At 51.5% G+C, this 142,338-nt stretch overlaps 1 protein-coding gene and 1 long non-coding RNA gene across 3 annotated transcripts; one reads left to right on the forward strand and one right to left on the reverse strand.

The window, feature by feature from the left end:
* Positions 1 to 14,344: 14,344 nt before the first annotated feature.
* DISP3 (dispatched RND transporter family member 3) lies at positions 14,345 to 65,043 on the reverse strand. 2 transcript variants are annotated; one of them, XM_037828524.1, is made up of 21 exons: positions 64,851 to 65,043; positions 45,709 to 46,789; positions 44,633 to 44,852; positions 37,019 to 37,155; positions 35,955 to 36,089; positions 35,298 to 35,458; positions 33,892 to 34,031; positions 32,054 to 32,202; positions 31,651 to 31,812; positions 30,683 to 30,844; positions 25,834 to 25,947; positions 24,961 to 25,097; positions 23,623 to 23,807; positions 21,831 to 21,961; positions 21,577 to 21,749; positions 20,477 to 20,603; positions 19,792 to 19,937; positions 18,109 to 18,268; positions 17,439 to 17,552; positions 16,935 to 17,101; positions 14,345 to 16,197 (listed from the first exon to the last, which is right to left on the reverse strand). In XM_037828524.1, exons 2-21 carry the CDS (start codon positions 46,784 to 46,786, stop codon positions 15,850 to 15,852), a joined length of 4,146 nt encoding a protein of 1,381 aa, XP_037684452.1. In that variant the 5' UTR covers positions 46,787 to 46,789; positions 64,851 to 65,043; the 3' UTR covers positions 14,345 to 15,849. The 2 variants fall into 2 exon arrangements, with proteins under 2 accessions (XP_037684452.1, XP_037684451.1); XM_037828523.1 differs by having other exon boundaries at positions 14,345 to 16,212.
* A 2,260-nt stretch (positions 65,044 to 67,303) lies between these two features.
* Positions 67,304 to 72,173, forward strand: LOC119521075. Its single transcript, XR_005214296.1, has 4 exons — positions 67,304 to 67,407; positions 68,337 to 68,437; positions 69,309 to 69,385; positions 71,925 to 72,173. It is a non-coding gene; the product is annotated as an uncharacterized LOC119521075 (long non-coding RNA).
* Positions 72,174 to 142,338: the final 70,165 nt, after the last annotated feature.

A 142,338-nucleotide genomic window follows, 5' to 3' on the forward strand; every position in this document is an offset into this window, starting at 1 on the left:
ATACTTGATTGTGAAAGCAAAAGGAACTTGGGGAATAGGTCCTGGGGCCATTCAGAGATTTATGGACTGCTTGATCTGGAGGATCATGGAGTTCAATCAGCCCCTTGTTTTACAGTTGAGAAGAACAAGACCCAGGGAGAGGTCTTTGGGTGAGTTAGTGAGTGAGATGGGACTGGGCTGAGGGCCCTGATGCTAAACCAAGTGATTTTTGTTTTTTTCCCTCATTTTTCAGGTTGTGACTTTCATGGCCCTCGTGTGAATTCCCAAGCACCTACAGATGGCAAGCCTGGTTGGGTAGAGCCACACTCTTGCCCACTGTGCACATGTGGACTTCCTGGTCCTCTGGCTGGTCTGGGAAGCCATACCCCTGTTGGATTAATGCTTACATATCACACATGTGATGCTTTTGTTCACTGTGTAGTTGATAGTGTATGGCCTCTCCCGCTGGCATCCCATCAGCATTAGCCCAAACTTCCCACTGCTGTGGTGAGATTTGTTTCTTGGATAATGAGGCATGAGGAGGTCCTTCTTTCCCAAGTGGTAGCCCATGACTTGAAACAGATTGAGAAGAACTGGCATAAAAGAAACAATAGAGTCTATTGTAGAGGAGTCAGATAGCACCACTGCCCCTTTCAGAAGTCCCCATCCATTCATTCATCAACAATAAATAACAAAGCCATGATATGTGACTCTGCACATGTTTTCTCATTAATATCCCACACATGAATGGCACTGGTCACTAGAAAGGCTGGAGGAAGAGAATGTGGGTGACTCAGTGATGTTTGCCCTTATTTTGGAGATAAAATTGCATGCGGTGGTGGTAGTGGTGGGGGAGCAAGGAGGGATTATTATCCCTATTGTCTCAGCAAACCATTGCAACAGCTTCACTTGGTCTCCCAGCATTCCCTTCCTCCTCCCCAGTCCACTTTCCATATAGAAGCTAAAAGAAACCAGATTGTTTTCAAGAATAAATCAGATCACACCACTCCTGTATTTAATATCCAAACTCCTTGTATGCATACAAGGCCCTACAGGATCAGATCCCCTCCTACTTCTCCAAATTTATTCCTTTCACAGTTCCCCTCATTTGCTATCCTTCATCCACACTGGCCTTCTTTCTATCCTTTGAACATGCCACATTTGTTTCTAGCCAAAGCATTCTCACCCAGTCACTGGACAGCCGGTTACTATGATTGTTTTCTCCATAGCTCTTACAATGAACAGAAACTGTCCTATTTATTCATATATTTATGTGTTTATTGTCTTTCCCTTCCCACTAGAATGTAAACCCCATGAGATCAGGGAATTTATTTGGCTCATCACTGTATCTCCAATGCTTAGTACAGAGTAGGCTTTCAATTAATATTAGTTGAGTGAATGAACTAATTGATGGTGGCTCATGTTTTAAAGGGAACATTTAAAAATAACCTCCCTTTTCGCCCTCAAAGAGACGAAGGTATGCTTGCATCTAGGTTTCAGAGGGAAAATAAGCTGGGTCCCAGGGGTTCTGTTCTTCTACCCGTGTATTCCACTGACAATTCTAAATATAAGAAACCCCGTTTACCTGGGCATTTCCTGAAGTGGTGCTCCCTTGGGGGAACACCTAGACTGTAGGAAGGAGGTAGTGGAGGAAGGGAGGTAATGCTGAGTGTTTTCCAAACCAATATTCTCATCACACATACATTTTTAATGCTGTCAGAATTTAATTTGTTATACAAAGCTGGAAGCAGTAGCGTTGTGTGTAAATAGCAAGCTGTGGGAAGATTGCTCTCCACAAATACCTTTTGCCAACCCAGTTCATTTTCATATCTATTTAATACGCAAGTCGCTGTCCGTGGTGCTGAAACAATAAGCTTAGTCCCGTCTCCCTCTTCTCGAGAAGGGAGGTGGGGGTGGGTGAGCTGTCTGAGGTGCTGAAACAGCCGCCTGATGCTGCTCGGCCGCTTGTGGTCACCGCGCCCCGCCACGGTTGGGGCACACTGCAAAGACAGCTGCTGGAAATCACAAGACTGCACCATAATTCAGTCTTCATTTGGCATCTCTTGAAATTCATCCAGGAGATGCTGCAGCAACTGCCCTTTCTGTTCTAGGGAGAGTGGCAGGTCTACAGATGAAGATCCCTTTGGGCAGCTCTTTGGGGCATGCCCAGCCTCAGGTGTGGTGAACCACCTAAAAAATGTCGTGAGAAATGGCAGAGGAGCTACAGATCTTGGTTTACAATCTCCACCCACCAAACCGCTTGCCAGCCAGCCTTGGACTGCCTGAGAAGCCCATGTCTCAATATCCCCACGTGCACGATGGGCATATATGTTCCCATTTTCCTCAATGTGGAAAATAAGGCACAATCTCTGTGAATATTGTGACCCCCAAGAAGTGATGAAGATGAATTAAATTTTGGAGTGATAGAGTGACCATTTAAGAATATTTATTGAAAATTTTGAAACATCATCTATATAAAGTATACAAATCTTAAGTGTACAGCTCAAAGAATGTGTGTGATTTCTGTGTGTGTGCATCCATGTAACCACCAACCAGATAAAAATACATAACATTTCTGGTACCCCAGAAAGGCCCCTCATGCCACCTCCTGTCAGCACCTTCCATCAAGTGTAACCACTTATCTGACATCTGTCATCAGAGATTAGATTTTCTTGTTCTTGAACTTAATATAAATGGAGGCATTCAGTATGTACTCTTCTGTGTCAGGCTTCTTTCATTCAACATTATGTCTTAAGATTCACTGACGTTGTATATCAGCAGCTCATTCATTTTTATTTTTGAATAATGCTCCTTTGTGTGAATACACCACCATTTATTTATCCATTAATGGGCATTTGGGTTATTTCCAGTTTGAAATATTATAAACAAAACTGTGAACATTCTTGTTCAATTTTTTTTATGGAAAAGACACTCAGTTCTGTTGGTTATATACCCAGGATGGGAATTGCTGAGCCATATTGTATACAAGTTCCCAAAGTGGTTGTACCAATTTATGGTCGTTAAAAAAAAAATTCGTCCTTCCTGATTTTGTCTTTCCTGTGTTCTCTTGATCAACAGAGAAGATGTTCTGGGGTCAGGTTCTGGTTAAATAATTGTGACTTTAGATTTTTTAGGGTATTTTATTGATCAGTATTGATTAGATGAGACTATTCCCTATTAACTCCTGCCTAGAAACCAGAGATGTCCCTCTTTTGGACATTTTTTTTCTCTTTGTTTACCACCATGATTGACTCCTGTCCTGGAATCTGAATGAGATGATGCAGGGCTTAGAATGCATAATCTCCCCTTCTTCCTCCGCACATCAGGCTGGAACATTCCCGAGAGAGGAACTTGGCTGAGAAGAGATCAGATGATGGTCTTCACTCCAGTTCCGTGGGGGAATTCTTGGAGCATCAGACACACAGGACATTTAAAATTCTGCAAGGAGCTTTATGCTCCAAAACTGGTGGGGAGATGGTGGGGAAAAGAGTAAGCTCCTTCTGTTCCATTCCTCCTCCTTGCCTTTCCCCAGATTATATGTGATTTGGGGCAATATATCTACTGCTAATATATACTGTTTAGGCATTTCTGGAGTTCAGACTGAGACTGTCTTGCAGACAGCTCAATAACCTCAAGGGCACACAGAGGGTATTTTGTAGGCTGCCCTAAATATTGATCCATTCATTAGAGGATCCAGAGCCCAGAGTTAACCTCACTTCTTGGCTGTCTTCTCTGACACTGAGGTCATGAGTTTTCCCATTATCACATTTAATCCTCTGTAAAATCTCTCCCTCTTTTTTTTTTTTTTTTTTTTTTTTTTTTTTTTTTTTTTTAACACTAGGCCACAGTCATTCTCCTCCTTCCTTTCCTCTGGACCTCTTTCTCCCTCTCTGCTTCTTCTCCTCCTTCCTCCTTTTGTTTGCCATACCATTTAGAAGAAAGATCTCTGGATCCAGAACAGCCAAAATGGGTGATGTTGAATAAAATGTGGCTCCTATGTTCTCTTGAGATAGAGCCAAAGGGTCTTATAGCCCCTTTGGAGGCAGCAATAGAGACGAGTGATGTTTTGTGCTTCGTGAACTGAGAGCAATCAAGGCTATGCCAACAGGAACCATAGACCTTCCACCCTGAGTTGGTGTCAGGGGTTGAGCTCTTGGCTGGGCTGAGAGCTAAAGGACTCAAAATTTAGGTTAAAGAGGGGAGGAAAGAACATATTTGTGGTATACCTTGGCTTGGGTTCCCTTGGCCTGGAGAGTTGGGGGTCAGGTAGGCATGGTGGGACAGGAGAGGGTGCAGTGTTCCCCCTGGGGCCCTGGGAATCCTGGAGGATCACACAGATCCTTGACCTACCTTTAGGGGTTCTGGGTACAACCTGCAGGACTCGGGTTGAGAGGTCTGCCTGTCTCAAGCTTATTTTACTTCCCCCATCAGCCTTCCTGCAGGCCTTACAGGAAGTGAGCTCCAAATCTGCCACAGCTGCAGGATTCTCCCCTTGCCCACCCCGCCCCTTTGGTCTAAGGAGAGTCACCATCAGCAGTTTCCCTGTCTGTGCAGATCAGTAAGGCCCTTGGATATGACCTCAAGTTCAATTACGGCTTCAATTATGGAATAAAGAGACCATTATCACACAACTACCTCTTATTTAAAACACTGCACTGGGGGCTGGCAGAGACTGAACCTGGGGGAAATCATCAGCCCACTAATTTGAAATCCATTTAAGGTGCATTTGCTTAATGGTATGAGCTTTGCGAGTTATCCATAAATTGTTAATTTAGTTGAATGTCACACCAGATTTTCATTTTATAAATTGTATTTTGGGGCTGGCAAATGTGAGTGTGTGCATATCCTGTGTCTCCCCTCCACACTTGCTTGCTTTCTTTCTAAAACAAAGTTTCAAAATCCTTTCTTTTGATCTAAGCCTATGATCCTTGGCTACTCACAAGCCTTCAGTGCTAGAAGCAATTAGGGCAGGAAAGGGAAGCTGCAAAGAGCTTGCACACAGAGGTCTCTAGAACCTGTGATCTCCCTGCACCAGTGACAATTTGGGGAGGAGGATGAAGCCAAGCAGCGGGCTTGGCAGAGCTGTCCTGTCTCTGCGCTAGCTCTGCCTGGCTCAGGGTGGGAAGTGGCCGTGCCCTCTTTTCTGTGGGCCACTGTCTCTGTCTGGACCTGAAGACAAGAGTGTGTGCTCGAGAAGCAGCTCTCCAGGATAAGGGAGCTCGGCGAGGCTCAGAGCATTTGTGTTTTCCGCAGCAACTGCCATGGGAATGAGGCTTTAGGAGGTGGCACTGGGTGGCCCTTGTGGGCAGGCAGGGACCCTCTATACCAAAACAGCTGGAATTCATTAGCCTCACCCCAAGCCAGTTCCATGCCAGGTGCTGTGCTGGGTGCTGGGCTCAAGCATGAACATGGGCCCTGCCCTCAGCATGTGTGTCAGTAAATCAGCACTTGCACTCATTGAGCCTTTACTTTCTGCCCTGCTCTGTGCTCTGAGTCCCCAGCTTGCAATACTGAGAGTTAGGTATCATCATTGGCCCCCTTCCGCCGTGGAAGTAACTGATGGTGGCAGATTGTGAAGATGGCTGTAATTATTCCCCTTTATGGTGTGCCTCTGCAGCAACTCTCATCAAGAGTGAGAGCCTATTTCCCACTATTTGTAATCAGCTGTCCTGTGGCTTATTTTGATGGTGGAATGCAGAAGTAGAGTTGTGCCAGCTCCGATCCTAGGCTTCAGGAAGCCTGAGCATCTCCACTCACTTTCCAGAACCCTTGCCACTGCCCTGCAAACAAGTCCAGGCTCGCCTGCTGGGGATGGGGAGACACAGGGGCAGTGACCCCGTCCCCCCAGCCCGACAGCCAGGCAAGCTTCCCCCTGAAGCAGAGCCAGCTGGCCAAACTTCAGCTGCCTGGAGACACACCAGGGGGCCCTGCCAGGGTCAGAAAAGCCACCCAGAGGAGCCCAGCTTAATTTATGACCCCACAGCATCATGAGTGAAATAAATGGTGGTTGTTTTAAGCCAATGATTATTTATTTTTACATTTTACAAAACTTCTTTTTTGAGGCATACCATACCCTTAGCCTCAGCCACTGGGTTTTGAGGTGGTTTGTTATATAGCAATAAATAACTGATAAACTGAGGCTCAGAGATGTTAAGTGGCTTGTACAAGGTCACACAGCTGTAGATGGGACTCAGGTGGCCTGATGGATGGCTTACCACAGCATGGATGTCTCCTAAGGGTATCAGGTTCTCTCAAGGCGTCCTGGGCCCCAGAAGCCCCTGGAGTTCAGTGATCCAGGAGACACAATGGGAGGAGACTTGCCTCAGTTTCACCACCTGCTGGGAGATCCTGGGAGAAGTCACTTTGCCAGGCTGAGCCTCGGTTTTCTCCCCTGCCTGGCAGGTTGTCGCGAGGAACTGGGGAGATCCTAAAAATGAGTGCCTTGTGCTGGAGACATTTTAGGGAGTCTCTTTCTTTATTGGAATAATAATAGCAGTGCTCTCTGTCCCCTTGGACACCAACTGCACCACTGAGGTGCTCCAGGGTCATTGCTCCCTGTGGGGGCAGTTACATATAGTGGAAACTGGCTCTGGAGTCAACCAAGCCTGGGTTCGAATCCCACCAGAAGGTGGGCAAGGTGTAAAATAGGGATACACCTCCCTTCCAGGGCGGGAGGTGGGGGTGAATTGAGCTCATGGGTGGGGAGGGCCCGGCGTGTGGGAGGGACTTAGTTACATTTCGCCTCCCTCCCTCCCTCCTTCCCTTCCTCCCTCCCCGCCTCCCTCCCTCCTTCTTCTGCCCCTGCTCCTGCTCCTGCCAGTTCTCACCAACAAGACAAGGTCCATCAGCCCTGAAGCCAGCTGGCAGGCCGGGGAGTGGAGTGACTGTTTGGGAAAGCCTTGGTGGAGGCTCTTCTCCCTTCCCCACGCAAGACAGATAAGTACAAGCAGCATCCGCGTCAGGTAGACTTGCACAAATGAAGACCCTGTTTATCTTCCACTGGCAATTGGCATTGACCACCTAGAGTTCCTAGAGGAGAGGCGGGGAGGAGGCTGGGAGGAGAGGAGGTAGTGAGTGGAAGGCACTTTGCTAACTCCTTCCCCTGCAGTCTGGCAAGGCCAAGGCATTGCTGGCTTCCCAGTTCCGATGAGATAATTCCCACTTTACAGATGGGCAGATTGAGGCTTGAAGGGGTAGAAAATTTATTCAGTCAACAAATATTTACAATGAAAATACTATATGCCGGGAACTGCGACAGCCGTTCTTTGCCTCATGGAGAGCAAGCAGCTAGTGGGGAGAGAGACAAAGAGCAGGTCATTGGAAATACAGCCCTTAAGAAGCACATGGCCTGGAGGGGAGCAGGAGCAGGACTGGAAGAAGCTTGGCTAGGTAGAGGCCTGTGGTGCAAAGTGGAGACCCAGGTAGGTGAAACTGGAAAGTTATCAGTGAGATCCTATAGGGCCTTGAAGGTTATTTGAAGAAGCTCCAACTTTATTCTGGAAATAATGGGCATGGTTTTAGCCAGCTATTACTGCAATAATGCTACAGAACTCAGTGGCTTAAAACAACCAGCTCTAGTTGGGGTCAGCTGGGAGTCAGCTGAGCTGAGCTAGGACAAGTGGGGCTTGGTCCCTGGTGAAGATTGGGTCAAGTCTGCGCCACATGTCCCTCAACCTCCTGGGTCCAGTGACCTCCTGCCCATTGCGACCTCCTGGGATCTCCTGGGAGCAGGTTCCAACCTTTGCTCACTTTCCTACTGTTGACATCCCAATGGCCAAAGTAAGTCCTGTGGCCATGGCCAGGCCCAACATCAGTGGGGCAGGGAAACAGTGGAAGAGGGAGGGGAGGGACTTGTTCCTATTTACGGAAGTGTTTTGCAATTCCGAACATGTAATGTTATCCTGAGTTGGAAGAAATAGCTTTTATGACAAGGATGACAGTAGTGATGATGGTTTGTTTAGCATGTGCCACTCCTGCCATACTCTCATTTAAAATGGAACAACCAGGCACAATGGGTATTATTATTCTGTTTAATGCTGAGCAAACAGGTTAAGAGAGGGTAAGTGTCTTGCCCTAATTCACACGGTGAATGGGTGCAGAATGAAGATGCCAACCCCAATTTCTAGGACTCCCAATCAGAGTGGCCGTGTAGCCCAGCTCCAGCCCTCTTTCCTTTACCCAGTGCCATCTCCTTCCAAGGGTTTGCTCTGCCTGCTCCACTACGAGGGGAAGGCAGAAGGAATGGCCTTGGGCAACATCACGTTCGGAATCACTCCAGAGGTTCTGGCTGGAACTCTCTGGCTGCAGAGCAGCTGACGGTCCTGAGTCCCGGCTCAGAGAAGGCGGGCGCAGAGGCTGGCGCTGGCTTGGATGCAGGTCACTTCAGCTGGAGTTTGTTGATGCCTTCTCTGGGCAGGGTGTGCACTCCACTCTCCCTCCTCATTGCTCTCCCTGCCTCCACTCTGCCCTCCTGCAGCCAGAGTGAGCTTTCTAAGGAGCAAATGAAAGCCATGCCTCCCCTCTGCTTAAAATAAAATCATCTAGATAATACTGCTGTAAAAAAATCTAAGTGTGTAAGAAGATTTCTAACAAAAATCTTCCTCCTGCAGCTGCCCACTGTCGGCCTAATCCCCCACCTCCAACGTAGGGGGCCACCATTTTAGTTTGTTTTAGTTTTTCAAGTTTTTCCTTTAGGATTTCTTTATGCTTATGGAAGCAAAAAACGAAAATATTTTCTGTCATCCACTCATTCTTTTACTTATAAAGGTAGCTTATCTTATAGTTTGTGATTTTTTTTTTCATTTAATATACCTTGGTGATTTTTCCATATTGACACACAGAAAGCTTCTTTGTTCTTTGTTTTCAGCTCTAAGGTATTCTGTTGTCTAAACGGACTGACCATCATTTATCTCATCAGTCCTCATACTGATAAGCATTTAGGGGCAGCAGTCCTTTGCTAGTCTAGACAAGGCTGCAAGTGAAAACTCCTACACTTTGTCAGTGTGAATTTATCTGCAGGAGAAAGTCCTATACGTGGGACTGCTGAATCAAAGGGACTGTGTGATTGTAACTTTGATGGTTACATCCAAATTACCTTCCATCACAGCTGCACCAGTTTACACTCCAACCAGCAATGTATAAGAGAGCCTGTTTGCCCTTAGTCTCACCAACAGAAAATCAAACTTTCAGATTTTTTTGATTGGAAAGGCATAAAATGATCTCCTTAGCTTTTGTGGGGCCCCCCACTCCCCACAGGACCAAGCCTAGATTCTCTGAGCAGACATGAAGGTGGGCATGGCCCTGCCCTTCCACAAGGGTCTACTGTCAGGTGGGGTGAACAGGGACACAGTTTGGGTGAGCCATAGTGGGACTCGATGCTTCTGCCGAGAGAAAGAAGAGGGAAGTCTGCATGGAGGAGGCAGCATCTGAGCTGAGCCTTGAAGTACAGGTCAGGCTGTGACAGGTGCCACTAGGGGAAAGGGGAGGGGGACATGTGGACATAGACCAGAATAGGGAAAGGGAGTGGATGGGGAATGTAAGGAGCCCAGAGTGGCTGGAGGACCAGGAAGGAGATGAGACTGGAGGGGGTCGGGGCCAGGTCACCAAGGGCCTTCATTGTTGTGAAAAAGAGTTGGGGCTTGTGCCAGTTTGAATGTATTCTGTCCCCCAGAAAAAGCCATTATCTTTGATGTAATCTTGTGTGGACAGATGTATTAGTGTTGATTAGACTGTAATTCTTTGTTTGAGTGTTTCCATGGAGATGTGACCCACCCAACTGTGGGTGATAAGTCTCATTGGATGATTTCCATGGAGGTGTGGCCCCGCCCAATCCGGATGGGCCTTGATTAGTTTACCAGAGCACTATATAAGCTCAGACAGAAGGGGCAAGCTTGCCACAGCCAAGAGGGACACTTTGAAGATCGCACAGGAGCTGAGAGAGGAGCTGCAGATGAGAGACAGTTTGAAGACAGCTGTTGAAAGCAGACTTTTGCTTTGGAGAAGCTAAGAGAGGACAAACACCCCAAGAGCAACTAAGAGTGACATTTTTGAGGAACTGTAGCCTAGAGAGGAATGTCCTGGGAGAAAGCCATTTTGAAACCAGAACTCTGGAGCAGATGCCAGCCACGTGCCTTCCCAGCTAACAGAGGTTTTTCGGATGCCATTGTCCATCCTCCAGTGAAGGTACCCGATTGCTGATGTGTTACCTTGGACACTTTATGGCCTTAAGACTGTGTGTAACCAAATAAACCCCCTTTATAAAAGCTGATCCATCTCTGGTATTTTGCATTCCGGCAGCATTAGCAAACTAGAACAGGGCTTTAACCTGTATGTGATGGGAAACAATGGAGCCTTTGGAGAAGGTGTGTGGAGTTGGGGGAGGGAGATGGTTTAGTTAGGACTGTTGATTCAAAGTGAAAGAAAACTTATTTAAACTTGCTTAAGGAAAAAGGGAATTTATTAGCAGGTATAAGTAAAAATCTCAGGGCAACAGATTCAGGCATGGCTGGATCCAGAGGCTTAGGTGATGTCATCAGAAAGCTGTCTTTCTCCCTTGGCTCTGCATTCCTCTGTTTTGGCCTTCTTCCCAGGCAGGCTCCAAGGTTTCCTCCTATAGTTTAGAGAGTGTATCTTTCCCAATAATTTCAGCAAAAAGTCCCCAGGAAGACACTCACTGGACTGACCTGGGTCAGGTGCCCCTCCCGGAACAACTGCTATGACTGGGAAGAGGACTGCAGTGACTGGCCAGGCCTGGGTCACGTGCCTACCCACCTGGGTGGGGGGAGGGTGCATGTGGGAGGCGGGGGAGGGGGAGCTGGCCACAGGACTGGGGAGGAGGGGGGTCCTCAAAGAAAAGTCAGGTTGTAGTGAGCAGAAGAAGGAGGAACAGGCTTGTATGGGGGGCATATTAAAGGGGGATGAAGCCAGAGGTAGGAAAACCAAATAGGAGCCGGGTTAAAGATGAGGGAAGAGCCAGCAAGGCCTTCCTGCCAGGGAACTAGAACAGGCTCCCTTTGAGCCCCTCCCCAGAAGGTGGGGCCTGAGGGCTCCCCATGGCTGGAAGTGTACTCCGTGTGCTGCATCCTGGTCCCATTGCTGTAGCTGGCACATCTGGGCAGCCTGGGAAGGCAAGGCTGGGCAGAGACCTCAGGCCCTGATGCCCACCCAGCACCTGGGGGCCCTGGCTGGTAGGCTCCTATTTTAAGTCCACTTTGACTGGCTCCCCGAGACTGGTATTTCGCAGGACTCCTCTGAGCCTTGAATGCCAAAGGCCATGGGTTTAGACCGCCAGGGTGGGAGTGAACATAGCTCTGAGCTCTGGATGCCCCAGAAAGGTTATGCCGTTCTTCCTTGGCTCTGAGGACACTTTGCACAAGAATGCCCCAGATGCTTTGCTCGGCCTTCTCCGGGTTCACCTGGTGGGGTGTATGTGCACGTGTCTGGGCCCTGGATGTAGGAGCACCAAGCTCCTGGGACAGCCAGATGTTTCTTCCTGATCCTGTTTGTCAGCCTCTTACCTGCCTGTTGCCCCAGGAAGGAAGTTTCCAGCCTTTGTCCCCTGTAACATGCAATGAATCCCTTGTTTAATGCTTTGAAGTCAGCCAATGGGGGACTGTCCTTTTGCTGCAAGAAAGCCTGTTCCTGGTGAGAATCAACCCCCAGAAGCAAGGGAGCTTTTCTTCATCCTTTAAATCTTAGTGCAAAAGCCACTTCCCTAGGGGGCCCTCTGCCAGCCCTGTTATATGGTTCTGTGTCCTGACCCCACACTGAGCTCCCCCACAGGCCATTGGTTGGTGCACTTAAGGTTAGTTTCCCACCTTGACTTAAGGTCTGTGAGGTTAGGGCTGGGGTCTGATTTTGTGTCCTCTTTATGCCTAAGACCTGGAACAGTGTCTGGCACAAAGAGGGGGCTCAATAAATAGTCGCTGAATGAATGAATGGACAGACCACAGCTCCAGAGACAATGGCTGGCTTGACAGGTGTGGATGATAGTGAGAATCAGAGATGCATGGGGCAGAGATGGCTCATGATGGTAGGCACAGGGGCACCCTGACTTCTGGAGACTCAAACCCTGGCAGCTCTGGATGTCATTTCTCCCCTGCCCCATCTTGCAGTTGATTAAGGTGAGATTCAGAGATGTGTGTTGACTGGCTCGAGGTCACCCAGCATGTGTGGGGAATCCTAGCTCTGCTACTCAAGCTGTGTGACTTCAGGCCAGTTAAATCATGTCTCTGGGTTTCGGCTTCCTTAGCAGTGAAACAGGACAAAATCCTCCCCCACTCTGAGGGTTGCTGCGGGATTCCTGAGAGTGCACCCAGAGGGCCTGGGATATAGTAGGAACTCCAGAAAAGCCAGCTCACACTGGCATGTCCCAGCCTCCAAGGCAAAAGGAGAGAGAAGCAGGCTCCAGGGATCTCTGCAGGTGACGGGGGCCACTCTCCCCTCGGCAATCCTTGTGCCCTCTGCCACCCTCCTTGCAATGCTCCACCATGCGGCCTGCCGAATGCCCACATCTCCTTGCAGACCCCAGGTTAACAGCTGTGCCCCATCTAAGGACGAGCATCTCATTAACGCTGGGTGGAAGCTCATTAAGGCTGTGAGATGTGCATCACAGCAAATGAAGGTCAAGGTTTGTTTCAAGGGAGGTAGTGTCTCTGGGACCCCATGGCACCAATACTCACAAACAAGATGAAGGAGGCCTTATTTGTAGGCAAGTTCTGTGTGGCCATAAGGTCCCTGGACTCCTGAATAGCCACCCACATCCTTCCCCAGCCTCGCCTAGAGTCCTCACCTGGCAGGGTACCCCATGATCTTCCTCCCCTCTCTGTGCCCCAGGGGGGCTTCTCTGCAAAACCAGAACCAATTCGCAGAAGAGAGACGAAGGCATGAGAATTGTACAGATGTCGGGGAGCCCCGGCCACCTCGGGGAGGACGACAGTGACCATCTCCTCCTCCACCCCCTGTATTCCCAGCTGTGGTCATGCCTAGGCCTGCCCAACACCCCACAACACTGAAAAAAAATGGAGGCCAGAGAGAAGGGAGAGAGGCTGCTTCTCAAAAGCAAGGACATGTGCATGCAAATCACAGGTAAATGTCTCACCTCCACATTAAAACTAGGTTATTGGGAAGGTCTCAGGTCCAGGCCTTGGAGGTGCCAGTCCAGTTCTGAAGCACCTTCTGGGGGGCATGTTAATTTGCCAGCTCTCCCCCCCACCCCAAACAGCTGCCTGGCCTTCAATAACCTTGCCCCTTTCCTTCGGAAGGGATGGTCACTTTGAAGCCCCTGGCAGAGGGTCAACCCTAAAGATGTGGCCTCCCAGACAGAAGGGCGGCCTGAAGCCTGGGTCAGAGATGGGCCTGGACCTCCCACCAGTGGCTTTGCAGTTGCAGGGCCCCAAGCACACCCCACCCTCAGCCCTCACCCTCCTTGCTGGGCCTCGGAGGGTGTCACAGAGGCTGATTGCAAAAGGTTTAAGTATGATGCGCTGAGCCAATACAAGGGTTTCAGTTCCAGATTTTCTAAAAACAGACCTCTTGGATTTGACCACTGATTCTCAAGTCCCCTGTAACTGTCATCACCCTAGTTAAAGAGTTGAAATGAGGGGCCACATCCCTTGATGGTTGACGCTGGCTGGGTTCAAAGCCTGGCTCCCCCACTTACCAGCTGCCTGGCCTGGGCAAGTTGCCTAATCTCTCTGAGCCTCAACTTACCCCAATGTAAAACAGGGACAACCTCTTCCTTAAGAAATGGGCTGATATGCAGTGGACTCTGTGAAGTTCTTCTTATCACCTGTGCCAGTTTGAATGTATTATGTCCCCCCAAATGCCATTATCTTTGATGCAATCTTATGTGGGCAGACATATTAGTGTTGATTAGATTGTAATTCCTTGATTGAGTGTTTCCATGGAGACGCAACCCACCCAACTGTAGGTGGTAACTTTGACTGGATAATTTCCATGGAGGTGTGACCCTGCCCATTAGCATGGGCCTTGATTAGTTTACTAGAGCACTATATAAGCTGAGACAGAAGGAGCGAGCTTGCTATAGCCAAGAGGGACACTTTGAAGAACGCACAGGAGCTGAGAGGAGCTGCAGCTTAGAGACATTTTGGAGACAGCTTTTGAAAGCAGAGTTTTGCTCCAGAGAAGCTAAGAGAAGACAAATGCCCCAAAAGGAAGTAAGAGTGACATTTTTGAGGAGTTGCAGCCTAGAGAGGAACATCCTGGGAGAAAGCCATTTCGAACCCAGAACTCTGGAGCAGATGCCAGCCACGTGGCTTCCCAGCTAACAGAGGTTTTCCAGATGCCAATCGGCCATCCCCCAGTGAGGGTACCCAGTTGTTGAGGCCTTACCTTGGACACTTTATGACCTTAAGACTGTAACTTTGTAACCAAATAAATCCCTTTATAAAAGTCAATCCATTTCTGGTATTTTGCGAAAAGGCAGCATTAGCAAACCGGAACATCACCTATCACTAATTGTTGGGTTAGGTCTGTTTTCTCCACAGATGGCTTAGTGAGTGCCTACTCTAAGCCAGGTGTGCCCTGGGAGGGGGACACAGAGGCACTACTCACAGGTGACCAGGTGAGCTGGCTGGGAGAACCCCCTTGACTTCTTCCCAGCCACCATGGTCCCAGCTCTGCTTGTGTCCAGTTCAATAAAGCCCAGGGGGTCGGATGTGTCCCAAAGAGTGAGTCAGTGCTCAGCACAAGGCCAGGCACACAGAAAGTAACAAGGGGCCCCAGCCTTGGAGCCAGGTGAGCCCCTCAAGAAAAAGAGCATCTATGGAGCTCTGCCTTCCACGGTGCTACCCCAGAGGGGGCCCTGACCTCACATGAGGTCTGTAGAGCCCCCCAGGTCCCTGTTCCCAGGAGGGCTGGGCACCTGCCACCCTATACCATCTTTCCAGGCCCCACCCCACCCTTTGTGCCAGGTTCTGGCTGGGTGGCTTCTGAGCACTTAGTTGTTTGGATTTTAAGGACGTGATGGAGCCAGCAATGCTTCAAAAGTTTTGTGCTAATGGTGGCGGGCTGCAGTCTCATGTCACTTTATAGGAACCATCTGCTGTGAGCAGGCGGCAGGCACAGACAGCACCTCCCTCAGGGCTGTCCCCCCACCCCGAAACCACGTCCAGAGTTGGGTAGGGCCGATGGCGGCTTTGATCTGTGAAAAGGTCTTTGAGGAGCCCTTGAGGCTGGGGCCAGGGGCAGGACATGGCAGACTCCAAGCTGGGCCCCTCCGTCCTCTCCGGCAGGACTCAAAGGACTGGGGAGGCGATGGGACCCGCCAGCAGGGGCTGCAGTAAAGCTGAAGGGGAGGGGAGGGCGGGGCGCGAAGGGGAGCCCCTGCGCTGAACCCACTGTGCTCTTCTTGCAAAGTCCCCGGGGAGTTGCCGGGCTTGGGAGGCAGCTTGTCCTCAGAAGCCCTGGCTCTGCCACTGCCCAGCTACAGGCCCCTCCTTGGTCTCCTGGTGCCTCACTTTCCCATCTGTGGAGTGGGTCCCCCATCACCCCGACACCAGAAGGCCGCCGTGAGCACTGAGGCAGTGTGAATGCTGCGCAAACAGGGAGGCGCTCTGCCATGTCCCCCGGTCCCTGTGGTGACAGGGGTGGAGGGCCGGCCTCCTCTGCGTCAGGGGAAAGGCCCAGTGTGGACGCGCAGCCTGGCTGGGTGGGGCAGCTGCTGGGGTCACCAACTGGCTCTGGGTCGGCGCTGTGAGGCAGGTTGCAGGGCGCCCCCCGGCCCAGGCCTGGGAACAGAACTATCCGGAGCCGGGCTGGACGACAGGGGGCCTCCGGGGCCAGGGGATGAGTTCCTCATCCCCACCTGCTGGAGCGAAGGTGTGCGAGAGTCCGGCCCAGGCGCCATGGCTATAGGGAGGTCCCGGTGGGCAGCGGGATCTTGTAGCCGCTCTGGAGGAGCACGAGGCAGGTGGCCAGCCCCAGGGCCACCACCAGGAGCACCGCGCCCAGGGCTTTGAGGAAGGAAGTCCTGGTCCGCGTGAAGGAGGCTGGCGCCATGATGCCGAGCAGGGCGGTGCTGACCGTGAGCGTGTAGAGGATGGAGATGCCCGTGTTGAGCGCCACGATCTTGCCGAATTTGGCGAATGGGGCGATGATGCAGAAGAAGAGGGGCACGGTGGCAATGACCGTGGTGAGGGCGCTGGAGACAATGGCCACACCCACGTGCCTCACGGCCTCCAGTGTCCGCCACTGGCGCTGCGAATGGGGGTCCTGGGTGTGGGGTGAGAGCGCGAGCTGGGGGCCCCGACACCCAACACGCCGGCAGGACCCCTCCCCAAGGTCAGTCCCGCCCCTGGAGCCCCCTGACCTCTCCTCCATGAATCACAGGGGCTGCCGGGAAGCAAAGAGGACGCCCCACCCAGGGCTTGGGCAAGGCCGGGAGGGCAAGGATGGTGGTGATTTACACACTACGTACTCAGGAGCGGGAGCCCCAATCTGAATGGATTTTTTCTTTTAGCCCAAACCAGTTAAACGTAGAACTGGTTTGAATTTTACACACCGATGAATATTTTCATATCAATATAATTCCAAATTTAGGGGGAACAGTCTTTACCAGACTCAGGGCTGATTTTGGCCCTGACTATGTGAGTGTGTCCAAGTCACTCAGGGAGGACAGTGGCCTCAGGGTCATGACCCAAACGGCCCACCCTGCTCCCCAGGCTGGAGAACGAGATGCAGACTCCGAACGGGACGCAGGAGGCAGGAAGGGCCCCAGGACATTGTCTGGTCCAACACCTTCATTGGCCACATGGGGAGACTGAGGCTGGGGGAGGGGTGGCACACAAGGTCCCCCCGTGTCCTGGCCGAGCTGGCCTTGGAGTTGGAGCCCCTGGGACTTGGAGACCAGCCCTGGGAAACCTCAGCTCCTATACCACGTCCTGGTTGGGGTTGGCTGCGGGGGGTGGTGTCTGGCTGGGGGGCAGGGTGCTCACCTCGGCCTGATGGGGGGGCAGGTTCTCTCCGGCCAGCAGGTAGCCCTCAACCAGATGGACGCAGTAGTCCACGGAGGAGCCGACGAGGATGGACAGGGAGATGGCTTCCACGGCCCCCATCTCCCAGCCGCTCCAGTACATGACGGTCACCACGAGGCAGACGATGCCTGCAGGGTGGCGGGAGGTGGAGGCCGGGGGTGAGTTCACAGGGCCCCTAGGGAAGTCAGGAGTAGAGTCCCTACCTCTGGTGACAGGAGGGGCCAAGCAGGGCCAGGGCTGGGGGTGTGAAGGCTGAAGGAGGGAGGGGTGGAGCAGCACCCCAGCAGCCAGCCGGAAGCTACCACTGGCTCTGTCTCTCCTTGGGGCGCACAGCTTGTGAAGACAGAGCAGCCCTGGGCAGAGGCCTTTTTGCCTGGGGGTGGTGGGAGGTGGTCAAGGAAGGCTTCCCAGAGGCGGCAGCCTGTTCCTTTCCCTGCCACCCTGATGCGCCCTCCCCCTACATACCCAAGATGCTCAGGAGCACGGGCAGCAGCAGCAGGATGTGGGTGGTGAACACAGCCACCGCAGCCACGCAGATGAGCAGGGAGAGGACCAGCCCGTAGAGGGCGCTCTGCACCCCTGGATGGTGAGAGAAGAGGGTCCTTAGCAAGGCTGCAGGGGTGTGGCTATACCTCCCTGGTGTCCCCCAGTTCTGGGCTGCACAGATGGGCCCTGCCCCAACTGGCTGTGGCACTCTGGATAAACTCCCCTGACCTCTCTGTAAATGGGGTAATAATTGCACCCGTTAGACCTCGTCTGGAGCTTAGAAGAGAATGCAGGTCAAGTCCTCGGCCCAGCGCCTGCCACCCAGAAAGCGCTCAAGAGCTGGCAGCTGCTCTAAGGAGCTCTATTAGAGCTTTCTGGGTGGCTGAATTCAAGATCTTGGCCAGAAGCCCTGGAGCAGGTGAGGACTCGCGCTGTGGCCTCCCGATCACGTGCCTGTGTCGTCCTGGTTTCTCTAGGGCCCTTGGCCAAGGTGAAGGTGACAAGAGTGTGGCTCAGACAAGCCACGCCATGCCGGCCCTGCCCTCTGCCCCCGTCTCCTCCCCGTTTCTCTGACAGACACTCTGCATGGCTGACCGCCTGCTCCACACTGGGACCCTGTGACCCCAGGGTGAGGGCTGGGGCCGCTCACCTATGATCTCCATGAAGATCTGCTTCCAGTGCTCGCAGGTCTGGAACCCGCGGCGCAGGGCTGAGCCCTTGGGGACCGTCTGCAGCTCCTGCTGCAGGAAGCTCTCCCAGCGCAGGTAGTCCGAGTAGGTCTGGAAGGAGGATTTGCCCTTGTATGTGGTCTGTGGGGGAATGTGAGCTGATAAGGCAGGCAGGGAGGGGGCCATGGCCCGTCCACCTTGCCCAGGGGATGGCTGGTCTGGGTGGGTCCAGCCAGCCTTTGGCCACCTGTAAATGGAGTGTGTGACACAGGAGTGGGTGTGACAGAAGATCTGACCCACAACCACCTCCCACCAGCCTTTGGGCCCAGTGTGTGATGCTGGTGGCAGCCAATCCAGATGCCCCAATGTCCCTGTTCCTGTCTGATGGAACCACACTCAGTTCCCAGACTCCCCAAGCTGTGCACCTGCTGTTCCCTCTGCCTGCACAGCTGACTCCTACACATCCTTCAGGGCTTGCTGGGGTGCCGCCTCCTCCAGGAAGCCCCCCTTGATGCCCAAGATGGGCCTCTCTGGGCTTTCTAAGCCCTTAGTTGCCCCTGCATCATAGCTCTTTTCATGCTGAATACGAACTGCCAGGTGCTGCCCATCTCCTCGCGGGACTGCAAGTCCACGAGGGGTGGGAGGCTGTCTCAATGCCCACCCCAGGGGGTGTCCAGCGAACAGTGAATGAAAGAAAGAGACACTTGCTCTGCTCTGGCACTTTTATACATGAAACCTCACTTACCCGGTTCTGCTCTGTGTGTCTGAGTAGGTCTAAGTGTTGTGGGGGTCAGCCTTGGAAGGGGCTCGCTGAAGGGTTCGGGGGGTTTCAGGGACCCTCCTGCCTGATGGCCGGTACTTTCGTTGCTTGTATGGTAAGTGGCACAGAGGATGGGAAGGAAGACAGGGCCGGGGCTCAGAGAGCAAGAGTCTCCCCTCACTCGGAACACCCTTTTTATTCTTGTTCCCAAATACTCTCACCGGCTGGCTCATTGTTTCTTCTCAAGGACTGCCAGAGGGAAGGCGGAAGCTTTTAACCCTATTTTACCGGCCAGGAACTCGAGGCCAGAGGGGATGCGTGATTTGTCAGACATAGCCCAGCAGGATGGGGGCCGGGCCGGGCACCCGGGTCTCTGCACGGAGGCAGCAGGGGCAGGCTGGCCACGCTCTCCAGGGCCAGGGCGGTGGGTGCTTCCTTTGGCAGAGCTCAGGGCATGTCCAGCGGTGACAGGGGCATCAGTGAGGTGTGTGGAGCTCTCCCTTCCTCTCCCCCAGCCAGTCTGGGGAGAGCTTGGCACTGGAGTCTTTGCATGAGAACCCAGGCTGCCCAGGGACCAGTGACAGTGTCCTGGGCTTTTACCAACCCCTAGGGGCCAGGGGCTGCAAAACAACCCAGACCCTGGGACCAGCAGGGGAGGGCGGTGGTGGCCCCAGCAGGCGGCCTGCGGGGCAGGGAGAGCCGTGCTCTGCAGGCAGGCCCACCTGGCTTAGCACCCGATGCCGATGCGCTCCAACCATGACCTTGGGCAAGCTGCTTCATCTCTCTGGGCCTTAGTGTCCCCTCTGAAAGGCAGGCCTCTGACTGGAAGTTAGGCTGGGGGTCTGAGGGGACAGGCATGGGCAAGCACGCTGCATGGCCCCCCACCCTGGCTGCCAAGGCTCACCGACTCGAAGGCCATGGACACCCACTGCACGCGGCCCTCCTTGACGCCCACCGTGCCGTGGGACAGCTGCCCTGGGAGCAGGTTGGGCTCGGGCAGCTCCTTGCACTCAGGGTGCAACATCTGCAGGAAGGAGGAGATGCTGTAGCCTGTGGGGAGAAGGCAAGAGGGAGGGTTGGGTGGGCCGAGGGGCAGGAGGGTGGTCCCATGTGGAGCCCCCCACAAGGCCTGGAAGAGCGGCCCGTCCCCCCCACTTCAGCCCTCTGCACATCTACTCCCTTGTCATGTGTGAGTGTGGGGAGCACACAGACCTCCCAGATGTCAAGTATTTGTGACACTACCAACATCACTGTGAAAAACCTACAACCCACATTTGTCTTCGAGGCGGAAAATGACATTTTGGGCCCTCTCAGGGAGTCCTGGCAGGTGTGACATGCGGGTGCCCACCCATGTGCGGCTCTGTGCCCACCCACATGCACACACAGCCTGTAGTCATACGGAAAACTTGTGAATATTTGCAACCCCACCCACCTGGACGCTGAAGCAGAGACACGTGTCTGTGAAGACACCCATGCACAGGCACCTGTGTCCTGCAGGCCTCCCTCCATGGCCTCCCAGCCCATCCTCCCTTCCTGAAGACCTGCTTCCCCTCCCTCTCCCAGGGGAGCGGGACCCAGGCCCACGGCACCTGAGGGCAGGCACTGGGCCCCGCCTGGCTTCACCAGCTCCGTGTTCCCTGCGATGGCCTTGCAGAGGCGACACAGGTGCCCAATTTCTTTGAAGAGGTCAAACCTGCTGTCGTAGATGACGCTGCCCTTTCCCAAGGAGACACAAGCCAGCCCAGGCCACTCGGTGAGTTGGGGGCTTAGTCCTGGGCCCAGCCCTGAGTCCACTTTTGCTCCCCAACCCCGGTGAAGAACCTGCAGTAGCTCACTGCTGCCAGCACTGCTACCAAGTTGGAACCCTCTGTGTGGCCACCTATGCTCCCCGCCCCACCCCACCCCTGCTGGCTTCCATTACTTCTGCTTCCATTACTGCCCACCCCTGCCCCGAGCTGTTCATTCTCCCCCCACCCCACCCTGCCCCTTGCTCTTTTCACATTCTGCCGCCTGGACTGCACGCTCTTCTCCTTCCCCTCCCAGCAGCCAAACCCTAACTGCCATCAGGGTCTGCCCTGCTGTCCCCAGGCCTCCTCTCCCCCTCCCAGGAAACCTCAGGCTCGTGCCCACAGCCTAGATGGACAGATGTCCTCCCTCCCTGACCCTACCTTGCCCCCAAATCACTGTGAGTCTGCAATGCCTCTATACCCAGCTAGATGGTGATGACTAAAGCAGGAATGAGTGGCTGTCTGTGTATCCAGCACGCCTTCCTACCAAATCCCAGGCACCCTTACGTGCCAGGCACCATCCTGTGTCGGGGACACAGCTCAATCAGCCCCTTGCCCTTCTAAACACCCCAAGTCCAGCGCAGGACCCAAACACGCAGAACAGGGAGGGAGGCCAGAGTGGAGAACACTGGAACCAAGGCATGGAGCACCCGGGAGGGGTCACATACCTGCAGTCCCCTCCTCTCTGTTCCAGCCCCCAGTGGTGAGGGGCAGACAGCCCGGGCCCAGAAATGCACCCAGATTCCTGGGTGAGTCTCAGAGGTCAAACCTGCTCAAGAGACATGGGGTCCCCGGGGGCCTGGGGTCCTGTCTGGGCTCGGGGAGCAGTCAAGGAGCCAAGAGGGGGTGTGGGACAAGGCAGGTCCTTGTTTGCAGGTCTTGCCCGAAGCAGGCCTCCGTACCGGGTCCCCAAGGACGTGGTTGTCCAGCTGGCGGGTGCGGTTGATGCCCACGATGCCAAAGACCACGAAGACCATGGCCCCCGTGTCCACCAGCGGCCGCACCGCTGGCTTCCCGCAGCCTGTGTTCACGCAGGGGTTGAAGCCGAAGGTGGCTGAGAGGCGGGCCTTGGGCACTGCAGAGAAGGAGCCAAAGCTATAAGGGAAGGTGAGGGTCCCGGTCCCGAGACCCCCACTGCAGTGCTCCCCACATGTACCTTTCTCACTGGGCACGTAGAAGAAGCCCTTGGTGGGCCCATCAGGGTTGGAGCTGAGCAGGCAGCCGGGAGGTGCCGCACACACGCGCCCGTGGAAGGGGGGCTTGTGGGACTGGGCAAAGTACAGTTTCCTGTGGAGGCAGGGAGGCGGGGGCTGAGGCTGGGAGGCCGGGCAGGGGAGGGCAGGTGAGGTGCCACGGCCACACCCAAGGGCCTGGGAGGGTACAGGGGACGGACGTGCCTCCCCATCCCCCAGGGATGTGGTCTCAGGTTGGGGCTGGATGAAGTGCCCAGGGCTGGAGTCTAGAGGCTGGTGCTAACCCCCTCTCTGGGTCTCGGCTTCCCATCTGTGGGAGGCCACAGTTTTCACTGTCCTCCAGAGAGTATAAGGGTTCATAGAGGGGTCCTGGGCCCGCCTTGGCGGGGGGGGGGGGGTCCCTGATCCGAGGCTCTCAGCCCTACCTTGGCCTGAACAGTTGGGGAGCCTCACGATTCTATTTGAAGAAAGGCTTCCGTGGTCAGACAGCTTGCTAACCACTGGACCTGACGGAACTCAAGGTTCTTTCTAGAATGTTCTAAAGCTCACCCAGGCAAGCCTGACCCCTGGTCCTTCTGGGTATTCCCCCAGAGCACTAGGTAACACCACTGCTGTTTACTTGTGAGCAGGAGCCCCAGCTGCTTCGTCCACTACTGTATCCCCAGCACTAGCACGGTGCCAGGGAAACAGTTGGTGCTCAATGTGTGTTAAGTGAATGAACAGATGAAAATGTATACACAGTCTTGACAGATAAATGAACACAGGGCCATGTTCGGAAAATGGGGGATGAAATCTGGAGAAAGATGCCCCTGGCTGGCGAGGAGACCCAGGAAGGTGCAGGTCAGCCACCCATTTATCAATATTTTGGGCGCACCTAGTTCACGTCAGACGTCAGGCAGGGACTGTGTCCAGTGGGTAAAAACAACAGATGCAGACCTTCCCCTTGTTGACTTTATAGCCGAAGGGAGGGGGGCATTAAGTAAATAATTTCAGGATTAATTATATAATTATAGTGTAGCTAAGGGCCTGGGACAGGAAGTGAAGCGAGTTCTCATTCATTCGTTCAGCAGGTATTTCCTGAGCACCTGTGATGTACCAGACGTGGTGCTAAGTGCTGGACTGATGGCACCAAACAAATCAGCCAAGTCCCCCCTGCAGGAGGCATCTGTGCTCCCGGGAGAAGGCGGACATGATTTCGGACATGATGGGGGCTAGAAAGAGAGCAGCAGGGGGAGCTGTGGGCAGAGACCGGGTGTGGTGATTTTAGATTGGGGAGGGGGTTCTGGGCAGGGACAGCCTCTCCGAGGAAGTGATGTTTGAGCAGAGACCTGAATATTGAGAAGTCAACCACAAGAGTGGCTGGGGCAGAGCGTTCTAGGCAGGGAGAAGGGCAAATGCCAAGGCCCTGAAATAGAAGAGGCTTGGGGGAGAGCAGGACGGCCACTGTGACTGCCGGGGAGCCATCAAGAGGAGAGTGGCAGGTGGCAGGTGGGGGAGCAGATTGAGGGCCTGTCACCTTCGCCAATGTCCCCCCCTCTCCAGCTCTGGGCAGAGAAATATCTGAACAGGTGTGTGGAAATGGACAGGGGTTTCTTAAAGGCACCTGCAGGCATCTCCCATGTGTGTGTGTGTTAGAGTGAGAGAGTGAGAGAGAGAGAGACAGAGAGAGAGGAGAGAGAGGAGAGACAGAGAGAGGACAGGGCCAACAAGTGGGCTGGGCTGGCGGAAACCGGCTCATCTGCAAGGCTCTGTTACCGGGTGTGCTGCTGCTCCTTGGCAGCCGCAAAGAAGCTGAAGTCGAACTTCCAGCCCCGCTTGGCGTCGCAGGCCAAGGCCGTCAGCATCCACTTGCGGAAGGGGCTCGCCGCCTGGAGCAGCCCTACTGTAGATATACAAGCGGTCAGCTTCCTGGTGAAGTTACCAAAAGGCGCTCTATACACCTAAGCAGTGGATTGACAGAGACAAGACACGTGACTCGGGGAGGCTGCCTCGGCCGAGCTGGCCTCAGGCTCTGTCCCCACCCTCCTTGTCGGGTCCCCACCCTGTCCCAGTCTCCAGGGTGGGGGACAGAGCCTCAGGCAGAGGCTCAGAAGGCTTGGGTTCAAGTTTGAACGTTGGGCAAATCCTTTCCTCTTTCTGAGCCTCATTCCTTCCTTCAACAAATGTTTCTCGAGCATCTCTTCTGGGGCAGACTCTGGGCTAGCTCTGAGGGTCCAGCGGTGAAAAGCTGAGCATGGAGCTGACAGCTGTGATGCTTCGGATTCTGGGAAGGGCAATGAATATCTTAACTAGGATGATAAGACAGATAGCTCAACAGGTGCGGGGAGAGGAGGGCAAACCTCTTCAATGGAAGGCATGGCAGGGCTCTAGGAAGAGGTGGCATTTATGACGAGATCTGAATGAGGATGAGGGGGTCAGCCAAGCGGCGAGCTGCAAGGAAAGCTTTCTAGGCAGTGGAACAGCAAATGCAAAGGCTCAGAGGCAGAGATCCCATCTTTCAGATGGAAAAACAAGCCCTGAACAAAGGAGTTGACAGGTATAACTGTACCCTGGAGGGTGTAACTCACTAAAGAGATGCAAGTGATCCCTATAAGGGATCCTATAACAGAAAAGCTGGAAGCCTGGGGTGGCCCGGGAAACTCTTCTCTGGGGAGATGGAGCAGCTGCCAGTTGCTACTGTCCACGTCCACTGAGCACTGCCTAAGTCCTGGATGTCATCCACTGAGCGGGCTCTACCTCACCTGCCTCCCAACAGCCCCGGCTAGTATTCTCCTATCCCCACTTTACAGATGAGGAGGCTGAGGCTCAGAGAGATGAAGTCATCTGCCCAAAGATACACAGCTTATAAGTGGCAGAGCCAGGACTGGAACCCAGCTCCACCTGACCCGGAAGTGCAGGCTCTTATCATGGTACAGGCAGGTCCCTGGGATGGGTCTGGCTGACGGGGTGGGGGTGGGGGTGTCTCACCTGCCTGCAGCAGCTCCATCCTCATAGACCCTGCCTCCCCCTCCCGATGTGGCCCAGAACCCACCCGTGCAGCACTGAGCCCCCCACCACCAGTAGTGGGGTTCATTTCACGACAGCCCAGCTCACCTGGAAGGAGGGCACCTCACCATCCCCAGGGGCCACGGTCTGCCAGGGGGCAGGCAGGCTGGCGTTGAGGGAGAACCTGTAGACAGCTGGACGGCCCTTACTCTTTACCTTGGAGACGTACACAGTGCTCAGGGAGTCTAGGGGACAAACGAGGGGTGGAGGTGGGGTGGACAGTCACCTTGACTGGCTTCCCCTGGCCCTGCAGCAGCCACCCTCAGGTCTGCAGACCGAGGAGCTGAGCCCTGACCTTGGGCTCATATTGGAGTGTGGGCATTGACACTCTCTACCAGACCCAGCAACTGGTGACGATGGTGCGGGACCTGGTGGCAGGCACCAGGATGGGGTGGCAGCATGGATGGAGGGGGTGACGGTGATGGCAGTCATGGTGAAGACGCACCATGATGGACCAGGGTGGTGGCAGTAATGCCAGTGATGGGGACAACAGTGTGAACGGTGAGGCTTGGGCCAGTAATGACAATTAGTCAGAACTGCTGCCCTTGCCCCTGCACCTCCTTGAGGGAGAGGCTGGCAGGAATAAGCCACTCTCCAGGGCTCAGGATGCCCCCATCCCAGGACACTCAGAATGGACTTGGCATGCAGAATGGGTTCACAGAACACTACAGGTAAGGCTGGGGTCGGGGGGAGCAGGGGGATCCCATTTTCTGGCTCAGCAGAGACACAGAAGGGCAGGCCAGGGTCCTGAGTTTACTCTGAACTCACTCCCCCATCTCCCCACCCACCCACCCAGAGGCTCCTGTCCTCTGAGGGGACCCATAAAATTTAAACTGCTCCCCTATTGAGCCCCCACACCCTAGCACTAAGGAGGATTTCCCGCCCACCCCCTGCCCCAGCCAGACCACATTCCCCACTGACCCTGCTGGGTGGCCTCAGGCCGGCTGGCCCAGAGCACCCCTGAGCCTCGCTTCTTCTTCTCCAGGGACGCCCGCATGTTGTTCTGCAGGTTGTGGGGCTTCTCCTGGAACAGACCTGCCCCCCATGCTGCATCAGGGGTGGCAGGGACTCCTGGGGGAGGGGTGTAGGTGGAGGGGCAGAGGCTGGGATCTGGGAGAGCCCCAGGAGAACAAAGCTGGGCACCGGTCCCAGGACCCTCCACTTGGGTCAGGGACTGGGCTCTGAAAGAAACTAGACAGAACTCAAGAAACATCAAATGCTGAGTATATAGGAATCTTGAGGCAAAAGAAAGGCACCTTCCACCCCGCCCAGAGAAAGGCGCTTTGAAGCTTCCCCCGCTCATCTTCTCCAGCCCACTGGCCTACTCTGTCAAATGGGGACCATCCCATCATGCATCTCCCAAACAAGGTATGTGAAGGGTTAAATGAGATGGACCATCTCCCAGGAAAACAAAGGGGAGCAATTTGAAATGGAACATTACCAACCAGCAGAAACGGCAGAAGACATTTCTGTTTCGTGTCAAGCATTGTGGATTAGGTGTTTTGGTTTTTGTTAGGCAAAACTCCCAACACAACATAACCCCGACATCGACCTCTTATCTTAGTCTGATCACTCCTGGCATCAACTCCTTATCCTACCCTAACGTCAACTCCTTATCCTATCCTGAGCAAACCAATCCCCTGATTCAACTCCTTACTTCTCTATATTACTCACCAACAATTATTCCCCCAACTCCTCTCCCAAAAAGCTATAAAACTGTACTCCCACCTTTGTTTGGGCTGTTGCCACTCAGGCTTCAACCAGCCTGTGCATGGCTACAATAAAACCTTCTCCAATTGAGCTTCGATCTCTTCTCTTCCTGGTCAAAAAACCTAACATACTGGTGCCGAAACCTGGGACTGAGAAAAGAAATGAAATCTCTATTGGAAGGGTCGGAACCCACTTGCCTAACTTCAGCACCGACTGTAGTAAATCACCTCTGGGTAAAGAGAAAGTGCCCCCTCTTTCCCTTCCAGCACTCTCTCTCCCTGTGTTGTCCAGGACAATAATCCTCACTGAAAAAAAGTTGCCTCTGCCAGGTCCGGAACCCCAGGAACTGAAGCTTCTCCTTACCCTATCTACCCTCATTCTACCACCTAGCCACAGTACAATTACCATTGGCACCTGGGCAAGGGGAGTAAAGTCCCATGTGATCAGGGTCTCTTCAGCCTGCACAAGCATCCCTCTCTCTCTGCCCCTCTCTCTGCCCAACTTGTGCCACTCATCAAATCCTTCTTTTCCATCCCCCTCTCCCAAAACAGCCAATCTCCAAACCCAGTGCTCCCTTTTCTCCTCTTCCCAACTCTTTCTTCAATCCTTCCAAAAACCTTCTCTTCAACTCTCCTCCTCAAGGTCCTCACCTAGCTCTAACTTCCAGCCTTTACTGTGTCTGATGCTGCTCTGGCCGGACCGCCACATTGCCTGCCACTGCTGTGCAATGCCCCAGCCCCGCCAGGGCCCAGCAGCTGCAATTCTCCTCCCCCTCCTCCTTACGCAGCCCCTAACATCCACCGATAACTTCAATTTTTGAAGTCTTTAACAATAAAAATGCAAAAAGCCCAGCAGGAAAAACAAACTTATCAGCTTCTTGCTGCAGCACTAAAAGAAACCTGAAACCCTACTAAGCCCAAAAGAAAAAAAACTCCTCCAGAAGCTGGCTCTAAATGCGGACAGCCTGGGCACTGGGCCGGACAATGCCCACATCCCCAACCCCCACAGGGCCGTGCCTGCTCTGCTAGCAGGAGGGTCACTGGAAGTTCGACTGCCCTCGGGCCCCTCAAGGCATGGGGACATCGGTTACCCACCCAGCTAAGACCCCCAGCTTTGACCTCCCAGAACTCCCGGAACTAGTGGCGGAGGACTGAAGGTGCCCGGGAACCACACAAGGCCCTGCAATGATCACCCACACCGAGCCTTGGGTAATTCTCAGTAGCAGGTAGACCAATTAAATATATATATATTTAAAACCCCCCTCACCTAAAACTCTTCTATCTACCAATAAAAACTCAGCTTATATATTGATAAACCACTCAGCCATCCAGTTTAATGCCTACAAATGCTGTTAATTCTTGTTAAAATTTGTGTATTACTGCCTCTATAATGCATTAACTAAAGTGTTTTAAATATTTAGCATTATTCTAACAAGTTTAATTTTAATGGTAATAGTATGTTGTGTAATCCTACGTTGTACAAAAGGCATAAAGAATGTTTTTCTAATTAAAAAGAAAAAGGAAAACGGCTTTGCCCGAAATAACTGGTTGTTTAAAGATGTGGGATGGAGCCTGAATGGATACAGAAAGTTGCAACAGGTTTGTGAAGGGGGGAGTTTATTTCTGTAGTCAAAATTAAGAAATAGATACAGAAAGTTGCAAAAAGTTTGTGGGAAAAAAAATGTTTCTGTGGTCAGTTAGAAAATGGTAAAAACTAGCGCTATCACTGCTTGACAATGGAAACTCACAATTTTAAAAAGTGGTTTTGCAAAACAGAATAGCATTAAATACTCTGCCACCCAAAGCAGTACTTGTGCTCTAATTATTAGTCAATGTTGTGTGTCTGTGCCCAACAATTCACAAAATGTACACATTCCTCACCCTACTGCAAAATCCTCACATTACTGTCTCCCACTGTTTTACGATCAACCCTGCCACTCTTCTTCTGCTTCTCCTATCCTACTTCTCATCTCCTCTACATTCATTCTGCAACCTTGTATCTTACAACTTCTAACCAAGTTTATTTGCAGAACTGTTCAAGCAGTAACAAACCAAGTAGTCAGCAATATGCTACCCTTCCAACGAAAACACCCTTGCCAGTCACTACCCCACAATGAAATGTAGAGACAATTCTCTGCCTCCCACCAGCCAGAAGCAGATACAGAAGAACAGATCTGCACCCCCTCAGCACCCCTGGAAAATAAGAGAAAAAGCCTGGAATGTTAGGCAAAACTCCCCACCCCCAACATAACCCCTTACCTCACCCTAAACACCCCTGATGTCAACTCCTTATCCTACCCTGAGCAAACCAATCCCCTGGCTCAACTCCTTAATTCTCTATCTTATCCACCAACAATTATTCCCCCAACCCTCCCTCCCAAAAAGCTCTAAAATTGTACCCCCAATTTTGTTTGGAGCTGTTGCCACTCTTAGGCTTTAGCCCGCCTGCGCACAGGCACAGTAAAACCTTCTCCAATTGAGCTTTGATCCCTTCTCTTCCCGGTCAAAAAACCTAACAGTTTTGAATGAGAGAAACTTTACCTCTTAAAAATTTTAATTCTCACCACAATCCTAGGAGGTTGTTATTTCAACTGCATTTGACAGAGGAGGAAACAGAGGTTCCAGGAGGTGATGTGACTAGCAGAAGGTGACATGGCTTGGAAGAGAGAGGCAGGATGACAGAGTCCAGTCTTGCCGGCCCTTAAAGCTGAAGCTCTTTCTGCTCCAACATGAAGGGTTCCCTTTAGGAGGTGCATCAGAGCACTAAGAGGTGTGAGGGTCTGGGAGCTGGGCCCCAGAGGGCCGGGGTCCTGGCTCTTCCCCAGACACTGCCCAGGCACTCCGGGACCATCCCCGAGTTTGTCCATCTGAGACGCAAGCAGATGCTGCTTATTGCCTCCAGGCCCTGAGGGATGGCGAGAGGCCTTGTAGCAACAGTGAAAATTGGGTGTAATTCCTTTGCCTGGAGAGTAGCTGGGGATGTGGCTGGGGCTGACCCCAATTTAGGAGGGGCTCTTGGGGCACCTCTCCGAGCTGCAGTCGATGATCACGCCTTTGGCTAATGCCTCTAAAAGGGGAAGGCCAGGTTAATGGGAACACGGCCCTAATTAAATGAAGGCAATTACAGTAGTCGGCGGATCGTCTCCATGAGCCAGGTGCACTCGCCCAAGCATCTTCTCATTTGGTTCCTAAATGCCGGGCAAAGCTGGGTGACCCTGGGTCAAATTCCCCAGCCCCAGCCCCGGCCTCAGGCTCCTGCTCTGTAAAACCAGAGCCTGGACCAGACTGCCTCCAAGACAAGGAGATGCTTTAATTCACCCCCTTACTCATCCCCGACACCCACCCCAGTATCAAGTCCTCTCGACTCCACGGCAAAGCCTGAACCCTGGCTCCAGCCCCCACCATCCCTGCCTGGACGGCTGTGAGCCTCCTACCTGGTCTCCCAGCCAGTCTCCACCCCGGGCCTCCGATCCACCTCCACCCAGACAACCCGACCACGGTCCTTCTCTGCCCAGAAATGTCCACTGGCTTCCAGTGACTTTAGTCCACCAGGTGCTGACCCAGCCCATCTGGCCAGTCTCACTTCCTGCAACCACCCCCTCAAACTCGGCCCACCACTGATGCTCCCCTGTGCTTCACCCCTTCCCTTTTCTCCCCTCTGCCTAACCCCTTCCTTCTCTCCCCTCTCAGTCTGCCTAACTCCTTCCCAGTCTTTGAATCTCAGCTTAGATGTTACCTCCTCCTGGAAGCCTTCCATGATGTGCTCCCAAGGCACCCTGTTCTTCCTCCACCAAAGCTCAGATCTCGTATTCCAAGGGCCTATCTCTCCTGCTGGAATGTGAACTTCTGAGCTCAGGAAGCCTGTCTCCCCTGTCCACTCTGGGCTCCCCAGAACCAGCACACAGTAAGCATTTGCTTAATAAAATGTGAAACACAAGGTTTGGAGGTTAAGTGATTTGCTGTTGGGTGACGGTGAACCCGGGTCATGCATCTCCCAGGCCAACAGTCCTTGAGCCTGGACTCCAAAGGGGGCAGGGGACACCCCAGCCAGAAACCCTCACCTGAACAGGTGATGCAGGAGATGCCCTCGGCGCTGAGGTTGTACTTGAGGTCCAGCAGCACCTGGATGTTGGTGTCCGGCCGGAAGAGCAGCGGGGCCCGGCTGGCGGGGCGGAGCCGGCTGGCGAACACCAGGGACAGGATGAGGGTGGAGACAAAGAGGCCTGCGAGAAAGGGGCACCGCAGTAGGCAGGGCTGGGGCCCGGGCGGCTCGGCCACAGCAGGACCTCTGGGAGCCCTGGGAAAGAAACACTCACTTCCTGGGGGGTAGGGACCAGAGCAGGGTGTCCCAAGGGTGTGGGCCAGCCTGTGGGTGGAGCTTGCTAGGGATAGACCCTCCAGGAACAAGGTGGTAGACTGTAAGCCATAAACTGACACTCTGAACAAGAACTAGCCACCATCTTGGAGGACTTTGCAAAGAGCCGGCACAGTCACTTGCTCCTTTTACAACTCCCTAAAATGCTGTGATAATGATGATGATAGCACTTACTGAGCACATACTGCATGCCAGGCACTGGGCTATCTATTCTTTGCATACATTAGCTTGCTGAATCCTTCCATCACTCTCATTATGGGTCCTATTATTATCCCTGATTTACAGAATAGGAAACTGAGGCTCAGAGTGATGTATAAAGCCAAGTCTCACAGCTAGTACGTGGCAGAACTGGGAAGCACATGCAGCCCAGCTGAGCCCAAGTATTAACCGCTCTGCTCAATGGCCACTGCCAGTGTGACGGGCACACAGTAAGTGCTCAGTAAGCAACATCTATTGCAGACCAGCTTCATTCCCATAGGGAGGAGAGGCCCAAAGAGAGGGGGCGACTCCACCCAGGTCTCTAACTTCTAGTTCATTTGCAGGAGGGGGTGGTTGCCTGGGCCTGCTTGTTCTTTGGGGGAGTCCGATCCCATTCCTCAGGCAGGGGGTAGAGATGTAGGGCAGAGGGGAAGGAGTGGGGAAGAGTCCACTTACCCACAATCACCCAGCGGCTCTTGATGGCCAACCACAGGACCCAGTGGTGCAGCAGCTCCTGCAGCTGAGCAATGAGCTGGCCCCGGCTGCCCCTGTCAGGGGCTGGCTGTAGGCTTCCAGGGGGCACAGACAGCAGGGACACATCTCCCAGCTCGAGTGACACTGCCAGGGCAGAGTGGCAGTCATCAGAGGCCTGGCCCAGACCCAAATCGAAACCCACCCTGGACTCTAGCCTCTCTAGGGAAGCCCAAACTCGTGATGAGGATCCCACTGGCCATCTCCCCTGGCCCCCTGCTGTGGGACCAGCCTGCCTTCAAACCACCTTGTCAAGGGTCACCTCCCCCAGCAGAGGCAGCCCTCGGTCTCGGTGGGGTTGGCAGGCCAGGGCTGGGCCAGCTCTCACCTGGCTCCTCCTCTACATTCAGCAAGGGGATGTCATCATCCAGGTAGGGGATGGGGCCCTGGGCAGGGCTGCCCCCGGCCGCCTCGGGAGCGGCAAACACATCCCCAGGGAAGTGCAGGGAGCTCTTGCGGCCGCACTTCTGGTGGCAGCTATGGAGAGTGGAGGGGGGTGAGATCAGAGGATCCTGGGTATCCAGGAGGGTAGAGCGAGGTCCTGGGCCAGGAACCCAGCTGCCCCATTTCACACAAGGCCTTCATCATGGCCCTCCAGCAGCCTGTCGCCTCATTTCTTCCAGGACCGTTCAGGCCGGGGCCCTTAGTGACATTCCTCCTCTGGGCAGACAAGTGGTGACAGTAGCCATGACTTGAACACTGGGTGACCGCAGCCGGGGAACCAGCCCTCTGCTGTCACGTGGCCCAGAGGCCCCAACACCACCTCACACTCTGGGAGCCAGCAAGAGGGGACACAGGGCTGGGCTGAGCGTGCAGCTGGGTGTGTGGGCAGCGTGGACCCGGCTGGCATGCACATGGGGGAGATACGGTTTGCCCAAGGGATTGAGGACAAGGATGACACACGTGGCTTCTGCTCAGTGGGTGCAGCGTGCCAGGCAACGCCTACATGCTCGATGCGGATCATCTCGTGTCATCCTCCCCGATTCCTAACCCTACACAGCAACTCTACCCATTTACAGAAAAGGAGAGTGACACAGAGAGGTCAAGTTAACCTGCCCACGGTCCCACAGCTACTAAGTGGAGAGGCTGAGCTCGGAGACCAAATCTGACTCTAAGACTGCCCTATCCACGGCCCCAATCTGGGGGTTGGGGCTTGGGCAGGGCTGATTTGGTGTCTTGGTAGAAATTAGAAAAAGGTGCCCCTTCCCCAAGACACTTTGCTTCTATGCCATAAACTGTCTTGGTAAATATTTAAATCTGCACATCCACGGTGTGACAGCAAGGGCACTCCTGGGCAGTGCTCAATCCACACCACCCCACAGGGCAGCCCTGAATGGGGAGAGATGAGGAGTCAGTCCTGGACCCACGTCTGGGCTCTTTGCTGGGCTCCTGCGTCTCTCCTGCACCTACTTGGCTCACTCTGGTCAGGTGGACAGCGTCACAGACCTCCAAACACTCCGAGGTTCCTGCCTTTGGGTGCCCTGCCCCAAGCCCATCATCCCTCAGTTCTCCCAACCCCAGGCAGCCACCAGGCCCGACCACCATCCAACAGGCCTTCCTGCCCTCCCCACCTTCTCTGACCACCCAGCCCATGTGGCCGCACCCCCTCGACCACCGGCAGCAACTTAGCACACGACTCACTACATCTAAAAATTGTGTCTCCACTAAAATGAGAACCTTGAGGACATTTAACACGGCAGCAAAGAGCATGGGATCCAGAGTCTCATGTCCGTGAGTTTAAATCCAGGCTCTGTGACCTACTAAATGGGTGATCTTAAAAAAGCTGCCCAACTTCCCTGAGCCCTTTCTTCTCATCTGTAAATGGGCACAATAAGAGGCCCCAGCTCCGGGTTCCTGGAGGGTTTAATGAGGTCTTGTGCGAACAGCTCTGCCCCCTTGCTGGCACACCGTGGCGATCACAGATGGCCCTTACCGGACAGCATGAGCCTCTCCTTCCTCTGTCCCCCTAAACATGCTCAGCCCAGGGCCTGGCGTACAGGAGATGCTCAAGGATGAATCCCAAAGGCACTTGGAAGAGAGCAGCGAGTGCTGAGCGGCCCCGAATGCCTGCTAGTGGTGGCACATTCCTCAGTGAGGGGAGGACCGGGCCCCTCCATTCCTCCTTCCTGCCCACGGTGTGACAGCAAGTGTCTCAGCTCAGCTCACCTGGCCCGGCAGGAGCTCTCCAGCGGCGCCATGTAAAGGCTCCATATACCCAGGGCCGCAGGCATGGTGAAGAGCACGGCCAGCCAGCAGCAGGACACGATGAGAGACATGAACAGGCCGAAGTCATGGACAGCCGGGATCTGGGGATGGGGAGGCCAAGGCGGAAGGCAAGGAGGCAGCTCAGGCCTGGAGTCCAAAGGCACTCACAGGGCCCCAGCCCAGCCCCAGGCCACAGGGAATGCCACGGGGAACCCCAGCCCTGGCCTGGATAGGGCACCAGGAGTCAAGGGCACAGCAGTGAGGAAGGGTCTCTGCCTCTAGGGTGGAGGCTGGGGTCCAGGCAGCAGCCCACGGCCCAGAACAGGGCCCGGCAGAATGTGCCCAATAACTGGCATGACATGAAGGAATGGGAGACAGATGAAGAAACCTCCCCATTTGACCAGACCATGTGTTAGTGAGGTGGCAGGGACAGAAGGCTGCCACATGGCCGGAAGCAGAGAGCCCAGGGCCCAGGAGCAATGGGGGGCATCCGGAGGCATCATAGGGACCTGCCACAGATGCACCAATAGGAAGAAAACTGTCATTAAGAAGCAGACCGACCCTTGCCAGTCTCATTTCATCACTGAATAAACCACACATGAGGAAATTGAGGGTTTAGGAGGTTACCAGACCTGCCTAAGGCCATACAGCCAGTAAGTGGCAGAGCTGGGATTTGAACCCAACTCTGCCTGTTCTCAAATCCTGGACTCCTTGTAGACCACCTGGAAGGCCTGGACAATCCCAAAGCATCTAGTGGTTTCTAGACAGGACACTCAGCCCAGGCCATGAAATCTCCTAAAGACTCGGCAGACTCACTGCCTGCCGGGTTCTGTCGGCACCAAGGACCTGGTCCAAACTCCCACCTCAGAGGCCGAAGGGGCAGTGGGGCCAGTGAGAGGAAAATGAGTGAGGGACACGACGCAGCAGGAAGTGGGAGGGTGGAAAGAGCTCTGGACCAGGCATCGGGAGACTTCGTCTGAGCCCAGGCTCACCACTTATCTGCTGCGTGACCTTAAGGAAGTCACTGACCTCTCTGGACCTGTCTCTGTGTTAGGAAAATAGGGATGGCCATTGTCCCTACATCATAGGTATGCCCTAAGGATTAAATGCAGAAGAACTTTGGAGACTGTCGAAGGCCCTTTCAGGTGGAGATTGTGTGACCCTTACTGAGCATTAAAAATAAATAGTTATTCAAATTAAATTATGGTAATGGATGATTAGTAACAAAAATGAACTCTTGGGAGCATGGCAAGTGCTCTGAGGCAAGGGGTGTGTGGCTGAAGAGAAGGGACAGGGTGGGCAGAGGCAGGGTTGGGTGGGAGGGACGGGGAAGGCCAGGGCAGGGATGGGGGCAGCGGGTCTCCCACCTGGGAGAAGATGTTAGCTGCGTAGGCAGCCGCTGTGGTCAGGGAGGTGAAGAAGGTGGCCTTGCCAGCCGTTTGGATAGTGTGGATCATCCGCAGCTGCGGGTCTTCCAGGTGGGTGGCCTGACGGTAGGTGTTGATGAACACAAAGACGTCGTCCACACCTGCAGGAGGGGGACCCAGGCCAGCAGGGGCAGGCTCAGGGGCAGGCCCATCTTGGGCCTCGACCAACCCTCAGTGGTCCCCTAGAGGCCAGTCCTGCCTCTCAGCTTGGAATTTGGAGCAACTCATCCCCTATTGCCCCACCCAGAGAGTCTAACTCCCACCCACTCTGTTTCTGGGTGCCACCCCCAGAACTAGGCCCCTTCTTCCAAATCTTAGCCTCCTCACCACCCTTTCATGATTTTCCCCACCATTCCTAGCATCATCCAGCATTCCTTTTTGCTCCTCCCACCCTTAGGGGCTCCATCCACCATATGGCAAGGATCCGCCCATCACTCATAAGCCAACGCCATACTCCAAGGCTTTGAGTTCTTAGAGGGGGTTTCTTGGAGCCTCCATGGAAGCCAGACTTTGCCTCCAGGGAAAAGGACCTCTTTGGGGGAAGGGACAGGGCTCCTAAGCGAGAAGTACATTGCCATGGCAACAGAGGCAACTCACCAATGCCCACTATCACGAAGGCAGCCACCCCATTGAGGATGCCCAAGTACTGGATACCAAAGACCACGTGGTAGAGGAAGAGTGCCACCAGGCAGCTGAGGCCAATGCTGGCAATCCCAAAGAAGGACAGGAACACTGGGCAGGGCAAGAAGCACAAAGGGATAAAATGGGGAGGACCCTAGTAGAATATAAGTCCCCTTTAATATCCCTGAACTCAGCTGGGTCTTTGCTCACCTCCCACCCCCAGAGCCACCCAGAGCCATCCTGTGTGTTCCCAGCAAAGGCGAAGGATCAATTCTCAGCTCTTCATGCCCAAAGAAGGGGCCAGGCAGGAGGTCCGAGTGGCAGATGAAGCCATCCATGGGCCCCGAGACTAGCCAAGCTGCCCACGTGACCTCTTCTTTGCAGAATTTACCTCAAGTGCTAATAGAGAATTATAAGCATTGTATGTTTACTGTCTTGTACTCCAGCAGACTAGAGGTGCTATGGGGGATAAAAACTGTTATGTTCACCACTGGATCCCTGGCACCTTACAGCATCTGGTACATAGTTGGCACCCAGTTAATATCCGTTGCAAAGATGAATTAATCTCTCTTTCATTTGGGAAGTTATTACCATCTCTTGTTCAGTTGGGCAATACGGAGTGACTACTGTATACAGCAGTAAGAAGCAGCTAATGTACATGGAGAATTGTGGTAGAAAAGTGAACTAGGGGACTTTTAAAAGGGCAGCTGACTTAGGATTGTAAAACAGGCTATAGAGTAATCCACAGAGGAGAGTCCAATACCCTAGAACCCCCAAACAAGATTATGAGCAGAAAAAAAGATAGTCAAAGGGCAAACGGTCAAGCTGTGTGAGGTGCTGGGGCCCCTGAGGTGTGACCCAACCTGCCTCTGGACTGCCACCTGCCTGGGGCTGGAGGAGTGATTTCTGAACCCCTTCCCTCCAATCCAGCTCTGATATGCTGCAGTCAAGACTATCTCTGGCATTCCTGTGAAGGAAGGCTTTGGCTAGATATGAGCACACTGGAAGGAGAGAAGGGGACTGGCTTCAGAGAAGCCCACCTGAGCAGGAGGTGAGGATGTAGACGAGGGCGGCGATGCAGCTGCTGCTGATGAAGGCCAGGAGCATGTCGTTGTTGAAGGTTCTGCGCACCTCATAATCAAAGAGGTCCGTCCCCCCATACAGAACCTGGACTTTGCTGGAGGGAAGGAAGACATGGAGAGAAAGGAAAGAAGGGAAGGGGATTAGAGATGGCTATTAACACTTGGAGGAGAACCAGGAGCTATGTGGTTCTCATCAGTGGTTCTTTACCTTGGCTGCAAATGAAAATTACCTGGGGCTTTCAAAAATCCTGATGTCCAGGCCATATGCCAAACCACACTATTCAGAATTTCTGGGGTAGGTCTGAATCATAAATGTTTTTAAAATCTCCAGGGTGATTCAAATATATGGCCAAGGTTGAGAACTACTGCTCTAACCTGATCATAGTCAATTAGAATCAGAGTCTATATCATCTGTCGATTCTCAAGTAGCTATAGCAAAATCCTAAATTCAAACCAGCTTCTACTTATTTGGTGTCACACCATTATTCAGTGTGCACTTAACCTAACTTATTTTTAATAAGAAAAATGAAGTCAGGCTGGACAAACTGGGGTTTAGAATACAAACAGGAATGACATCTGCTTCTTGCCAAGATGGAATAAGAGATTTACCCTCCCACCAGAAACAACCAAAAAATGCGAAAACATATGAAACAAGTCTCTAGACATCAGACAACAGAGGACAGTGATCCCCAAGAGATGGGAAACGAATTAAAGGGCTCTTTACCTCACCTTACTGCCTTAAGAGAGCTTCCAGGCAACAGTGCAGCCTTATATATGGGTTATTGGATGGCTGAAAGGAGGGGTTTACAGAAAAATATTTGAAGAACTATTGGCTGAAAATTTCCAAACTTGATGAAAATTATAAATCCATGGACCCAAGAAGCCCAAGCAATGAACACCAAGCACAAAGAAACACGAATAAAACTACAACAATTCCATCAAAAACAAATTGCTCAAAACCAGTGATTAAAAGAAAATCCTAAAAGCAGCCTGAGAAAATAGATATATTACATACAGAGGAACAAAGATAAGATGATAGCGGATTTCATGTCAGAAACAATGCAAGTGAGAGGACAGTGGAGCAACATCTTTAAAATACCGGGGGAAAAAACACAAAATCCAAAATTCTACATCCAGTCAAAATATATTTCAAAAACAAAGGCCAAATAAAGATTTACTCAGACATACAAAAGATAAAAGAATTTATCTTCAGCATACCTGCACTATAAGAGATATTAAAGGAAGTACTTCAGGCAGAAGGAAAATGGTAACAGATGGAAATATGGTTCTACACAGAGGAACAAAAAGCACTGGAAATGGTGATGAATGAATAAATATGTAAAATTTGTCTTTCTTTAATTTAAATACCTTTAAAAGATAAATGACTACTTAAGCAGAAATAATAACAATGTAGTATGGGGTTTATAAGATATATAAAAATAAAATGTATGACAACAACAGCGTAAAGGCTAGGAGGGGAGAAATAATAGAACAGTATTGTAAGGTTCTTATATTATACAGGAAGTGGTATAACATCATTTCAAGGTACACTGTGATAATTTTAAGATGTATATTTTAAACCCTAAAGCAACCACTAAAATAAAAACAACAGTTATGTTAAAAAGCCAACAAAGCAGATAAAATGGAATCATAAAAAATACTCATCCCAAAAGGAGGCAAAAAAGACCAGAAAACATGTAGGACAAATAGGAAGAAGAAAAAACAAACAAACAAGATTACAGACTGAAGCTTAGAACTTCATAATAATAACTGTATTAACTGTAAATGGTCTAAACACCCCAGTTAAAAGGCAGAGACTTTCAGATTAGATTAAAAAATCAAGACCCAGCTGCCTATAAAAAAAATCCATTTTAGATATGAAGACCCAAATTGGTTAAAAGCAAAAGCAAAATATATGGAAAAAGATACACCCTGCTAACACTAATCAAAAGAAACTGGAGTAGTTACATTAATAACTAAAAAAGTAAAATTTAGAGCAAAGAATATTACCAGAGATTAAAGAAGTTAATTTGAAAATGCTTAGGGGATCAATTCTTCAAAAGGATACACTAATCCTAAATGTTTTTTCACTTTAAAATACTGAAGCAAAAACTGATGGAACTGAGAGAAGAAACAGATAAACCCACAATTATAGTTGGATGTTTCAATAGCCCTGTCTCAATAATTGCTATAACAATTAGACAGAAAATCAGTAAGGCTACAAAGGACTTGAATAGCACAATCAATCAACTTTACATAATTGGCACTGATAGAGCAGAATACATGTTCTTTTCAAGTACACAGGAAACATTTATCAAGACATACCATATTCTGGACCATAAAACAAGACATGATAAATTTAAAAGGATGTAAATCAAACAAAATATGTTCTCTGACCACAACAGTATTAAATTAAAAACCAGCAAAAGAAAGATATATGGAAAATCCCCAAATACTTAAAAACTAAATAACACACTTCTAAATAACACAAGTTAAAAAATAAATCAAAAGAGGAAACGGAAAGTTATTTTCAACTGAGTGACCATGAAAACACAACAAAATTTGTGGGATGCTGTTAAAACAGTGCTTTGGGAAAATTATACCCCTAAACACCTACGTCAGAAAAGAGGAAAGGTTTCAAATCAATGACCTCAGCTTCCACCTTAAGAAAATAGAAAAAGAGAAAATTAAATGCAACATAAGCAGAAGAAAGGAAATAATAAAGATGAGAGCAGAAATCAATGAAATAGAAAACAGAAAAACAATAGAAAGAAAATCAATGAAACAAAAAACTTGTTATTTGAGATCAATAAAATTGATAAACTTCTAGCCAGGCTGATCATGAGAGAAAGCACACATGAAAGAGGTGACATCAATACAGATTCTATAAATATTAAAATATAACAAGGGCATATTATGAATAACTTTATGCCAACAAATCTGACAATTTAGATGAAATGGACAAACTCCGTGAAAGACAAAAATACTATGGCCCAAGCAAGAGGAAACAGATGACCTTAATAACACTATATCTATATTTTAAAAATTGAATTCGTAGTTAAAAACCTTTCTATAAAGAAAACTCCAGGTCCAGACAGATTCATTGGCAAATTCTACCAAATAGTTAAGGAAGAAATAATAGCAGTTCCATATAAACTCTCCAGAAAACTGAAGAGAATAAAATGCTTCCCAACTCATTCAATGAGGCCAGAATTGCCTTGCTACCAAATCAGACAAAGACATTACAGGAAAAGTACAGTCCAATATCCATCATGAACATATTGTGCCTATGAACATAGTAAACAAATAGAAACTAACACTATATTAAAAAGAATAAACCATTGGTACATGCAACATCATGAATACATCTCAGATTAATTAGCCTGAGTGAAAGAAGCCAATCAAAAGTATGCTTTATATATGGTATCATGTAAATAAAACTCTAGAAAATGAAAATCAATATATAGCAATAGAAAATAGATCAGTGATTGTCTGGGGTGGGTGTGGTGAGGCAAGGAGAGGCAAGATGGAGCGATTATCAAGGGGCCTGAGCAAACTTTTGGGGGCAATAGTCATGTACACTACCATAATTTTGGTGAAGGTTTCAAAGGTGTATACATACATCAAAACTAATCAAATTGTAAACTTGATGTGCAGTTTGTTGTATGTCAATTGTACTTCAGTAAAGCTGTTAAAAAATACAAACAGGATATTTGAAAGCCAGGTAGAAAAAAACTTTGTATTATCTACTTTGTTGGATTAAATAGGCTAATTGTCCTTTCATTAGAGCAGAAAATTGAAAGTTCAATCAATGGTTCATTCATTCATTCATTCATTCATTCCTACAGCATTTAGATAGTGCCTTCTAGGTACCAGATACTGTTCTAGTTGCTGGCTATAAAAAGTCACAGCCCCAAATGTTTACTCCCAAGTAAAAATAAACAGCTTGTGGTAGACCTGCTTTTACCTAGAAATACTAATAAGGTCAGATCAAATTCAGAAATTATCTGTTTGGAGACAGCAGAGAGTTGCTGAGGAAATGAGAACTACAGGGCTAAGACCTCAGAAAGGAAGAAAACCTAGGAAAGGTAAGCTGCCCTTCTATAGCCATGTTTTACCTTTGAGGCATTTGCAGATTCTGGATACAGGCAGAAGGCTTAAAATCTTGGCTGTGGGTCAGATAACCTAGTAGAGCTTTTGGCAGAAACTGGCAGACCAGCAACAATACAGCCAGTTTTCCCTTCAGTGCTTTTGCCAGATGCTGGGGCTGCATGGGACAAGAGGCTCGGAACCTAAGCAGAATGCCCCTGAAAAAGCAGAGTGGGATTTTCAGCAGTTCTGAGAGACAAAGATTAGAGTTTGGGACATGTCAGGGGAAGGGGATCTGCAGAATACCTAAGAGTCTCCGTTGAAAATCCTGGAGAACCAAGAGCAAACTGGAGGTAGACTGAGAATTTTCAGGGCTGCAAACCAGCCTCATCTCAGTGGCATTGCTGGCTGTTTAAGGAGATCATCCACAACTCAATTTGCCTAGTGGAGAGAAGGATAAACTCTCTCTGGGGGAAGATAATACCATCTGGACCTCTATGCTTGTTGTACACAATGTTCCTCATTCAATCAAAAATTTACAGGCATACCCACAGTCAGGACCACAGGATTAAAACCAGTGAAAGAACAGACCATACAAACAAATCCATAGGTGATCCATATACTTATATTAGCTGATAAGGACTTTAGAATAATTATGATTATTATGTTAAAGAAAAGAGAGAATAAGGACAAAACTTTTCACCAGTGATTTAGGTCTATAAAAAGAACCAAGTGGAAATTCTAGAACAGGAAAACATAGCATTTAAATTTAAAACTTAATAGACATTTAATGGCAGATTAGAAACAACAGAAGACAGGATTAGTGGACTGGAATATTTAAACCAAAGCTTAGAAAGAAAAAAATAGAAAAAAATCCCAGAAAAATACATTAAAAATACATGGGACTCAGTGAAAAGATCTAACATTTGTATAATTAGAGTCCTAAAAGGAGGGGGCTCATAGAATGAGGCAGAAGCAATATTTCAAGAGATAATAGACAATAAGTTCCTAAAACCGAGGAAAGTTTACAACCCACAGATTCAAGAAGCTTTGTGACCCCAAAGAGAACAAATGCAAAGAAAACCACAACTATACACATTGTAGTATTTTGGGGAAACCAAAGACAAAGGGAAATCCTAAAAGGAGTCATAGAAAAAAAGGCAATTCTTCAAAAGCACTACAGAAAGATTGACAGCTGACTTTTCAACACAAATGATGACAGTCTGAGGACAATGGGTCACCATCTTTAAAGTACTGAAAGTAACTGTCAATTCAGAATTCTATACTAGCAAAAATATACTTCAAAAACAAAAGCAAAATAAAGATATGTTCAGACAAACAAAACAGATTCATTTATCACCAGCAAGCCTGCACTAAAAGAAATACTAAAGAGAGTTCTTCTGACATAAGGAGAATGATTCCAGAGAGAAACATGAAATTGTAGAAAGTAACAAAGAACAAAAAAGGTAAATATTTGAGTGAATGTAAATGAATATCAAGTCTGCAAAACAATAATGTAATGTCTCACAGAGTTTAAGATGTATACACAATTAAAGTGCAAGCAAAAAATGTAAAAGGCTGAAGGGGAATAAACAGTGAATGTTTTGTAAGATTCTGTTTTATCAGGGAAGTGGTAAAAGTAATAATTTGTATTATTCTGTAAAGAGTCAGTGATGCCTGCTGCCATCTCTAGGGTAACCGATAATAGAGTAATAAAAAAAAAAAGATTAATCCAAAAGAAAGCACTAAAGCCAAGCCTACAGAGGCCCTGATTGTCACCACACCCATGAAGCTCTGGGGGGATGGGAAGGGGAGGAGAGGCTTTTTCACTCAGGGCGAGGGATAAGTCCTCAGCAGCTGGACATATTAGGCAGAGGTAATCATTGGTATCTAAAATCCTGAAGATCCTCCCCCAGCCAGCCCCTCCCAGCTTCCCAATCCAACCAAGCTTCTTTCCCCAGGGCACCACCATTCATCGATTCATTCATTTATTCACTTCCCAGCCAAATCCTTACTAATGAGTGCCTGGCACCATGGTGGGAGCTAGGCCTACAGAAATGAACCAGGCACGATCCCGGTCCTCAACAAACTCACAGTCCATCCAGACAGATGGCTAAACCAGATGGTTAAACTTTAACATGCAAACAAATAACCTGGAGATACTGTGGGCGATGCTGATGTGCTGATCTGAGGACTGCACTTTGAGTGACAAGGAATCAAACAACTAAAATTAGAGTGAGACAGGTGATGATGAAACTGTAGCCCAGAGAGGTGAACTAGCATGTTCAAACTCCCATGACTAGTAAGTGGACAAACGTCTGCTCTTTCCTGCTTCTCCAAGGGAGAAGAAAGGGGACTGTGAAAACAGGTAAGTTGTCCTTTAATCCATCCTCAGGAAAAAAGTCGTCCAAGTTGGTTCTTAATAGGTGTACAGGGGTTGCCTGTCAAAGACTGGGCACAGGCTTCCAGTGCAGCAACTGGCATAAAAATACAAAGGACGAAGGTTATGGATTAGAATCCCATTCCACCACTTAGGAGCTTTATAATTGTGGGCTGCTTACTCTTGCTGTACCTCATTTTCTCAACAGTAAAATGGAAATCATCACAATAGTCCCTGTCTACTTGGGGCAATGTGAGAATTAAATGAGATGGTATGTTTAAAGGGCTTCCAACAGTGTAGTGCTCAATAAATGTCAGCTCTAATTATTAGAGCAGTTGCTTAGTACAATGGATGCTAATGGGAGGCAGGAGGGTATTTCAGGCAGGGTGATGATGCCTTCTGTGCCTGGGACAGGCCTGCCAGGGCAGGAGACTGAAGGCACTGCAGTTATTGCCCCATGGGGCTGACAGATGAGCCATCTGCTGTCCTTTCCTGGAGGAGGGGGGTGCAGTTGTGTCCCTGAACTCACCATCCCAAGGATTAGATGACAACCAAAGCACCCATCGCCCTAGACATCTGCACATCTGTTAGCTCATTTTGTCCTGAGGACTTTGGGAGGGTTAACAGATGAATCCTGTATTCATCAGCCTCATTTTGCAAGCAGGGAAAAAACTGAGGCCCAGAGAAGTGAAGCGACGTGCCCCGTGTCTCCCTGGGTGTTACAGGCATAGAGGGACACCCTACACGGTGGCCAGTAATACTCTCTCCTGGAAGTCTTCTAGCACCGTCTCAGGAGAAAAATCAATATCCAAGGCCTCCAGGGCAAGAGTTCTGGGATTTCCCACCTCCCCCAAAGCTGTCATGTTCACTAACCATTAGCACTGATGAAGAAAAGGAGTCTTTCGCTTGTCAGAGTGACAGCGAGGGTGTTATCTGGCTCTGCCTTTGGTTTGGGAAGAAAGACTTCCTAGGGTAAAGGTTGCAGGGAAGGGGATCTGGGGTCACAAGTAAGACGCACCTGGAAACCAATGCCCCTGCAGGATGCAGCCCCTTCCCGGTGCCTACAAGGGCAGGCACACACTGGGGTGTGACTGGCCTCCTACCTAGTGGACTGCTTGGCCAGCATGGCCACATAGGTGACAACGAAGCTCTGAAACTTGGCCCGCTGCTCCTCCCAGCGGTCGTCCACCGAGTAGTAGTTGGGCAGGGGTGCCCCAAACAGGATCTCGCTGCGCAGGAGGGAGCTCTTGAGGTTGTCCGCAGAGAGACCCTCGTCCACATACCAGTAGAACTCGGGGTGGGTCATGGCCAACTCGAGGGAGCCTGCAGGAGCAGGGGTGGGAGCCCAATGAGCTCAGTGTCAGTTCCTACCACTCCTCCCTCAGGGTTGTCCTGCCTCCTCCTTACCTCACCTGGGCCCCAAGTCTAAGGAACTGGGAAACTTCCCCTCTTCACTGGGGTGCCTGGCCCTGGCCCTAATGGCTTAGAGAACCCCCAGTTGCAAAAGAGGAGTGCCCTCCCCCAGACCTGCTCAGATGGCCCCATCAAGCTTACATTTTTATTTCCGTTTGAATCTCACCTAATTCCAAGGCTCAATCTCTGCACAGCACCTATAGGTTTGCCTCCTCATTCCAGTCCCGCCCCCATAGTCTGGAGCCCCGCCCATGCCCACCCTTAAAGGCGCATCCAAGCAACTCTTCTGCCCCATCCCACCCTTCCAAGTCCCACCTCAAATTAACCCCACCTCGTCTTTCTTCCACCCCAGCCTCTCCCCTTGACCAGATCTCCAGTTCTCTATAACCACATACTGGCTTCCCTCTAACTAACTTCATGTCCGTGGCCTCACTTCAATTACAGGCCACGTCCAGCTCTCAGCTCCGGCCTGACTCCAGCTCATAGCCAAGTCCCACCCCATTCTCCTTCAGGCGTGATCCTACGGCCTAGTCTACTCCAAGCCCTTAATTAGAGTACTAAACCAAGACCCAAACCTTCTCTAGACCAGGCCCCTTGTAAGCCGGGACTCCAGCACCTTAGACCCAGCCCCGCCCAGTCCCCGCCCCCAATCCCGCAGCCCGGCCCGCTTCCAGCACCTTACACCAGGCGCCACCCAGGTCCCCCCTTCAGTCCCTCAGACCCTCCCCGCCCAGGCTCCGCCCCCAGCCCCACCGGGCCGTCTCACCCCGGATGTCGGCCAGATCCTGGCCCATGCCATCATAGTAGATCTTGCCTCCCCTCTCAGTGGGGAAGAAGTAGGTCATGAGCGAGCTAGGTGGGGAGCAATAGGAGTAGGAGCCGAGTGGCAGATCCTTGAGGACCTCGTGGGGCTTCCAGCAGAACTCCCGGAAGCCCGGGTGGTCCATGATCTTGCGCTCAATCTCGTGGATTGTGACCAGCCGCTCGCTGGTGAAAATGTTGCGATCCGGGTCACCGCGCGCCAGGAAGATGAGCTCGATGCGCCAGTGCGCGTGCGTCTGGGTGTTGGCGCTCACATACGCGCGCGAATAGTCCCAACGCGAGGTGCCCCGACGGGCACGACTCTGATTGGTCGCGGCCGCCTCGGGGGGCGGAGAGCTGGACTGGCACCGCCCATTCCTGGCCGCCGGGGCTTCACTCTGGTTGGCTGTCAGTTCCTCCAGGGGCGTGGTCTGGCGCCGAAGACGCCCGCTCCGATTGGCTGTTGGCTTTTGCCCCGCGAAATTGGCCCAAGGAAGGCCTGGGCCGCCCTGCGGGAGGGAGCCCGGAGCCCTGGAGGCCGGCCGCGAGTGGTTGCTGGGTTGCAGCTGCTGCAGCTGTTCTGAGATGAGGCGCTGAAGAGTCTCAGAGGTGAAGTCGGCCAAGTCGCGCCGGTTGCGCCCCCAGGACCCGAACTGGGACTTGAGCGCCAGGGCAAGGGCGTCAAAACGCTGCGAGGCCTCGTGGTTGCGGATCTCAAAGGCACTGTAGGAGATGTCAATGTCCAGCGCCGGGTAGTAGAGGAACATGAAGGCCGACAGGGCCATGGGGATGCTGCAGCCCAGGAAGAGCACCAGCCCGGCGCAGCACGGATTGGTGAAGGCCCAGCCCAGGGTGCTCCAGAAGCCCGAGGCTGGGGGCCGCGAGGGCAAGGCCCAGCGCCGCCAGCAACACTGTCCGCCTGCCCCTGGGCAGGGCCTCTGCTTCTTGGGCCCTCTGAAGGCCTCACCCATAGCTTCCTCTTCCTCCTCCTGCTCCTCTTCTAGCCACACATCCTGCAGCAAGGGGTCATCCTCTGAGTCCATAGCCTGCAGGGGAGGGAGAGGGTCAGCAGGCTAGAGAGGGGAAGGGGGTGGTGTCCTGTGGCAGCGTTCTCCCAGCCCCGGGCATTACCAGACCCATGGGTAACCAAGTACTAATACTGCAATGGGATCGCATCAAGCAGATCTATAATTCACTGGAATTCAACATGTGCACAGAAGAGAAAGGATAATCCTGTTATCTCCCGATCAATAGGGTGTGACTCCACTGCAACCCCTTTTATTTAATGAGCAACTGTAAAATAACGCTGGGAAGTATCAGGGTAGAGAGGAAAGAATGTGATCTTTGGAATCAGCAGACCATGGTTTGGGTCCTGGCAGTGCGATCATTGGCAGGACAGTGAACCTCCCTGAACCTCAGAGTGTTTCTCTATAAAATGGAGGTGGCCATTACTGCCTCACTGGAGTGTGGGGAAGGTCACAGGTGGAAGCACTTTGCAGTCAATGTAGAACTTTATTAGGTTTCTTTGCTCCCCTCTGGGGACTGTAATGTGCTCAGCCATTGCCCACAGGCTGTGTCAGGACTAGTGCCTGTCCCAGCTTCCTTCAAGACCCCTCAGCAACTCCCCACCCTTTCTTTGGGATGCTGCAGCTGCAGCCACTGTTTGTCAGGCTCAGACCATTTGATATGCAGCTCCAGCAACATCAGACCTTTGGGCATGGGCAAGGGCCAAGCATCTGCCTCCCTGAGACTTGGGTACAAGCAGCAGAAGGGCCTGGCAGGAGAGGGCAAGGCTGGGCAGCCTGAGGACTCCAGCAGGGTGGCCTGAAGGCAGGAGGAAGGGAGGAAGGCTTTCCCGCATTCCTGGCCTCACTGTCCTGCCTGCCCTCTGTTTGGACAAAGAGATACTCATTATCCAGTTAGATGCCAGGCAGCGAGGGGAGGATGCTAATTATGCTGGAGCTAACTAATTAATGCTGGTTTTCTTATTAACATTCTCTAGAGTGCTCCATTTCAATCTGACAGTCTGTCCGGGAAGAGAGGGGGCTGCTGCCACCCCAGAGAAAGTGAGCAAGAGAGGGTGAGGAGGAGGGAGTCAGAGACAGACAGATGGAAAGAGCAAGGGAGGGAGACAGATGCAAATAGGAAAAAGAAGGAAGAAAGTGTGCTTGGGGGTGACCAAGGTGAGGGGGAAAGGAGAGTTGCACAATGCAGATCTGAAAGGGAGAGAGGCCTGGGAGGGGAGGGGCCACTTCTGTGATCACAAGATTCCTATCGACAAACTGAAGAAAATTCCCGTTTGCCAGGAGCCTGCTGCTGGGCGCTAACTGTTCTGAGCCCGATTCATATTTGTAAGAAATTCCTGAGTGGGAACCAGAGGCAGCTCAGACTCACACCATCTCTTGGCACAGCCAAGTCTAGGCGAGGAAGTGGGGGTGTGGGAGCCTCCGCCCCATTCCCAGTCTCCAAAGGAGGGAGCTGATGGTAAAGGGGAGGAAAGGGCCAGGGTCCACTTTTGCATTTCTGGGGACTATGTTCATCACTGCACCCTTAGCCTCAGCCTACCTTGTAGGAATACAGTTTAAAATGTGTTGGAGTACGAGGGGGTTGAGGGTCAGGATTCCTGGGTCATAGCAACTTCCTTGGCAGTTTTGGGGCTCTCCTACCCCACTGCTACTCTACCAGGAATGCCACCCTCTTCTCCAGGTATCCAAATATAATTCTTATTGCTCACGTGTCATCTCTGGCAAGAAGCCTTCCCAGATCTGAACCCCACAGCTGCTTGTGGAAGCTTTTACATACTTTGCCTGGGGGTGAAAATTACTTAGGGACAGGGAGGGAGAGGCAGCGAAGCGGAGTGTTAAGAGCTCTGACTTTGGAGGCAGACAGACTTGGGCTCAAATCCCAGCTGTGTGATTAGGGCAGGCAGTGTAATTGCCTCAGTCTTCCCATCTGTAAAATGGAGATAACAATTCCCACCATAGAGGTTGTGGGAAGGATGATATATGCAGCAGCTGACCAGTGCCTGCAGGTGGTAGGTGCTGGGGAAACAACAGCTATGATCCTTTTATACTCTGCTTTCCATCAAAGACTGTGAGCTAAATGATTCCTAAAACACCATGTGGCAAATTCCATTTTCCAACGATGGCCACAGCAATATCTCCCAGCTCACATGCCCTTCTCATAATGTGACTTTGACAGTCCCCCATCAAGAGTTGGTCTGCACTCCTTCCGCCTTGAATCTGGGGTGGGGTGGGGGATGGGTTGTAGCTACAGCAGAAGTGATGCTATGTGATTTTGAGGCTAGGTTAGTGAAAGGGAGTGCAGCTTCTGTCTGGCTCTCTTGGGACATTTGTCCCTGGAATACAGTTGCCAAAGTAGCCCAGGTGGAGAGCCACATGGAAAGGCTCCTGGGAATGTCCCAGCAGACAGCCAGCACATGTAAGTGAAGATGATTCTGGGTGATTCCAGCTCCCCAGACATTGAGTAACCCCAGCCTTCAAGTCTTTCCAGATACTGTGGAAGACAGAGAAGCCTCCCTCTCTATGCCTTATCCAAATACCTGATCAACAGAGTCCAAAATCCATGAACATAATAAAATGGTTGCTATACATCACTAAGTTTTGGGATAGTTGGCTATGGAGCAATGGGAACTGGAGCGATTGTGAGGGCGTTCCATTCCCTAAGTGTGACTTCATGTCCTGCAGGTAGCATTTGCTGAATTGAAGTGAACAGAAAATCAGTCACGGCCATCCCGCTTCCCAGGGAGAGCCCCACAGATGGGTGGGCATGAGCTCCAGGAGAGCAAGGACTTGACTGTCATGTTCCCTGCTGGGTTCCCATGGCCTAAAATACACCTGGATGGGGTCAGTGCTCAGAAGATATTTGTTGGAAGAAGGAAGGAAAGGAAATCTCTGAAGAATTTGGGTTAGGTATTAGATAGAACTCTCTCCTGCATGGAGTGGACAGTCAGATAGCAAACAATGTGAGTGCATGGCAGAGACTAGGGTTACTTCTGCCTGGCGTGAGAGGGAGCTTGAAGAGTGTGCCATGGACAAGGGGGAAAGTGGACGTGCTGAGTTCTTTGTCTGTCACCCCCCCTTCTGCCTCCCCCCTGCCTTTCCAGTCCACCCCTGAAAAGAAGAGCTGCCACAGGGAAATTATGCCAGCCTGGTGGGCTGATGGATGTGGCTCCAGGCTGGCTCAACCACTAACTTTCTGTGTGACCCTGGGCAAGTCCTGACTTCTCTTGGGTCCCTGTCCCCTTCTGCCAGTGGGACAGTCAAGCCAAAGTCCCACCAGCTGTGACATCTCTGAGTCTCCGAGGAGCCCCAGACTCCTGCTTCCCAGGCTGCAGGCCAAGGAGGGTGGGGTGCCACCTGAGAGCCCACAAACCAAACCAAGGGAGGCCCAACAGGTGGGTGGGGGTCTGATGCCAGATGACTCAGCCGGCAGCCACCTCACCAGGTTCTCCACAGCAGGCGGGAAGGGCAGCAAATCACAAATTTGTTTTCCTTTCTCAAGTGACAGGAATTGATTAACTTAGCGAGGTGCCCCAGCTGCTCCGTGGAAAGTCACTAAGGGTAGCTCTGTGGTTTCCGTCACTGACTCATACAAAGGCCCCGAGTAGGATGGTGATCACCCTTTATGGCCTTCCATTAGGGGGGCCTTAGGGGTGCTCTGTCCCTGACCAAGGCCCCATCTCTTTGCCTCCCCCCACATGCCTGGTTAAAATTTAGATTCTGGGACCCATGAACCAAGGTGGGCACGGACACATCCAGAGATCCAGGGAACAAGTCTCCCTCCTCTTGGGAAAAGCAGTGGGGACAGCTGCCTTAAAAGGGAATAGCAGGCCCTGTGGGACCTGGAAAGCAAGAGCCTCACCTAGTTTCAAGGGCCAGGTTTGGGGCAACCCAGAGTCACATTTGCACATAATCCCAATTTTATAACAGAAAAAAACTCCTGCATATAAACACATTTAAATAAAACCCACTAACTCTGGTTATCTCTGCTTGGGAGGATTACAGGTGGTGTTTATTTTCTTCTTTATATCTGTCTATTGCCAATTTTTCTGCAGTGATCAGGTAAGCCTTTCTTTTAGAATCGGAAATAAATGTTATTTAAAAACAGAATGCGTGTATGGAAGGGATTTTGCTAGCAGCCTTCAACTCTTTGAGGAGATACTATAACAGGCAGGGAGGAGGGCTCTGTCCTGCAAGGAGAGACAGCAAGGGGAGTTGGCTTAAGTTGGAGCAGGAGAGATCCCAGTTAGAAAGAAGGATCTTGGGACAGGAAGTTGGCAAATGCCCAATGGGTAAATGAAAGGAGGGGGGTCCACTTTTCCCCTGAGATGGAGAGAGGGGTCTTTAAAAATGAACACAGCCCGTCGGACCCAGATGGGATCTCAGAACCTACTTAGTCCAACTCCTTCCCTTTACAGATGGGGAAACTGAGAGCCAGCAAGGGAAGGAACTTATTCCAGGTGAGATTAGTGAGAATCTTGGTTTGAAGGGGTGTTCGTTCTGCAACATCACCAGATTCTGGGGGTGGTTTTTGGCAGCCCCAATGGGACAACCAGGCCTGGAGAACATGACATGTGAATCCAAAGAGTCAAAACAGGGAAGCTATTTTTAAGGTCTCAGGAAGGAGGCACTCTTGAAACCACAAGCCAGATGGACTTCTCCATCTGGGCAGCATGGGACTGTAGTGGGAGGCAGTGTTGCCTTAAAGATATCCCCGCCCGGGCCACTCTCCTCTCCAGAGCAGCTCTGAGGGATGAGGGACACCCCCCAACCCCCCACGCCCACCCCTGTGCTTCCCGGCCGCCCTGTTGACAAATTCCCTCCTTCTGGCGAAGACTGAGAGAACCCTGCCTTCTTCATTCGCCTATCCCAGCCAGACTATTAAAATGTAATCAAAAAAATCACATTAGACATGCAGATTTGACTTAAAATACGTATATGTATACATAATTTAATGGCAATTAGGAGCTAATCAGCCTTTTCTTCCTGACTCAGGGTGTTTTGCTTCCCTGGTTCAGCTCTGGCCCTTGGAAATCTCTTGGGGTCTTTGATTCTTTTACCCTTAGGTTTGAGAAGAAGTTGAAAATGGACTATTTTGAGTTGAACAGCCCCATTTACCCCCGATATGCTGAAGTGGGGGCAATGTCTCCTTGTCTGCTTCCAGGTGATGGTCTGCCCCTTGGGTGAGGTCCGCTAACCTGGAGTGGAGAAGGGGGGAACGGAAAAGAGGAGGCCTTTGTCCCAATTAGGCATCACTGTCCCAAGTCCTGATTCTCCTCCTGAGAGTCTGCCACCCTCCAGAGACACTGCTGGGGCCACATGCCTGCCATCCACAGTCCCAAGCCCTTCTCCCAGCCCTGGAGACTGGAAAAGCACCAGAGACATCGTGGGTGAAATTGGGGCAGAGGCACACAGGTGGGGTGAAGCTAAAAGCCCAACTGGCTCAGTGCGGAAACCCTGACACCCCTAAGAGGCTTATAACATAATAATTAGCCATGAGCCTACCATGTGCCCAGCACTCTTCAACCGTCATCTTTTATCCTCATATCAGCCTTGCAAGAGAACCGTTATGAGCATCCCCATTTCACAGAATTTAAAAAACCAAATCCCTTGTGGCCACACAGCTACTGAGGGGCAGAACTAGAGTTTGAACCTTAGGTCCGCTGATTCCCAAGTCCAAGCTCTTTTCACCATACCTGGCGGCCCTTGAGTTCCTTGAGAGCTGAGACATCAACAATCACTGAAGAAACCCGCTGCCCTTTAACAAGGTTTGCACCTTCCCCATAAGACCCAAAGTCACTCTGCTCTCGGCAGTTCTGCTCCATGCTCAGCGCACAATGTAAGGAAGTGGACTCCACTGAGCTCGGGGCTTGGCCTTCCCTTCAATAGGAGCATGGCATGGAGCGCTCCAGAGGGAACGCGGGGGCGAAGCGGAGTGCCCGTCATAGTGGCTGGACCACGGGGCCCTCCCACAGTTTTCTCTCAAGAAGTCCCAAGTCTCACCCAGAATCTCAGATGAAAATGGTAACAGAGCCTGGGATGCCCTCCAAACCCACAGAGGACGGGGCATGGCTGGGTGACCTCCAGCACTTGCCTGAGCCCTTCCTCGAGTAAGAAATCCTAAATACACCCCCTAGCCCCCCACCCCAGTCTTCCCTGCCCCAGCTCCTCCTACACCCCAGGAAACCATCCTCATTGGCTAAATCTGCCAGCAGAGGGCAGAAAATGCAGAGGAATACACATGACCACTGGGGCCCTAAAAAGAAGGTGGAGCCCAGGTTGGGGGAGGGAGAGGGAAGGGAGATGGGTGGGAGCTCATTTCTCAGATGAGGAGGAGACCCAGAGAAGGGCAGGCTGCAGGGAAGGAGCAGAGGGAAGACGACTGGCCTCCCAGGGCTGGCAGCTGGTGAGGAAACTGTGGGTGCTGACTCGTAAACCCGACAGCTCAGTACCTAGCAGGCCAAGAAGCTTGGCTCTGTGCTAGATGACCGGCGGCGACATCCCGGCCAGCACGAGAGGGACCCAACAGCCACAGCTGCTTCCCCCAGCTCTGCATGATCCCTCTCTGGGAGGCTCAGTGGAACAGAGCTGGGCCCCTAACACTAAGAGGGACATGGGTGCTGAGAGCATCCAGGACCTACTTTTCCTGGAGGACAGAGATTGAAGCTGGGCAATGGGGATGGGTGGGGGGAGAAGGGAGGGAGGGGAGCCAAGCATGGATTTGGAGTCAGATAGACCTGACTGAACCTCTTGGAGCCTCAGTTTGCTCATCTGTGAAATGGGGATGGTGTTAACCCCTTGCTGAATCATAGCTGCTAGTGTGATTCCTGTGCACTTCTCAGATGGGAGGAGCCCCCTCAAATCTGGCCCCTTCTGGGGGTTGGCTAGAACAGCATCTTTAATTCTCTACCTCAGAGGGCCTCAGACTTTATGAGAATCACCTGGTGTGCTTGTTAAGATGCAAATTCCTGGGCCATACACCAGATCCTGCCAATCAGACTGTGGGTGCCCACGAATCTGTATTTAAACCAACTCCCGGGTGATCCTGTGGCAGATGGTCTAAGGACCATCCCTTGGAAGTCCCGGTTGCCCTGGTCACCCTTCCCAGTTCCCAGTGGCTTCCTGCAGCAGGTGACTTGGCCTCTGGCCTGCCCACTGGGCTCTGCGGATGGACTCCAGCTGCCTGGACCGCTGGGTAGGGCCCACTCCTCAGTGCGTCTCTTCCTCCAGCCACAGGAGGGGAGAAATGATGGCACTGGGGCCATGAACAGAACTTTGTTCCAGAAAGGGGAACACAAACAGGCCACCCTGATCTGCTGATCAGCTCTCCCTGGCAGGCCTAGGCGGAGAAGGAAAATAGAAGGCTAAGTGCTTCCTGTGTGCCAGGCCCTGGGCGAGAGGCTGGGGTGGGGAGTGAGAAGTGTCATGAATTAATCAATTGTGTTCTCTGTCCACTGAGCACCCCAGTGTTCCCGGCACATGCTGCGTGCTTTACCAGCTTACATCATCTCAGATCCAACCTCAGCTCTGCAAGGTAGCAAGCATTGGAGCCTCTGCTGGCCAGCTTCAGAGCTCATGCTTTTTAAACACTGTGCCCTTCTGCCAAAAGGAAATTCACTCTGGCGGACCCACTCTTGCCCCTCAAGGGAAGAAGTGGAAGTGGGACCTTTTCTGCCACCCCTCTCTGACAACCTCCTCTCTGGCTGCACAGTTCGGGCCTCACAGCCCAGCCCCATCAGCCCTGGCACGTGGCACCTGCTGGTGAAGCAGCCTCAGCATCTCAGAGGAAAAGGCAGAAAAAACATGATAAAACCAACACTTACAATATGGCCAGGGCCTCAGATGCCCCTTAGCTGAAGAGCCAGAAGTTTCCTGAGAACCCTCACTGTGTGCCTTGGCCAGCCCATCCAGGCCGCCCCCTCCTGCCACCCCTCTCCCGTCCCCAGCCCAAGTCCTGGATGCAGCCTGGAGCTTGGCGTGAGGCTGGAGATTCTGAGGCTGCCAAACCCAGAGGATACATTGGGCCCAGCAGCCAGTCCAGCTCCCCAGCCCTCAGATTGCTGGGTTAATAAAAAATAAAATAAAAAGGTCCCCACAATGTACAATGAATAACCATGACCATAAAAGCCAAATTGGATTCCTTTCTGGCTGATGAGTTTGGGGGTGCCCCCTTTCTCCCTGAGACCCAAATAACAAATAAGTAAAACAATTCCCTTCGCATCTCCAGCTCACGCCAGATCTTCCTGCAAGCTCAAGCTCTGAGCAGGGATGGGAGTGGGGAGGGGAGGTGGGAGGTAGAGTAAGGGAGCCTGGGGCAGAAGTGGCTCTGGGGGCTGAGAGGAGGGTCTTGATCAGGCACCACCTGTTGTGTGATCTTGGACAAGTCACTTAACATCTCTTGGTGGGCTGTTTCCCCACCTGTCAGATGATGGGATAGGAGGAGATGTTCTCTAAAGCCTGCCACCTTGGGTTCTTAGTTGCTGCAGGGGTGGGGAGAGGAGGCTGAGGAAGGGGACAGATGTGGGAGAGGGGCCCTCTCCATCCCTACGCAGAGGTTCCTGTATTATCCGAGGTGGGACATGTAGGGAGAGTCCTGCTGTAACTTCAGGCCAGGCGGTAGGAACGACTGTGTACTGGGTGTCATCAGCTTCTGGGGACACAGCAGGTGGCCACTTGCAAGTTCCCGGCTCTAGGGAAGGCCTTGGAGACCACCACCCCTCCTCCACTTCCACCCATGCAGACCACAATCTCTGGGTCCAGGGACATTGCAAAACTCTTCTCAGCCCCACACCATCCAAAGAGAAGATTTTGGACAAATTGCAAGCAACAAGAAAAAAAGGTACCTAATGCAACGTGCTTAAAATTGTCAAGTGACCATCAAGACCAGGTGGGGACCCCCCCACCCCAGTGTCACAACCCACTTTTGTTCATTAGAATGGAGCCCCAGAAGGGGGCTGTGTCCCCAGCTTCACTTCCTAGAAAAAAGTGGGAAACCTTGGGGCAAACCTTGGGGAACTGGGGGTGCCCCCTACCTCCTGCTGCCTGGGCTTGGAGAGGCCAAAGGACATCAGCACCAGATCAAAGGGGCAGGACAAGGAGATTCTGGAGGCTGCTTGGGCCCTGGAGTCCCCAAGCCAGAGCCGCTTCTCTCCCTGTCCTTGACCTTCTCATCCTGGGGGATTGAGGGACAGTCTTTCACATCGATGCAGCTATTTACAGCTTGCAGATAATTTTCATATAGTTTGTCTACTCTTAGGTATTATTTCCTTTTTGCAAACAAGAAAACTGAGGTTGAAAGACATCAAGGGACTTATTTGCACCCAATTCTGTGTACTTTTCTCAGTACCTTCCCCACTATGTTAGATTTGAGTTTAAATGTCTGAAACTCTTGGAGTCCCAGAGCCAGCCCTCCTAACCCCACCTAGCATGCACTTGAAGGCACACACACACACACACACACACACACACACACACACACACACGCACACACACACACACACCGCATGTCTGCTCCCTGAGCCAGTCTGGGAACAGCCTTGGCTGAGAGGGTGGGCCCCAGGGAAGGGAGGTGAGTGGAAGCATCAGGGGATGACATACAAATTTAGCAGCTAGGGTAAACAAGTGGAAGCATCTCCACCCCCAGCTCTGCTGCCTTTCCCATAAAAGTCCCTGGAGGATTCAGGGCCTCTAGGAGCCCCAGTGACCAGGAGAGATTTAGTGAAGCTCTCTGGGCTCAAGAATCCTTGGCCCCTACCCTCCCACCCCAGCCCTGCTCAATGGTTCAGTGTTATCCAGTCTAGAGGAAACCTCCCACACCATCCTTCCAGGGTAATGGGACTCTATCTCCTACTTGCTTGTGACCTCAGGCAAGCCTTTTCTCTTCCCTGGGCCACCGTTTGCCCTTCTGTCAAATGGGAGGGTTGGACTTGATGAGCTTTCAGATACCTCCCGGTTCTGTAATTTGGAGTTCCCAAAGGATCAGCAAGAAGTGAGGCAAGAGAGAAGATGGGGGTGGCTCAGGGCTAGGGGAGTCAGCTGGGAAGGAGAACGGGGTACTGGGGCTGCAGCCTCCATCAGCCTTGAAGCTTCTGGGGTCCCTCAGCCTGCCATGACCAGGAGCCAGAGGAGCCCCATGACCAGAGGGGCCTGCAGAATGGGGTGGGGGGAACACAGCAAAAGGCCAAGGTTCAGTGATTCAGATCGTCTCTCCAGGACCCTGAGCTAAAGGCCCCTCATTACTCCAGGGCAGACGGGGACCAGCCGGAGGAGTGGGGGTCTGGGTGTGCTTTGAAAGTAGGTCTGCAGAGGGAGAAAAAAATCCACTTAGTCTTTCAGACTGGTAAGAGCAGAAATGAGGCAAATTGATGCTTATGCTGTCCCAGGCAAAGTGGGTGCTGGTGAGCTACCAGCAGTAATCTTCCAGCACAACCTCTGAATAGCTGCGCAACCTCTTAGCAGCAGCTGCTGTCACCACCCCAGTCTTGGACTCACCTGCTTCAGGAGGGGCATCTGTCCAGGGCTTTTTCTAATCCAGAGCCAAAGCTCCCTCTCCCCAGGCTCCCATGTCCCAGACACTTCCTCTAGAAAACAGGGCAGCTCTAGCTTTTCCTGGAGGAGGTTCTCTCGAGCTGCAGTGGGGCAGGAGACTAGAATAGGGCCCTTCCCTTCATCAGTACTTGGGGTGAGACCCTGCCAACTGATGGCCCTGGCCGTCAAAACCCCTCAGCCCCATTCACTAATTCATACATTTCCCATTGATTCATTCATGTTTTTAATTCATTCCTTGCTATACAGAATAAGAACTTTCCGTTAAACTATCACAATCCTAACCTTGTGATTTCTTGAAATCTTTTCCTACCAAAGGTTTGGAAGATCTTAGGCCCGATCTATTCTCATGCTCAGTAGTGCCCAAGAATGACTCTTGGCCGACATGTCCTCATTCATCATAAATTCCTGTCTCTGTTACTCTGGGGCCATGTGCTCAAAGTCTCTGGAAGTCCTGCTTGGAAAGGCAGGAACCCTTGCAGGGAACATGCAGCAGCTACCAGCCTGCAAGTTTCTTCTTCAGCCAGCCCTTCCCCAGCTTCTCTGACTGAAGAAGGGAAGGAGGGGGGTTTTACCTCTGGCTGCTGACAGTTCCCCAAAGCCTGATTTCTCACTAGTTTGGTCTAATGTCTTTCAGACCTGTGTTTCAAGGAGGAACTGAAACCAACATCCTCCCTTTTTGAAGCCATGAAATGATGATTTAAAACCAGCAAATTCTTCCTAACCAAGAATTTCCCATATGCGGTTGTGTCCGGGGGGTGCAAGTCCCAGCTGTGTTTACATGGGATGAAAAAGGGAAGCATATGGAAGAAAGCCAGAGATGTTGTGCCAGTCTCCCAGATGTTGCCCATGTCTGGACCTTGGAAAAGTGATCTGTTGGGCTGCCTGGCCATCAAAAAGCAAATGACCTCCCCACGGCCCCTTGTTGACCAGCATGCACCCGAGCCCACATGACCTCAGATTACTGAAGGGTTCAGAAGTAATTTGGGCTTCAATCATTCTCATCCCTAAAGACCAAAATAAAGTCAATGGAAAGACCAAAGTTTGGGTCTTAATCATGGCATGGCAGTTGTCCCTATGAAGTCTGTGTTCAGCTTGCTGGGGTTTGAATCCTATCTCCATTGCTTACTAGCAATGGGCGGGCAATTGGGCTTCACCTTTCTCATTCTTAAAATGGAGATAATAGTGGTAACCCCCTCCTAGGGTGGGTATGAAGATGAAATAAGATAATACCTGCCAAGCTCTGAGCGCAGTTCCTGGCAGGTGGTAAATATTCAAAATACATAGGTCATTACTATAATCATCTTTATCATTAGGGTGATCACCCTGGGGAAGTCCCCAGCTAAGAAGACCAGAAATCCCCCAGGACAGCACAAAGGCCAATATGGTGGGTGTGGCGTATCATCCTTTCTAAACATCCCAGGAAAACAATTTGCTCCAGCCATCCCGACCCTGAGCCCCATTTAAGCCATCTTCTCCAGAGACGAGAAAATTGCCACATTCTTCTTCCTGACAAGAGTGGCTCCAGTAGGCCACTTAAGTCTCCTCTCTTAAGGAGTGGCAATGGGTGCATTGTCCACGTGCCGGTGTATGTGTCACATGCCTCGGGGCAGATGGCTGCACAGGGAGGAGCGTTCCCCACCACACTCCTCTCTCCCACCAAGACATCAAACAGGGCAGAGGGCACAGGAGCTCGCTCCTCCTGACCCTGCACGATGCTGGCACTGACCGCTTGCCTGGATCGTGTCCTCTGAGCCCCAGGGGAAGGCTGGATCCTCTTCGACTGCAGGTGGGGGACTTGGGTGAGCCATCACTGTCCACCCATCCCTTCTGACCCCAGGGGCAGGAGGTGCCAGGGGTGGGATGGGGGGTTCTGGTGACTTCTTCAAGGACAGAGACCGAGACTCTTCCACATCTGCATGCCCAGTGCCTGGCACAGCGGTGCTGTCCGGCAAATGCTTGTGGGATGGAAGATTAAGGAGAAGGCCTTTGCTGGTAGAGGAGGTGTGAGGGCCTGGACATGGCTCTCAGGACATCACTCCTTGGCTTCAAGGAGTGCCCCCAGCAAGGGACCTGGATGGCATCTGCTGGCATCTAAATACAAGCCAATCCTTCTCATGGTCCCCAAACATTAAGTTCACAGCAAACGGCAAGACCTTAACCTGCCATCCTAGGGCCACTTCTAAATTGCCTAAGTTCCCAGTCTGGTTCTTTCAGAAGGAGAAACAGAATCAAAGGCACACCAGGGGGTGCTATGGGCAAGATGCCCCTCCTTCATGGGTCCCTCTCCCTGAGTCCATCCCCTAAGCCTCTGTACCATCATCCTCCAGGGACTCTGTAACACCCTCCCTGCACTGGTCGTCTTCCTTCCAGATTTTGGCAGAGGCACAGCTTTTGCTGGCACAGATGCCAGCAAGCGTGACAAGGCCTGGAGGTGTGATATAAATAGCCTGCTGCTGCCCATCAGCTCCTTCCCGCCCTTCTCTTTGATTCCAAACCTCCCCTTCCCTGCTCAGAGTAAACCTGCAAGCAGGGGCTCTGCTGGGCTCCATCTGAGCAGGTCACTCAACCTCTCCAGCCTCAGTTCCTTCATTTGTGAAATGGAGTCAGAAGTACATCTACCTCTAGGGTAGCTGTGGGGATGACAGCAATTAATAGATGTAGAGCATTACCACAGCGCCTGGCACATGGCAAATGCTCCCGTATGCGCTACTATTGTTGATGATGATGATGAAGAGGTAGTGATGTGGGGCATGGCAGCAGGATCAGGCTTGATGTCAGAGGGGATGTGGAAGACAGAGCTCAGGCAGTGAAAGGTGCTGAGCTTCACCTCTGTGCTGGGGAGGAAGTTGTTAGGATCACTGCCAGCATCATTCAGCCCCCTTCCCTGGTGCCATTTGGATGCTTCCCACACACTCAAGGAGGCAGCCTGGCTGGTATTCTGAGATTCAGCTCTGCCACCCGCATGCTGTGTGACACCAGGCAACTCACTTGCCCTCTCTGAGGCAGCTTCCCCATCTGCAGAGGCCCCTGGCACGGCCCTGACCTCTTATGGAGCTAACTTGTTTTTCATGGTCCAAGCCTCACTGTGGGGGTCCTGCCCAAGCCCATCCCCCAGGCTGACAGGTCCAGGCGCTCCTGGATGCGGACAGAGCCCCAGATGCAGAGGTGAGACACCCCCCCCCCCCAGCCTGGCTCAGGTGCAGATTCAGGTGAGGGGCGACCAGGGTTACACTCAGGCATTAGTACCGCTCCTCACCCCTGCCCCGGCCAGCAGAGGAAATTACATTCTTTTGAAAACCGTCACATAAATGGGTTTCTTGACAAAAAATATTTCTTGAATGAATGAGTAAATAAATAACCAGAAGCAATGCAGGGCAGTGGGCAAAATAGGGACTTTCACTTCATTCAGATCAAAATCTGATGCCAACTCCGCCTCTTCTAGCTTGGGCAAGCCTCTTTGCTTCTCAGAACCTTAGTTGTCCCATATTTTAAATGGGAATAACAACTCATATGCTGTGAGACGGTTTAAGTGAGATAGACTGTGTGAATGCCTCATACTCGGCACACAGTGGGGATTCAACAAATGGTCCCTATTGTTATCGGTATCATTATTACCAGCCTGCTGCTCCCATTATAAGGTGGAAGGCCTGAAGCCACCGGCCTTTTCTGGTGCCCATTTCCAAAGAGTTTTGATGAACACAGAGCCACATGCTCATCTTTCCTCCCACCCATGTGCCTTCCAGCTAGTGGGCAGTGGGAGCACAGCCATCTGGTCTCCCCATGGTCAGGCAAATGAGCTCACTGAGGGAGGTTTTGCCACCTTCCCTGGACCAGTTCCAGCCACATCCCTGCCTCTGGTCTTTGTCAAGCAGCTGGAGCGTGAGCCACACTGCCTGCCCATGAAATGTGACTTTTGGAAAACATGCATATTTGTGAGTTCGTGCATGTTTCTATTTTGGGTTGATGCTGCTCTCTTTATTTATTTTCCCTGGGCTTTGGTGCTTTGGAATCCAGCTCGGAAGGGTGTTTTGACAGACTTTGACACCTCTCCTGGCTCCTCTGGCAGGAAGCATGCTCAGATGGGGGAGGGTGGGCAGAGACAAGGAGGATTTCAACTGACAAGCCCTTTTCCTTGGTAAGGACTGATAGATGATTGGACAACCCTGTCTCACTGTCCCAGCCCTCGGTTTTCTCATATTTGGGTGGGGAGTCATGGAGTATAAGAGAGGCTCAGTGGGGAACCAGTTTCAAAGAGGGGGAAGGCAACCAAAGAGGCTAATCATTGAGCTTCTGATTATAATAATGTGAGTTTCATTATCAACACCAATAAACTGTTATCATCGACCAAAACCGTCACCACCACTACCATTTTTGAGTCTCTCCTTTTATGAGTGACAGTGTGCTGGCTGATTGCCCCTAGGGACACCACCTCATCACTAAGCATCTCATTTTGCTCCTCTGTAAAGGCGATATTTGCAGGACTCAGCTTGTGGGACTGTAAGAAGAGGCTTCTCAGCCAAATGTCAGCCACGACTGCTTCCCCCCAACCCCACCACATTATATCCTGGCCAGGAACCAACTGGCCATGGGTAGCCTATGTGGTGGCATCTTAGAGACTTGGGGCTTACTGCAAGCCCCTACCCACCGGGCAGGGACTCTAAAGCTGCTCTCAGCCAGGCCCTTCTCTGTGGCCATTACAGCCAGATCAGGGTTTGCCTCTTGGGAGGAAGGATCTGAAGACTTTGAATGAGTAGGCAAGAGGGGAGGAGGGTGGAGACAAGGGAAATACATCTAAACAATCAGAGTAAAGGGCTTACCCCGTAATTCCAAGCCTCTGGGGGTCACAAGATCCAGCTTTAAGCTCCCACTCTTCTATTCATTCATTCATTCATTCATTGAGCAACTACCTACAGAACCAGAGGTTCATGCAGAGGATATATTGATAGTAGAATTGATCTTTGTCCCCATAGAGCTTACACTTGAGCTATGTGAACTAAAGGAAATGACTTGGCATCTCTGGTCCTGTAATGGAAATAATCTGAACATCCCTTTCCCAGGGGGCTTTACCAGTGGTGGGAGCTTGGAGGAAGGGGAAAGGTACCATAATCTCTGGGGATAGAACCATGATTTTCAATCCCACTGCACTCAAAAGACTCACCGGAGAGTCAATGCCCCAGATTATCATGGGAAAGAAAGGGGGAGGCCTCAAGATCGCTTCTTCCAACCTTGGTTTTTTGTTTTTGTTTTTGTTTTTTTACAGATAGGAAGACTGAGTCCTACAGAAGAGAAATGGCTAGCCCAAGGGCACACTGAGTCTGTGGTCACACTGAGACTAGCACCCAGGGCTCCCCACTTCCAGGGCAGTGCTCCTTCCATCACACCCTGCTGGGACTGCTCCTCTTCCAACCCCATTTCTGGATTGGAAGGGCAACAGCAGGAGAGGTGTCATGGGTCAAGCCAGGGCATGGGTACCAGATCCTCCAAAATGTCAAATCCCCAGGGAGGAAGGGGCTTGGCATGATACTGGGAACTCCCCATCCCCAGTTTCCTAGCCTCTTGGAGAGACCTGGGGACTCTGGGAAATTGCAGGGAGGGGAGAAGCTGTTGAGGTCACTGGTGGTGGTTGTGGTGGGGACTTTCAAAGAGGGAGGAGTGGAGCTGTGGAATCTGCAGCTGAGAAGGCCCAGGAGAACAGTCAGCTTCCCCTAAGGTTGGCTGAGCCCACGTCAGAGCCTGACTGCGTCAGACCCAGTCTGAAGGAAAGTTGGGAAAGAGTAAAGGCAGCTGGGAAGAAGGACTGGGAGAGACAAAAAAAAAAAAAAAAAAAAAAAAAAAAAAAAAAAAAAAAAAGGAGTGAAAGATAAACACTGGGGAAGGGAACAGGATGGGAAACAAAGAAGAGACAGAAAGTGAATGTAAAGAATACTGCAGAGAGAGGAGTGGACCCTGCTTGTAAGAGGAGATGTGTCTGGAATAAGGTTTGAGGAAGGGGAGCTGGCAAGGAATTGGTGAGTGGAGCAAAATGAACCCTGAGCTCAGAAAATGTAAAGATCCATGTGGCTGAGCTGTAGCCGGTAGCTTCCATTGGGCCACAGCCCCCCAACCCCCCTCCTCAGTTTGGCAGTTGCCCTGGTCTCCCTTCCTTCCCCATCCCCAGGTCTGCAGTAGGAGCAGAGGTTGCTCTGCATCGCTGCTGCTTCTCATGCAGGAGTGGGACAGATTGTGTTTGTGTGTGTGTGTGCATGCATGCGTGTGCACACAGAAGCCGGTGGGGCTGTGCATCACAGCCATCGGTGTGGACATCAGGTGGTGGGGTTGGTATCTGGGGCTTAGTGTCCGGAAACAGCAGCCTTGAGTGAGGGCCTGGACTGAAGATGCTGCCAGTGGGAAGATGTGTTCATCCACGTGTGCACAGATTTTGGGTCTGTGTATGGACTGTGTGCGCTTGTGGCCTACGGGTCGGTGTGTATTTGCGCCAACGGATTATTTGTAGTCAGTAGATCTGCTCGTGTGGCGGCCTGTGGGAGTGTGTGTGTGTGGGTGGACTGTGGGTGTGGGTGAGCGTGTGCGTGATTGTGGGTGCTTGTGTCCCTGGGCGCCCGCGTGGGTTTAAGTCTCCGCGTCACCTCCCCGAGGCGCTGTCCGCGGTGCTGACCCGGGGCGCAGATCGCTGGGGACCTGCGGGGTCCTGCGGCCAGCTCAGGAGCGACCGCAGGCAGCCGACGAGCGCGGCGGGGCGGTGAGGACCGAGGGGAGAAAGCTCAGCTGCGGGCCTCCCGGGGGAGTTGGGAAAAGTTCTCCCAGAGGCGGGGTTGGCTCACGGGACTCGGCGCCGCTCGAGCTGGGAATCTTCCCCGACCGACAGCGCAGCCGGCGGCCAACCCCACCTCCACCCTTGTTCGCGTTCTCGGCAGAGCCCGGGGACCCTCTCGCGCGCGGCTTCCACAGCCCTGCCCAGCCTGCCCCAGAGCCCCGCGCGCCGGGTCAGACGTGCAGCCAGGTTAATTGAGCCCGCAGGGCTCGGAAAATGTCCCACTGAGAGCCTGAGCGCGCTAAAGTGGGGTTGGGGGCTGGAAAGGGGATCATTAACCTTTTCCTGTCCCCTTCGTTCACTCTAGCCGGGCCTAGGGCCCGATCCGGGGGCGGCTTCGGATTGACGCTCAACTTTTACGGAATCAGACATCCCCGTGGGGACTGGCAGGGGAATGGAGGTCAGAAGCCTCGCTGTTTCTGGACATCGAACTCATCTGGGCGGACCAAGGCTGCTCAGGCCCCGAGGGGAGCTGGTACGAAGATGGGGTCGGGCCGTGGGGAGCAAGTTCTGGGCTCTGCCCGCCGCACGCCGGCTTTCCCAGGGGGCTCCAAGGCCTGCATCCCCGGCCGGCTGGCGGGACAGCGGAAGAATTCCACGCAGCCCGGCGCAGGCTTATGGGGATGGTGGTGGTGGTGTGGAGAGCTCCCCCGTCTCCTGCCCTCCTCCTGAGCGATGCATCCCCCAGCCCGGACCCCGACTGCGCCCAGCGGCCATCGCACTCACCTCCGCCGCCAAAGCTGAGCTGGGCTGAGCCGCGGGCGAGGGGCTCAGGACCAGGTGGCGGTCACCCCGCCGTGCGGACTTGTCCCCTCGCGGGAGTCACAGGAGTCGCAGGCAGAAGCTCTTCGGAGCTGCAGGAGGCCAGGGCTCCGCGTTCCGCTCCAGAGCGCACAAACCGGGAACAGCTTCTTCTGGATCTCGGTCTCCAGCGCGCAAACCTGAGCACTCAGGGCCGCCGCCGCCTTTTATTTGCCACCCGCCTTTGTTTGGGTCCCGGCTCCTACCACGGGATATGGGGGTGTCCGGGGCAGGCTCTATAATCGCGCCGGCCCCCAGCCACTGGCGCCGCCGGCCTCCACGCCACCAGGCCTTGAGTTAGCGGTCGGCGAGGGCCTGCGCTCCGCCGCGCGCTGCTGTCTCCGGAGCCTGCAGCCAGGCGCCGCCGTGGCGGTCGCTCCCCCTGCGGGAGCCGCGCCGTGGTACAGCCGGGCCCCAATACCCGCGGGTGGGGGCTGCTAGCAGCGCAGCGACCCCTGGGGGTCTGTCTCGGCCTCTGCAAGCGGCTCAGGCCGGCCCCCCCTACCCCACCCCTGAGTTTTCCGGGTTCCCTTGTCTCTTCTCTGCCCGCTCTCCTCTCCAGCCCGTCCGCCCAGCCTTGGCAAGTCACCAGCCTCCTGGACACTCGAGGGCATCCCCGAGTACCCTCAGGAGGGAGTTGCCAAGCCCAGGCTCCTGACCCTTCCTCCCTTCTTCTCCATTCACCTCTCTGGCACCAGCGTCCGGAGCCATGCCAGCCCCTGGGACCGGGCAACCTTCCAGTTCTAGCGCATCTGCCTGACACTCCTGGCCAGAGAGCCACAAGGAGGAGGGGCTGGGGAGCCAAGGCCAGTGTCCTGACAAATGTCTCTGCACTAGGACTCTGAGGGCACTGGCCTTGGTGTCACCTGGGGAGAGCCAATATGGACCCCCAGGAGAGCTGCAGGATGGTGAGGTTTTAGTGAAGTTTTAGTGATGTGTGAAGGGTCAGCCACGAGTTGGTCATACACCTTCAGAGTGTGTACTGAGGGAGGGACTGGGAAGATAGAGATGGGCGAGACACGGTGCCTGCCTTCAGGAAGTTTCCAGCCTGTGGAAGAGATGAAAACACCAACTCCCACACCTGGCACACAGGGGGTGCTCAATCCATGTCTGTTCCCCAGCCCTTATTTCCAAAAGGAAAAGAAAGAAAACTGAGTTGGGAGCATCTCTAACTTGAGGATGCTGGGTGGAGCTGGCAGTCCCTCTCCTTGCCTGCCACTCCTGCTCTGTTTCTGGTGTGCAGTCTCTGGGAGCTGTACCCACAGGCTGGCTGCCAACTGGACACATTGGTATTTATGAACCTTGATGTCCTGAGGGCCCATCTATACAGAAGCAAATGGCCCGAGCCGGTGTCCCTGCCTGGCACTCATGCCCTGTGTGCTCAGGGTCATTGCCAGGCTGGCCAGGTCTGTCAGGGGACTCCTGGCAGTTCCGTCTGGCCTCAAAGACATGAGAGCTGGGGCAGCTCCTGGCCTTGGGAGTTGTCACTTTGAGCTGTAAGGGGAGAGACAGACAGGAGACCTCTCCCAAGAGCTGGAGGGAGTGTGTGTGTTGCTGTCCCAAGATCAGAGTACACACCTAATAAAGGAGGAGACCCAGCACCCCCCTGAAAACTTCCCTCCAACTTGCCACATCTCAGAGGGAAGGCAGCTTGTCAGAGAACTTGGAGCCATGGGGGAGGGTGGGAGGAAGGAGAACAAGGAAAAGATTTGTTTTTAAGGGAGAAATAGGGGAGACACAAAGTGTGTTCCCTAGCCCAGCTGAGAGCTGGGCTTTTCTTTGCTGGGTGAATGGCTTGATTCTTTTCAGATTGTTTTAGGCTGTTTCCAGAAGCCTCCTCAAAGTTCTCCAAGGCTCCTGCAACGTTTCTCTCAGCCTGTCAAATCCACAGGGGGCCCCATTGAGGTGCCTGGTGGTGCTATGCCACCCTTAGCCCTTGCCTGGGGACACAGCCTCCACTCCCCTGGGAAATAGTCTTAGTGGATTTGATAAGGGCTCTGAAGAAATTCTCACCCACCATCCAAGGGCCTGACTCCTGCCATTAGCTATGCCATAGTCGGGGCCTCTGGTTGCTCTCCAGTGGGTGCAGGGCTTGCTCTGCCCTTGCTGGGGATCTTCTGGAAGTGGAGGGTGCAGAGACAGAGGCTGTGTGAATTGGGGGAAGGGGTGGGCAGCGTGGTACCCAGGAACACTGAGCAAGATGCAATTTTCCCAGGCCATCAGCTGGGTTTTAAAAATGCAAATGGAACCGGGTCTTTGAAATATGCCTGCTGTAAAGGGGAAACAGTGGCGGCAGCAGGAGCTGGCGCGGGTGTGGAAAGTCATATGAGAATCCTCCTCCTGGGCCCTTGTCCTCATCCTTCCTCCCCCTCCACTCCCTGCTCTGCCTGCGGGAAGCCTGCTTACAGGGGCCTGGGAATGCTGTGCCATCAGATCCCTGTGCAACCGCAGGGCACCTGCCTGAGGCCTCTCTGACTACCAGGTGAGTATCAAAGGTGACTCCAGGTGCAGAATGACCCACCCCAAAGGCTCCAGAGATTGAGATTCTGCCTCTGCCCTGGTCCCTTGTTCCAGCCCTGCCTGATAGAAGTTCTTCTTAAGTCTAATTTAAATGCCTCTTGGTGCCAATAAGCTTTTTCTCTTATACTATCTTCATGACTAATTGAAAGGCCTTCTTTTGTAAGGGATATGACTATAAAGGGCTGCTTTGTCCCTAGCTCCTACTCCTTTATTTCTACTTCTACTTTATCACCCACTGAAGCAGGGCTTCTGAGCCCAGCCTCTGAATCCACCACTCCCAGTAAAGCATGTTTCCGTTCCACCCTTTCCCAGCTATGTGACCTTGGGAAAGTTACTTCACCTTGCTGAGCCCCAGTCTTCTTATCTATAAAATGGGATGGTGAGGTACCCAGTTCATAGTGGTGGTATAAATGAGACAATCCGTGCACAAAAATAGCACTTAGCCTAGTGCATGGTAATCAATAGTTTATTATCATCATCATTAATACCTGCTGGGCAAAAGCTGTCCGTAATACCCCTTGCTTCTTTGCCCCAGCCCTGGTGAGGGGGACTGTGTGCAAATTAAATCCTCCCACCAGATGGTTGAGCAGCTGAGGGGAAGAGCACATGGGGAGAGCTGGGGATGTTTATCTTAGAAAAATACAGCAAATTAAGACAGTTCCTCCATTGTCCCAGCACCAGGGAATAGAGTAAATATATTTGTAAGTAATTCTCTCTTCAGTATGATAACATACTGGCTCTGGAGCTCTTGGCCCCCAAGCCCCAACCTTACCTTCTCCAGAAAGCAACTGCATAGAGGCAAATGAACTGCTGGCAGACTGCAAAGAGCCCTAGGTTTAGGAAAGTGAGTTTGATTTTTGTATATGTCTTTTATTAACTGTCTAACCTTAGGCAAACCACATCACTTCTCTGAAACTCAGTTTCCTCACCTGCAAAATGGGAGTGATAATGACCTCTGCCCAGATATGCCTGCAATTATCTTTTCAGCTGAGGTGAGTCACAGATTTATAGGTAACAGTTTGATAATTAGTATATATTTAAATATATATAACTATAGCTTATATAGTTAGAGAGATATGTGATAGAATGAACAATATCTGTTTCCATGACTTTTGGGGATGATTGTACTTTACATGACATAATGGCTGCAAAAGGACTCTGAAAACTTGCCCAAGTTCATGGTGAATAAATTCCCAACTCCAGGTCCAATCATAAGGTAGTGGAAGAACTTGGGTTGCATCCCACGACTCCCAGTTTCTAGTCCTGGGATGCTAAGGTACCCAGCTCATAGTGGTGGTATAAATGAGACAGTCTGTGTGCAAAATAGCACTTAGGCTGGTGCATGGTAATCAATAATTTATTATCATCATCATTAATACCTGCTGGGCAAAAGCTGTCCATAATACCCCAAAGCACAATCTTCCTCTCCCCATTCCCCTCTTCCCTGAAGCTCCATTTGTTTGGAAGAGCTTATGAGGGAAGAGGATGGAGGGGCCAGTCATTCAAGAGAAGAGACAGAGGTCTTGGGAAGTGTCAGGCTGGGGTGGGGGTGCCTGCAGACAGGGCCTGGGAGAGGCTGGGCAGATGGCAGCCCTGCTCTCCTGTCTCCCCCAGAATTCTACAGGCTGCCCAGCCCAGCACCTGTTCCCAGACTCTCCTGTCTCCTCCAAGGAAGCAGGCAGCCTGCGCCAGAGTGAATACAATCCAAGTTATTAACTGCCTGCAACAATTAGCCCCAGCGCCTGGGCCTGCAGACACCCAGGCTCTGAGAGAAAGAGCCAATTACAGCTTCATCAATATTCACGCTGCAGCATAATTCTCTCCCAACAAGGCAGCACTCTCACCCCCCATCTGTGTTTCCAGGGGCCTTTGCTCTGACTCCCAACATTTGGAGAAGATGAACTATTGTTGAGTTCTTCAAGAGTAAAAGTCAATAAAGGGTAAGACCCCAAGGGGCATTTCTTATAGCAGGGCCAATGCACTGGGGGAAGAGCAGCACCCTACCAAAGAACAGTGTGGCCTTGGCCAAAGACTGTCCCATCGTGGGGAAGAGACTATAGCCTCCAGGTTGAGTGTTTTAACACTGAAGTGCTCTTATTGTTAGGACTGGATTGGAAGGGGGGAGGGGTGTCAGAAATACCTAAAAAGTTCTGGTTTTAATCTCAGTTTAGCCCCATACTAGCTTTGTGGCCTTGGGAAAATCACTTCATGTCTCTGAGTTCCTTTCCTCACAGTGACCACACCTCCTCATAGAGGGAGATTCAGGGAAATGTGCAGAAAGCACATAGCAGCACAGTGAGTGGCACAGAGTAAGCCAGAAATAAATGTTAACTGTTGTGCTCTCTCTGGAAAAGCCCTGGAAGGAGATTCCATCGCCACAGGGTTGCCTGTGGGTCCCTTTTCCCCTGGAGGGAGAGTGGAAGTGAGGGATGATGGGGAACAAGGTTGATGGGGTCAGGAGACATGGGTGCTGACCCCAGGTTTGCTCTGTGATCTTGGAGCAACCCCTCTCTGACATCTTGTTCCTACCTCACAAATGAGGGTGTGAGACTAGAGAAGTTGTAGGGTCCCTCTGTGATCATCCAAGAGGGTATTGGCAGGGGGGATGAGCTCAGAAGGGGGAGGAGACTGAAGGGAATATGGGATCCCCGACTTTCCAAGGGCGTAAATAGCAGAAGTGGTAGGCGTGACGGAACTGCCAAAAGAACATGGTATCAATCAGCCACCTAAAAAGTGATGTCTGAAGTCATGAATCTCTTGGTTCTGCCACAGTAAAAGAAATCACATGCCTTTTATCAAGACAGAAAATTAAAGTCATCACCTGGTCCAGAGCGCCTAGAAAAGGCTGGGTAGGAGTCACCAACTTAGCTCTTGTCCCTGGGGTATTTCAGGACCATGGACAGTGCCAGATGCGGCTGCCCCATCCCGTCAGCCATGGTGGAGGTCATGGAATTGACCACTGAGCTGAATCTCTGGAGGTGGTGTGATGCTCGGTGTGAGTGGTGGTGAGCAGGGCTCAGGTTCAAGAATGCAGCTTCGTCTGGTAGGAGCACCTGGCAGGGTTGCCCAAGCTGCCTTTAGAGGGGAGGGGTCTTTCCTGAGGCCTGTCTCCCCACCCTCTCCCCCAGGAATACCTAAACCCCGGGTACACCTGCCTATGTATGACCTCTTGCATGACAGCCTGGAATCCCAGTCCCGTCTCCTCACTCCTGTTTCCCCACCCCCGGCCCTCTGGCCTCGGCTTCCTGGCACAAGTAGGCCAGCACCTCCCCTGGCCTCCAGTCAGTCTGGCTGCCCAGTGGCGCCAGGACATAGCCCGGATTTAACCCTGACCACCAGCCCCATCTGGGCCTCTGCAGTGACAGTAATAAAGAGCTTCTCTGGCATTTTCCCAGTTAGGAATCTGTGCAACTCTGCTGGGCTGCCCCAGTCCCTGCTTCTGTTCTGGCACATCCAGTGTGGGCAGGGTGGGAGATGCTCCGTGCTAGAGAACTCTGTGATCAGGGCAAAGCTGGGGCCTTGGGCTGGAATGAAGGGCAGGTGGACAGATCATCAGTGCCTTGGCAGTTAAAATACCTTTTAGACTGCACACAATGATACTAATAGAATAGCAACAGTAATAATTAATGACAGTCATTTATTGAGTGCCAGACCCCATATATGCATTACTTTATTTAAACTCACAACCTCCCCATGAGGCAAGTCCTATTATTATTCTCATTTCCAGATGAGGACATTGGGGCTCAGAGAGGTTAAGTAATTTGATTCAGGTCACACAACTGGTAAGTACTGAGGATTCAAAGCCAGGAGGTTTCATTCTATAGCCCAAGTTCAACTACCACATTATTATCCCCATTTTACACATGAAAAAACTGTAGGCCAGAGAGGTTCAGGGACTCAGTTAAAGTCACAGAAAGAGTCAGTGATGGAGAGGATTTTAACCAAGGATTGTCTGCTGTCAAAGATCCCACGGTGCCTGCTGGGTGCACACTTTCAATGTCCCCGACTGTGATTCTCTTTCATCCTAGATCAAAACACCTTGTGGTCTCCCTATTCATCCTTAGGGAAGTTGCTGCTTCTCTCTGAGCTCCACCCCAAGGGAAACATTCTAAAGCACAGCTCATGTTCTAATCTTCAGATTGCCTGTCTAATGAGCTCTTCCCGTGGAAACCACAGGGGCTATCCTGAAAAGTGGCAGGATAGTTTCCAGGACCCAGGAGGGCAAGTTCCTGCCCATACTTTCCAGGACAAGGTGTGGGGGGGCAGCTGACTGCTGACTCCACAGAGAATGGGCATCATATGGTGTGAAATGCCAGGTCATCCCCTAGGATTTCATTTCACAAATGGGGAGACTGAAACCCAGGGCGGGTGATCATGGAGGTGTGGACACCACTTTGCTCAGCAACCTCTTTGAGGCCACCCCTCCCAGGCTTCTTTATCCTTTATCCTTCCTGACACCTCTGGGTCCTCATTTTGTAGCTGAGCACGTCTGAAGACAGCTGTTCTGGATGGCATCCAGGGACACATCTGGCAGCAAGATGCAGAAGGAAAGCCCGAGTTGTCTCAACAGTCACCTGGGGGAGCGGCCAGGGGTCAGGCTGAATCAGTCCAAGGCTAGAGCTGAGCCTGCACTGCTGGCCATGCCTGGGGGGCTGGGGCGGCTACCCCATTCAACTGCACTCCTTCTCCTCCTCTCCCTCTGTCTCGTCTCCCTCTCCCCTTCTGCTGCTCCCCTCCTGATCCTCTTCCTCACCCTGTTTTCTTCCTGGCTCTCCCCCAACACTCCCAAACTTCCTGACTGCCTTCCTTTACACTTATTTCTTCCCTTGATAATAACCACAGTAAATATTTATTGAGCACTTTTGTGTGGCCCGCCCTGTGCTAAGTGTTTTACAGGTACCATCTTCTTTAATCTTCACAACAACCTTGAAGGCAGGTACCACAATCCTCTCCCTTTTATGGATGAGGGAAATATTGCTGAGATGTCAGGGTTTTAAGACCTACTGACCTCCAAGCCGGCACCTTCTTGTCCCTTTGCCCTGCTGGGGATGGAGCACCTCATCACACGGGACAAGAAGGCCAGAGGAGGTGCGATCCACTGTTCTTTTCGGCTTGGCTGGATTGTTTGGGGGATGCTTTTTATCTTTCAATTTTCCTTTAAAACTCTAGGCTGGTTTCACCCATCACCCTGGACTGTTACTCTCTGTACGTTCTAATCCTCCCCTTCCCAGTGTGTGCAGGGGAAAAGCTGATGCCCAGCATATTTGCTGAATCAGGAAAATGGAACCAATTACACATGGGACCGAAGCATTACCAAGTGCAGAGGGCATCCCACCATCCCCTGGGGATATTGTGGTTATCATTGTTTTTAATCTATGAATGACTGAAGGGTGTGCAGTATGGGTGGTTAAGCGTGGGTTTTGGAGTCAGGCAGACAGGGGTCCATTTATAGCTGTATCTTTACTGGCTGGGAGATGTTGATCAGGTTACCTTAGCTCTCCAAGTCTCAGTTTTGTCACCTATAAGATGGGGATAACACCTGCCTCAAAGAGTAGTGGTGAGGATCAAATAAGTTAGCTCAAGTAGCAGTCCTTGGGTGATGTCAGTTCTCTGCCCCATCTCATTTTGTGTCCAAGTTTAGAGAAGCATACCCTCTCCAGCCCTAGGACTCGTTCTCAGGAATCATTCATTCTCATAAATATTTTTGTAGGATTTAAAAAATAAGGCAATAGTTGGCATTTTTCTGTATCCCGTGTGTGATGTGCAAATTGCTCCTATTATCTCATATTGAGTGTGTGGGTTCAGAGCACAAACTCTGGAGCCAGATGGCCTGGCTTCAAATCCTGGCTCTGCTACTTCCTAGCTGTGTGACTTTGAGCAAGTCACCTAACCTTTCTGTGCTTCAATGTCCTCCTTGTAAAGGGGGGTAATAAAGGTGGCTCCCTCCCATGGCTGTGCTAAGGGGTTAGGGAGTACAGGTAGAGCAGCGAGATCAGTGCCTGGATGTGATCAGTGGCCAGCAAGGATCAGCTCTTATTATTATTTAATCTTCACAACAATCTTGGAAAGTGGATATTATAGTCTCTGCTTAACAAAAGAGGTAGCGGAGAGAGGTTAAGACACTTGGTTAAGTCCAAGGTCACATAGATAGTAAGTGGCAAAGTCAGGATTTGAAGCCAGGTGTAACAGATTCCCTGAGGGTTTTCCATTGCAGCCATATGTCTAGGAGGTCAGAGGAGGATGGGGTTCATGAGTGGCACCTGGGGCTCAGCCAGGCCCTTCCAATGCCATGACCCAGATGAGCTCACCTTCCCACCCTTCTTGCTTCTTCTTGTCACCTGTCTTAGCTGGAAACTTGCCCCTTCATACTGAATCTATTTCAAAAAGACACCTCCTCAGGGATATGCCTGCCTTCCATCAAACCTGCTCACTCTGCAGAGCTCAGGGGGTGCAGGAGCCTACTGAGGCCCTGAATTTGGGCCCTGCTCTCCTCCTGGGCCTGGCATGAGGGGCTGGGGGAGGCCAGGAGCACTTCCATGGCCCAGGAAGCCCCATGAGGCCTGCTGTGCCCTGCAGAAAGGGCTGCTGCTCCTAGTACTCCATGCCCCCACCCCTCTCCACTCCCCTAGGACACGGGCCTGACACTGAACTTGGCACTCAAGGCCCTTTCTTTCTCAATGGCCTCCCTCCAACTGGCCAACCAGCAGCTCCCTCCCCACCTCGGCTCCTGCTCGAGGAGCTAGCTCATCATTGCTCAAACACACACCAGATGGCTTCGTGCCTCCCAGCCTTTACTCCCAGCCTGCACTCATGTCACCCCTTCTGCCTGGAATGCTCTTTCTCTTCTCTACTAGCTGAAACATTACTCATCCTTAAGGCCCAACCTATCCCTTCCTGGTGAAGCCATCCCCAACCCTACCCCCGCTCCTTCCCCTGGAGATCCATCAACTCTCTCTCCTCCTTGCTCCTAGAACAATTTCACACCTCTATTTCTGCATTTATCACAGTCTGACTTGTTTTCTATATAAAGTCAGCTGCCTAAGTGTGAGGATGCAAGGAGGGCTTTCTAGGGGGGCCACTTCCCAGGCAAGGGGCTGGGGACAGGGTAAAAGCAGATCATAAGCAGCAGAGCCAGGAGTTCTGGGTCCATCTGCTGATGACCTAGATCCTGAGGTTAGAAGTTGGGGACAGGCATTATTCTTCTCATTTTAGAGATGGGACAATTAAGACCCATGAGAGGAGTGACTTGCCCATGATCACATGGCATTTTGTGGACTCCAACTCCTAACCCCATAGGTCTCCAAAGTCCCACTTGCAGGATTAGGCTGATGCACACCCTCATTGTCACCCAAAGCCTCCAACCCTCCTTCCTGCCTTCGGTCAGCTATTATCACAATAATGCTGTGTAACAAACAAACCATCCCAAAATCTCAGTAGCATTTAACAATAACATTTATTTTTTTGCTCACAAGTCTGGAAGCTGGCTGGGGAGACCTGCTTTAGATTGTGGGTCAACTCATTTCTGTCCCACTCTCATAAGCAGCCATGGCTGCATGGAATAACTTTCTTTTCTGGCTATAGCATGAATGCAAGAGGGCAAGCACAACTGCATAACCACATTTCAAGACTTTTCTCTTGTCATAACTGCTACCATCCCATTGGCCACAGCAAGTTAGCTGGCCAAGTCCAAGTCAAGTGGTGAAGAACTAGATTCTTCCCCTCATGCAGCCACGGTAAGGGTGTGGATGTACAATACCACTCCAGGGGAGTGAAAATTAGAACCAATAATTCGATCTTCTATGATGTATTTATGCCTTCAAACTGATAACTCACTAAGCCACTAGAAGGTTCCCCTAGCTTCCTTTTCTGCAGTCACTGCCCGCAGAGCTGTGAGCTCACTCGCCAATTTCCCTATCTGAAACTTAGCCATGCTGGTTGCAAAATAGCAAGAGAAGCAAGATAAAGAGAACACTCAGCCTTCAAGAGTTGAATGTAAAAGAAGAGTGAAAGGGGTACATGGTTTGTTCAATTCTGGAGGTTGGAAAGACTTACCTTCACTCCCACCTGTCAGCACCACCCATTGTTCCAAATCTTTGTTCCAAAGTGGTGAGTTGTAGGGATCCCTCAAAGCTTTGAGTCAAGTTCTCATAGGATTGCTGCTCTATAAAGCCACAGAATCTCAGTGTGGGGACGCTTTTTATTTTTGTCTTCCTGCATCTGATCATCATTCTTTTAAAAGTGATTCCCCAGTTGCCAATAGAGAATCACCCTTCCTCTTCAGCCAATCAGTGTATCCCATCATCCCCTGGTCAGCATGGTTGGTTTGGAGATGAACTCATGGCAAATCCAGGCCAATGAGAATTTGGCCTTGGACTTTCTGTCAAATTTCAGAGGAAGAGACATTATTTTTTCTGCAGGACTTGAACCTGAGAGGATATAGCCTTTGTGTTACCAGCAGTCATCATGCCACCACATCATTTCCAAGAAGGAAGTCACCATGAGCTGAGGAACAGAGAGAAATTTGGTTTGAGTTCCTAGATCAAGCTATGCCTGAAGTCCTAGTTCTACTTTGGGACTTTTCAACTATGAGACCAGATGGAATGTGTTTTCTGTTACTTGCAACCAAAAAGAGTCCTGATTAAGTAAACTTGGAATCCTATAATTATAGAATTTGAGGTGCCCAGAGCCATAGATGCTTAGAATCATAGATTTGTTGAATCTCGGAATGTTAACGCCCTTAGAGACCAAACCTGGGTCAGGGGAATGCGGGGAGGGGGCCAAAGCTACTGGTATGATTTGTCTTGTGAAGCAGAGGACCTTAAATGCCGGGTGGAACCAAGCTGCCCCTCTGCACCCCTACTGGTGCAACATGTTTGTCCTGGACCAGGAGTTCCGGCAGGGACAGGCCCCTGACTATGGATCAGCCTGGATAAGCCAGGTTCAATGAGACACATCACCCCAGCTTCTTGGTCTTGGCAGTGGCACCAACACATGACCCCTTATTAGGCTGTGTTTCTCCATGGCACCCTCTCATCCTTTCATCCTCTGCTCTGGCCAGGGCTGTGTGGACAGTGTTGCTAGGACAGCCTGCTGCTTACCAGTGCCCAGAAGGCATGGAGAGAGGCTCGGAGGAAGAAGTGGACATGAGGCTGCCCCTGCCTTTGGCCGGTAGGGAAAGCTGCCCTGGATCGGACTCTCTAAGCTAGGTACCAGGCCCGGTGTGCCAACCTCCAACTTGGCCTCAGCACCTGCTCTTGCTGGCTGACTTTTCTGAGCAGATATTTTGGGAAGGGGAATGAAGACTCACCCTTCACTCTGGCTTCCCCACCTGGTCAGTCTTCAAAGGCACTAATGGCTGATTTGGCTCCTGGGTCACCTCCCTCTGGCTACGTTCCCCTCCAGCCCATGGGGCCTGCTGCCTGGCCTCAGCTCCTGCATCCAGCTGCTCTTCCAGTTGGCCACTCTAGCTCAGAAGGCAAGTGGCTTTTTTTGCCCTGATTGGAGATTCCCAGGTGTAATAGACCTGGGTTGTAGTTCTACTTCCTCCAGTGACTTCTTGCTTGCATATCTTGGCCTCAGGGCAGCCACCTGTAAAATGGGGGCTTCCCCAATAATAAGAAGCCCCCCTATACCCGTATTCTACAGGTGAAGAAACCAAGGCTCTGCGACATGACTTCATTCATTCAGCAATGTTCATTTCACGAACACCAGTTAAGTGCTTACTCCATCCTAGGCACCATGTCTGAGGACACTAAGGTGGCTAAAAAAAAGTCCCCTCCAACAAGCTGCTCAGTCAAGGTGGGTCAAGACTTGCCCGAGGTCACAGAGCGACCTCTCAGAGCTCAGAGGGTGCTCTTATAATTTTCTGCATCTCCCTGCACACAGTAGGTGCTCAATCAATGCAGGAATTGGCTGAAAGACCCCGTGGGCAGCTGACAAGGAGGAATCCTGGGCAAAAAGACAGAGGGATGCCAAAGATGCAACAGGAGAAAGGGAGATGTCAATTTCCAGCCTCGGGGCTGGGTTTGCAAACAAAAAATCTATCATATCTGACGCTGTTTGCTAAAGACCAGAATGGAGATGAAGGCAATGAGCGGCGGTGGCTGGTGGGCTCGGCTCCCGCCTGAGAAAGCAGCTGGGGTCCTGCAGGGCAGGGGCTTGCGCGCTGAGCTCTGGAATGGCCACCAGATCCCCCCAGAAGGGGAAGTGCCATCGGGTGGTCAGCTGGTAATATTGGGAATGGGGGTGGGGTTGCAGTTAGGAGGACGAACCCTTAACTGCCTTTGTAGAATATTTTGAGATGTGCCCTCCCCACAGGGGGTCTCCTCTGGAACCTTCCTTCTCAAAGCCTGGTGGGGGGCCAGCAGCATTGCCAACACCTGGGCCTTTGCTAAAAATGTAGCTCTCAGCCCCCTCCCAGATCTACGGAATACGAATCTGCATTTTTAACAAGATCCCCCATTGTTTCTCGTGCCTGGGAATCCCTCAGGGGGAATTGGGGAGCACTATCGCCGAGTTCCACTCCCAGAGATTCTGGGCATCTGGATTTTTAAAAGTTCAACTGGCTGAGGAAGAAGACAACTGCTTTAGCTCTACAGAGGACATTCTTAAACTTCTCTCCTACCTCTCTGCTGAAATCCTAGGCACTCAGGTGGGCAAAGTTAGCCCCATTATGCAGAAAAGGGAATCGAGGTCGTCTGTGCTTAGAGCAGTGGTTCTCAAAATGTGGGCCCAGGATACCTGGGAGCTCATTGGAAATGCAAGTTCTTGGGCCCCACACCAGACCTACTGACTCAGAAGCTCCCAGGGTGGGCCCTGGCCGTCTGGGTTTTAACAAGTCCTCCAGCTGATTCTGATGCATGTGCAAGTTTGAGGGCAGTGGTAGAACGGAAAGGACAGCAGATTGGGAGACCAGACTGGGTTTCTCTCCTGACCTCTTTGTGACCTTGGGTGAGTGAGCCTCCCTCTTTGGGCTCCAGCTTCCACATCTGTAAAACGAGGCGAGTGAACCTGATCTGGGCTGCCACCTCCCCTAGGGTTCCCATTGCAGCCGGTGATAATCCATCATGGCGTTCTTTCGCCCTGTGCAGCTGGCAGTGCCCAACTCAAATGTCACCTCCTCAGTGAAGCCCTCCAGAGCTTCCTTAGGGATGTGAGCACTTCCTACTTGCATTACATGCCTCCATCATAACCTGTCTCCCCAGGTGGACTGTGACTCAGGGACCATCATGTTCCCTAGCACTGAGCTAGATAAATGTTCAAGACAAATGGGATTGGATGAAGCACCCTGGTTCCCAGTGTCAGGAGGCGAGGCGTCCCATGGGTTCCAGTACCCTCTTGACTGTGGCTCCTCCCCTCCCTCACTGGCCCACGGCCAAGCCTCCAGCACACAGGGTCCGGCTCCGGCTCTGGCGTGGGGCTGAGTGACGCCTGGGAGCCGCCAGGGTGCCCTGCACAGCCCGTCCCCCCTGGCTCCTGCCCAGGAGAGCGGGAGGGATGGAGACAGGGAGGCAGGCGGGCAGCAGCCCAGCTGCGGTCTCCAGCAGGGAGTTAATGAGAGGTTAGTGAGGCAGTAAGCGCAGTCAGATCCCTGACCCTCGAGAGTGGGCACGTGGGTCCCAGGACTGTAACTGCGCTCACGCATCAGGCCGAGCCCAAGGACGTGGAGAGGCTGCCCTCTCTCCGCTCGCCTCTGTCTCCCCATCCACTCTGCTCAGCCTGGCAGGGAGGGGGAGGGGCGGCTCCCTTCATTCCACATTTACTGCGCACCTACTGTGCGACAGTCGTGGGTGTGATGCAATGGGGTGTTAAGGAGTTGAAGACACTATCCCTGTAGTTAAAGAGGGATGAGGAGTGGAAAGACATTGCATAAATTGAATGTTACTATATGCCAAGCCCTGTGTGAGGGGAACATGAACTGAGCAACTGAGCACCTACTGTGTGCTATGCCTTGTGTGAGGGGTGTGTGTATTGAGTGCCTACTGTGTGCCAGGCCCTATGAGCGGGGAACATGTATTGCATACCCACTAAGTGCTGGGCCCTGAGAGGGGGGATGTGTATTGAGCACCTACTGCGTGCTGAGCCCCATATGAGGAGCCTCATTCACATTTAAACCTTACAAAAGATACTCACCCATGGGAGTGAGAAGAACCATTTCCCAGGGAGGACCCAGCCTTCCCAGGGCAGATGCTGGAGTGAGCCTGCCCAAACGAGTGCAGGGCCAGGAAGTAATGTATAGAAATATATAGGTTGAGTATATATTATCGCAGAAAAACAGCTTCAGGGTATGGGCTTTCATGCCTATTATTCCCTCCCCAACACCCCCCTCTCCCACCTTCCAAGGCCCAGAGGGAAAGCCACCTCCTCCGGGAAGCCTTCCCTGACCTCTCAGGGAGATCTCTTGGCTTTGTTCTCTGCTCTCCCTCAGCAGCAGGCCCAGCAGCCTCACGTCCTCTGCCTGGTCTTGTTGAGCTTCCTCACGTCCAGCTCCTCCTGTGGGCCAGCCGGTGTGGAGCACAGCCTGAGCTGGCCTCCCTCCGTCTTCACCACTGGGCTTCCAGGTAGGGAGTAAGTGCTATCACCCATTTCACAGCTGAGGAACCCGAAACCCAGAGAGGCAAAGCAACTTGACCGAGGCAGCACAGCCAGCAAGGGACAGAGCCAGAGTCTGAACAGATGCCCAGCAGTATCCAGGGTCCCTAGCTGGATGACCCAGCCCAATCCCTGGGTTGTGGGGCATGGCTGCCCCAGAAGTCCACTGGCCCTTATCCCTGGGATGAGCTGAAGCCTTGTCCCAGCACCTGTGCTGGCATGTGGAGACCTCTCCCCGGGGGCTCACAAAACCTCGGCACGTTAGAGTCCCAAACGGGACCCACACTGACATTTCTGAGAAACAATTGAACTGGAGAAGTTGGGCTCCCCCACTCCCCACCCGGGAATTTGCATTCATCAGTTACCCATGACGCTCTCCCTCCACTTCACAAAATAACTGCAGAGCAGATTGCATCGGAAGGAGAATTCCTGGATTATGGAGTCATGATTCTAAATGGCTGTTTAGCTGTGTTTTGCTTCATTTCTTTTAAAAAAAATACTGTCAAAATTTAAGCAAGTGAGTTAAATGCAAAGGAAATGAAAGCTGCGTCCATTGCCCCGTGGAGGGCAGTGTCGGGTGCTGGAGGTGGAGGGGACTGAGGGGGGGACTGCTGGCAGGCATCAGCCACCTGCTGGCTTTCTGCACCTGCTCCCTGTTCTCCTGCCACAGCTTCCCTCCGAAGCAGGCATTGTTTTCCCCACTGACCACAGGAGGAAACAGGGGCTCAGAGAGCTCAAGTAAGTGGGCCAAGGTCACACAGCTGGAAAGTGGCAGTGCTGGGATGGAAATGCCTGCTGGTCTGACCCCAAAGCCAAGCTTTTCTCCTCCCCATGGTGAGTGGGAGCACTTTTCAGCTTTCTTGGAGCTTTAAGGAATGGCTGATCTAGTGTGACATAGAAGGAAACTGAGACCCAGGGAGGAAAAAACTCTGGGATGAGCACACACAGCTTGTAGGCAGCAGAGCCAGGCCTGGCCGCTGAGGATGGAGCTGTCAGAACTGGGTGGGGAGGTGCAGAGTGAAGGAGCTCAGGCCTTACCTGACCCCAGGGCGTTGACCATCACAGGAATAAGACATTGGGTCCCCAGCGTGGTGCTGTGCGAGAACCCAAGAACACCACACGTGCAGCCCGGGGACACATCTGAGCCTCTCTGTGTGCTGGGGGGAGGCTCCCCCTCCTGCTGTGCTGCCAGGCCCTCCAAGTGGGTTCCCCTTTCCACTGCCTCTAGGGTGTGTAGCAACTAGACCTCGGACAAGTCGCTAAACCACCCTGTGCCTCAGTTTCTTCATCTGTAAAATGGGGATAACAATAGCACCTCCCCTGTGGGGTTATGGTGAGGATTAAACTAGTTAATACATCCGGGGGCTTAGAACAGAACCACATTGGGACACGGTAAGTGCTCCGGGAACGCTGGTTGTCATCATTATTCACTGAATAATCCCTTTACGGGGCATCTTGAGTGTCTGTTGTTAGGGATGTGGAGGTGAGACCCAGGCCCTGTCCCAGGTGAGGAGCTTATGAGTGAGGGGGCCTGGGGAAGAGGGGAAAAGGGGCAGAGACAGCTCAGCTTAGTGCTGATGGACAAGGAGTCATTCACCAGCCGGACACTTGTGGGGGCAGAGGGACATTCAGACACAGGCCAAGCCCCTGGGCAGAGGGCACGGCACCTGTCAAGGCCCAGGGCAGAGGAAGAGGGGGGCATCTGGGGGTGAGAGAGAAAAGCAGAGAACCAGGCAGGGCTGGGCCACCAGGAGGCTCAGAAGCCGAGCTAATTTGGCATTAAGGCAGAGGGGTTATTCCGGAAATGCACAGCCAGGGTTACTTCTCGGAGTCCCCGTTGCCGCCCGCTGCTCACGGAGACCTGACACTCTGCCACCTGCCTGGTGCCCCCACACCAAGCCACTTCCTGCTGGGCCCTCGCCGCCTGTGCCCAGCGTGCTGGTTGCTCGGATACCCGGCCAGCCTCGGGCTGGGTGATGGGTCCGGCTGAGCTGACACAAATCGTGTTTATCACAAATAGGAAACAAAGGGAAGAAGGGAACAAAGCCCGGTTAGGCATGGGGTGGGGTGGGCAGACAGAGGGAGGTGCCCGGTGAGGAACGGGGGGCCAGCAGAGTGGCGCTGCCCATGGAAAGACCCATTCATTTCCTGATGCTCGCTCCAGGACCGAGCAGCCCGTTGCTCTGTTGGGGTTTATCTGCCTGCTTCAGCTGTGACGCGTGCTGCCTGCCAGCTTTCTGGGCGCTTCGGAGATTTGCCAGGCCCAGAAGGAGGTGGCGGCACTGAGAGCAGCTTCCAGCCCATCCATTACACCGGGAAGGGCCGGGCTTTCAGCGCTGCCCATGGGTGAAATTGTGTTACGTTCGGCCTGTAATGAGGTGTTGCGGGCCTGGTGGGGAGCCAGGAGCTGCTTTGGCCGCCTGCCCCAGCCCAGTCACCCCGGCCCGGCCTGGCTAGAGGATCCAGGACAAGGAGGGCCTGGGTGACAGGAGGGTGAGGAGGAGATGTGCACTTATTGAGCACCACTGTTTACCAGCACTGTGCCCAAGTCGTGCTGCCTCCTCAAACAGCTACACTCCCCAGTAGCTTCTCAGTGCCCAGGGCTTTGCCGGGAGTTCTTCTGGAACCTTCTGATTGGATCTTCGTAGCAGAAATAGGAGGTGGGCACTGTTACCATCAACAGTTCACTGCTGAGAACACTGAGGCAAGGAGATACATAGCTAAAACGTGGCAGGTCCCAAATCCAGACTCTGCCCTGTCCGACCCGAGTCGCCAGTACGTACCATGCCCAAGGCAGGGACGGGATGGGAAGAAGGAGACCGAGGCAGGGGATGTGGGCTGCGGGGGAGCCGAGTGGAGGAGGGGTGTATGGTTGGACACTCAGTACTGGACCCTCCTGCTCTCAGACGCCTCAGGAAGGGGAGCGAAGGGTGTTACTCTCGGAGAGGGCGAGGGTGCAGTATGAGAGCCCAGCCCCCCACTCTGCGGTTCAGAGTTTCATTCCCACAACAAGCTTTTAAGGCAGGTGTTTCACCGATGAGGAGACAGAAGCTCAGGGGGGGCCACTGCCTTCCTGATGCCACACAGTCAGACCAGGGGAGAGACAGGCTGAAGCCAGATCTGGGTTCAAATCCTGGCTCTGCCAGGTAGGTGCTGTGTGCCCTTGGGCGGCCGCCCCCTTGTCCTTCGCTGCAATTTGGGGCACAGACCTACCAGCACGAGGCCTGCCAAGGGCACAGAGCCTGGTATACAGTAGGTGCTCAATGCATGGTTGTGACTGTGTTTGGGAAAGGCTTCCTTCTCAGGGGAAGAGGTAGTAGGAGGGCCAGGGATGCCCCTCAGTGGGCCGCCCAGTGGGGTGGGGAGGGCTTCTGAGTGGTGCCTCCTCGTCCCCCCTGCACCCTGGCCAGCCCCTCCATCCCACGCCCTGGGTCCCCCTGAATGCCTAGTGAGACCCCACTGCCTTCTGGGAGCACTGCTGGGGCTGCTGGGGCCGTGTTGAAATATCCACCATCAGCACCTCTGGCTCCGTGGCCTCCTTCAATATCAACTTCACACCAGGTAAAGAGCACGGGCAAGGGACAGCTTTGTGCAGAGGTGCCAATCTTGCTAACTCCCTTCTGGGTAATGAGGGGTACGGAGGGGCCTGGGGGCCCCAGGCAGACCTCCCTGCCCCTCCCCCCTGCCCTCATACCTGGCTCCAGGTGACCTGACAGGATCCTGAGCTGTCAGGAAGGGCCATGGAGACCCCTGCCCTCACCCTGGCCACTGTCACCACTAGTGGGTAGCCTTAGTCACTAGTTAAAGTCTCCAAATTGGAGTCAACCTGACTCAGATTTTGGCTCAATGCCTGTAGCAAGCCATTCATTCATTCATTCATTCATTTAGAAATAATGGATTGCTCACTTACTAAGTGCTAGTGGGAGACACTGATGAGCAAAAAGTACATGTGGTTCCTGCCCATGTGGACTTCCCAGGCTAGTTGAATAGACAGAATGCCCCAGCAGTGATGGGGGATTCAGGGAATGGGTATCTGCTGCTCTTAAAGTGTTCAGTAGGGACATGTGACCCAGACAAAGAGGTCAGGGGATCTTCCCAGAGGAGGTGACGCAGATGGAGAAGCCAGGGGGCCTTCCTGGAGGAGGTGACACAGGCAGAGAAGCTGGGGTGAAGAGTCTTCCCAGAAGAGGTGACACAGATGGAGAAGCTGGGCGGTCTTCCTGGAGGAGGTGATGCAGGAGCACAGATATGAAGGGTGAATAGGAGTTTGTGATTTTCCAGAGAGGGAAATTTGGCCCAGAGAAGGGAAGGGCAGGCCCAAGGTCACAGGGAGATGAGGGCTGGATGAGGGAGACCCCAGCTTCTGCACTCTGGGGTGAGACCCAGCGGCTCTGGCGTCCACTGTCCTCCTGTCTCCCCTTCTCACGCACCTCCTTTCACTGGCCAACCTCTAAGACGTGAGCTTCTGCAAAGCTGTGCTAGACTCTTACTTCTGATCCCCAAGCCCAGCCCAGGACACTTTCTGAATGAATCAGTGATTGAAATGCATCCACGAATGAATGTGTGGGACAGAGAGCAAGTGACAGAGTCACCAGCCCCGGCAGCCCCAGCAGAGACCCCAGTTGCATCCTCTCCCCCCACGCATGGTCCAGCCTGCACCCCGGGAGGGCTTGGTAACCGCTCTTCCCATCACACGAGGCGGAGACCCGGCCCAGAGGGCAGCTCCCCCGGGCCCTGAGAGGCGCTGGGATACTGTCATCTGCATCCCGCCTCCCTGGCAGCCTCAGCAGCGTGGGGAGCTGACAGCTGGGGGGTGGATAGGGCAGGTCACAGGTTGATGTGACCCTCACCAGGGAAGGGGTAGCAGCCTCCCAGCCCTCCCCCCACCCCAGATTCTTCACCACTTTCTTAGCCACTGAACAGACTCTCCATCATCCAGGGCTCCTGATATTTAAGGAAATTAAGGTCAGGTCCATCTGCTAAATATTTGTCTAGCTGAACCGAAAATGGTGCCAAAGAAAAGGCCTTCAATTTTATAAGCAAATAAATCATATGAGGGAGAGTGGGCTGGGAGAGGGACGTAGGGCAGGCGGGCAGGTGCTCAATTTGAGGGGCTCAATTATTTAGCACATAGATGCCTCCCAAAGTCTGCAGTGCTGTCCAAGTCCCCCCTTTTGTAAAGGACACCTCCTTCACCTTGCTCCAGGGACCGAGGCAGGGGCAGATTTCTTGCAGGGTCTTCCCCCTTCTCTCCTGGATCCAGAGCAGGCAATTCCAGGCTATGCCGCCCTGGACAACTGTCCATCCATCATGAACCCCAGGACAGCAACTGGGTGCAATAGGGGTACTAACTTCACCGAGTGCTTGTGAGCATGGTGTGAAGTAGTGCATGTTAGATGCTCAGCTGGTGCGTGGCCAGTAGGGATGTGCTTGTGGTCGCAGATCCATGGAACCTGGGATTCTGCTACCTTCCATGGCAAGGGGAGGGTTAATGTTGCACATGGGATGAAGGTTGCTAATGAGTTGACCTTGATTTGGGGAACATTATCCTGGATTATCCACCTGGGCCCAGTGTTACCACAGGGGTCCTTATAAGTGGAAGAAGGGGGCAGGAAGGTCAGCATCAGAGGGCTGCAAGTGGAAAAGGCTGACACCATCCTCTCTGGCTTTGAGAATGGAAGGGGACCATGAGCCAGGGAAGGCAGGTGGCCTCTAGAAACTGGAAAGAGGAAGAAAACAGATCCTCCCCAAGAGCCTCCAGAAAGGTACATGGCCCTGCCCACACCTTGATTCTAGTCCATTTCAGACTTCTGACCTCCAGAACTGTGGGATGACAAATCTCACGGATGTTTGAAGCCACTACATTTGTGGAAATTTGTTACAATGGCCGTAGGAATCTCATACAGTGGCAACGAACAATAAATGCTTTTGTCACTTAGTAGACACTCAAGAAAAATCTGCTGATTAAATGAACACAGAGAACTCCGGTCAGGAGTCTTGGATTCGAGTTCCAATCCTGTCCCTGGGCTACTTTAGACAACTTCCTTCACCTCTCTGATTTCAGTTTCCTTGTCTAAAAGGAGGAGATTGGATTATAAATGCTCTTCCGAGTCTCTCCCTCCCAAATCTCAATTTTTCTCATTATGATGGTCCCCTGAAAGGTTCTCGGGCGCTCCCCCTGCCCCTCGTTTCCACCTGCAGTTTGCTTCCTGTTCCTGGGCAGGGTCCGGGCCGGGGACTGGTAGAGCCGGAGGCCCCCGAGGAGATGGTTAATAAAGGAGAGCGGAGAATCGATGTGCGCTGGCATCCCTATGACAGATTGGCGAGAGCGACAGATTTAATATCCTGCCGTTTCCCTTCCCCAGCCTGGGGGCCAGAATTGATGAAATAAATTAAAGCTCCGCAGCCCGCGATGCTCTGAGTAAGGTCGTCTGGTTCTCCTGCTGTCGCCGGCCAGCTGCAGAGCTCACCCCACCTGGGGCTCACCTCACCCGACCGGCCCAGGTCACCCGCCGAGGACGGAGCCCTGCTGAGAGCGGGCGCCTCGTTCTGTTTGTGGGGGCCGCGTGGGTGCAGACGGAACCTGGGCCTGGTAGGAGATGTGGGATAGAGATGGGGAGGGGGTAGGAAAGGGGGAAGGCGAGAAGCAAAGGTAGGCTGGGATCCCACCTGGCTCCAGGTGTGGGGGGTGCAGCAGTGAGCAAGAGGGCCCAGTGCCTGTCTCTATGCAGGCTCAGTCTGAGATGTGCCCAAGCTGGAGCGGGCAAGGGGACCCTTGGCAGAGGCCCAGCTCAGCAGAGAGAGGACAGGCCCTGCCCACGGGAATCCGTGGCCTGCCTCCCACCTGGGAGCCCCTCCCTGGCACACCACGTCGGCCCGTGGACTGGCTCAGCCTGCTCCTTTCCAATGCCCGCTATGACCTGCTCGGGCTTGTCCTAACAGCCTCCTGAGCCTGGAGGATTAGGGGGTAAATCCAGCATTAACAATGACACCATCCTAAGGCTCAGCCACAGGGATTGGATCTCTGGGGACCGGAGCTGCCTGTAAGGCCCAGGGCTTCAGTGGGGGGCTTCCTCCCTCCCCTGCACTCCTCACAGCCCCTCCTGGGAGCCTCCCAGCACTTGACAATGAGCGGGGGGATATTGTGGTCATTTGCCTTCCCATAGGGCTCAATTTTCTCACCCCAGTTGAGTCAAGAGCAGATCCCCACTTCACAGATGAGGAAACTGAGGCCAGATAAAGGTGGGAGGGCTTTCCCAAGGTCATGGATGCAGCCTGGACCAGAGCCCAGGACACCTCGCTGTCTCCTGCATCAAGTCTTTTGCTCCCCGTCAGCCCCTTGGACCCTCTCAAAGATGTCACCAACTCCCCTTAGGCCAGGTTGGCTGGACTTTCCCACTGACCATGGGCCCTCGGACAAATAGCTTCTCAAAGCCTCAGTTTCCCCATCTGTAAAATGGTCATGATGATGGCGCTGACCTCTTGAAGAGAAGTGACATGTCTGGGGCCTCACAATTGGTGAGTGGCAGAACCGAGATCCGATCTCAGCTCTGCCCGTGACTGGATGAGCCTGAGATACCTTCCGACATTCAGGGAAGATAAGCAGGTCAATTTCCCACAAGGCTCGGCACACAGCGAGGGCTCAGCAAGGGTCAGCCATGTGCAAATCTGTGGAAGATGGGGGCTCAGATGAGATTCAATTAATTCATTCCACACAGAGTTGGAGATGTTAGTGGACCCCGCAGTGTGGCCCTTCCCTCTTCTGTGAGGATTTTGGTTGGCACCACCCTAGACCCACTGTGCCCAGCTTCAGAGGAAGGGCAGAAGGGCCTTGTGGTTCTCGGTTTGGACTGCCTGTCCCCTCCCTCACCCTGGGCTGTTCCTCTAGCTCAGAGGCTCCCCCTGCCCACAGTGATGCTGATCTGCCCTCCATGGCCTGGAGCCAGGCCCTCACCTCTCTCCTCCTGCACTTCAGGTGGGTCTGCATGGAGGTGGGGCAGCCGGTGCTCTCGAATCCCACACATAATGGCCATGTGTGGCTGTCACCTGTCTGCCAGCTCCCACTCCAGCTCCTCACGGCAGCCTGTGGGGCACCCTGTCTCCCTCGGAATCCATCCTGGCTCCAATTTCAGTCCTGCCTGGTGGGTGGTAAGGGGGGGCCGGAAGCATATGGGTCCTGGAAAGGAGGACAAAATCAGGGCCTGCAGAAAGCAGAGCCAGAGGTGATGGCGGGTCTGGGGTCATGGCTGGGGAGACTAGTGGTGGGCACGTAAGGGGGGCAGGAGTCCCTCTGTCCCATTTCTCAGATCCTGCTCCCGAGATTAGAGGCAAATTCATCATCTTCCCCTCAGCCTGCCCCGTCTCAGCCCCTGGCCAGCTCTTTCCTTCTTTGCTTTCTTTTTCTCCAAATGTGCCTCAAAAAATCAGCCTTCCAGATATTCGAGCTGAAGCCACCCACTGTCTCAGGTAATAACAATGACAGCAGAGATAATAACAGCTCCCACCTCTGAGCACTTACCTGAGGAGCAGACATGTTGCTAGATCATCCCGCTTAATTCTCACAACCCATCAGGCGGTGCACGGAGGAGGAAACCGAGGCTCAGAGAAGACCTCTGACTGTGAGGCAGAGCTGGAGGGTCGAACCCAGTTCCGTCTGGCTCCAGAGCTGGCTCCCCACTCCCTTGCTGTGAGCCGCTCCCAGGCACCTCCAATTCCTTAGCCTCTTCTCCCCCTGGGAGGTAGGTCTTTTCGATCTTCCTTCTGCCACCCCCCTTTCCACGTCCACAGTCCCAGCCCTGGCTCTCGGCCTCTCCTGGGGATCATGCCCTGACTCGGCCCAGGTCCCCTGGCCTCTTCCCTCTCCCACTTCCACTCATTGCTCAGATCCTGATCCTGGAGAAGCAGAAGCTACCCAGGCCAGGGAGAGCAGAGCCCAGGCCCAAGCTGGGCCACCTGGGGCTTCACCCACTGGGCCTTGGAGGCCCCATCTGTAACAAGGAGGAATGTCAGCCCCCCACCAGAACTGGGTTGGTGCAAAGGCACCTGCCTCTGCTTTGCTCAAAGCAGTGGCCCTGGCCAGCCCCAGGGAGCCATCAGGAGGGTAGCACCAAAAGTTCCCACTTGGGAAAGCAAAGGGACTTGCTGCTGGTACAGCCCTGCCAAGCTGCCCCATGGGTCCTTGCCCTGCCCAGCCGTGCCCCGGAGGCTGTGAGCCCAAGGTCAGAAAGCCAGAGACCACAGCCAGAGAGGGCAGGCCTGGATCCAGCCTTTTCTAGCACAGTGAGGGCACTGAACAAAGCCCAGAGAGGGCCAGACACTCCCTCAGGTCACACAGCAAATGTTGCAAAAGCCAGGGACTCCAGTCCTGTGTCAGTCTCCACCATCTGAACCCTGACATTTCCACAACATCTACCGCCCCAGCCCTGGGGGCACATGGGGGCTGTGCCAAGTGTGGCCCGCCCTGGCTGGAATGGGCTCTCTAAGGCATAACTCTATTCTTGGTACCACATTTTGTAATATATGTATATGATTTTTAAAAATCCAATCAGTACAAAAGGGTATAGACCATGAAAAGGAAGCTTCTCCATACCCTGCCCCAGCCTTGCGTCTTGGAGCACCCGCCTCTTTCCAGCTCCCCGTGTAACCCTCTGGAGTTACACGGGCAAATCCGAATATCCATTTCAGAAAACACATGTGGCAGCAACACGCTTCAGCCCCTGGCTTCGTACACTTGATGGAGCATCTCGGCGATTATCCTCCCCCCACCCCGCGCCCCGAGAGTGGCCGCACTCTGTTTTAACTTCCTTTCCAATGGCGCGGCCAAGCCGTCATTTATTCAGCCAGTCCCCTCTTTACGGGCTCCGTGCTGTTCCAGGCCTCTGCTCCCGGGAATGAGGCGGCACCTCCTGGCACGCCGTTCTCTGTAGGGGAGATTTCTTGGCGTGACATGGCTGGATCAAAGGGTTTGTGTGTTTTTAATCCTGAGAGATCCTGGTACTCGCCCTCTGGGGAGGTTGCGCCAGCTCACGCTCCCACCCACGGCGTGCAGGTGCCCGGGAGGCTGCTCAAAGGGGAGGTGACTGATGCCTTTAGGCTGAGCCGGACTCAGTTTCCCCAGGGTCTTCTCCCTGGCTGTGGGGGAAGCAGGTGGGTGACTTGCATCCACTGGTCCTCTTTGGTGATACGGGTGCCTCTGAATGCTCCCCCAGGCTTGTCCGGAAGCCACAAAACCAGGCTGGGAGAGGCTCAGGTCCCTGGCCAGCGAGTCCCTGGGGTTTCCCAGCCTCGGTGGCCCCACCTTTCCCAGGCTGCAGCCCAGGGCACCTCCACCCACCAGGAGGGCCTGGGCCGAGTTATGGCCCGGTTCATTCCCCTAGCGGATTCGACCAGGGTTATTTATCCTGGGCCTTTCTTTCTCTGAGATAAACGGAGAAAAGCCACAGTCTTCCACTCTTCAGGGCCAGCCGGGAGTGGAGAGCCATTGCAGGCTGCAGGAAGGCAGCCAGGGTGGTAGGAGGCAGTGGCTGAGGTTCAGGTGCCGGGGAGGGGCTGTGGGACGAGGGCAAGGCTGGGAGAGGAAGGGCTCCAGTCCATTCACTCTGCTTCCAATAAGCATCGTCTGCAGCGTTTGAGGCCACTGCCCCCTGAGCCCTCACTGAGGGCTGGCCTCCCTGTATTTTCTTACTTTACTCTCTCCCAAAGCCTGTACCCTAGGAACGATCCCATTTCACAGAGGAGGAAACTAAGTCCAGCAAGGCTAAGGAGCTCACCCCAGGCCACGCAGCTGGTTAGAGGGCAGAGCCGGGATTCAAACCCAGGCCTCCCTGGCCGGGTTGCTCAGCTCTTAGCTCCTATCCTATAAGGGGACAAAAGATCCAGCTTTCGGAACAGAAACCTGGGCTCTGCAGGGCTGTTCAGCTCTCCCCTCCTCCCTTCCTAGACCCTCCCTCCACCCCCTCCCCTGATTACAGACGGGGATGAGGAAGCTTCTGGACTTTTTCTGCACAGGTCTGCTTGTTCCCCCCAGCCACACCCCATTAACACCCTCTCTGTGCCAAGGTGGTGCTGGGCACCCTCGCAGGGAGCAATGCAGAAGACTTGCCTGCCCAAGGCATCCTGCCAATCCAGCAGAAACCTGAATCAAGGAACCTTCTGGAAACCGGACTCTGGGAAGTTGGCTTCAGCCTGTTCTCAACCCCTACACAGACCTGTTTTCTCCAGCAAACAGTGTTTCCCTTGCAGAAAGCACAAAATGCCAATTTCCCCTGGAGATGGTCCCACAGTGGGTTTGGAGGCTCCCAGGACGCTGGGCCAATGAGTTAAAGGTCAGACACTGTTGTGAACTTCCTGACATGTCAGGCACAGATGCCCTGGTATTCATGGGGGAAGTATTAGGAAGGAAGCTCCCTAATTCCCGGGGTGGGCAGGAGCTCACAGCTGAGCCACTTGCCCCCTCAAAGGCTCTTGGACAGCCCACGTTACCGGGGGCCATGTCCTCCACACCGAGTTCACCTTCACATCTCAGCCCCATAAGCCAAGGACCCCAGGGTTTCCCCCAGCTCCTCTCCCCTGGCTCTAATCCTGCAACCTTCCAGGATTCATTGCTGGCAATAATTAGGTCTCACAAGGATAAAACTTAAATGAGTCCGAAACCTTCAGGGACGGAATTAGCACACTAACTCTGTTTGTGGTTTAAATATTAATGTCAGAGTGTAATTACTACCCCTTCTGTTGGAGGCGGTGGCTTGGAAACAGTTTCAGCCCAGCAAATGGGATGCATCCACATAAGGCACAGTTAAGCATTCTGGAGAGTTCTGACGCACTTAGAACTCAGGGCATTTAAAACAATGGTTACAAATTGATAGCCTATGACCCAATCTGGCAACCTGCGCTCCTGTTTTAAAATGTTGGTCTGCATCATGTTTAAACGTAATGAATGAATTTGTCTAAAAACCTAGATTTGTAATTTCTCTGGGTTTCAGTGGAAAACCTGGGGATTGCTGGCCCACAACCCCTCCTGGCAACAGTGAGCTGAACTGAGCGGCGGCTGTCCCCTGGAGGCGGGTGCTCAACCCCGGCTCTCCACAGTCCTCACCCCTCCCTATTGCCTTACCCAGCCCACTTGGCCAATTGGAACCACGTGTTTGGTCCTACAGGTATTTGAGGTTGCAACTCCTGGCTCAGAAACTGGGAAATTTAGAAATGAAGAGGGTTGGAATTGCAGAGCTAAGAACTCAGGCCCAGGAGCCCCAGAAGGGACCTGCTCTTGGTCTAGGAGAAGGGGTGTGCCTGGGTTAGGCGGTAGCTCCTACCTTCCTCTGTCCAGCCCACACACAGACTTACTAGGTGGGAAAAAACCCCAACTCTGTGTGTTTTACTCAATACCAAAATCACACTCATTCTAGAAATTAAGCCTCACCACCGGAGGCAGCCATGATAGAAGGGGAGGGGCAGGGGCAGGAGTCTGGGGTCCTGCTGGACATTTTCATGACTAATGTGGTGTCTGACTTGCCACCACCACCACCATCCCTGAACCCTGCTCACCTCTCACCTGCAGCGAGAGCCAGGAGCCATGGCCCCTGGTTGGGGGCAGCTGCTGGGCGACCCCGGACTGGCCCCTGTGCCCCTCTGGACCTCTGACCTCCCTGGGGACAAATGCACTGCTGCACTCTGTGTCTCCCTATTGCACTCACTGCGAGAGGTCGCTCAGCTGGAGATTGCCCAACACTCTCGTAAGAGACGAGACCACCAGTCTTGGGCATGGGGCACCGTCCACAGCAGGGGCTCAATTTGAATACGATAGGGAAAACCACTGGAGCCGGAGCAGAAAAACTCAGTGGATCCCAGCTTCCCCACTCCCTGGCCATGGGAGCTTGAGCAAGCTACTTAACCTTCCTGAGCCTGTTTTCCTAATGCCACCTTCACAGGGGTTTGGGGAGGAATAAATTAAGCCCCAGGCACAGCAGTCTGCTTGCATAGAAAATGCCGGATTGGAAGGTGCTCCACGGAATTCAGAAGGATAAAGGTGTTTCCTGAACCGGAGAGCCCCGGGGTGGGACCAGGGTGGGGACAGGAGGCTGGTGAGGGGTGGTGCTTTAGAGGAGCAAGGAGGACAGTGAGGGGGGTCCCTGGTGCTCACCAGGGCAAAAGCGGGGGGGGGGGGCAGGTAGAAGTTTTAAAGGTACCCGAAAGGCAGGGTTGGGGGGGTGGGGGCTGGATGAACAGATGGCAGGATTCTGTCTCTGTGTTTCTGTCGCTGTCTCTTGGTTCCTGTCTCTGTGTGTCTCTCTCTGTCCGTTTTGTTGTGTTGCCATCGCTTTATCATTCTGACTCTGTGTCTCTCTTTTTGTGTGTCTCTGTCTCTCTTGGCTTTCCCTGTGTCTCACTGTTCCAACGTCTCTCTTTCTGTCCTCCTGTCTCTGTCCCTAGCTCTCCCGTCCCGTTCTTCGGCTTGCATGCTTGCCCTCCTTTGTCCCTCTGCATGGTTCTTCTCCTTCTCTCTGCACATGAACTTGCCCTCTGTCCCACGCAGAGGGTCCAATGTGGTCACAGAAGCCCCAGCTCAGGGGCCTGCGTGACAGAGACTGACCAGAATCATCTGGGGCCCAACTCCAAATCCCCTGCAAGGAGGCCCCCAGGGCCCAGCCTGGACAGGCGCCCACACCCCAGGAAGGCTCGCTCGGCTGGGGGAGTGGGCAGCGGGGCTCATGGTGGGAATGTGACACGGGCTTACCACGCAGGTGAGGGTGCATTTCTTGGACGACCTAGCCTGGGCCAACCCCCCCAAATTCATCTATTCCAAAGCCTTGGGTGGTGGGGTTGGGGCTCAGAATTAGGCCTTGGCTGACAGTGCCCTGACATTTAAGGGGTACCGTAGGGTCAGCTGTGCAGCTGCAACTACCTGAACTAAGAAAGGGTTAGGGACCCAGGGCTAAAGGGAGGCTAACTCCTCTCCGTCCCCCAGGGAAGTAAATGGGGCCCAGCACCCCTGGCCTGGCACCAGCGTGGCCACCTCCCCACCCAGGCAGAGCAATCGAGGGATGGGGGAGGGGTGGTCAGAGCCAGGCAAATGGCTTGGGGCACATGTCCCGGGATACAGCAGCGCTCAGTGAATGTTTTAATAGGGTAAGGTAAGACGGAGCCCAGGGAAGCAGAACTAGAGACAGAATGAGCAGAAGAGAAAACTGGGTAGAAGGGGATGGAGGGGGGAGGAGGCAGAGGGGCTGGCTGGGGAATACCAAGGAGGCAGAGAGCAGAAAAGATGGGGAGAAAACAAAGAGGGGGAAGGAGAGACTGTATTTCATTTCACCACTTCTCTGCTCATTTTGGACAAATAGAGCAGAAACTGCAGCCCAAGGAAGGAGAAACAGGGCATGAAATTGCACTGTGCCTGCTAATGGCTCTGCCAGCCAGCTGGCCCTGGGCTGCCACCCTGCACCGGGTCAGCCCCCACCTACACCCAGATGCCAGGAGGGCGGGCACTCCCACCCCTCACTGCCTGCCCGGTGCGAGCCTGCGAGTGCCCGGTAAGGGGGGTGCAGATGGCTGGCTCCTGCCTGGGGAGCTTCTCTCAAGTTCCACCACCTTCCATGCCCTGAGTGGCTGCAGAGCCAGGGCAGCTAATGGGAAGCTACAGCCAGAGAAGCTGCAAGGAGCTGAGGAAGAAACCTCCATTAGACATCAGAGAAAAGCCCTGGGAGTTTAAGGGATTTGGTGAATTAATACAACCTGGATTTAGATGATCCAAAAGCATTTCTGGAGGCAGGCATTTGGAAGCTGCTGGAAGCTTCTGGCTGTCTGTAAAGCCTTCCTCTCTCTCTGCAGGATTTGGTGGGGTGGAGGGGAGAGGGATTGGGCTAGTTGAGGGCTCCCGGGAGGGTAGGGAGGGCCATGGAGCTGGGTGGGTCTGCTCCCTGCTGCACCGGGATGGACTCATCAGCAAAGGGTTCCGATATGGAGAAGGGGGAGAGGATCACCTGCTGACAATCTCCCAGCTGCCCAAGTGGGACTCCTCTGAGGCAGGATGGAGGATGACAGTGGGCACCCAGGCATCCGTCTCCTCCCTACCAGATTTGGGCCTGGACAAATGGTCTGCTGGACCCAGTTCCAGGGTCTGCCCCTCTGATTCCACTTATATCTCCCTGTTGATAACCTTCTTCCAGCTCAGCCCCAACCCCAGTACTCTTCTGCCTTGGGAATAAATCACATCAACTTCAACAGCAAATGCGGCCATATCTGGAGTACTTATTATATCCCAGACGTGGAGCTCAGCCCTGGAAGTGCATTAGCCCAAGGTGCTATTAACTCCTCACAACAACCCAGGCACGATTATTACCCTCATTTCAAAGACAATAGCTCTGATGCACAGAGACGTTAGAACAGTTGTCCAGTATGCACAGTCAGAAAGTGGCCGAGCCAGCAGTTGAACCCAGGCCGTCTGCTCCAGACTAATGTTTTTATCCTGGGTTGCGTGGGTGATGGGTTGTTGATGTGGGGATGGGTTAGTTTGGTGGCTTGGTTGGGTGGGTTGGTTTGGTGGATTGGGTGGTGGGTGGAATGGTGGTTGGGTAATGGGTTGGTGCATTGGTTAATGGATTGGATGGGTAGATTAGGACTTGGGTGGTTGGCTAAGGTGAATGGATACTGGGCTCACTGACTCTTGAGCATGGCATGAATTTTCTAACCTCCAAATCTTGCCTTTGCCATTCTTTCCATGGAGAACTCCTCTCTCCCCTTTTCCACCTTCCTGCACTCTGCCTTAAAGGCTCAGTCCGCTCTTGGCACCACTTTCAGATGCCATCTTCACATGCCACCACAGCCAAAAGCAACTTCCACTCTGCCCATAACCCAAGCTGTTCTGGTTGGTGCCAGTTGCCTTGCACCCCATCATCTGCTGTCTCCAGCCATGGCCACTTCTACCTATCAGAGGAGTCTGGAAGCTCCTTGAGGGCAGGCACGGAGCCACCCTCATCTCAGTATGTGCCACGTACATCACGGGAGCAGCAAACTCCTGGCCAGGTGAAGGAGATACCGCGGCTCCTTCCCAGTGACTCCTGCCATTCGCACTGGGCCCTCCGGAGGTCAATCCCCTAGACACAAAGGTACGAGGACCCTTGGGCCATAGCCTCAGAACTGCCCTGTGTGTCTCATTCCAAAGCTCTCCACCGCAGGCTCCACGGCTGTGTGGAGCTCCAGAGAATGAGTCTAATGCAGGATGAGAAGGCTCAAGGGGCAAAGAATACATAGGTCAATGCAGAGCAGGACAGGGCCTGGTGCAGAGACCAGCCTGCCCTAGGGACTGATCCAAGAAGCTTCTAGCAGCCCTCAAGACCAGTGTGGAAGGCCAGCGGTCACCCTTCCCTGGCTGGCCGGAGCTCGAGGATCCTGGCTCTCCTCTGAGGGTGACATTCAAGTCCCCTCCTCAAGCTGCCCCTGCACCCGTCCTGTTTGTTTATCTTCTTGGGGAGACAGTGTGTGTGTGTGTGTGGGGGGGGGCACTGGAAGGAAAACCAGCCTCCCCCCACCAAGGCAAATACTTTCCCCGCTAATTGGTATTTGCATGGCAAATCCTGGGTAAAGATGTGATCATTTGCATGTTCTAGGAGTAATGATATTTGATGTTGTCAACTTATTACAACCTTAATCACCACTCAATTTCCTGCTTTCCAAGCTCCCAATCATGCTGCCACCTAAAATAACCACGTCTTTGGAACTCTCAGAGCCCCACTGGGAGGGAGCCACGTGGGGATCCCCCAGCTGAGGAGCTGAGTGATGTGCTGGCTCTGCGGCGGTGCTCCCCGCTCTTTCCCCTTCTCCTCCATCTCCCTCCTCCCATTCTCCTTTTTCCTCTTCTATCTCTTCTTCCCTGACTTCCCCCCTTTTTCTATACCCCCTTCCTTCCCCACTCCTTGCTTCTCCTCCCCTTTTCTCTTCTTTCCCCTTCTTCTCCTCTTCCTCTCCTTCCTCCCTTCCCTCCTCCTCTCTGCTCCCTTCCTCTCCCTGCCCAAGTCCTCTCCATGCAGGGAGGCTTTCCTGTGCTAAATCCACCTGTTCTCTGTGGGAAGCAGGACAAAGGAGCCAGTCTGCAGTGCAAGGATAGGAAAATAAACTGCTGCACAATGGGGCAAGTGTCTAATCGGGTTATTTGCCTCCAGAGGCAGGAGGGGAGCTTCTCTCCAATGCTGCACTAGGACCCCACTTGGTCCCTTTACAAAAAAGATGATTATAAACAAAGAATAGCCCGCACTTGAAGACATTCCCTCCTCTGGGCGCTGTGCTCAGCCCTTCACCCTGTTTGTTTCACTCAGAGGAAAATCAAAGACCTCCCAGAGGCCACCGCAGCCCCACCTGGTTTGTCCTCATCTTCTGTGACCTCCCCTCACTGGCTCTTTCCCAGCCGCGCTGGCCTCCTGGGTCTCCCTCAAACACCCCAGGCGCCGGCTCTTCCCCCTGCTGGAACACCCTGCCCCCCAATGACTGCTCGCCCACCGTGCTCCATCTCTCCTCTAAGTGGCCTTCCCTGACACCCCCATCCGTGCCCCCTACTCCTGCATCCCGGGCTCCAGCCTGCACAGCACACGTGCACACACACACACACTCACACACAGGGGCCTCAGCATGTGGGATCCTCCTTGCTCTGCTTTTTTTCTTGTCCCTTTCGCACACCATACCATTAGCTTACACTTACTACGTGCATGACTGCCTCCCACTGCTCCACCCCAAGCAAGGGTCTGGCCAGAGTGTAAGCATCTGTTGACTGAATAAGTGAATGTTCACAATAACCTTAGGAGGTGAGCACTGTCACCATTTCCATTTTACAGACGCAGACACTGAGGCAGAGAGAGGGTTGATAACTTGCCCAGGGCCACGCAGCTGTTGGGTGGCAGAGCAGGGATCGGAACCCAGTCTCTTAACACCACCAGATGCTGCCCAGGAAAAGCCTGGGGCCCAGGCCCAGTCACGGGGCATTGGTGCAAACCTGCTCTGCCAGGTGGATGAAGCACAGGTGTGGGGCCAGACGGACCTGGGTTCAAATCCAGACTTGTCACTTAAGGCTTACTGCTGAGTCACTCTGAGTGGTTACATCTTCTTAACGTGCCTCAGTTTACACATCTGTGAAATGGACCTGCCGCTAGAGTTGAGTGAGGATTCAGCCAGCTAATGCTGTGTCTACTTTGCACGGTGCCTACGTACATCAAGAGCCTGGTGGCGTGGGCTGCTCTTCTTACATCTAAGATGTTGAATAAATATTTTCTTGTGTCTCCAGGGAGACACTGGGCTCTGGTTGGTGAGAGTCCTGGGTGAGTTGGTAGGGATACCCTTCTGATTAGGGAGCCCAGGGTGGCGGGTCCCCAGCTGGGGCAAGGCCCCTGCTGTCACCGTCCATGGCAAGGTGTGCCCAGGTAGTCTGTTCCTGATGACCCTAAGTTTCCAAGGTTGGAGTGAGTTGCTTCTTGAGACTCTGTTGCTGCTGTGCATCCCTGAGTATGTTTTGCTTCCCTGGGTGGGAGAGAAAGAGGAACTGGACGTGGCCCTGGTGTGTCCCCATGGAAGGGGGGTGCCTGGGAACAGTGGGTCATGGGGTCAAAGAGGGGGAAAGGAAGAGAGGGGCTGGACTGGGTTATATGCCCATCTCAGGAAGTCACCAGCTCCTCCCCCCTCCTCAAGACCAGCACAGAGGACCCCAGACAGGCCGGAGGGAGAGGGCCTTGCTTCTCCCTGTCTGTAGAGTGTTGATGTATATCCAACCACCCAGCTCACCCTGGGTCTTCCAAGAGCTCAGGAAATAGGGGCAGGGTGCTTGCTGGTGCACGTGCAGACACGCCTGTCCTTGGGGGCTGGGGAGAGCTGGTGGGTCTGGAAGCACCCACCGAGGGTCATCGTCCCCTCCCCACGGGCTGGAGGGGACCCCTATGGTAGGCCTTGGTGGCAGGGCCCTTCCATTCTGCTGGTCACAGCTACGAGGAGGACGGGGTATCCATCCCCCAGATGCTGCTTCCTGGGGTCCCTCCCAGAGACAGCCTCTCCCCAGCAGACTCCCCAACCTGGAGGAACCACGACCTCCAATCACCATTGCGGGGTAATCAAAGCCCTCATTTTTTACCTCTAAACGGCCAAGGAAGATGATCATCAAGTACTCATGTAGTAATTGAGCAAATCATAATTTAGCAAACCGTCTCAAAGAGGAGGGCTTGGGCTTGCACCCAGGTCTGCTCCTTCTTTATAGATTTCTTGAGCCGGATAACAAATCACCTCCAGCCAGCTGAGGCACGCGGTGGGAAAGGCAGCTTCGTGGAGGAGCAGCAAAAACAGTCCCCGTGCCGGGAGGATTTCCTGGGAAACCACTTTGAAGGAAGGAGATGTTGGGGGGAGTTTGGAGGACAATCTCAGAAGCCATGAATTAAACATTTGCTGAGCTCTTTTGAGGCAGCTGCTACCAAAGAGGGAAAATGTTTTAATTAATAAAGCACAGTCAGGAAGAGGGAGTTGTTTTCTGACACTGCACCCCGGGGTTCCAAAAACAAGATAAACAAATCAGAAACCCATCACCCCCACCAGCACCCAGGCTCCCATCTTACTGTGGAGGGCACTCAGGGCCTGGGTGAATGGCCTTGAGGTGGCTGGGTGGACACCCAAACAGGTGGTGGAGAAAGTCCTTTCTTAGCTCAGAGCCCAGCCCAGAGCTGGATCCACCTGCCCAGTGGAAGACCTTGGGGATGTGGCCAAAAGAGCACTAGGCTGGGAGTTGGGGGCTGGCCCTCTGTTTTCCATAGTGCTGTGTGACCTTGGGTAAGTCCCTTGCCCTCTCTGGACCTTGGTTTCCTCATTGAGGGTTTTCATACACTTCCTTCAAAGTGTCCCAAAGGCTGCCTCCGGTAGTGGGGGTGCAGGCAGGTGAGAGTCTGGGCCCCGACCCCAGCTTCAGCCAGAGCAGCTTTGCTTTTATCTGCCAATAAACTGGGCTTCTGGAAAGATGTTCTTTGAAGAAAGAATATTGCAGGTTAAAAAAAATCACATCATTGGCTTAGATATTTTCTCCTATCTCTTCAGGAGCCTGGCCTCAAAGTTGAGCAACTCCCAGTGGTCCAGTCAGCCGGCCCCAGGCACGGCCAAACCCCTCATGTGTTCCAGGTGCCACAGGTCTGCAGAGGAGAATAAGAAGCCTTTACCTTCTCTCAAGGGGGCTTCCCGTCCAATCCAGGTGTGGCAGGTATGTGATACGTGCACCATTCTTCCTGATTATGCCCATGGCAGACATTACTAGTCGATCAGGCCCTCTGGCTTATGGAGGCCAAATGTGATCTCAGACCCCTTCCTAGCCCTGTGCTCCAGGCAGCCACTACCAATCGCTCAGCCTCTCTAGGCCATCTCCCATCTACTCTAACAAACAAAGGTTTCCCCAAATGCCACAGGCTGCCTCTCAAGGGAGTGGGGAGTCCCCTCCAAGGGCTGCTTGTCCGTTCATTCAACGGGTATCGATGGAGCACCTGCTAGATGCCAACTCCTGCTCTAGGGATCGAGCAGTCCTTGCAGAGCTCACAGTAGGCAGAAAGAAGAAAAACTTGTAGACAAGTCAAAAAGCAAGAAATATCTTAGATAGTGAAAAGACAAAGTAGAGTGATGTGAGAGAAAGGGCATGCTGGCTCCAGCACCCTGGGTGGGCAGGGATGGCCTCTTGGAGGAGGTGACATTTAAGGAGACATCTGAATAATGGGGAGGAGGAGGTCATGCCAAGGTATCGGGAAAGAGCCTTCTTGACACAGGGAGCAGCCGGTACAAAGGCCCTGAGGCAGGGCAGGGCTTGGTGTGATCGAGCACGGAGGCCTAGGGGCTGGGGAAAGGAGAGGGGAGGGAGAAAGACTTAGAAGATAAAGTGGGAGAGGTGGGCAGAGGCTGAATCTCTGGGGTCTTGTGGACCTTGGTCAGGAGTTTGTTTAGAAGCCACTGGAGGAGCTGGTGGAGTTGCAGCCAGGCAGCTCCCTGGTGGGGAATTTTCCCCAAGGAATGAGCTTGGGTTGGTGAGTCCGGCAAGCAAGCAAATTCTGAATTCTTGCTGGCTTCTGTGCAAACACTGAAGAAAGCTGAATCTCGTGTCCTTCCACCTCTACTTCTGGCAATTTCCAGCTCCCCCTTTCCTTTCAAAGGTTGGGATGCCCTCCTGCCCTGTAGCTCCCTCCCAGCCCTGGCCCTGCCCACCCTCTCCCAGGCCCTCCACCCATGTCCTTTCCAACCCTCTCACCCATCACCCGTAACCTTTCCTGGGCTCCATTTCCTCAGCTCCAGCCAATTAAGCAATTCATCTCTGCTGATGTCTTAGTGGGTGGATTTTGTGAGGTTAATGGGTTACCTGCCCCAAGTCACTCTTGGGGGTGAGGTGGAGGGGACATCTGGAGATGCCAGCCACCATGACTGGGAGGGGAGGGGATTTGGAAGCAAATGTAGCAAATGGCAAACAAATCTCAAGTGGCATAAACTACCTGAAGGATGCACTGCAGATCCCAACCCATCCCTCCCCAAACCCCAGCCAGTCTCACCAGCTCCTCCCAACCCAAGCACCATGGCTCCCCAAGGGCCACACATCCATTACAAGCAGCCCGCACACACGTTCACGGATCGCCTGCAGATTAAACAAACAATGCGCCTTGCCCATCTTCAAGGACAAGCAGATGCTGTTGTGATTCATAAAGGATAAATCCATGCGTGCATGAAGGCTGGATCCACAGTCACTTGTCAGACTGTCTGTTCTCAGTCAGTGAATGGTGAAAGCTCAGCTTGGGGGACCCCGTGGGTCAGTTGGGGGCTGAATTGAGAGGTTCACAATGTACCGTTAGGTGGGGAGAAAAAGCATGTACAGCAGGAGTCCCTGCTTGTAAACATATAGGGAGAAAGGGCTGGAAAACCACAGCACACAATAACGAAAGGATTTATAGGCAATTTTAATTTTTTTCTTTGTGCTTGTATCTATGCTCAATATTCTACCACAAAGATGGATCACTTTTGTAATATGAGAAAGGAGATGGGGGCCTCAAGGTGGAAAAGAGGGAAAACTGCAGAGGTCCTGTCGAGAATTCTGGGAAGCAGCAGAAGCGTGTCCCTGAGCCTCTGTCCTAGAGACCCTGGACCCGTCTGGAGCTGGGTCAGAGCGGATGACCCAGGGAGGGCTACAGCCCGGGCCACTGGGGGATGGGAAGTCTGGGCCTGGGAGAGCCCTAAGGATGCTCTCAGAGGCAGCCCAGAGAGGCAGCTAAGGCAGAAACCAAAGGCGTAGGAGACCCTCCTGCCATTGTGGGGGCCTCGGGCAGCCAGAGATTTGCAGCCACCACTCCCCCCTGCCCGCACCCCAACAATCTCTCTCGTGTTCAAACTGGCCTTCTTTGGCTCAGATGGCCAAAAACCCTGTGTTCTCATTCCAATCTGGGGAACAAAAGTCTATATAAAACAGCCTCTTATTGGTGCCTCCTTCTCTTTGTAACTTCAAGCCTCTTTATTTCACTCTGCTGGAAAATTTTCCCCACAATTACTGCCTTTGCCGAGCCTGCCAGGCTGCGGCGGGCTGTGGGCAGCTTGTCCTTCACTTCCTGCCTGGGACAGCCACAGAGCCAGGCTTCCCCCTGCCGCGGGACAGACCGTGGGAGACAGCGGCTGGGAAGAGGCATGGGACACCCGGGTCCCCCAAGGAGGGGCCCGTCCCCTGCCTGCTGCTAGGAAGTCGGATGGGGACTTTGTTTCCTGAGACTGATTCTGAGCCAGGGCTTGTCTGGGAGGAAGGGGTTGTCCAGGACCCTCTGCCCATGTTCTGCAGGAGCAGGTGTCTGGTCAGACCCTGGCCCATCTGAATCCTCACGGGCATCAGCTTGGGAATAGGGACCTGGGAGGGGTCACAAGAAGCGCCCTCCTAGGGCTGTGCCCCAGCCATCTGCTCTCCTCTGCCAAGGGGCTGGAACAAAGCTCCCAACACCTGTCTCCGAGAGCTGCTGGAGACAGTCCCTGGGGAGCTGGGTGCAGCTGGCAGCGGGCCCAGGTTGGAACTGCAGGTGGCAGAGGGGATGACAGATGATGCAGTGATTTGTGTGTCCCTGGGTGAGAGGCTTGGCTCTTAGGGGGTGACGTGCCCTTGGGTCTGTTGCTCCTGGCTCAGCAGCCCGTGGTCGTTAGGGAACCTTGCCCCCCTGCATGAGAGAGTTCCGGGGTCATGATGGGTAACCTGCCAGCCAGGGGTCAGAGAAGTCTGGGGGCCTCCTCTGGTCAATGGCCAGCTCCACCCTCACTGGGGACATCAGCTGGTGACACAGCTGGTTCTCAGGTGGGTTTGCGGCTGAGATGCTGACCAGGCCCCTGCACGCAGCCCATTGCCCATCCTATGCGCAGGGCAGGGGGCTTACTGTTGACCCCAGGACCCCTCCACCAAGGCAACAGGTGCTGCAGACTGAGACTTCCACTCTGGGCCTCCTCCCATTCTCTCTCCCTTTGATTCAGGACAGTGATGAGTCATTCATTCATTCATTCATTCATTCAACAAATATTGGCTGAGACCTGGGAATGCAGCAATGAACGAGGTGGGCAGGGCAGGTACCCATCTCATTTACCTCCAAGGAACCTGCTCCAGCCTCGAGGCCGGCTCGTGGGAGGTCCTGCCAACCGTTTTGTTAAAGAAGACAAAAAACCTGTCTCTCCACCCTCAGAGCACCGTCTTCCCCATGAATCAGCCCCGGGAGTGGAGAGCAAAGCGAGGCTGGGCGGCCACCTCCTCCATCGCAGGTGTTGAGCCCCAGGGGGTGGGGAGGGCAGGGACATGTGTATTTTGCCACCACAATATTCCCAGCACAGCACAGTGCCTTGCGCACTCATTTATCCAGCAGAGGTTTGTTGAACACCTACTATGTGTCAGGCCCTATTTTAGATGTGGGGGACATGTCAATGAGCAATGTAGACCAAAGGCCCTGCCCCCATGGAAGGAGAGACCTGATAAACAAATATATAAGTAAAATGATATATGTTAAGGGCAAATATGTTCTGGAGAGAAAATAAATCAGGAAAGGAGGGAGGGGGCTGCAATGGGGTTTAAATAAAGTGCCAGAGAAGTCCTTGCTGAAAGGGTGACATCTGAGCAAAGATTTGAAGGAAACGAGGGCGTGAGCCATGGGGATATCCAGAGATAGACATTATCAGGCAATGGAGTAGCAGGTGCAAAGGCCCTGAGGCAAGGATGTTTAAGGAACCCGGCACCATGGGGGCCCCTGAGGGTGGCGCACACGAGGGAGGGGCAGAATCTTCCAGAGTCCCTGGCCCAGACTCCGGTTTTCCCCCTGAAATGGGAACTGATGGAGGGTTCTGAGACGTGAGCTGATGTTGAGTATGGAGGTTGGAAGGCAGGTTGGAAGGAGAAAGCAGGGTTAGGAGGCTCCGGCAACAACCCCGGCAAGAACATGATAAATCTGTATTGAATGACAGGGCAGGGGGCTGGGTAGTTGGGGTGGGGGTGGGGGGGACACAAAATGCCCCAGGACCTGTCCCTGCCCTCACCGAGCTCACCGTCCAGGACAGAGCATGCGGGGGGACTCCAAGAGACAGGGTTGTTTGTGTGGCAGCATTCACAAGTGGTCACACTAGTACTCCAAGTCAGAAATACACAACAAACACCCTAAGAATCACAGCCAGCGGTCACCGAACATGCAGTAAAAGCCCAGCACCTCGCTTAGCACGTCTCAGATTTTTTCTCATTTCGCTGTCGGAAGAACTCTAGAAGGTGGGTGCTGTTGTTCCTATTTTGCAGCTGAAACAACGGAGGCTTGCTCAAAATCATAGAGCTGTTGACAGGCAGAGCTAGGATTTTAACCAGCTCTCTCTGAGGCCAAAGCTGAGCTTCTCTTATGTCCGGAGCAGCAGAAGAGGCAGAAGAAGGAAAAGAGCTCAGCCAAGGTCACCTGTCCAACAGGCAGCAGAGGCAGACCTCGAACCCAAGAGCTCCACGGTTCACAGGCTCAAATTCACATGCATAGATGTCCTGTCACTGCTACCTGCCACAACAGTAGGATCAGGGGGGTTCAGAAGCAGGAGACCCAGCCAGAGGTGGGTGCCAAGGAGTCTTCTCCAAGCACACGGCACTCAATTCCTGGGTCACCAAGGGGTCATGGGGTATGTGGTCCCAGACAGAGGGGGTGAGGCCCAGGCCAGCCTCCTGCCAACTGGCCACCAGCGTCTTTGGTTACTGGCCCAGGGGCCCGTCTAATGGGAAGCTGGAGCCCTCAGACAAAGACCAGCAGCTGAGCCGGAAGCCACCTGGGACTTGGTGACGTACCTGGGCTTTGCCTCCCCACATTTGCCCCCTCTTCTGGGTTAATATCTTCAATATGCCCCGAGCAAAATTAGCCACACGCTGGCAGCTTATTTTTACTCGTTTCCAAATACGCAGCCTAATTATCGTGCAGTTCTAAATAGGAAGTGATGGCAGGAGTGGAGAGTGCGTTTCGGTGACATGAGGAATGAGGGATTACACGTTCTCAGCAGCTGCCTCGGGGACCCTAGCCCCCCGCCTTCTCGCCTGGTGTTTTGTCTCTTCTTGTAGCTGCTCCTAATAGCTACATCAGGCCAGAGAGTGGAGCGGGGAGCTGACACCTTCCATAAAACAGCCGAGGAGATTGGGCCCTGGGGAGCCTGGCTGATGGGCAGAAGAGAAATAGAACATGGCGAGGAAGCTGGCGGCAAGTCCAGCCTGCTGCGTGCGAAAGCACATGCGTGTGTCAAGCCGGGCCCCGGGGTGTCCACAGGCTGTCAATGAGGCAGAGCAGGTGGGCCGGGGACGTTGGGGACAGGGCAGGAAGATGGAGAGAGCCAGTGTCACGCTCCATCCCCCCCAACCATCCATCAAACAAACACACACACGTGCACACTCACACTTTCACACTCCACTCCCCTCCTCACTTCACCAAGCTCACCTCCCCCTCCATCCCCATAATTAACAATCCAAGTTATGCCACACAAACAGTGATTCTTCGTTTGGGGGTTTTAGACCTTATTGCGAAACTGATGAAAGTTATGAATCCTCCCACTTGAAAAATACATACACAGGCAAGTTCAGGGGATTCACAGCCTCCTGAAGCCTATCCAGGATTCCTGATTAATTTTGAATCAGTGAGGCAAGGGTTAAGGGCATGGATTCAGGGGGTAGGGAGGGGTCATCCACCTGATTTGGAGTTTTGACTCCATCATTTACTGACTGTATGATCTTCTGGGGAACTCTGCAGCTTTTCCAGGTCTTCAGGAGCTCACCTGTAAGTGGGGATGATGGTTTCAATACCTTTCTTGAGGGCTGTTGACAGGCTAGATGAGGTGACGTTTCTCAAGTACCTGGGTCAGTGCCAGGCACATAAAAAGATGCTCCATAGATGTTGAGTGTTGTCATACTTAGGGGAAAGGACCCCACAGAGAATTCACCCCTGACCTACTGCCCGAGGTCACTGCTCTTCTCTGGCTTTCGGTTTTCTCTCCAGTGAGGGCATTCTGGGATTCTCCAATTTGTTGTCAAATTCAGAGGCATAGGGCTGTGTGCTCTGAGGATAAAGAGAATCGAGAGTCCTGGCCCCCACCCTTGAGGGGTTCTGACCCCACTGGGGCCATCAGAGATCACCCTCCACCATCTTTGGTTCATTGTGCAACTGTGTGGTCAGGATGACAGGGAGGGGACGTGGGAGCTGGGCTAATCTGGGAGGGCTTCCTGAGGAGGTGTCGCCAGAGCTGGAATGGGAAAAGCAGGAAGCATCTGAGTTAGAGGCAAAAGTACCCAGAGACCACAGCAAACAGTACCAGGCCTGGGGTGAGCCCACATGCCCCACTTTCTGCCTGGGCTGAGTGTTGGGGAGGAGGGCCCCTGCCCTGTCCCTGCTGCCTGCTCTTCCCACTGCACGTGCCCGCACATTGTGGGGGCTGCAGAAACGCTCATGGGCAGGCAGGAGGGGCCACCTGTGCTCCGCAGCAGCTGACTCCCACCTCCTGAGCGCTGGTCCAGGTCTCCAACCACGGCTGTTCTCACAGCAGTGAGGGATTGAGGGTGCAGGGACTTTAGCAGAAAGTTCTTCTTTAAACTCAGGGCTAGTTTTGTTAAAGCATCTGTCTTATACTCAGAACGGATGCTGCAGCTAGTGGGGCTGGGACCCTAGAAATTGAAGTGTGAAAAAAACATTTGCTCCTCTCTGTCCCCAGCTTTGGCCTCCAGAGGCTGGGACCTCGGGGACCGAGTCTCAGGTCCCGCAGGCCCAGGTCTGAGGTCTTGTCCTGGACAAGCCTGAGTCACACCCCCCATCTGCGGGGAAGGGTCTCTGAACACGAATTCCAAGCAGAGGGCAGAGCAGAGAGGGTGCTAGATGCATGACAAGTCTCAGCCCTGCTGGGAAACTCAGTTTTCCCATCTCTAAAATAGAGATATGGCATTACAAGGATCAGAGACCACATGGTGGCTGTTATTATTGCTAAATCCCATCCTAATAGCCCCTCGGGTGGAGAGCCTGGGGGTGATCAGCAATTTACTCTCAATCCCTGCAGATGGGGACGGGGGTAAGGGTGGTGGGAGGTGGGGGAGGGAACGTCCCTATTTAAACCTTCCGAAACCCTATGAAGGCCTGGCTTTAGGGCTCTATTACATATGTTAGAGTCCTCCCTCTATTGTTTATTTTGAACCACATGATACTAGTCAGGAAAAACATGTTAGCCTCAGCCAAAGCTAGCAGCTCAGGACACAAATACACACACACACACACACACACACACACACACACACACCCAGCTCCAGGAACCCTATTTCCAGACACGGTACATGCAGTAAGTGTGTGGTTGTGTTGTGGTGGGTGTGACGCCCACCCGGTGCATGAGTGAAAAAACACTGTTCTTATTATAAATAATAATGAGCTGGGGCTGAAATTCCCACTGTCAGCAACACACAAGGACACAAAAGGTGCAGGATCCCTGACACCCCAGCTGGAAGAGAAGCCTGTGCTCTGGAAGATACCTGCAAACGGGGCTCTGGTGACCCCCAGACCCGATGGGGAAGGCCCCCAAGAGGGAAGTGAGTAAAATAAGTTCATGAATCATGCCAGGTGGAAAAATCCACGTTTCTTAATTAGCACACCTTATTTGAGGTAATACATGATTTTGAATAGGTGCATGTAATTAAACTAATAAAGTACATATTATACACAGATATTTAACTATTTTTTTCCCCAAACACAAGAAAATATAAATTCAAGTTGGCCCAAATAAATCTTTCATGGTCCCCTTATATTCTGCCCCTGTCTTAGGGTGCTCTGCAGTAAGCCCCAGGAGACAAGAAAGTTGTGGGTAATTTAGATCTATTCCTGCTGGACAGGAGGAGGGGTTCAGTCACTAATTCATTAAACAAATAGTTATTGAGCATCTACTATGTGCCAGGGGCTTGGGATTCAGCAGCAGGGGGAAAGCACAAAAGCCCTTGCCCTCGTGGAGCTGACAGTCAGTGGAAGATACACACAATAACTGCACAAGTAACTGAGACGTTTATTGTATTAGATAGTGACAAGCACTAAAGAGGAAACACAGAACATGGAAGAGGCCTGGGTGCAAGGGTGGGGGTGACATCTCAGAAGGAGACCAGTGAAGCCTCCTGGGAGGGGGACCTCTGGGCAAAGACCGGAAGGAAGCGAGGGAACCAGCCACGTGGAGAGAGCACAGCAGGCGGCGGAGCCGCAAAGTGCAAAGACCCTGGGGCAGGAGCTCACCTGGAGTGTTCGAGGAGCAGCCAGGAAGGTGGTGTGGCCAGTCAGGGGGGATATGGGAGAGACCCCATCAGAGAGGACGCAGGAGGCCGGAGCACGGGAAGCCTCAGGGGTGATAATAAAACTTGGGCTTTTATTCTGGGGGAGATGGGAAGCCATCTGAGAGTTTTTAGGAGAGAAGTCCCATGCCCTGGTTTATACTTGAACAGGGTCCCTCTGGCTCCTGGGCAGAGAACACAGTGAAGGGGCAAGGGCAAAGCAGCAGGGAGACTAGTTAGGAAACTATTGCAACAACCCAGGCGAAAGATGATGGCTGTTTGGAGGGCTGTAACAGTGGAGGCGGTGAGAAGAGCCCAGGTCTTTGGATGTATTTCTAGATGGAACAGAGAGTTTTTGCCGGTGGACCAGATGTCAGGGTGAGGAAGAGAGAGGAGTGGAGAATGACTTCCAAGCTTTCGGCCTGGGCAATCGGAAGGAGGCAATCACTGTCCGCCGGGATGGAGAAGGTGGGGGTGGGAGATGGTGGTGCCGGCTTGGGGAAAGGATCAGAAGCTCAGTTTTGTTTATGTCAGGTGGAAATGTCCCTTAGTCCTCCAAATGAAGATGTTGTGTAGGCAGCCAGATACATGCCTAGAGTTCAGGAGACATATGGGGCTGAAAATAGACATTTGGGGGTTGTCTGAGTTTCCAGGGCTGCCATCCCAAAGCACCACACAGTGGATGGCTGAGAACAACAGAACTTTATTGTCTCACAGTGCTGGAGGGTAGAAGTCCAAAATCAAGGTGTCACCTGGGCCATGCTCCCCCCGAACCTGCAGGGGAGGTTGCTTCCCTGCCTCGTCCAGCTCCTGGTGGTGGCCGGTGACCCGTGGTGCAACTTGGTCTGCAGCTGCAGCACTTCAGTCTGCCTCAGTCATCACACGGCCGTCTTCTCTCTGTGTCATGGCATCTTCTCCCCTTCTTAGAAGGACCAGTCATTTAGATTAAGGGCCTGCCCTACTCCAGTGGGACCTCATCCTAACTAACTCTATCCTCAAGACCCTATATCCAAATACGGTCAATTCTGAGATCCTGGGAATTAGGATTTCAACAGATCTTTTTAGGGGACACGATTCATCCCAACACAGAGACCATCAGTCTTTGACTGGTGTTGGAAGCCATGAGACCATCCAGGGAGAAGAGAAACCTGGGGACGAGCCCTGGGCACGCAAACACTAAGAGGTCAGCGGACGAGGAGGGGTCGGCGCAGGAGGCTGAGGGGGCAACCAGAGGTATAGAGGAGAACCCAAAAGCCAAGGGAAGAAAGGTCTCAAGACAAGGGAGTGGCTGAAGGTCAATGGCAGCTGATGGAACAAACACAAAGAGGACCAAGAATCGACCATGGGATACAGTGCTGAGGTCACTGGTGACCATGATGAGAATGGTTTTGATGGCGTGGTGAGGGTGAAAGCCTGACCGGGGTGGATTCAAGAAACTGGGAGGAAAGGGATTGGAGATGGCAAGCAAGATGACTCTTTCAAGGAGTTTTGCTGTAATGGGAAAGAGAAATAGGATGACACTGAGGAGGATGCATAGTTAAGAGAAGATTCTTTTCTTAAGAGGGAAGAAATAATAACATGTTTTATGGTGTTGGGAATGACCCAATGAGAGGGAAAATTGATGATGCAGAACAGTGAGAGGAGATAATAGCTAGAGCTCTGTCCTTGAGTGGGGAGAGAGGACAGGAGGGCTACCAAGTGAATAGCAACTTCCAGCTAAGGGAACCGGGTCCCTGGGCATGCCTTCTGAAGCCCCTGAGACCCCAGCGCAGTGCCCAGCTCACAGATGGAGGATGAATGGGTGGATATGAGGCAGCTCCTATTTACTTCTTGCAAGAATTTTAAAGACAAGCTCTGAGCTCAGAGAAACAGAGGTTCAAATCCTGGCTCCACCACCTAGAACCTGTGTGACCTTGAGCAAATCTCTCAACTTCTCTGAGCTTCAATTTTCCTCTCTAAAATGAGGATAATACTAGAAACTACTCCCTGGGCTTATGAGAGGAGCAGGAAGATAATCTCACATGGAGCTTTGTGCGTAGTGCCTGGGACTTAGGAAAGTGCTCCAGGGGGGTTACCTATCCTCATTACAAGCAGTTCTACATCCACAATTTAATAAAATCCAGCACGTAAAAGAAAACGGACATAACTATCAAATCACAGTGTGCATGCCCCATGATTGCTGGCAAGTGCCCTGACCGTTTGACCCTCGGGCTGCCACGGTGATGAGATGGCCCCGGAGGCCCTGCTGTTCCCAGATACAATGGCTCCCTGCTTCCCACAAGGATGCTCATGGGATGACTGACAGAGACCTTATTAGAGAGATAACATTAAATCCACTTCACTTGAGCAAATTACTCACAAGGACTGATACGCCAGTGATTATTAGTGACATGTTGCTTGAGGGTTCTCACCGATGAACCGCATTCCAGGATGCCGAGCAGACTGTGTGTCAGCTAGGAAAAACAGAACAAACCAACCAGAATCCCGAGGTGGCCTTGGGCAGTCAAGGAGAGCTTTCTGTAGGAGGCAGTGCCTCAAGGTAAGCCTTGAAGATAGGAAGGCTCGGGCTGGATAGAGAGGATAGATCATATGGTTCTGTCTTTTTTCTTAGCAAAGAATAGGGTTGATGGATCTAATCTGAGTTGTTCCATATGACCATCTACCAACTTCCCCCAAACTGCCTTTCTCCTCCCCAGGGGCCGGCCTATGTCAGGGGCCCTACTCTTCCAGGGCTTCCAGGGAGCTCTGCATTCTCACTCCCTGCCCCACCCTCCTCAAAAAATATCACCAGGCCCTGCCACTGTCCTCTGCCCTGTAGAGTCACCCAGAAGACAGGGCTTGGGGCACAGAGAATCCACAGGTACCGTTTTGGAAATGTTTAATACTTCAGTGTCAGTGTTGGCTCAAAGCTGTCCCCAGTTAACCCACGGGGAATCCACCGGAAGGAGGCAGTAACAGCATTGTACAAACAGTAGTCACGTTTAGGGAGTCCTGCCTCTGAGCGGGCTCCAGGCTGGCTCTGGATTAGAGATTCACATTAAATAATCTCATTTATCCCTCCCAATGACTGCCAGGAAGCTACCATTATGAGAGTCAGAGAGGGTAAGTGACCTGGTCATTTTCATACACCTGTCGAGAGGCAGAGCTGGGATTTGAACTCTGGCTGTGTCACACAATGTCAAAGTCCAGGAGCTGAGGGGATGGGGCGAGGTGGGGCAAGGAGCCTGGAGGGAGCAGACATTCTTTGTCCCTTCATATAAGTTGGCCAGAGGCAAGCTTCCACCTCCTTCTAATGTGGTGTTCTGAATGGCAGAGGCCATATGTTCTAGTTTGCTGATGCTACTGGGATGCAAAATACCAGAGATGGACTGGCTCTTATAAAGGGGATTTATTTGGTTACATAGTTATACTTTTAAGGCCATAAGGTGTCCAAGGTAACACATCAGCAATCGGGTACCTTCACTGGAGGATGGCCAGTGGTGTCCGGAAAACCTGTTAGCTGGGAAGGCACATGGCTGGTGTCTGCTCCAAAGTTCTGGTTTCAAAATGGCTTTCTCCCAGGATGTTCCTGTCTAGGCTGCAGTTCCTCAAAATCAGCTTCTCCAGAGCAAGAGTCTGCTTTCAACGGCTGTCTTCAAACTGTCTCTCATCTGCAGCTCCTGTGCTTTCTTCAAAGTGTCCCTCTTGGCTGTAGCTCCTCTTCAAAACATCACTCACAGCTGCACTGAGTTCCCTCTGCCCATCAGCTCGTTTATATGGCTCCACTGATCAAGGCCCACCCTCAATGGGTGGGGCCACACCTCCACGGAAATATCTAATCAGAGTTATCACCTACAGTTGGGTGGGGCACATTCCATGGAAACACTTAAAGAATTCCAATCTAATCAGCACTGAAATGTCTGCCCCACAAGATTGCATCAAAGATTATGGTGTCTGGGGGACATAATACATTCAAACTGGCACACCATGTAACTAAATATTGTATTTCCCAGACTCCCTTGCAACTAAGATTCCGGGAGCACTCACATGCGATCTGGAAGCAGGTGAGGTAGAGCTCAGCTTCCTGCCACCTTTGGCTGTTTCTGCAGCAACAAGGCTGTGGGGACACTGTGTGTCTGTGTTGGCCAGTGTGCCCTATGTTAAGGCTCCAGCTTTGGGAGGCATTGCAGCATCAGCTTCCTGCTCCCTGGGTGGTAACTACAGCACCACATCCTTGAACTTGACAGTGGGAGTGAAAGCAGCTTCATGGGATTAGGCACCAACTCTGGACAGGGCATCACATGTGGGGATGTGGGTCTGTCACATATAGTCTGCTCACCCTCCTCCCTGCAAGGTGGGTGGTTTCCTCACAGCGTGATGCTCAGAGGGGCACAGCTGGTGAGTAGTGGACACCGGAGGTGAACCCAGACTCAATGGCCCCACGCTGCCTCTCCATGGGGCACATGGCGGGGCTAGGGAGCCCGTGCAGAGATGCAGTCTCCTTGGCACCAGAGGACTCATGGCCTCACCCCTGCCCAAGCCAATAGCAAACTGGGACCCCCGACTTGCCGCCCTCTGACACTGCAGATTCCTGACTGGAAGTCAGGGTCCTGCCTCTGACCATGGTTACCTCACCTCTCTCTGCCCCAGTCCAGCCTCATGGCAATGCAAACAGCGGGCCCTGCCATCTGAGTCGCGGCCATCAGACCGAGGGGGACTAGCCCTTCCTGGGAGGGGGAGCAGAGCATGGTGGAACTTTACCCACCAAGCCTAAGGAAACTATTACACTTGCATTTCATTTGGAGTTGAGACAACTGCTGCTATGGGCTAAAGACATGCCAACTGATTACCAGAAGCATATGTGTGCGAGAGGAATCACTCATTAGGCGGGAGTTGCAACTCCTGCTCATCAAACGCAGACATCCCGGCAGCTGTTGGCCAGTGCACCCCTCTTCTGGCCTCTTAGAGTTGAGGCTGCTGCCCAGATGTCATTGCTTAGGAAAATGAGTCTCCAGGATGCAGCTAAGGGACTCGGGTCTCACTCCTTTCTCAACCTCACTTTCCTCCTCTGTAAGGGGGGATAGGGCCAGCTGAGTTCACAAACAGTAAGTCAAAAAACACTTGGTGAGCACCCACTGAGAGCAAGACACTGGGTCTGAAGATGCAGGGAGGGAGAAGACACAGGCCCCATCTCAGGACAGGCTGAAGGCCTTGGTGAGAGCTACAGAAGCAGTGGGTCCATGGGGAACTTGGAGGAGGGGCTCCTCACGGAGACCGGACAGGTGCAGAGAGGCTGGGAAGTCTTCCAAGAAGAGATGACATTGAGTGAAGTCTCAAAGAGTGGATAGGAGTGGCCAGGAGATGACGGGCTTTCCCAGTAGCAGGACCAGCCCAGGCCAAAGAGCATCTGGGATGTTTGGGAAATTCGAAGAGACTCATTTGGGTTGGAGCACCGGGTATGCATGAGTTGCTGACTTCTAGAGGTCGTCAGGGACCGGAACATAATGGGCCCTGCACACCAAGGTGAGGAATTGGGACTTTGCACATGGGCTGCTACAGACAGTTGCATGGGGAGTCTTGGGAGAGGCACCTGTACGAAAACAAGGATGACAGGACTAGGCAGAGGGAGAATCTGGCCCACACTGCAGGTGCACCTGAGACCTGAGCCAATCCTCTGGGGAGTTCTGGACCTGCAAGGACCTTGACTGTGGTTCCAAACAGAGGCAAGGCAACCACATCAGCCAGTGCTTGGCAGAGGCTGGGCCCTGTGGGAGGGGATGTAACCTTGATCAAGGTAGTTCCCTGTGGCCAAGGGCAAGGCTGAGTGAGGGGCACGGCTGTGAGCCATCAGCAGCCCATGATCCCAGCACCTGGGGGTGGGTGGTTGACCCTGAAGCAGGAACTGGGGGGAGCGCTGCAGTGCTCTGTTTCACCACACCCCATCTGTCCTTGGAGAAGTTCTCTCTCCTCTCTGCATCTCAGGGCCCCCATCTGGAAAATAAAAGTTTGGATCCAATAGGAGGCAGCATAGTGGTCCTCCAAAAATGTCCACACTCTAATCCCCGTCACCCATGAACATTTTCCTTTATGTGGCAAAGGGATGTTGCAAATGCTTTTAAGGTTATGGGTTTTGAGTTGCAGAGAGGATCCCAGATTACCGAGGTGTGCTGACTCTAATCAGGGAGCCATGAAATGCAGAGTACCTTTCCCAGCTGCAGTGAGGGAGGTGCAATGCTGCTGGCTTGGAGGATGGAGGATGGGGCCACAAGCCAAGGAAAGTGAGCGGCCTCCAGAATTGGAAAAGTTGGGGCAAGTTTCCTCCCCAGCACCTCCAGAAGGAATGCAGCTCTCCTGACACCTGGGCTTTAGCCCAGTGAGGTCGGCACTGGGCTTCTGACCTCCAGAACAGTCATGATAGATTTGTGTTTTTAAGCCACTAAGTTTCTGGTGATTTGTTACAGTCACAACAGGAAACTCAGACAAGGCCAAACTGAAACTGTTTAGCCCAGTTGTCTGTGGAGACCTGACGGGGTGCAAACAAGCATGAGGACTCTGGACCTGTGCCGTCCAATAGAATATTCCGTGATGGTGGAAATGTTCAGTATCTGCTGTCCACTGCAGCCGTCAAGCTGCAGACAGACTCAATTTTTCATTTTCCTTCATTTTAATTAATTTAAATTTAAGTAGCCATCTGTGGCCTGTGGTTACCTCATTGGACAGCCCAGAGAATGAACATTTCTGTCATCACGGAAGGTTCTACTGGATCACACTGTTTGGAGGCTCTGAACTGAATCCAGGAGAGGAAGCCGGGCAGCAGCAGGTGGTGGTAGGTGCTCATGCTCTGCTCACCACCAGGGCTTCGAGGAGCCCAGACACCTGCACAAAGTTTCCCTCGGGTCCCTCCATTGGTCTGGCTGATTGAGGACTTTCCCACAACCTTGGGCCCTATAGAGGCCCTAGTAGAGCCCGGTTCCCCTCTGCTGTGTAGACACAGACCTCTGCCACCTTCAACAGTAAGATGCAAGTCTTGGTGCAGAGCATCTGGGCTGACCGGTGGAGCTGTCGTCAGCACACCACTCGGAGAAGATGTCTGAGTTTGCCCGAGCTGCTGTAATGAAGGACCACAGACCGACTGGCTGAAACAACAGGAATCTATGAGCTGACAGTTTGGGAGGCTGGAGGTGCAAAATCAAGCAGTCAGCAGGGCCACGCTTTCTCTGAGGTCTGCAGTGCTCTGGCGGTGGCTTGCTGGCCATCCATAGCTCAATCTCTGCCTCTGTCACATGGCTGTCCGTCTCCTCCTTCCTGTGTCCAAATGTCCTCTGCTTATAAAGACCTCAGTCATATTGGAATATGGCCTGCCCTGATTCAGCTTTGCCTCACCTTACCCCAAGGATCTTCAAAGATCCTATTTACAAGTGAGTTCCCACTCACCGGACCTGATTAGGGCTTGAACGTGTCTTTGTCGGTGATGTGATTCAATCCCTAACAGAAGATGAGGCTCCAGCAAAGCTGTCCTGGACCAGGCTCTGTGATCTGGAAAAACTGGGTCAGAGGTTCTCCTGGAGTGGGCGCCAGATGGCCCCGGCCCCCAGCAGAGCACCCTGATTTCACAAGGACAGAGGAATGTCCCGGGTTACTGAGGACCAACCTTGTCTTCTCTTTTCTGAATCATCTGGGACCCCTGGCAAGCCAGAACCACCGAGGAAAGGGGTTCAGGACTGTAACACCCTGAGTTGTCAACAAGATGTGATGGGTGCCTTTTTCAGGGGGACTGAACAGTTTTCATCAGATTTTCCAAGGGGTCTGTTACTCCCTAGAAAGGTTAAGAAGTGCTCTGCTCTCTCATGGCCTGGAAGGTGCCTCCTCTCTCAGCTCTTCTGCCCTCCCCTCCACTTCCCCACCTCTCTCTGCCTGTTACAAATACTGCCCTGGCCGGCCCCCCTCCAGGGCCATCTTTCTCCTCCTCCCTGCCCTGCCCCTGCCCCCTCCTCTACCCGGGCCTTGCTCTCCTCCCTGACCTCTCCCCCACCCGAGGCTCATCAATCCCAAGGAAAAAGCCTGGCACCTGATGTGCTTCTTGGGGGATACAAAGGAGGGGGAGAAGGGGAGTGCCTGTACAAACAGACTGATCTCCAGAAGAGAGGAATTACGCGAATTACAATTGATTTTCCACCGTTAATGAAGCATGAACCCGTGTGATTGCATCTTGAAAAGATTTATAATTATTCATTGAATCTTGGAAGATAATTAAGCTTCATCAAATGCAGACATGACAGGCCTTCAGAGTGAGCAGAGACCTCCATGCTGGGCTCCAGATCAGGGCAGGAGATGGGAGCTGGGACACAGTTGGTGGGGGGAGGGGCAAGGGAGGAGGGAGCTGATGGGAAGGGGTTGGAGGGAGAAAGGGGAGGGGGAGATCCTGGAAAAGAGCTTTCTCCTTGAAAACTCAGCCACTCTTGGGTCTTTTGATTTCTCTCCCCACCCTTTGGGGACTGTCCCACCCTCCAGCAGCTGCCTACAGGTCCCTGCCCCATTCCTTCCCTCCCTCTTAGCAGAGGGGGTGGGGAGCCTCTGACATCTGCTCAGAGTCCCTGCTGATCTGGGGGCCACGGGGTGGGGGGAGGGGAGAGCAGAAACTACTAATAGGGAGGGGGAGGAATGGGGGGGCACTTCCAGGTCTGGGGATGCCAAAGTGAAGGTGGGGGTGGGAATGATCCTGGTGGGGGGATAGGGGGTCTGTTGTGCATGTGTGTGTGTGGGTGTGTGCAGGGGTGTGTGGTGGCCTGCTCTGTGAGAGTGCAAATTCGTGCATTCTAGAAAACCATCTGGCAGTAGAAGTACCGAACTAATAGTGGTTACCTTTGCAGAGGGAAAGGGAGCAGCATAAAGGAAGGAATTTTGCTTTTACTCTATAATATGCTTCTCTATTTTTACTCTATAATGTGCTTGAATTGCATACAGTGAGCATATATTCAGGTATAATACACGTAATTTTTAAACAAATCAATATAGTCATGATCCATTGGGCAGATCTTCATGGTTGAGGGCCAGGCTCTGGGCTACATGGGCCCAGACTGTCCTGCTCTTTCCTTAGAGAGTGCACAGCTGTGTGTGTGTGTGTGTGTGTGCACGTGTATACATGAGCAAGTGTGTATGTGCACACACATATACATCCACATGCCTGGTCAGGCTGGTTGTAAAGAATATCCCCACCCTTATAGGCTCAAAGGAGTTGGCCCAGCTGGGAGTAGCCCTGGTTCTGCTCTCCTGGGGTGGGGGAAACCAGCCCCTGACCCTTCAGCTATTCCAGGCCAAAGCATCTCCCTTTTGGGGACCCTTTCCTGGAGGCCCCTCCCATCCCTGACCCCTCTGCCAGACTTAAACTCACCCCTCGGTGAAACCATGGACGCCTCCTCTTGCTAGGTGGACCACCCGCCTGCTGCAGTTGCTCGCTGTTCCTTGCCAACATGACAGAAGGAAAGAATATTAATTAGGCTGCCCTCCCCATGTCCTTTTTATAGAGCTGCTTCTTGGCAGGGAGGAGGCCTTTCTAAGGACAGGCTGGGAGGGAAGTGTGTCCCAGCTTGGGTCTGGCTCTGATTTCATGGTGGGTGGGAGGTCACTGATGGGCTGGGTGGTTGGGGGTGGGGAGATGGATGGGGATTGGAGGGGCTGGGTCTCTAAGGCAGGAGGGTGGGAAGGTGAGAAACCTCCCCTTAGCACAGAGGTTAGGATCCCAGTTCCTGGGACAGACCGCCTGGCTTCCAGTTATGGTACTGCCACCTTGCATCTAAGGGAAGCAGGGCAGGTTACTTAACCCCGCTGTGCCTCAGTTTCCCCCATCAGTGAGTTAGTAATAGTGCTTCCCTCATGAGGTTGCTGAGAGTTGATAAGATGATAAAAATAGAGCACTGAGCATGTGCCTGGTATATAAGAAGAGCTCAATAAATGGAAGCCATTGCTGTTATTTGTATTATTACTCTTCTTGGAGGGAAGTCCAAATGCCATCCAGGCCCTCTTGGGGGCCTTTACTTTAGGGTGAGTTCCCAAGAGCAGGGACTGTGTCTTATTCTCTGTATCCCTTTGGCCTAACCTGGGACTTGACTCCTAGTAGATGCTCAAGGTTATGTTTGTTGAATGAATAAGTGAATGAAAAGAAATAAATAAAACTGGGCCATGTTGCTGGCTTCTAATCTGGGGATACCTTGTCAAACATAGGGCACAGAAGAATGCTGTATGGACTATTTAAAACAGCTTTTTTGATAGCAAAATTCTGGTAATGGATGGTGGTGACAGTAGCATAACACTGTGAATGTAATTAACAGCATGGAATTATATATCTAAGTGTGGTTAAAAGGGAACATTTTAGATTGTATAGATGTTACTAGAATAAAATTTTTTTAAAACATAGTACTGTACAATACAAATAATGAACCCTAATGTAATTGAAGAACTATAGGTAATAGGACAATTATAAAAATGTTCTTTCATGAATTGTAACAAATGTACCACATTAGAGCAAGGAGTTAATGATAGGGTGGTATATGGGAACTCTGTACCTTCTGCATGAATTTTCTGTAAACCTACAACTTTTCTAATTTAAAAAAATGGGAAAAATAGCTTTTACTGTATGGATAGTTTTGTGAGGGAAGTAAAGAAAATCCTCCAAGATCAGAAAAGACAAGAAATACAACTCCAGAGAGGTGAATGAGCTAGCACTGAAGTGGGCATTTCTCCCAGGGCACCTGGTCAACCCAAAACCTAGACTTTCATGTACTATGGGAAGAGGGCAGGAGCCCAGGTGTGGAGTCTGAGCAAGGTGGGTGGTCAAATTTGCCAACCCTGCATATAGTGGGACACTCCAAGGTGAACTAGGAAAAACCTGCCTATGAAGATAGACAAACAGATCAGTGGAACAGAACTGAAAGTCCAGAAATAGACCCACTCATCTATGGTCAACTGATTTTTGACAAGGGTGCTAAGCACATGCAGTGGAGAAAGAGTAGTCTCTTCAACAAAAGGTGTTGGGAAAACTGGATCCCACATGCAGAAGAATGAAGTTAAGCCATATGCAAAAATCAGCTCAAAATGGATCAAGGACCTAAGTATAAGAGCTAGAACTCTTAGAAGCTAACATAGGGACAAATCTTCATGAACTGGGATTCAGCAATGGATTCTTTGGTATGACACATGAAGCACAAGCAATGGGAGAAACTATAGACAAATTTGATTTCATCAAAATTAACAACTATTGTTCCTCTAAGGAAATTATCAAGAAAGTGAAAAGAGAACCTACAGAATGGGAGAAAATATTAGCAAGCCATATATTGGATAAGGTTTAATATCCAGAAAATATAAATAACTTTTTTAATGCAACAACAAAAAGACAACCCAATTAAAAAATGGCCAAAGGATTTGAATTGACATTTCTCCAAAGGAAATATACAAATGCCAAAAAAAAAAAAACAAAAAAAAAACAGCACATGAAAAGATGCTCAATGTCATTCACCACTAAGGAAATACAAATAAAAACCATAATGATATACCACTTCACAGCCACAGAATGGATATGATTGAAAAACAGAAAATAAGTGTTAGAGCAGATGCAGAGAAATTGGAACTCTAGTTGGTAGGAATGTAAAATGGTGCAGCCATTGTGGAAAGCAATATGGCAATTTCTTAAAAGTTAAATATAGGATTATCGTATGACCCAGGAATCCCACTTCTAGGTATATATACAAAGAGAGTGAAAATAGGGTTACAATGAGATACTAGTATACCTAATGTTCATAGAAGCATTATTTGCATTAGCCAAAAGGTGGAAACAACCGAAGTATCCATCAACAAATAAGTGGATAAACAAAATGTGGTACATAGGCACAATGTAATGTTATTTGGCCATATGGTAAAAGAAACTTATGAGACATGCTGCAACATGGAAGAATCTTGAAAACATTATGCTCAGTGAAATAAGCAAGGAACATAGCTACAAAAATTATGATATCACTTATAAGAGAGGACTAGAAATAGAAAATTTGCAGAGATAAAAAGCAGATTAGAGGTTACCAGGGGAGGGAGAAATGGAGGGAGGGAAGAAAGGGGAGTGTTTGCCTATAAAAATAAAAAATAAATTAGTTTTAAATAAATAATTCAGGAAAACCTACCTTGACTCTGGCAAGTAGGGGAAAACAAAGAAAGAGCCCACCCCAACCCCCTCGAAATTCTTAACCACAGTTTGCCCTTAAGTGGGTTTGGAGCCAAAATTCATTCCACTCGTGTGGCCTAAAAAATCATCAGCAGAAAATTGTCCCTGCACTGGTAGTGTCCCACATGTGGCAGAAGCAAACAGGAATCTTCTCTGAAGAAACACTCTCTAAACCCAGACCTCAGAGAATTCCCATGGAAAAAGCTTCCAAGGAACATGAATGCACAATAAAAGAATGCAGAACACACAAGAAAACAAGCCACTGTGAGCAAGACTCAGCAGAAACAGCAGCTACAAATAAGACTTGCAAAGACTGCAAATATTGGAATTATCAGATATAGAATATAAAATAAGTGTATGTGCTTAATACAAGATGTAAACTCAGGTATCAAAAGTATGACAAAGGAAAATGGTATTAGGAAAAATTACCAGGCTGGTTTTAAAAAATCAAATAAAATATCTAGAAATAAGACATATAGTACTTGAAATTAGATCAATTAATGGATTAAATAGAAGATGAGACACAAGCTGAGAAAAAAAAATGTGAACTGGAAAAAAGATAAAAATCCATTTCTCAATAGGTAGCTGAGAGAGAGAAAAAGAAATGAAGAGTTCAAAGAGACATTAAGAAATATGTGGGAGAAGGAGGGGCAAGATAGCAACATAGAGAGGTGTGGAATTTAGTTAGTCCTCTACATCAACTAGTAAATAGCCAGGAACAATTAGTAAATAGTCTGGAATAACTGTTGGGGGACATCTGTAACTGGACACATATTGCACACCAGCCAGGAATGGGTAGAACAACTGACACTGCAGCATAGAACTGTAAGTAAAGCTCCCCAAACTGAGGAGCTGGCATGGTAGGCTGAGTTAGAAAACTTCCCTGTGGAAGCAAGGGAATGTAGCTTAACCAAGCTCCAATTTCATTAAAAAATTTGGACTACTGAATACAAGCTACAAGCACAGATAAACCTGGAGCAAGCAGGGAAGTACACTGAGGTTGCTCCCAGCAGGGAGGAGGTGGGGCTGATGGGAAAAAAAAAACAAAAATAAAAACAGAGGCTTTTGGAGACAGCTGAGCTCAGAACACTGGAAAACAGCTGTGTCCCAAGAAAAGGGGCACAGAGAACCAGGTACCTACCCCGGTCAACTGGTGAAACTGGGGGGCTGGGGACTAGCTCTGAAAAGGGGCTTTCTCTCTTTTCCCTTTTTTTTTCCTCTCCCATTCCATGTAGCTCATTAGAGAAAGTCTTGGGCATTTTAAATTTCAGCACTGACCCAAGCAAAGGTGGAGTTAAGAGAGTCAGAGAGACAAAGGAGGAATTCAAGTATAGAAGATAACCCCCTAAAGGGTATATCTTCCCTAAGAAAAGGAGGATGGGACCCAGCTCAAGTGGCTGCTGTCCCTCAGAGAACTCAGACCCCAGGGCCAGGTGGGGGGTGGGGGGAACTTGAAACAACTTAACCTTGGCCTCTGATACCCTCTGCCCCTGGCCAGGACAGGGTTGTTTGGGAATTAAAGAGGCCACACCTCTTTACACCAGTGGGGAGCTTCAGGCTGACAAGCACCACCTGCTGGACAGGATAGGAAAAGTACAGAGTCTAAAGGCCTCACAGGAAAATCTGACAATCTGCTAGGTCTCACGCTAAGGGAAACCTGATATTGAATACAGCCTCCTCCTGAGACCTGGACCCATCTGGTCTGGGAAAATCTGATCGGGGTAACCAAGGAAACCAGATGCCTAGCCAACAAAAAATTATAAGTCACATTAGGAAAAATGAAGATATGGCCCAGTCAAAGGAACAAACTTATACTTCAACAGAGATACAGGAATTGAAACAACTAATTATTAATCAAACAAATCTCCTAAATCAATTCAAAAATCAAATCAACTAGTTGAGGGAAGATATGGCAAAAGAGATGAAGGATATAAAGAAGAAATTAGGCAAATATAAGGAAGAACTTGAAAGTCTGAAAAAACAATTGGCAGAACTTATGGGAATGAAAGGCACAATAGAAGAGATGAAAAACACAATGGAGACATACAACAGGAGATTTGAAGAGGTAGAAGAAAGGATTCATGAACTGGAGGACAAGGCAGCTGAAATCCTACACACAAATGAACAGATAGGGAAAAGAATGGAAAAATATGAGCAGAGTCTCAGGGAACTGAATGAAAACATGAAGTGCATGAATATATGTGTCATGCGTGAGCCCAGAAAGAGAAGAGAAGGGAAAGGGGGAAGAAGGAATAAAAATGGAGGAAATAATCTCTGAAAATTTCCAATCTGTTATGAAAGACATAAAATTACAGATCCACAGAGCACAGAGTACCCCAAACAGAATAGATGTGAGTAGACCAATTCTAAGATACTTAATAATCAGATTATCAAATGTCAAAGACAAAGAGAATTCTGAAAGCAGCAAGAGAAAAGCAATTCATCCCATGCAAGGGAAGCTGTATAAGGCCATGTGCAGATTTCTCAGTAGAAACCATGGAGGCGAGAAGGCATTGGTATGATATGTTTAAGATACTGAAAGAGAAAAACTGCCAACCAAGAATTCTATATCCAGCAAAACCACCCTTCAAAAAATGAGGGAAAGTTTAAAATATTTTCAGACAAACAGGCACTGAGAGAGTTTGTGAACAAGATACCTGCTCTACAAGAAATACCATAGGGAGCACTACAGACAGATAGGAAAAGACAGGACATAGAGAATTGGGGAAGAATGTAGAAATGAAGACTAACAGTAAGGGTAAAAAGAGAGAGAGAGGAAAAAATAAAAATAAAATAAGATATGACATATAAAATCCAAAAGACAAAATGGTAGACAGTATACATTAGGTTGAGCAAAATTATCCAGAAAGAAAGGGTACTGTGTGGTCTCACTAATATGGACTAACATTGATGAGCGAAATTTAAGAGTTGAGAATGAAGGTTATCAAGAAATAGAAAGAGGTTAGAGATCGGGCATTTGATGCTGTAGGAGTATAGAAGGTTCAACAGGATTGACTGTATAGATCCAGAAATGGAATGGATTGCACAATAGTGTGTGATGGCAACGCAATATTGTAAGTACTCTAATAAGATGAGTGTGAGTACAGTTGAAAGGGGAAGGTGAAGGTAGGTATGACACCAGATAGGAAGACAGAATATAAAGACTGGGATTGTACAACTTAGCAAAACCTAGAGTGGTTAATGATGGTGATTAAATTGTACAAATATAAGAATGTTTTACATGAGGGAGAACAAATGAATGTCAACTTTGCAAGGTGTTGAAAAATCGGATGGTATAGGGGAAAAATACAATCAATGCAAACTAGAGTCTATAGTTAATGGTAACATTCTAAGATGCTTCCATTAATTGTAACAAAGGCAATATAACAAAGCTAAATGTCTGTAACAGGGGCATATGGGATTCTTGGTGGTGGTGATGTTATCTGACCTTTTCATTGTATTTTATTTTTGTTTTTCTTAAATCTTTTGTACTTTTATTCTCAATTTATTTCTCCTTTTTCCTCTTTCTTTGGGGAAGAGATGGAAATGTCCTCATATATATTGTGGTGGTGGATGCATAATTATGTGATTATACTGGGAATCATTGATTGTTTAGTTAAGGTGGATTGTATGGTGTGTGACTAAAATTGCTAAAAAAAAATGAACAGAGGGATACAAGTGCTGGAGAAAATGTGGAGAGAGGGATGTACTTATTCCCTGTTGTTAGGGAAGGAGAATGGTGTAGCCCATCTGAAGGGTGGTGTCGTGGTTCCACAGGAAGCTAACTCTGGGGTTGCTGTATGGTCCTGCAGCCCCATTATTGGGTACATACTTGGAAGAACTGAGAGCAGGGACATGAATGGACATTGCACACTGGTGTCTATGGCAGCCATATTCACAATTTGCAATGGATGGAGATGGCCTAAGGGTACATTGACTGATAAATGGAATGGTGAACTGTGGTGTATGCATACAGTGGAATACTGAGCAGCGGCAAGAAGAAATGAAGTCGTGAGGTATGCACCTAGGTGAGTGGACCTTGAGGATCGTATGTTGAGTGAAACAAGCCAGAATCGAAAAGACAAACATTATAATGCCTCACTAATATGGATTAACTATCATGTACAAACTCTGAGAATTGAATCTGAGAGCTTAGGTTATCAGGGGAAGGCTTATGGTAAAGGTTCCTAGATTGTAAGCTCTTAAAGCAGTCACATCTATTCATGAGTTGTAATGGTTATCTCTAAATTCTGAGATGCTGAGCTGGTCGGTCTTTGTAACTTCAGGTATCTGTGTGACACCTGAGACTCAGAGCCAGAGTTCAGCAGCTATGAATGTCAGCATTACCCCGTACAGCAAATGTTTAAAAAGCTGAAAAAGAGATCAGACTTCAGTTAGAGATATGAATGAAAAGGACTTGATTAGAACTAAGGTAAACCAGACTAAAGGGAAAAGGATGATATTGACTGTGTTTTAAAACCTCAATTCTGTGTGAGACCAAAGGAAGAGATGTTTATTTGGTGCAAAATCTATACTTTCTGTAGCATGCTATATAATTTAACTTGTATGTTCAGTTTATTCAAACACCATAATTACATGGAACAATGAATAGGGGGTAAGAGCTGATTGGTTTGTACAGGTTAGCATGAAGCCCTGATACATCCCAGAGTAATTTGGGCACAAAACAAAAAGTATTTGCAAAGCCCCCTTGAGGACCTGGGGAAAAAATGTAGAAACATTAAACTTCCCCAGCAGGGGAATTCCTGATATTCTTGCAAGCATTGGGGACTACCATTATAGTAGGCCAAGTCCTCAATCTTGGGGCTCGCCCCTATGAAGCTTGTTACTGCAAAGGAGAGGCTGAGCCTACTTGTACTGTTGCCTAAGAGTCACCCCCAGAGAACCTCTTTTTTTGCTCAGATGTGGCCTGTCTCTCTCTAAGCCCATTCGGCTGGTAAACTCACTGCTCTTCCTGCTACATGGGACATGACTCCTGGGGATGAAACTGGACCCAGCATTGTGGGATTGAGAAAAACTTCCTGACCAAAAAGGGGAAGAGAAATTAAACAAAATTAAGTTTCAGTGGCTCAGAGATCTCAAGTGGAGTCAAGAGGTCACTCTGGAGGTTATTTTATGCATTATATGGATATTCCTTTTTAGTTTTTAGTGTAGTAGAAAAGGTAGAAGGAAATAACCGAAATTGTTGAACTGTAATCCAGTATCCTTGATTCTTGAAGACAATCGTATAACTAGATAGCTTATACGGTGTGACTATGTGATTGTGAAAACCTTGTGGCTCACACTCCCTTTATCCAGTGTATGGACAAATGAGTAGAAAAAAGGAGGACAAAAATTAAATGAATAATGGAGGGGCTAGTATGAGATGTTTTGGGTGTTCTTTTTTACTTTTATTTTTATTTTTATTCTTTTTTCTTGTATTTTGGGGTAATGAAAATGTTAAAAAATTGATTGTGGTGATGAATGTACAACTATGTGATGATGCTGCGAACAATTGATTGTACACTTTGGATGCTTGTGTGGTATGTTAATATATCTCAATAAAATTGCATTAAAAATGGAATAATGCAGGATAAAGTGAGAAGTTCTAATGTGTCTAATCAGAGTTCTAGAAGTAGCTATCAGACAGAAGAGTAGAGAGGCAAATTCATACAGATAATGGCTATATATTCTCCAGAACTGATGAAAATCTGCTATCCTCAGATTCAGAAAGCTCAATGAATCTCAAGCAGGATAAATAAAAAGAGATTTGCACCTGAACACACCATGGTGAGGCTACAGAACATCATAGAGAAAGGAAAGATCTTACAAGCAGCCAGAGATGAAAGAGAGATTACCTAAAAAGGAACATCAAATAGACAGATAGCGGAGTTCTCAAAGAAAACTCTGGAAGCCAAAAGACAGTAGAATATCACCTTCCAAGAATTGAGAGAAGATAACCATTGCCTGAGAATTCCATAGCCTCTGAAGCTATTTTTTCAAGAATGAGAGCAAAATAAAGACATTTCCAGACAAACAAAAACTGTCAGAGTTTACAACCAAGACCCTCATTAAAGGAAGCTCCAAAGAATAAACTTCAGGAAAAAAGAAAATGATCCAAGCAGAAAAGTTTGAGATGTAAGAAAGAACAGCAATTAAAGAAAAAAAAAGATGAACATGTGGTTAACATTAAACAAACAATGTTTGTTTCAAGTGTTTAAGATGTGGGGTTAAAATAAACAAGAGAAAATTAAAATGTGTGTAATGGTTTGGAACTGTATGTATCCCAGAAAAACATGTTCTTAAACTTAATCCGTTCCTATAGGTGTGAGCCCATTGTAAGTAGGAATTTTGATGAGGCTACTTCAGTTAAGGTGTGGCCCACCTCAATCAGGATGGGTCTTAATCCTATTACTGGAGTCCTTTATAGGAGAATGAAATTCAGAGAGAGAGAGAGAGAAAGCCACACAGGAGCAGCCAGAAGCTGAACATCAACAGAACCCGCAAGAAGAGGGAGAGACTGGGAGATGCCGCCATGTGCATTGCTGTGTGACGAGCTAAGGACCAAGGATCACCAGCAGTCAGCCCCAGAACACCACAGTCTTTGAGGAGAAGGTATTGCCCTGATAACTCCTTGATTCAGACTTTCTCTCAGCCCCCAAACCCTGAGTAAATAAATTCCCATAGTTTAAGCCACAGCATTGCATGGTATTTGCTTGAGCAGCCAAAGGAAACTAAAACACAGAGTATCAGTTGCATATAAGTTGGAAGGAGATGTGACCAGACTTAAAGCGTTTTAAGATCCTGGAGTGGTTTGGGAGGAGGGTAAATATTATCATAGATGAAAATTATAACCTGAATATGCATACTAAAATTTCTAGGGTATTTATAACAGAATAGAAATAGCATGTATTATAATTTCCAAATTAATAGAAAAAATGAAATGAGGTGGGGGAAATCTTCAATTAATACAGTGGAAGGAAGGAAGGGAGGGAGGGAGAAATTTTGGTTCAGAGAGTGATGGTGGTTTGTCCAAGGTCACACAGCAAGTTGAAGGTAAAGTCAGGACGAGATGCAGCCTCCCTCAGTCTAGACAGGGAATATCAGAACAGGAAAGAACCTAAAGCCTGGCAGATTTCCCAGTTTTCCTCTTTCCCTCCCTCTCTCCCTCCCTTTCTTCTTTCAATCGTGTTCATTGGAACTACAGTGGACCCACCCTGCTCACTGCATGGTAAGCTTATGGAAATGAATACGACAAGAAATGCTTTGATCAAAGACACAAAGAGTAATGATTGTCTCTGTGACAAAAATCGCAAAAGTACGCACAGTGACTTACAACATAAGCCTAGTCTGTTCCAAGCACTTTGTGTTAATTCATTTGAAGCTTGCAATCGCCTGTAAGGTGGATGTTGGCAATATGCTCATTTTGCAGATACTGCACCCAAGGCTCAGGAAGGTGAAGAGGCCTTTCCAAGGCCATGCAGTTGGGAAGTGGCAAAGGAGGGATTTGAACCCAGGCTGCAGGAGACTCAGGCCTGCACCCTCGATGCCTCCTGACCTCTGTTCTCATGCCGGGCCGGCCTGATGGACGTCTGTTTACAGGAACAGGACGTGGAAGTGGGCAGTGTTCTGAGATGATCTTGAAGCCCACATTTAAAACAAAAACAAGGCAGCTATAAGGATGATTGGAGAAATTTGAATATGGAATCTATTAGATGATATCATTGTAACAATATCAAGTGTGTTGGGTGTGATAATGAAATTGTGGTTCTGTGGAAGAATGTCCTTGTTCTTAGGAGACAGATGGACATGTTATGATGTCTGCAACTTTCAGATGGTTCAAGGAAAGGAGTATAAAGAGTGACAAAGCAATTATAGACAAATGTTAGCAATAGAAAACCTAGGCAAAGAAGAAACGGGTGTTTATTGTTGTTTCAAGATATCAGTTTGTATTCACAAACTGTCCCCAAACTTAAAAAAAAATCTATTTACTATTCCCCACAAGCCCGCAGGTCAGCTGGTCAGTTCTACTGATCTGGGCTGACTTGCTGTGCTGAGTCCGTCGCCAGCTGGTGGGAGGCTGGGGTCTGGCTGGCCTGGTGTGGCCGCAACTTGACAGCTGAGTTCCCCTCCATGTGTCTCTCACATCCGTCAGGGAGGCTGGCCTGGGAATGTCCTCAGTGTCCAAGAGAGGAAGAAGAAACGTGAACCCACTTCTCCAAGCTGCTGCTTGCATCAGCTGTGCTATTGTCTCCTTGGTCAAAGCAAGTCACATGGTCAAGCTCAGAGGCAGTGCGGGGAGAAACTTCCAAAGGATGTGGATACAGGGAAGCACAGAAGTCAGGAGCTGTTTATGCAGTCAATTTGTCATAATTTTATTAAGATCCTAACTTTTCAGTTTGTTCAAAATCTTTAGAATAGAAAGCTAGAGGGTCAAAAGTGAAAAAAAAGAAAAGAAAAGCTAATCTTATGCAATCATGTCACTCCTGTGTTTAGAATTCTTCCTTCTGTCCACCAAAAGACGCATATAAGAACGTTCACTGCAGCTTCACAAGTGATAGCCCCACACAACCACGTAGCACATCAGTGGCAGAGTGGAGAAAGAAATTGTGATACATTAAATGATGAAATAATAAACAGCAGTGAGGAAGAACAAACTACTGCTATGTGCAGCAATGTGGATGAATTTCACTGATAATGAGCAAAAGAAACGGGACTCAAAAGCAGGCATACTGTGTGATTCCAATGTTGGAAGTTCAAGATGAGAGGAAAATGAACCTATGGTGCTTACCTTGGGGAGTCTCTACTGGGAAGGGGCATGAGGGAACTTTCTGGAATGCTGTAAATGCTCTATGTCTTGAAGGGGGTAATTATATGGAGGCAAAAAGCCATTAAACTGTACACTTAAGGATTTGTGCACTTTATAAATTATATCTTTTCAAACTCACCCATACATACACAAACCCTTAAAACTTGGTTCCCTGGTTCCCCTGGATTAAGTACAAACTCCCTGGCACTCAATTCAGTTTAATTTACTCCAGGCCCACCTTGGTGAGCGCAGGATTCCTTGTCTTTGCGGGGTAGGCCCTGCCCCTCCTCCACCCGGCCCCGCAGCCACAGCCCCTCTCTGCTGTGCACTCCACAGCCATTGTCAAACATAATGATTCTTCCCCTGGAGAGAAATTGGGTTCCATTTTATATTTTATTGCCTCAAAAAGGACATTTTTTACCTTCCCCCAGTCCGCAGCTGGCAGGAACAGGACGATAAATCTCAGCAAAGGTTTCCACTGAGATGGATGTTCCAGCAAGGAGACCGCCGTGTTCCAGGCAGGGGAGGATAAATAAGCAGTTGTACCTGCTTGGCCACCCCGCACCACCCTGTCCCCAATGCCATGTCATCCTGCCTCTGCTCCAGGCTCCCCATCTTGTCCCCAAGAGGGAAGGCTGAGGGCTCCCCACCGTCTTTGCCAACGTGTGCAAGGCACGTGCTTTATCCTGCTTAGTTTTCAGAGGCCCTACAGCATGGGTGTGTGTATTAGCCCCATTTTACAGATGTGGAGACTGAGGTTCATGGAGGTTAGGCCTGCAGCTGGTTGAGGGCAAGTGGAGTGTGAATGGGGGTTCACAGCTGTTAGGGGGTGAATTGCGTCCTTCCTGTGTTCAAGTCCTGACCCTCTCCTCCCTCCGTCTCCACCCCACGACTGTGCCTGTTCTGGTTTGCTAATGCTGCTGTTATGCAAAATACCAGAAATGGATTGGCTTTTATAATGGGGGTTTATTTGGTTACAAATTGACAATCTGAAGGCCATGAAAATGTCCAAATTATGGCATCAGCATGTGTCTACCTTCACTGAAGGAAGGCCAATGGCTTCCGGAAAAGCTCTGTTAGCTGGGAAGGCACATAGCTGGTGTCTGCTGATCCCGGGTTGTGTTCCACCTCCTCTCTCAGCTCCTGTGTGTTCTTCAAAACGTTGCTCTTGGGGCATTTGTCCTCTCTTGGCTTCTCCAGAACAAACTCTGGGCTAGCATCTCCAACATTTCAGCAAAAGTCTGCTTTTAGCAGCTGTCTCGAAAATGTCTCTCTCAGCTGCTCTGAGGTCCTTGTTTGTGAGCTCTTTTATAGGACTCCAAAGGTTAAATCAAGACCCACCCTGAATAGGCAGGGCCCATATCTCCATGGGAATAATCTAATCAAACTTACACCACAGTTGATTGACTCACATCTCCAGGGAAACAATCAAAGGATTTCAACCTAATCAACACAAATATGTTTGCCCCCCCTCAAAATTGCTTTAAAGAACATGGCTTTTGGGGGAACATAATATATCCAAATTAGCACAGTGGCCTTATTTGGAAGCAGGGTCCTTGAAGCTGTGATTGGTTACAATGAAGCCATTGGTGGCAGGGGAGGGCTGAGCCAATAGGCCTGGTGTCCTTAGAAGGGCAGAGGACACACAGGGGCAGGAGGGGAAAGGCCAGAAGCTGCAGTGCAGCCACCATGAGTCCAGGAACACCGGGATACAGGATGGCCAGAAGAGGCTGGGTCCATGGGAGCCCGGCCCTGCCGACAGCTGATTGTGGACTTCTGGCCTTGAGGATGGTGAAATGACACATTTATCTTGTTTGAGGCCCCCCAGTTTGTGGCACTTTGTGGAGGCGACCTCGGGAAACTCAGACACTGTCCATGCCCCTGACCACAGCTTCCCCTCGGTTCCTAGGAGACAGCCAGGGACACCAGAGAGACTTTGGGGCAGGGGCAGCAGAGGTCTCTGGCTGCTGTGGGGACAGCCCCCACCCTGAGGCTCCTCCTGGCACCTCGGCTGAGAGGGCTGGCCTGGGGCTCTCCTTCTCATAGGGGTGCAGGAGCTGTGGCCTCTCCCTGGGTCTTCCCCTCGGATGCCGTGAGACTTGGACACATTTGTCGACCTCCCCAGAGGGGCTGCTGGCCGGGCCCGGGCGCACGTAGGGTTCAAGGCAGAATCAGGCCTAGAACCCAGGCCTCCTGACTCCCTGCCCAGGGCCTTGCTTCTCGCCCCGCATCCTGCCCTCCTGACTGTCCTCCAAGCATTTGCTGTTATTCCTAACCTGTACAGTTGAAAATGTGTAAATTAACGAGTGCCTATTTAATAACCAGGCCAGGGAAGAAGCCGGTCGCGAAACACCACACAGCTCATGATTGCTTTTTTTTTTTTTTTTTTTTTTTTTTTTTTAGGTTAAATTGTCATTGCCTTTTTTTTTTATTTTTTTTATTTTTTTTATTTTTTTTTTTTTATTTTTTTTTTTTAATTCAGTTTTATTGAAATATATTCACAAACCATACAGTCATCCATGGTATACAATCAACTGTTCACAGTATGATTATATAGTTATGCGTTCATCACCACAATCTATTTCTGAACATTTTCCTTACATCAGAAAGAATCAGAATAAGAATAAAAAATAAAAGTGAAAAGAGAATACCCAAACCATCCCCCCATCCCACCCTATTTGTCATTTAGTTTTTACTCCCATTTTTCTACTGATGTTTTTTCAATTTTTTAAATTTGTTTATCAAAAAATTAAAAACAAACAGGCAAACAACAACCAAAAAAAACCCCACAACATTTCAAACAAAGCAATGGATTAAGGAAAACAAATAACCTAAAATAACTACTTTGCTTCCAATATGTTCCTACCATACCCCAAGAAAATTAACAACCCCTAAGAAAACAAAGGAATAAGAGGAAAAAAAAAACCTAAAATAACTCTATTGCTTCCAACATGATCTTACTATATCCAAGAAAGTTTACAAACCATATCATGATTGCTTTTATACGCAATGTCTGGAAGGGGCAAATCTATGGAGACAGAAAGGAGATCCAGGGTTGCCAGGGGCTCAGGGTGGGAGGATTTTAGGGCAAGGAGGAGTGATTGACTGCTAATGGGCATGGGGGTTTCTTTGGGGAGTGATGGAAATAGTCTACAGTTGACTACTGTGCTGGTTGAACAACTCAGTGAATAAACTAGAAAACACTGACTTGTACACTTTGGGTGAATTTTATGGTAGGTGAATTATATCTCAGTAAAGCTGTTGTAAGAGAAATTTGTCAGCCTCTCTCAGACCCAGTTTCCTTGCCTGTGAAGTGATGATTTCGAGAATCATCTAGCGTCCCAGGTGGGAGGCTGAGCTCTTATTTGAAAACTGCCCCGACCAAGGCTCAGCACAGCACGAGGGAGGAGCTCCCCGCCCTCCTTTGAGCACGATGCTCTCAGAAGCACCGCTCGTCCTTCAGTTCACTCCACAAACACCCTGACTGCCGACGAGGGCCAAGCCAGTGCTGCCCCATGGAACTTTCTGCGGCCAAGGAACTGGTCTCTATCGGCAGTGCCCAGCACTCCCCTGGCCATGGGTGGCGACCGAGCACTTGAAGGGCGGCTAGTCCAACCGAGGACCTGCATTTTGTTTGTTCCATTTTAATTAACTTACATTTAAATAGCTGCATAAGTTTACTGTATTAGACCAAGTGGTTTTAAGCAATAGAAATGAAGCCTGAAGCAGAAAAAAATATAATATATATATATGTCTGTTCTCATGGAGCTAACATTTTATTAATATAGACAATTATTTATAAAATTATTTTATAAATTATTTAAAATTATTTATATTATGTATATTTATTACTTACATTATTTATATATTATTTACTAATAATTTTGAAAAAGTATTTATCAAATATAAGGTTGGATAGAGTGGGGACATCTAGCAGGGTGAGAGGGCTGAGAGGGGTGGGGCAGGGCTATTTTATAAAAGGTGGCCAGGGAAGGCCTCTCGGAGAAGGTGACATTTGAGCAGAGACTGGAAGGGAAGAGTGAGCCATGCAGTGCTCTAGAGGAAGAGCATTCCAGGCTGAGGGCACAGCAGGAGCAAAGGCCCTGAGGCAGGAGCATGCTGGTCCAATACGAGGGATAGTGGAGAGGCCGGTATGGCTGGGGGGCGGGAGGTGAGGTCAGAGGGAGGCAGGGGAGCAGCCCTGTGGGCCTATGGCCGGGATGAGGAGCTTGGCGGCGTGGTAAGCAGAGAAGTGAGTTGACCTGACTTAGGTTTTAGCAGGACCCCTCCAGCTGTTGGGTCAAGGGTGGCCTGGAGGGTTCAGGATGGAAGCAGGAGATGAGGTTGGAGGCCCCAGAAGTCCTCGGGCAAGAGCCGACCGGAGCTTCCACCAGGGTTGGTGGCGACGGCGGCAATGGAGAGAGATGACTGGCTGTGGGGCTTTGGTCAGGCCACTCACCCTCTCTGGGCTGCTGTGTTGGCCTGACAACAAGTGTGGTTTCCTCCTGCCTACCTCCCTGGGGAAACCCAAAGCACATGACATGCTTCAGAGAGATGCTGTGAGCATCTCAGATCAGCCCCGCAGCACTGGCCAACTGCTGCCCTCGCTGCCGGCTGCACCCCTCGCCCGCCATGCCACAGCCACACCCAGCTCTGCAGGGCAGTGAACACCCCACGCTCCAGCCCCCAGGGTGTAGCCCATGTCTCTCCCTCTGCCAGGTGTCCCCTCCCCACCTCACACCCACCAGTGCCTCCCACTCACCCCTCAGGTCTCAGCTGAAACATTGTCTCATGGTGGAAACTTCCCGTGACCCCCTGCTCCCAGCTGGGGTAGCCGCCTCCCCTCTGTGCTGTCCCAGACCCCAGAATACTCCCCTCTTGCAGCACATGTAGCCACGTTGTAATTGTCCGTTCATCTGTGGGCTCCTGGAGGGTGGGGACCACCTCTTATTTCTTTGTTTTCTTCCTTATTTCTTTATCCCCAATGCCTGGCAGAGGGCCTGGAGCATGGAACCCTCAGTAAATGTTGGCTCAGTGAATGGATGGACTTTCAGATGGATGGATGGGTGGATGCGTGGATGGATGGGTGGATGGATGGGTGGGTGGGTGGATGGGGATGGATAGTGGATGGTGGATGGATAGATGGATGGGTGGATGGATAGTGGATGGTGAATGGGTAGTTGGATGGGTGAGTCCTGCATTTCTGCAAGGTAGAAAACACACTTTCAACTTAAAGCTTACAACAGCCCCTCCAATGCTTATATAATTCCCCAGTTGATTTACTGAAATGTGACACTGAACCGCCCTTCCCCACACATACCAGAGAAAGTCAGAGCCAAAGGAGCAGAAGAAAAGGCTGGCGCTTTGGAGCTGGTGAATTGGCAAGTCACATCTCAAGGCCTCAAGCTACTGGGAAAACCAACCAGATTAGGAAAGGGGGCCGTGCTGTGTGCTGCCGAAACCAGCCCGTCCACAGTGACAGGGCCTAATGGGGTGGAGGTTCTAGAAAGGAGCTGTGAACACTGCCCACCACAACCCACAGATCTTGGGCCTAAGTACGGGACGTGGCACACTTCAAAGTCAGCAGAGTTGGCAGCTAGCAAGAGCAGGCAGGTGCACCGGTGTTAAACCTGGGGGGTCAATTGGCAGGAATGAAAGGGGCAGGTGTCTCCTGAGTCCAACCAGGAGAGCAGAGTGGCTCTAGGGCTGAGGGGCACATCTGAAGTCCCTCCGTGGGGTTGGAGGTCAACTCATAGGGCCAAGTCTAACCAGCCTTGCTATGAGCTGCCTATTATGTGACAGAAGAAAATCTGTGTTTGCTGACAGGTCTGCCTGGCACCTGGAAAAAGAGGGAGCAAAGAGTGTCAATCCTGTGCTGTCCTGCGGAGAAGGAGGGAGCCTGAGTGTGACAGCCTGGGAGCATCCTGGCTGCTTAGGAGAGAGGTAGGCCCTGGTGTGGACAGGGAGTGTACACCAGGCCCATCCCTGCCCATTATCACACACCTCCCAGGGTATGACTCTGCCAGTTCTAAACTCAGCTGGAACCCCTGGTAAATACTTCAGCCTAGATATCCTGGGTGGTGGGTGAGTAGGAGTCAGGGTCATTGGAAGGGACTTTTCCCACTGTACATGGATCACTTGGTGTATAGGTTAGGAATGAATTCAGCAGCAACTATCAAATCCCTATGAACTAATGGCTCAAATACACAAAAGCGTATACTCTCTCAAAAGTCTGGACGTAGGCAGTGCAGGACTGGTAGGGCCTCATCATGAAGTCATCAGGGACCCAGGATCCTCCTCTGTTTCTGTTCCACCATTCTTAAGGTTGCATCATAGTCCAAGATTGCTGCAGGTGCTCCATCCACCACAACTACATTCCAGGCAGCAGGAAGGTGAAAGGGAGGGAAATGACAAAAGGGACAACCCCTCCCTTTTAAAAAGACTTCCTAGAAGTCCAATATATTACTTATGCTTACTTTTTTGGGGCCAGAACTTAGTCACATGGACACATCAAGCTGCAAGGGGAAGTGGGAATTGTAGTCTTCTTCCTGAACACACTGCCACACAAGTAAAACTGGGGAGAGTGGGAAGGGGAGATTGGAAGTTGGAGAGGCAATTAGCGGACTCTGCCACTCTTGGCTTTGTGAACCCATCTCTGGGGAGTTCTGTTGGTGTAAGTTCGCTGGAGGGAGATGTGATGGTTAAGTTCTTGTGTCAACTTGGCATTTGGTCAAGCAAGCACTAGCCTGATTGTTACTGTGAGGATATTTCATGGATTTAAATCATCAGTAAGTTGATTGCATCTATGGCTGATTACATCTATAATCAACTGAGGAAATTGCCTTCAACAATGAGAGACATCTCATCCAATCAGTTGAAGGCTTTAAAAGGAGAAGTGATGATTTCAACAGTCATACAGAATTCCCATCTCTACTTTAACCAGCCAGATTCTCCTGGGAAATTCATCAAAAACCTTCATCGGAGTTCCCAGCTTGTGGCCTGCCCAACAGAATTTGGACTTGCCCATCTCTGCAGTTGCTTCAGTCAATTCCTATTTTAAAAATCTCATAATATTTACATAATATATATATATCTCCCCTGTTGGCTCTGTTTCCCTGGAGAACCCTGACTAATAAAGGAGCTTTGGGTGAACTGAGAACACGGAGCATCTGAACTTGTACGTCTGGAGGCAGACCCTGGGCCCTGAGAGGCCCTCCCTCGGCCACCAACAGACTCCACCTTTCCCAAAACCACCCAGCTGTAAGTGAAATGGTCAGGATTTGAAATCAGCACTCTCTTTGCACTCATAGCTATTATGCCATCCTCTGTCTTGGGTTCCAGTTCTGGCCTTGCCCCCTTACGAGTTACATGACCATATGCAAGTTCTCAGAGCCTCAGTTCCTATACATATAAAATGGGAATAATAAGAACACCCATTCAAATGGCTGATTTGTGGAGCAGGATGGATAAGATTAAGAAATCAAGGCTCCAAATCTGTTTTAACACTGGAGTCAAACTTTGGGGAGCACTGGTCCAACATTCTCACCTCCAAGATATCCTGGGAAGATCTGGTGCTTCTTGTCTCCAAGATATTCATAGAGGGTCTGGTGGAGCCCCCTCCCCATCCCCTGTCTCTGGCCCTGTCACTGTCAGCTGATCCAGAGAGGAACAACTGCTGAAGGAGGTTGCCCATTGCCATGGAAACCAAGGCCAGAGCCCGGCACCCTGCAGCTCCTGGGCATAAAACAGATGTGCTGCCTTGGGGTGCCAAGTCCCCAGATGCCCCTCCCACCCACAAGCACACGTGCACTCACACACACTCACACACAGAGGCACTCCCCGCAAATGGTCTAGCCCAGGGGAACAAGTCTCTGGCTGGCAAAGAGAAGAGGAGCCAGCCCCTGTGGTCAAGGACAGCAAAGCGCAAAGCTGATCAAGAGAGGCTGAGACTGGCCACCAAGGACAATCCTTGGCTGTCACACTCATGAGGCTGCCTATCTGGGCCAGGGCATGGAAGCAGCTTGCGTGACCTTGCAGAGAAGCCACGTGCCAGCAGAAGCACCAGCCTTTCAAGAGCCGAATGGGATTTGCAACTCTCAGTGGTGTAATTGACTCAGGCGAGGCTCATAATGGATCCTAAAACCAGTGTAAAAGGTTGTAGGGAAATAGGATAGTCACACAGTCACAAGATAACACCACAGATTACTTATTAGTTACAAAAGGAAAAGGATACCTTTCCAAAGGAGAAATCTGGCAGATGTCACCTTAACGAAATGATCAAACGTAGCATCACCAAAAACGAGACGCACTGCTTCACGTGCCTCCACATGGGATGCAATCCTAAGTGCATGACATCATCTACTTAGCCTTCTCACCAAAAACGTTCCGACTGAAGCCAATCACGAGGAAACAATCAGATATTCAGATCCTAGGACACCGTACAAGACATCTGATATGGACTCTTCAGAAATGTCAAATATATGAAAGACCAAAAGACTAGATTATAGAAGACTGAAGGGACATGACAACTAAATACAACGCGTGATCCTTGAGTGGATCCCAAATACAGGAAAACAGCTATCACAGACATTTTTAGAACAATTGGGGAATGTGGATATAGAGAGCACGTGAGATGACATGGTTGCATCACTGTCAAACTCCTTGAGTGTGATGAGCTTTTCATTTCGGTTATGTAGGAGAAGGCCCTTGTCCATAGGAGAGATGCACCGAAGTATTCAGGGTGCAGAGTCTTGATGTCTGCAGTTTACTTTCAATGTTCGGAAGAAAATAGAGAAAGAGAAAGTAGGAGTGGCAAAGTGTAACCCCTGGGGAGTCCTGTGAAGGATATACAGATGTTTGATGTGCTGCTCTTCCAGCTTTCCTGTGAGTTTGCAATGTTCAAAAATCTCAAACGAAAATTTAGGGGAAACAACTCTATAAAAAGGAGTCAAATGATTTCACATCTTTCCAAATTTTTCTGGGCATTTCTATGCATTTTCCAGTCACCTCTAAGACCTCTCCCTGCTCTGTCTTCGCCTAGATTAGTTCCACGGGTGGATCATCTTGCCATCCCATCCCTCGTGGGCTTCTCTTGCTCGCACTGGTTCCACCTCCTGAACTTCCACAGGTAAAAGTGACACCCCCTCAGGGATCGGGGTGAGCAGTAACTCTACTAAATGAAAGCTGGGGGTGGGGAGATGGGCGGTTGCCATCGCAATCTCTTTAGTATTTGACATCCTCCTCCTAAAACTACCCGGGGCCTTTTCTCCCACTCAAGCTGCAGCCCAGCGCCCAGTGGCTCCTTCTCTCCCCTTCTCCCCTCCCTCTTCTCCTCCCCCAGGACCCATTCCCCTCCCTGCCCCGTGATTTCACCATCTCTTTCCAGTCTCCTTCTGGCCTATGTTGCAAGGACCAGCCCCAAGTGGCCAGACAAAGAAGGCTCCTGCATCACTCCAGCACCCAAGTTCCTCCTGGTGAAGCCTCTGGGGTTTAGTCTTCCACGCTCTGAACTCTGAGGAAACTGAAGGCCCCGCCTGCCTCAGTAACGACAACAGCCACCACCCTCTGAGCCCGACGGACACTGAGCCAGGCACCTCGAATACACCATCTCTGATATTCAAAACTACCCTAAGTGGGGCACTAAGACATCTGAGGTTCAGGGTGGTTGACGAACCAGCCCAAAGGCCCAGAGCTATCGAGGGCCTCTTAGATGATTTCCAACTTGGTCAAAGAGTGTTTCATGACCTAGTCACACAGCTACTCCAATAAAGAGTGGGGTTTGGAACTCAGGATGCTCAATCCCAGGACTATGATCCCATCAACTGGCCCAAACTATGCTCCAGCCCCACGGCCCGCCGAAGAAGGAACCCTTCACTTTCAGCAGATGAAGTCAGCCCCGAGTTTGAGGAGCCAGGAGTGGAGATGGCAGAGGCCCCCCTCACTCCAGTGAGCTCAGGGCAGGGTGAGGGAGCCGCAGGCGGAGCTGGCCTGAGCCCCACGCTGCGGGAAAGTCTTTAGGCTTGTTGTACCCAGGCCTTGGGTGTGACAAGCAGATGGAAGCTGGGAAAGGAACTAAAAAGCCTTTGATAGGGCAGGAGGGGGGTTGGGCAGAAGTTGGAGAAAGTCCATGATAATGGGTCAGCTCAGCTCCCCCACTCCAGAATGGGGGTGCCTGGGGAGGATCACAAAGTGCTAGAGCACCGCCCTCCAGAGTGGGGGTGGCTGCTCTCTCCCAGCCCCCCCATCATCTCCCCGATCTCCAGACATCCCCAGAGATTCAGCCACCTCTGCTCCCTCCAAGCGAGCCAGGAGACCCAGGGAAATAAACCTGACAAGAGACAGGAAATGAAATCAAAAGCAGCAACTGTGTCCTGGAAACCAGGAGGCAACTGGCAACAGCAGCAGAGGGCTGGGCCCTGGGGACTCAGGAGAGCAGGAGAGGGCAGAGGCGACAGGGAGGGAGGCAGGGAGGCTCGGGAGAGGCCAGCCTAGCCCCTTAGCCACCGTCACCATCACCATCACCATCACCGAGGGGAAGGAGGCTCCCACAGAAGGGCCCAGGCCACTCTCCTGGGAAACTGGGGAGACGTGACATCTAGCCCCGGAGTCTGCCACATCTTCTGAAATGTAAATGAGGAGCAGGTCAGCCTGGCAGCGTGTGAGAGGGGAAACTTGTAATATCGGGGCTCAGAGAGATTGGAACCAGCAATATAGAGGGAAAGACAGAGATGGGTAAAACCTAATATTTTTTAATACTCTTTCACGTGTAATCTAATACTCACAGTATTCTCCAGGGGAAGGTGTTATTATGCCCATTTTGCAGGTAGGGAAACTGAGCGCAACTGAGTGCCCCTCCCAAAGCCACACGGGTCAGTCAGTGGAGGAACAATTGATCCCAACCCTGGGCTGGGCTGACACGGAGCCCCTTTGAATTGTTATCAGAATCAGGTCCCTTCAAGCAATTGGCACCAAGACAGGTCAGTGACGCTGGAGACAGGGAACCTCCCGAGAGCATACAGTGAGTGGAACAGCCAGACCCAGGTAGACCCAGAGACGGGGCAGGAGTGGAGGAAGAGGGAGCCAGGGGGCCGGGACCTCCACACTTCCTGGTGCCTCACGGCCCTTTTATCCGGAAACTGAAACTGAAGGCTGGTGAGTTGAACTACAATTTCTCTGTCACTGCGGCGGGTCTGAAGGCTGCAGCTGATCTGATTGTCTCCCTCTTCTACTGCCCATTCACTGTCAAAAATGGGCAAGTGGGGGCCAAGAGACAGCCCAATGGATCACTTGGGTACAAAAGTATTTTCCCTGCACTCACTGTGTACCAGCAACCCTGTCTTCTCCTGCCACTTCATCAGCCCCGTCACTCCTGCCAGTTGGGTGACTCCTTTCCTTGCCGGCTGGTCTTTTGGTTCAAGGTCTCTGACATGACCAGGAGGTGGACGTACATTATAGTTTAATGGACCTTTTCCTCTGTCCCCTGGTGGAAGTGCTCCCCATCTGGGAACCAGAACAGATCTTCAGATATGCAGAGTTTAAAGCTGCAGGATGGGAAACAGATTTCCTAAGTGAGTCACCGAGATTGATGGTGAACGAGGCCACTCCTACTTTCACCCCTTAATTCCCAGACCTACATATTGTACTTTTAGGGACACAGCACTATCTAATGGTCACGGATTTGGTCGCTAATATATATATTCTAAAATGCATATATACACGTAATTATGGACATTGTGTTCTGGGGGTTGGTGCTCCAACATGCCAGGACGTCACCTCTAAGCTTGTTGGGTTGGGCAGGTGCCCGGCTCCACCAGGACCCAGCAGCACAGTAAAGCTAGTCTTCAAATAGTGTATAATTTTCCACCGCAGATGGCATGGACTTGTTCCAGAACTCTAGGGATCTGTGTTGTTATTCTCCGAGTGGGGTTTGCCGTAAACGCCCCCGAGTGTCTTTTCCCACTACGGATACATCTGTTATCATGGTGTCTGCTGGGTCCCATGACCCGAGCTGCAGGACCGCTGGGACCCCAGCCTGGACCTGCTGCAGAACCTTTCCCACTTTGGGCCCCTCTCCAAGCTGGCCGCCTTCCATGGCACTTGGTAAAATGGGTTGGAGCCATATTTCTCAAGTGTGGAACACACTGCTATAAGAACCCGAAAAGGCCTATCAGATGTTGTGTTTCCTTCTTATGTATGGGAGGTACAAGATGCAATAATTTGTTCTTTTTTTTGGAGGTGCTGTTACGGCATGCCCCAAACCACTGGACCCCAAACACTTGCCTGATTTATAGCCCCACCTTCTGAACATGTGTTATCAAAGCTTCCAAAGTACTTGCCACCTCTTGCTCATCCAGTGTGATGAACACGATGTCATCCATGTGATGGAGCAGTGGGGTGGTCGAGGGATGCTCCACCTGGAATGAGATGGTCCAGATCCCTTGGTCCAGGGCTTCTCCACTGCAGCACTAGTCACAATTTTGGACTGGATAGTTCTCTTTTATGGGGGGGGGGGGGCTGTCCTGTGCATTCT

The sequence above is a fragment of the Choloepus didactylus genome, chromosome 2 (genome assembly GCF_015220235.1).
Source record: "Choloepus didactylus isolate mChoDid1 chromosome 2, mChoDid1.pri, whole genome shotgun sequence".
NCBI lineage: Eukaryota > Metazoa > Chordata > Mammalia > Pilosa > Megalonychidae > Choloepus > Choloepus didactylus.

Bases quoted from the DNA above. Each gene is read 5' to 3' on its own strand.
- DISP3 (XM_037828523.1), bottom strand. From the start codon at position 46,786: ATGGACTCAGAGGATGACCCCTTGCTGCAGGATGTGTGGCTAGAAGAG. The intron at 37,156-44,632 runs GTAGGAGGCCAG...CCTTCCCTCCAG, and splicing joins CTGGCCAAGCAGTCCACTAG to CAAAGTCCAGGTTCTGTATG. The intron at 32,203-33,891 runs GTGAGCTGAGCT...CACTCTCCATAG, and splicing joins GAGAGCTCCTGCCGGGCCAG to CTGCCACCAGAAGTGCGGCC.